The sequence below is a fragment of the Pholcus phalangioides genome, unplaced genomic scaffold (assembly GCF_987345545.1).
Source record: "Pholcus phalangioides strain wild (caught in Gottingen) unplaced genomic scaffold, Ppha-v1.0 ptg000004l_1, whole genome shotgun sequence".
In the NCBI taxonomy this organism is placed as follows: Eukaryota; Metazoa; Arthropoda; class Arachnida; order Araneae; family Pholcidae; genus Pholcus; species Pholcus phalangioides.
Window position 1 is genome coordinate 22,711,113 of NW_028301597.1, and position 121,896 is coordinate 22,833,008.

Consider the following 121,896-nt stretch of genomic DNA (forward strand, 5'->3'; position numbering starts at 1 on the left):
TTCGTTCTCCTTCGAGTATAAAACAGGTAAGCAGAGCTTGCTGGAGTGTATTTAATCGTTTGCAAAGGAAATGCTGAGGTAGATATGCCGTTACGCCGCCGTCGAAGACCATATGAGCAGTTGTCAGAGTTCGATAGGGGAAGAATCATCGGGATGATGGAAGCTGGATGGCCAGCTCGGCGAGTAGCTCGTCAACTAGGCCGTTCTGATTTTACTGTGAGGAGGTGTTGGGACCAGTGGACAGAAGAGACGTCATTTGTATATACATGGCGACCATGTTCAGGACGCCCTCGACAGACCAGTCGTCGAGAAGACCGTCACATCATCCGAAACGCACGCGTAGAGCCAACTGCCTCATTGGCCGCTATCCAGACACAGGCAGCAGCTTCACTACGGGCCCCTGTGTCTTCCCGAACCATCGCAAGGCGCCTGGCTGAAGGACATCTGGTATCGCGGCGCCCATTACGTGTGCTGCCAATGACACCCACCCACCAACGCCTCCGTTTGGAGTGGTGTCGAGCACGGCGGGATTGGACTGCAACGGAATGGAACCAGGTCGTCTTCAGCGACGAATCGAGATTCAACTTGAGCAGTGATGACAATCGTGTTCGTGTGTGGAGGCCCCGTGGTGCACGCTTCAATCCTGCCTTCGCTTTACAGCGACACACCGCTCCAACAGCTGGTGTCATGGTATGGGGTGCCATTGCTTACGATACACGGTCACCCCTAATATTGATCCATGGCACAATGACAACACAGTGGTACGCCCATAACATCCTTCAGCCACATGTGTTGCCACTCATGGCAGGGCTCCCAGGAGCCATTTTTCAACAAGACAATGCTAGGCCACACACAGCAAGGATGTCACAAGACTGCCTCCGCCACATTACCACCCTTCCCTGGCCTGCTCTATCCCCAGATTTGTCACCAATCGAGCATATCTGGAATCATTTGGGACGGCAAGTTAGACACCCTACGAGGTTGGTCGAACTAGAGGCGCAACTGTGGAACGAGATGTCTCAGGACATCATACGGAACTTGTATGCCTCAATGCCCGCTCGTATCGCATCGTGCATTCGCGCTAGAGGGGGATCCAACAGAGTACTAAAACTTCTGTTCATCTGTACTTTTTTCTGCAATAAATGATCCTTTTTTTTGGATTTTCTAATCACTTACTTATATCAACGTAGTACTTACATGTGTAAAATTTCGTTTCATTTTGACGACTTCTACTGGGTGCGCAAATTTTTATGGCAATGAGTGTATAACGATGACCATTCAATTCAATAAAACTCCGGGTTCGGCTCTGTCCTCCTTCTCTCTGTTTTTTTTTTTTTTTTGCTCAGAAGTGTACAACATCAGTGCTTTCCACTTGCCAAAATTGCGTTTGACCCTTGATGTTCGAAATTCGGTACATAGGCGCGTGAATGTAATTATTACAATTTTAACACTACTTTTTTAACATATCATGCATTTTCATTACAACTGCTTGTATTATAACAAGACGATATGATTTCTATAATAATAATGTAATTTCTATTCCAGGACCCTCCCAGTATAACGCCTATTTTTCTTAGGGGGGGGGGTGGAGAGGTCATTATAACGAGCGTCGACTGTATACATTTAAATTATGTGATTATTGCATCGTTCCATACTGCCTGTAAACTTTTTAAGCATCATCTTTAGCTCGAACTCAGCTCATACATTTCTTTTCCAACATAAGGGTGCGAATATAGTGCACACGTGTTTCCGATTTTGGAAACACGCGTACACTATAATCGCACCTTAACACCCAGACCCGAAATTAGATTATAAGAAAATATTAGTATTATATTGACGTTTATGTGTGACGTTAATACTGCAAGCTAGCCAATTTGATAACAGCATATTATCATCTGAAATTGTATTAGGAACGTTTTCATCTATAACTATTTTTTTTCGAGTAATTTTTGAAACATTTTCGTTTTAAATATTCTTCTACAAAACTAACTCTATTGGACGAGCATTGCGCACACCCATCTATTACATACAGTATACACTCAACATGAACATATGCACTCCACCAGTTTCATATATACATTGTATATGCACTCTTAATTTAAATTACCTTATTAGTAACAATAAGAAATTTCAATGAATATTATCTTGTATTTTGATCATAGTGAACATGCCTATGCCCCATGTGTGGGTAATCATATGCATTGCACGCACACACCCACCAATATGACACTATACATATATACATTGTGCACCTCCTGACATATGCACATTACTAATTTTATATACAATGTGTACCTTCAGTCCGAATTGGCTTATTAAACACAAAGAAATTTCAATTATTATATTTACATATTGATTAGGAAGGCATGCTTGTGCCCTATGCATAAGCCTTCGCAAAATGTTGCACACCTCTGCGCCTATGTAATGAAATATATATTAAACACAACATGCAGGTGCAATGCCTATATTTATATATTTGATGGGTTCAACTGCGCACAACAAATTTTGCGATCTCGATTATGTAAAATAAGAAAAATTGTATGGTCGAACTCCGACCAAAAGGAGCATGTGCTTTCAAGCGTGTCTTACGCATCTTCGCATATATAAAATGTATCGAGGCAATGTATACGTCACGAAAATTCGTACATTTCCCATCTTTACTTTACGTGGTAACCAAATTTGATATACCCATGCAAGTAAACGTGGGCATTTGCACGAACATTATATTTAATAACTGTCAATTCGGCAAATTCTTAACAGCACCAATTGAACACATATCGTGCTCACATACAGACGTTAAGCACCGTGTAAAAAAACATTTGGACCCTACTCAAACGATAGCAAATTTCCCATGGTGAGTTGTGCGCGGTTACATTTCCGACGTAATCTTTTGTAAGCTATAAAATGAGCATTTCATTATTTCATTGATGATCAAATGAAACAGTTGTGACAAATACCACAATACGTTAGATATTTCAGACTGCTGATAATAATACCGAAAATAATGGAAAGATTAAAATTTTTGTTTTTCCCACTGGTTTGAATAGAATCTGAACGGGATGGAATCGAATGTACACTTCATAGTAACAAACAGCATATGTTAATTCCGGGAAATGAATTTTTAAAGCTTGCGTGAAGGCTCTTCTGAGTCGTTTAATTACGGTTTAAAAGCGTGAAAGCGTTCGACTGGACACCTTTAACCTCCGCCGAATTAGATGCATATTAATTACCGCTTTGTAAATGATTTTGCTCTCAGTAATGATGAAGTACAGACGAGGAAAACAGTTCCCATGTGGAATCGTGTTGCATTTAATTGACTAGTTCTTCAAACACGCCCTCGCTGTGTATGATGAGCCGACTCCGGACTAAATGCATCCAGAATAGTTGTTTCGGGGAAAGGGCTTTTGTGTTAGGAGTACCTTAAAATTTGCTAACGCTTTTATCTCGTCGTGAAACTACTGTTAATAAATTTTAAAAAAGTCAGGGAACAATGTTGTGTGAACGTATAGTTTTATAATATTACTTTGTGAAAAGGACCCCCAATGTAGTTTCAAGGTTCTTTATTATAGAATATAATGCTCTTTATATATATGTTAAGGCAGCGGTTCTCAACCTTTTCTGGCTCACGGAGCCCTTTTAAGTAAAACAATTCTATGGCAGAGCCCCGTAGGACAATTTTTTAGTTATTCATCAAAGTTACTGATTTATTTTTACTATTTAAAAATGTTTGCAATTATTTTTTTTTAATTTTACTGTTTTTTTTATTAATCTCGAGCGTCTGCGGAGCCCCTGGAAAGTGCACAAGGAGCCCCAAAGGCTCAGCGGAGCACCAGTTGAGAATCGCTGTGTTAAGGGGAAAATGAGATGTATAGGTTATATTATGCATAATCGTCAATTGTCTCTATGTTTGATAGAAATTTATCACTTTTACCGATTATGTGTAATACCCAAGCGTCGTTGCTAAATTTGATGAACACTGAAAATACTATCACTTTTAACGGGTGATTATGCATGGGTACCCAAGGGTTGTTGGTAAATTAGAAAAATGATAGAAAAATTATCACTTTTACAGGTTATTATGCATTATACCCCACATAGCGTCGTTGGTTATAGTTCAGGTTGTTAAATGAGAGCTCATTATATCGGGGCGCAATTGTAAAATTTGTTGAATATGGGTTCGTTATATCGACGTCGGATTGTAGAATTTATCAAACAGGAGTTAATGGTATTGGGATGTGATTGTAAACGCACAAAAACTTTAAAAATTCGTTAAATCGAAAAATTTGTTAAATTAATATTGGTTATCGGTTCATTATAACTGGTTACAATCGTAAAATTTGTTAAATAGGAATTCGTTACATGGATGTCTAATTTCAGAATTTGCGAAATAGGAATTATTTCGGGGTGTTCGGAGAAATTAGTTAAATCAAAGTTCATTCATTATCTCTGGCTCCAGGCTAGAGCTCACAAGTACGGTAATCTGAATAATAAATATCATGGCAATGAGACCAATTCCTCATTTCACCATTTCGTATTTTTACCAAATACGAAATGGTGATTATACGTAATAACCGGTAGATTTATCACCAACAGAGTATTTATACCACCGACGATTGGGTATTAAACATAATCGCCAGTAAATATGATGATTCTTTTTTAGCATTTATCAAATTTACCAACGACGCTTGGGTATTATCACATTTATCGTGATATGTGTATATGCACTTAAAATGGGGGAACGGAGCTACATCTATATTTTATAAACTGCTTATTTAGTTTGTGTTTCATTTTGTCTGATCTGTACTTTTGCTATTTGCGTTTTCCTCTGTATCCCAACCACGGTTGGCACTTATGTAAGCGCATATAAATAAAATTTTGATTCTTATTTCGTTTGTGAATAAATATCGGGACCTTTTTCAAATGGCTGTAGCAGTTACAATATTTTTTTTTATTTGTTTTCAAATTATCTCATTCGCCCTTAAACTTGACAGTTTCTGAAATTTATGCGCAATTTTATTGCTCTATTAAAATTTTTGATATGATAATCCAATGCGTTTCCACTTTGAGTGCAAGGCACGTCGTTCTTGTACATACTCGAAAAACTTCCACTTCTCATATCTATTATTTCTATCGTAATCTGTCGTGTTCAATGTACCCATTAACTCTGGTTCGGTGGCATCCCTTGTAAACTGTTGTCCGATTAACCGTTTTATTTGTATTCGTATCTTTTGCGCTTATGAGTCTCTTTATTTAAAGCTTTCTTTATAGAGTCTCTCTGGTATTTCTAATATTATTCGAACTTTGAACTTCTCTGTCTGGATCGAGAATGCGTAATTGCACTTTCTCAGAAAACTTCAGGAAACACGGGAGTTCTGCCTCTATTTTTAGCCAGAAGCCGTCATCGATGATTACTTATTGTTCACCGCATACACAGAAATCATCTTTGATAATTACAACTTCGGGATAAACTTCTTTGGGTCTTGAGAAAATGCCGAAAAATCTTACATCAAGACACTTTTATTTCTTTTATAATGGCTAACTCTTTCACGTTCTGTCTTCAAAGTATTTTACATTTATGAATCCGCCATGCCCTTTCTAATGTTTCTTGTCTGTAGCAAGAATACTACTCCTCATTCGATTACTCATTGCATTTGGTTTTTAAGGATATATTAGGTATTATTTTGTTTTCTTGACCACACGGGACAAAAGGTGTGGTATGATGTGCAGTATAACGAGTGGGATTATTGGTCCGTAATTTTTCTGAGGATAAATGCCATACGTGCAGTACTGTATTTGCTAATTTGTGTGGTTGGTATACAGTAGTTTTTTTTAACCCACGTGTCGCGACCCAAACTTGGGTTGCAAGGGCACCTGAGATGGAGAGCATAGACCCATTTACTATCCGGTTATAATATATGTATTTGTTGCGCTACTACTTTCAGGATCATCTTACGATTTCGGTGGCCGGGGACCAAGAAAATTTTAGTATCCTCTTGGGCCCTGATTTTATATATAATACTTTCGAGGAGAGGACAAAAAAGAATAACATTAGTACTAAATACGCAGGAATGCTAAAGAATATCTACGCAAAAATCGCAAAAATTCAGAACTGATGATAATTTGAAATCGATGAAAGAAATTTATAACTCCAGAATTATATAATGAAAGTCACTCATATTAAGTGTAAAAATAATATTGCGGAATTAATGTAAAATAATGAGAAGAAATAATTCTAGAATTAAATAAAAAGTAATCAGGGAAATAGTTCTAGAATAAATGAAATTTTGGGAAGAAATTACTTCAGAATTATTGAATTCTTCCAATAATTTGGGGCCTCCTGTTCGATTTGGGGCCATGGGCCCAGGCCCTATCTGCTCAACTGTTAGATGCCATTGATTTGGTTGATTTTTTCGCCAATTTAGACCGATGGGTCACGAAATTTATCGTGATGTAGATTTTTTGGTGAAGGGTGAAAGAGGTTAAGAACATCCGGCATACAGTTACTTGACGTCTAGACATAGTTCTCGAAGAATTCAGGGATAAATAATATGTATTCAAATTCCAATTAATATCTCATTTTGGTTTGTCTGACGTATTTGTCGGGGTATAAGTCGATGATTTTAACAACATTCTGATTTTCACCGACCAAAAATTCTCCCGGTACTAATTACCCAACTACTAGCTCTCAGTGGATGAGCGTATACTGCTCATGCCCAAGTGCTATTTGAAAAGGTTGATAATTTAAATTGCTACATACAATATGTGCCACTTTGCTTATATAAGGATTAAGTAAAGTGGAAGTGCGAAGCCGTTTTTCAGTGTTATAACAAGATATCCGTAATTCCGTCCCAGAGTTTTCCAGTTCTCAAACTATTAATCAAATATATATGTTACGGAAAATGTGATAAATCGGGTATTTTAAATAATAACCGGTTATTATGCATATTTATCAATCATCTAGGTAAGTTTCATAAATTTATAACTTTTACCGGTGAATATGCATTATGCCCAAGCGTCGTTAGTAAGTTTGATAAACACCTGAAATCTATCACCTTTATCTGTGATTCTGCATAATACTCTAGTGTAATTGATGCATTTGATAAATATGAAAAGTTTCAAATGAGTATAGAATGATTGATGAATACAGTCGGACCCAGATGTAATGATAACGGATTTTACGATCGCACTCTGATAGTATATGAATTATCATGTATAGTGTATAATATGATTTATCGGGTATTATGCATAATCACCTAAAAAGGGATAATTTTTTAGTACTTATTAAATTTACCAACGATGCTTGTGGGTATTATGCATGCTCACCGGTAAAATTGATTAGTTTAGTGAAATTGATCAAATTTACCTCCGATGCTTGGGTACTATGCATAATCACTGGTAAAAGTTATAAATTTAGGTTAAATTTATAAAATTTACTAAAATGCTTGGTAAGTATGCATAACAACCACATTTATCCCATTTACCGTAACATATATGTATTTATATATGTACTACACTAAAAGTATTGTAGAGGGCCGCAAAAATATTCAAGTCCCACATTGGTGATATCGATTTCTCGAACTATCTCCTGTTCGACTGTTAAAGCCATTTATCTTAGTTGCATGCCATTTATTTTTTATACGCGAATGCATTGTACTGGTGAATGCAATAGAAATGCTAAATGTGAATCATGTAAATTGAACCAGATAGTCCGCGTCAACCAGTAATGCCTTTCGTCTGGAATTATTCGTCTACCAATTCATGCTCGAAGTATAATGGGATGATTTCACGTGAACGGTACAACCAGTTAATAAACGACATTTTCACGCCACTTTCCGTTTAACCCTATTTATTTCCTGTAAATTGCTGTTGCAGACAGAATTTTACATTCGAAATAATTCCGTATTTCCGTGCTGTTTTTAAAATTTAAAAACTTATCTATATAACTATCTTTTATCTACGGGCTGGTGATATACAACAACGAGGAAAACGACTCATAAATTTCGTATTCAAAACAAAATGGGAAGAAATTAAAGTGGCATTCAAATTTAACAACACCGAAGAAAAATTTCACGTATTATCATACAAACACGGAAATAAATCAAACTTCGAGTCAAGTTATATTTCAGTTTTTAAAAAAAAAAAATTATCAGAATTTGAAATTGTGGATTTTATAAGATTATTTAATAAGATAATTTGTGAAAAGCAATATATATTCAAATTTTAATTTAATATAATCAAAATCCTTCGATTCTTTGAATCTTTTCTTTGGAAGGTTATTGGAAACGCTGACTTGATGTTTAATTTATTTTACTTAATTATTTGAAATATAGAAGAGTAATTTTATAGAAATTTTAATGTCAGGGTTTTCGTGTATGCTATTTCATAAATAAATAAGCGAGGTTGCTTAATATATTCAGAGAAGATTGTAATATTATCAAACCATGGACACGGAAACAAGCTTTAAATGTAAATTATGGAATTATCAATATTAAGAATTTTTAAATTTTCATGAAAAATATTTATTATTCCATTTATATTTTTGTGAAAAATTATTATTTATAAGGTATATATAATATTTGTGATCCCATTACCTGTGATTCCTTAAATATTGGTAATATACTTCTGTGCGTAGTATTTGTTCTCCCGCATTAGTCCATTATGCAGTGTGACCATATTTATCAACAAGGCAAATACAGAAAATTAGGATGATCAGGAAAATAAAGTCCAATTGTCGCCACAATAATTCACAACTATTCCCGTATCTGTCAGAAGTATGATTTCATCAAACATATTGTTAAAGGAAATAAAGGACTAAATAATTTTATTTAAATTCAAATTAGTCAAAAAATCACGATGCTAATCCGAATAAAAAAATTTCATGGAAGAGAGCTCAATCATTAAATTCATAGTTATAATTTTATGCAAATAGTCCATATTCATTCACTATTTCAGGGAGTTTGACAAATTCGGGGAGAAAATAAAACACTGAATTCTTATGTAAAAGTCAGGATATTAAAAAGTGCACAGATTACAGGAAGTCCCGCAAAATGCAGATGATATACTCACATTATTATTATTATTATGACATTTTTGCTAAATTCCATTGTACCATTCTGTCATTTTTTTTAACCATTTCATTATTTCGCTATTCATTTCTGTGTTATATAACTAGTCTTTTTTGTCATTTCAATTTTTCACATTTTCTTTATTTTGATTTTTTTTTCGTTTCCAATATTTTAATTCCTTTCATTTCCACTATGTTATAATTGCTTATTTCCATTGTATTTATTGCACCCGTTTTCAAAAATTCAATTTTACTCATTTCCATTATTTAAATTTCACTCACTCTCTTCCACATTATTTAAATTTTACTTATTTCCATTACTTTGAATTTTCTTTAACTTCCATTATTTTATTTTGTTTGCATTATTTCATTTCATTTCCATTATTTTTTAATTCGTTTTATTTCCAATATTTTAATCTTTTTTATTTTGATTAATTCTTTTCATTTCCATTACTTTAATTCTTTTTGTTTCCATTAGTTTAATGGTTTTCAAAATCTTTTCAGTATTTTTATTCATTATTTCATTTTTAGTACTTATTATTCTTTATGTCATTATCCACTACTTTTACTCTTTTCCATTACTTTAATTTCACTACTTTTACTCTTTTCCATTACTTTAATTTCACTCATTATCTCTTTTCCCATTGTTTCAATTTCACTCATTATCTCTTTTCCCATTGTTTCAATTTCATTCATCATGTCCTTTTCATCATTTGAATTTCACGCATTACTGTTTTTTCCATTATTTTCTACTCGTTATCTCCCATTTCCATTACTTTTACTCTCGTTACTATTTTGATCTTACTCAGCGGTTTTAATCTTAGGCCGGGATTACACTATAAAAGTTTGATGAAAGTTCATTTATAAAAGTTGAAAAATTCAACCAATAAGATCATCGGTTGCATTTGCTCGAATGTAACATATGAGCTTTATTGGTTGGATTTTTTAAGTTTTATAAAAAGGATTTTATCAAACTTTTATAACGTAATCCCGACCTTATTCATTTTTGTTACTTTGACCCAACTCACAAAAGTGATTTTGCGTATAAGTAGACAAATAAATTAAGAATATAAGTCGATGTAATAATATTAAATATTCAAATAAAAAGCCATGAGGTGAAATAATAAAAATCTCACAAACATATTCAAATTCTTCAATATATACAGAAATAGTTATTAGCTATTTCTACTCGTAAAAGTAACTGCATTCGGTTGCGATGTATATCACACAACGCTTTTCCATCGGTCGGTTACAAAACTCTTAGGCGATTGAAGAAGAGGAATGAAAGAAAACTTATCAAATTTTATTATACAGCAGTAGTCTTTATAGACCGACCTAATGCTTTTCCAGGATATTTTTTTTTTTACTCCTTTTTGGGTTTATGGTGTGGTGGGAGCTCCCGAACTTATGGAACGTAACAAATGGCGCAACATCGACCCTGACTGAAGGCAGAGGAAAATGCTGCGGAGGTGAACGCCTAGAGGCGACGGTATAACTGTCACTATAAATTCTCTTTATTTACCCCCTTTTGGGTCCTTAACCACAGCACATTATGGTACGCGAGACGGCGGACGGAGAACTTGAAATCGAAACTGCTCCGAAAAGGAATCGTCATACACCGATTCATCACCACCAAACTCCACGGTGAATGCAAATTTCTTCGAGACTCTGTAAACGCCTACTTAGGGGGGGGGGGGCAAAACTAATCGTATTAGTGCCCGTTTCCGAATGTTTCAAACATCCAAACTCTTGCTGCTAGTAACATTAACGAAACAGGTCAAGAAGTCAGTTAAAGGGACTCAACATAGTTGAACTCTCGCTGTGGTGCAAATCTCTCAGTTTGTTGTATTAAACGTTGAAATATGTAAAAGAATAAAAATGCAACAATATATCAGCCAGGGATGGACAAATATGTAGTCCGACATGCCCTGGGCATGTAAAAATCTCGTTCGGACCTGTATTTTTTCGACCACATGCCCGACGTGAGCATGTAAAAATCCGAAAAATAGGGGGGGGGGAAACTTTTTTTTTAAGGTTTATCGGAAATTCTGAGAGTTCTCATTAAACAAATGAGAAATGCAAATATATATATATATATGCACATATATATATATATGCACATATATATATATATGCACATATATATATATATGCATATGATATATACGATTATTATGGATACTTACCGACCGGCGCTTATGCATAATAACCAAGTGTCACTGGTAAATTTGATGAATACTTTAATTTATCACATTTATCTCTGGTTATGCATAATATCCAAGAGTAATTGGTAGATTTGATAAATATGGAAAAAAAATCAAATGAGTCTAGTATGTGAGATGAATATATAGGCGGACCCCGATATAATAATAACAAATTTTGCGATTGTATCCCGATATAACGATGCAACATGTGTATGAATTATAATGTATAGTATATTATATAGTATAATTTATAATCTTTACCAACGACGTGACGCTTGAGTATTATGCATAATCACCGTTGAAAGTGACGATTTTTTTATTATTTGTTAAATTTACCAACGAAAAGCTTGGGGATTTTATATTACATGATCACCAGTAAAAGTGATGAATTTACGGAACTTTATCAAATTTACCAAAATGCTCGGTGATTATGTATAACCCGATTTAGCACATTTATACTCAACCCACACACATGTATATATATATATATATATATATATATATATATGTATTTCTTCCAAAGATATTCAGTTCTTTTAAATGTCATAAATATCTACTTTGTTTTTTTATGTACTTGGTGTCCCTTTTCCAAGATGGAAGTGTAGTGAGTGTATGAGTCGTTGATTTTCGTAAACAAACCCGAATTTCAAGCTAAAATAAGTTGAAATTCGGATTTTTAAGCGATTGAAGACAACGCGGGTTTCCAGAATCGGAAATACGGGCGCACTATGTTCACACCCTTAGATAAGGCAACCATAATCTTTTTTATGGGCAGTGGATTCTGCATTCCACAGTATTTATTATTTGTGCCGCATTTTACGAGTAAAGTCGAATTTGTTTTGTACTGCAGCGGCATCTGTGCGTGAAATTTTGAACTTTCTTTTATTATTTAAAAAAAAATATTCTCGATGGCCTGATAAGTATTTTGGTGCACAAACTGTGCTTCTTTATGTTAATTGGTTGATCTTTTATTATTATATTTTTTAAACGAGTTCAGGACTTTTTTGCCCACCCCGTATGAAAGTGATTAAATAGCGAACCATAGAATGTTTCTAGAAACGTGGAGATCTCGTATTAATTGCACATAAGAAAATTAATGACAAAACGCCATTATCGTCGTCCTAAAAGAAATCCTGAACTATTTCTGGAACATTTTTTTTTAGTACGTATTCAGAAACCTTTCTATTCTAAGTTTGCCATGGACCGCTGATTATCAACACCAGAAAACAGTAGACAGCTTGAGACAAATAAATAAATAAATAAATAATAATAATAATATAGTCCAGGAAAAATAATTCTTCTTTTTCCAGATCGCAGTTTACGGAGCAGTTAACTTTTATTGTAGAATATTTTTAGATTCGTTACGAGAGAGAGAGAGAGAGGAAAATAATACATTAAAAAAAAAAATAGGGGGCAGGATTTGCAAAGTTTCAGTGGCCCGTGTCTTTAGAAGAAAATGACGACAAAAGAAAACATTATAAAATAAAATAAATCAACGTGGGTTTTGAAAAAATTATAATAATATCAAAGCAAAGCAGAGAACTCTCCGAAGAAAAAAAGATTAAATTTTGCTAGAGAAAATTAAAGGGTTTTAGAAGTGAAAGATTAATTAATGGTCTGGGCGAGAGTGAATGAACCGAAGCAGCTCCATAAAAGCAAACAACAACAACGAAAAAAAGTACAATGTTGTCCATGGAAATGGGAGGAAAAAAAAAATAAAAATTGGCTCCATGGCAATTATGTGTGTGTTTCTACAACGCTCTTAAAAAGACTTCATACAAAGGCATCGCAAGGTAAAACTAGCTGAACTGAACTTGAATCCACGAAGAGACAAGAACTCGGCACCTCCCTTCTTAAAAGACGTGAATTAATGAACGTTACGGGAAGGGTGTTTTTCCTCCGAAAATATTATGCGTGGTAGAAGGTGTTTAGGGAAATTCAGTGTCATCAAATTATGTCCCGACATGTAAGATGCCTTGGATCGATGCTCATAAATATATCGGTTAAGTTTTACGATATTGTAGATGAAAAGGCGACGAACCTTTTGTGTTTATGTTATGAGATATGTTTATATTAAAATTATCGCGGTTTATATATATATATGTTATTAATATTAATTATTATCTGTTAATAAGTTCCTTCGAGAAATTCCAGAAAGGACATAAAATGAATAATAACGGTATCTGTGTGAGCGTGGAGAAACACGTTTTTATAGTCCGTGGTGGTTTTTAACCTTTAAAAACATGTCTACGAAATTTTTTATGATGCCAAATGTTTTTAAGATGTAATCAAACTCGGTTACAACGCGGTATTGATTACTTATCTTATCTTATGGACGATAACGACCTGGGCACATCGCCTTGGGGCATTTTACGGCTGGTACCCCCAAAAGGGGTTTAGTGAAAGGGAGTAATAAAAAGATGCAGTACTTCTTTAAAAAACGAACAGTTTTTCTGACTCGCACCGTATTCAGTGCTCTCACCTCACCGTAGTAGACCCGTGACAGAGAGCATCAGGCCTACAGCGGTACAAATATTCAATCATTACATTTCACTCATACTTTGAAAAATAGATGGCAGCACTATAATTCACATACAACACTCGATACGCACTAGAGACTGTTAGGTGCACATGAACACTCCCACACAACTCACTCGGTAGTAAATTGCCCATGGTGATAGACCGAAGTTGTATTTGGTTTGAAAGAACAAAAAACAAAAACATCCATTATGCACCAGACATCTGCCACTTTCACTTCAAAAACTTAGAGACGGATGGCAGCCACACTAGAACACGAAACACGCATAACACTGAAAACAAAAATAGGCCAGGATCACTCAAGCAGTCAGAACAGCTTCGCAATATTTATGCAGAATTACAATAAGTAATTGCTCAGTGTTCACAGATCTGCCAATTTTCTCAAATTGAATTGAATGCGCATAAACGAAGTTGTTTTATTCGTGGAATAAAATTAATAAGACATTGAGATAGAGTAGCTCATAATAAACGTGTTAATCGTGGTGGTCGGCTGAAGTTGGTTTTCTGTGGTTCCCAACTTCAAGGCGCAAATGCAAGCCGATCTCCCCGTTAAAAAGTCTCGCCGCAGAGAGCAACAGTCCTACAACAGTAAATCATTCAACCATAACACTTCACTCATAGTTAGTAAAACTGGGGGCAGATGGCAGCACTACACATAACAAGCATTACACAGAAACAAACTTTACGTCAGGTTGCACTACACGTACACGCACATTCCCGCATGTACCGATTCGTTGGGGGGTTCCGCGGGGGGGGGGGGGTGCCAGGGCCGTCTTAAGAGTATCATGGGCCCCCGGGCCAAGTGGTTTTTCGGAGGCCCTATCTGGTAAATCCTAGAAAATTTGAACTGGATTTCATTTTTGTGAGGCCCCTCTTCTCTTGAGGCCCCCGGGCCGTGCCCGGGTGGGCCCATGCGTTAAGACGGCACTGGGGGGTGCATGTGTGGTGTAGCAGTAGTGGGTAGGGGCTCGGGGATCCATGATGTTCTTGGGTCAGACACCTCGTTGGGCAATTTGCCTGTTGTGGCGTTGTATTTGTATTTGTATAATTTATGTAATAGTGCTTCTCAGAAAAACTATTCCGACCATTATCCGATATAACACCAAACTCGTCATAGCGCCAAAATTTTTTGGGACAGATGGGGGCGTTAAATCGAGGTTCGACTGTATTTATAAAAAAATATATATACTTTTCTGCAAATATTTTATGAAGGGGGGGGGGAATGATTACCGCATCGTAACTGCGATATTATGGGTTGCCATAGCTAACGTGGACATAATTATCACGACAAAGTACACCAACTTGGCGATGACGGCGAATCATGTCTTTTCTGAAGGGTCTGGGGGTACAAATCATTGCCACCGTGAGTCACGTGCAGTCAAGATGGCAGTGGACCAATAGGCATGGCACTCCCTGAAAAAATGCTGTCCGCTCAGTCAATCAGTCAATGTCTTTCGTTTTCGGATTCTTGCCAGGGATCTCCCGCCACTTCGTGAACCGGCAGACAAAAACCGAAAATTCGGTCAATGGCCTTATCAATTTTCAACGAAATTGGCCAATTCGTGAACTGAAACAGTTATTTCGGGTTTCGTCCGTTACATATATTATTCTTCCTGAATTCTCGAATAATACACAAGAGCGTTTTAGTTTGTTTCTCCGATTGGAAAAGTATTCTTCAGGTTGTAGCTACACAGAACAAAGGATCTTTCTTCGAATAAGTAGAATAAACCAGCGAATACGTAACGTTCCACAACGTATCGACCGACCATCGCTCGACAAAAATGCAAATGCGATTCCCATTCGAATTCCCAAGATAGGGCGGTATCTGGATGTAAGAACGACATTATATATATTTGAGAGCGCAAACTCTCTCTCGGTCGGCTATCGGAGATAACTTCTAAGAATTTTCTCTCGGCCCCGCATATTCGTCTCTGAAATTCCAAGACAACGTAGAGAATAGCTGAGATTCTGCCCCATGGAGAAGAGAGAGAGAGAGAGAAAGAGAAGAAGTGTGTGTGTGTGTGCTGTTATATTCCGGGCATCCGAGGCACCATCTTCCACCACATCGTCGTCTCCTTTTCACATAAGTGCGTGTGTGTGTGCTGCTTCAAACAGATATGATTCCCATGAGCACGTTCTGTTTCAGCTCATCCTTGTTATACACGGAACACCCGCTCGGATGGATGCAGAGGAATAACATTACAACATGAAAAGGAAGGTCCTTCTCTTCGGAGACAACGTATTCATTTTCTTGTAAAAGCCATGCCCCCTTTTCTCCGTATCACCACCTGACAGGAACATCCAGGGGAACTAGAATTCCCTATCAAGGATCGTCGTCCCCGTGTAGGAGAAATAAATCAATGTTATCGGTCAAAATGACCTCGAAGCATGACTAATGAGCATTATTTTATCTCCGTGAGTTATCATTTTCACAATTTTTCTAAACAACCTCGGTGAATTTTGTTTTCGATGCACGTAGAAAAAAAAATTAACATCGAATTGGTAAGATGAGTGGTATTTTGATCTTTTCTTCTCGCAATCGTCCACATACCACGACAGTAGAACCTCCTATAACGGTCGGTCCACGTTAACGGACTCTTTTCTGATCCTTGGTTCCCGTGGAATAGGGCTTTTGTGTATTTCACTCCCCGTAAGCGGACAGTAAAATCAGGCAAACTCTCATTTTTCTCCAAACTGTATTAATTTTTGGTTATTAACTGAGAATTTATCATATTAAAACGGTGATTATATGTCTCAAGTTCATGTAGGTAACATAACTATGGGTCCGGGATGGCGAATTCCAACGGTACAATGTTGATTTTGTTTATTGATACGCGTGAAGAAAGTCAACAATAACAACACTGATAATGTTAGATTTATGAAAATTTATCTTCTTCACACTTATTTTAATTTAAATTTTTATTGCAAAATATGTGTTGTGTACGTGTGACGTCTAACTGATGAAATAGGACTAGGATAGGGAACAGCAATTGGCGACAGCGATAATCCTGACGTCATACTTTTGCTCGAACATTAGTCTCAATCTGGCATTTCAAAAAGCTCTAGTCATAACGTATTTATGCCGTCCGCGTTATACCAACAACACCACCTATAGCAGAAGGCCTCCACGTGAAGTTCGTGACGTCACTGAAGAAGTTCATCTCACCTATAATCATTGGATATACTACAAAAAAAAAGGGTAAAGAAGGCACTTGCGTAGGCCTGCCATATGGGGTCATTCAAGTATTATGTCAGCGTCGAGAGATGGGGGAGAGGGGGTTTTCTGATTTGCTGAGTTTTGATGAATTTGAAGGTTGCTTACGTCATGAACCACCTTTTTTTGAAAATATGAACTATTCTAAGCTGCTGACAAAGGGACGGGGGGGGGGGGTGTCAAAAATGCCTAAAAGTTTGCTGACGTAATACTTGAATGGCCTTTATCCAATGGCTGTAGGTGAGATAACCTTCTTCAGTGACGTCACGAGATTCGCGCGGAGGCTTTCTTCTATATATAGTGTTGGTTATGCGTGCTTCATGTGTTGGTAGTGCCGCCAACTGTTATCCATATTTCGAAGTAGAAATGGCAGATGCTTGGATATTTTTTTGCTTAATGTGAGAGCTGTGTTGCAAGCCATCTTTAGCAAGAAACTTTTCCAATGGGGGACCCAGTTGCATTCGTGGCTGAAGTTGGAAAATTGCAGAAACCAACTTCAATCACTGTGCCACCAACGAAGTCCGAACCTGGGTCATAAAAATAGAGATACATATATACATAGATGAATATATGTAGAGGGAACATCTCCTTTCCACTTGTGAATCAAGATATGCAGACAACTGACTGTTATGTAGAGAGAGAGAGAGAGAGAGATACAGATAGAGAGAGAGAGAAAGAGATACTGATTTTTGAAAAAAAGATTCATCTCAGCCAGAACACGAACGCACCCTCTACCATTCCAGACGAGTGCGCTACCACTACACTTTAGTGGTATAGTGGTATATAGCATTTTTTCTTCGGATATAATATTTACTCCTAGGAGAAGTGGCACCAAGCCACCAGACGGTGACATCAAAGCTTTTTCTACATATCTGTCACCATCTGGTGACCTTGACGTCATTTACGAGTCATTAGCTGATTGTTACCGTCAATTGCACACAGTACCATTCAGAATATGTACACTACAAAGAGGAGATATTGTAATAGTTTCGATGACGTAGTGGTAGCGTGCTCATTCAGAATGTGAGAGATGATGGGTTCGAGTGTCCGTAGAGGCAAATTATTGTTTTTCAAAAGTCAGTGTCTTTACATAACATCCAGTTTGTTGTATATCTTGTACAGATACTATATTTTTTGAACTTTGTTTCTTCTGTAAGTTCAGATATTGTCGAAATATGCTGTCACTTGCATTAACTATATCATGTTTTGTGATGCAATTTTCGAATTTTTCACTCGATTTATTCCAATCTTTCACGTATTATCAAAAAATTTAGAAATTATTGATTCCGAATTTTTGGACCTTTATCTTTAGATTAGAATTTTCTCACCTATTTTCCGAGTTATAAGCCCGTCTATGCCCAGCATCATCATACCTGCATGCGCTCATACTCAAATCAGTACAATGCTTTTCCTTGAATGCAGTTAGAATGAGATGCTTAAATGAAGGTGTCGATCAATATCCCGCTATTGTGAGATCGAGAGCACCGGAATCTACGGTCTAAAGCCGATTCTAAACTGGCGAACAAAGACATATGCCAATATGGATTGAAGTCAGATCCGAAATGGGTGCCTATATGTATACTGCTATGCAGACAAATTTGTTTACGTCTACAGATACAGAAAATAAATAAAACGATAATTAGATTTGTCTGAGCAAACGGAGAGAAACCTCAACTTTAGATAATTTTCTTTTCTGAGATGCATTTCGGAATGGTGGAAGCAATTTTATGGTTTGGAGCACATTTCGTTTCACAGCCCTTTTTATACTTATATAAAGCAGCGTGTTAATGACGATTATTATTTGAATATTTTTGCATAATTATGTTAACCCATTAATGCCGTTTGGTAAGAAAATTTCCCATTCTAAATTTTAAGTTTTTTTCTTTGCCAATTCGTTAATGGGTAGTTTACTCCCATATGCTGATATAGACGTAGAAAAATTCTTAACGTCATTAAGCTCAAATTGTTGTTATATTACAAAAGTTTTTAACAGCTGGTTGATGCGAAGATATATTTTTGAAAGAGAGAAAATTCAACTGCCCCTGCGGGGAATCGAACCCACGTTCTTTCACTTCCCGAGACCATTAGACTACAGAGGCAAAGAGTATCGCAATCTTTCCTTGGAGCTCGTGTGCACTAAACGGGACCGTACATGGACGGTTGGACTTCTCAGGCCAAAGCTCAAAATTGCTGACAATGCCACCAGATGGCGACTTATCCGAGGATGATGTCACTCTCCGTTGGATACCGTATGGATAGCGGAGAGTGACGTCATCCTAGGATAAGTTATATTAGGCGAGGGAAATTGTTAAAAACCACTCATTAAGGTTTTAGCTCTCTTTGTTGGTCACACTAGAACTTGACGTGAGTGATGAAAGTGAAGAGCATGGAGACATTTGACAGAAGAAGTGTGAATCACTAGATCGATTTAAAAAATAAAAACCATTGAATGTGTATTTCCCATTCTTTCTTTCTGCGGTTTCTCTGATCCGTATTATATCTGGCGGAGTGAAAACAACCGAACCCTCTGTGAAACGCCACATCTTTTTTTCGAAAAGACTTTTCAGATTTTGTTCAGGTGATATTGCTTCCACCCAACTCCGAAAACAAAAGCGAGGAAGAGAAGTACTCTAGTTGTTTTTTTTCAGTCCATGGACCAGATATGTAATTTCTACCGCTCGTGGCCAAAAAATTGTATATATATATATATATATATATATATATATAAGGTTACCATACGACTAGTATTTTACGGTGAATTCCCGTAATATTGGTCATCCCAACATTTTACAAAATGTCTTGTACGCGTTTTTTTCCCTTTGGTTCCTAAGAGGATTACTCTAACTTTTTGAAATCAAGAATTAAAATTATTTTTATGACATAAATTATTGCATTTCCCAATTTTTTCCATCAAAAATTGGCAAATTTACTGCCCTCAAAAATTTTTTTGAAAATAACTTTTCTCGAGTTCAAATAATTTTTTCGATGTTCTTGGCATCTTTAATTGCCCTTTTTTGTAGCTTGCTATTGCATCTTCAGTAGTTTTTGACAATTTTTTTGACTAGATTTGACAATTTGTTTACCCATAATTTGCAGATGAACTTGCTGTTGACATTTTTTTTCCTAAAAATTTTTTTTTTTTTGCTTAAAATGACAATAGTTGATAAGGTTTTCGTGGCCATCATTTGATGAAAATTGACTATTCGGGTTCGAAGACCGTAGTTTGTTTTTATCCTCAACGTCTCCTCAACACTAGGGGTTTGCATCTTCAGGAGAAATGATGTCAACCACTAGTGTTGGGAGGAAAACATTGAGAGCAAACTCAAACAGACGACGCTTTTCGAACCCTAATAGTCAATTTCCATTAAAACAGCAACCTCACTTGCGTTTGATAATGTTTTAGGTGTGATTGGCAACTTTTTTTTGGGTTTGGTAATTTTTTTGCGCGATAAGTGGCGGTATCCCGTATGGATCCCGATTCCTCGTATTCTTATGAAGGAAATGTGGTGAGCCTCGGCTTTATTGTGTTTAGTGTATTATACTTTTCTACCCGAGCACCTTTCACGGGCCAGGTGGAACCTCTTGGAGGTTGTGTATCCATGCTATCCATGTACGACTATTCCTGTTCTACCCTAAACGGAAGGAATTTGATTTATTGAAGGAAATAAAGATTTGAACAAAAACTGACTCCACCCACTGGAAGTTGATATAACAGGTTAGGATGAGGAGGGGGGGGGGGGGTGAAAAACATGTTCTTAGGTAAAAAAACTTATAATGTATCTGGGTTCGTCTTTGCCGTAATAAGAAGGTTTTAACGAGTTGAGACATCTCGCAATTATCGAAATACAAAGCATCAAGTTAGGCGAGATATCTCGTCAATGCCGCCATCTACCAGATTCTCACAGTGCGTTCATAAGAAATTAAATTAAGTAGCATCAAAAATATTTTCAAGCGATGAACTCAATAAGAGGTGATGATGATGAATCGGTAAAACCAGAACCAAATTGATGGTACGATAAGTAAAGTTATATCGATATATTAGAAATTAAGGGTTCCTTCATTCTTATTCTTCCATCCTTCTTGTCATTACTATTATCAGGTATTGCAATGAAGTTACGTTATACAAGGTGCATGGGATAGTCTTTTCGACCAGAAATAACTTGCGAATGGAGGGAACTAGACAGTTATTTAAGATAATAATATGCTGAAGTAAAGGGACAGCGGTCGCTGGGTGTGACAAAGAGCAGCAGTGAAATAATACGACGATACCCATTTTTAACGGTCATCCCTCTCATACTGCAAGTAATGGTTATGTTTTATTTGGAAGTTCCAATAGGAATGTCAGTGGTAGAGATTTTCGATTTTCGCTATTTTTTAGAATCATGACCTATTAAATTGCAGTTATTTTATCATTTAAAAGTAGCAGAATAACGGAAATCAAGAATTTCAATCGGCAATGCCTCGGCGAATTTTTATCGAAATACTATGGGAAGTTCCTTGAAGAATCATGAAGGTAGGCACAAATTCTACAAATTTACATTATATTGATTGTGAGTCGTATACAAATTTTGAATCTTAATAATCCTTCAATTACTCGCTGCTGATTGTTGCATCAGATCATGCGTACCATGTCGTCCTCTAAGTTGTGAAACTGTAGCTCTTCCAATTCACAAAATATTTCAACTTTCCTTTGCATCTTGTACAACCAATACCTCTTTACCGCATACATAGTCACTAGGAGGTATATTGGTATAGTCTATGACGGTGTTTTCCCTGAATCAAATTATTATAAAACATTATTTTCGATAACATAACTATCCACAAAATTTAATTTACTTCAAACTTTATTCAAACCCACACGCTAAAACATTTTACGCATCATAGAGAAGATAGTGTAAATTTCGTTGCCTTTGGCAAATCGAAATTAGAAAATCAAAGAGAAATGAAAATTTTCGAAATAATTTATAAAAAAATTTTAAATTGGAAAACAAAAGCAATAATTTTCATAGTCACGGGGGAAAACCCAATTATAATGTTCTTATACATCAGGCTTTAGCAGTGTAAGAGAGAAGAGAGGGAGCGTATATATATTCACTTTCGTAGATATCTCATGTCCTTCTGAAGGTTGTTCTATCTCCGTGAGAGAAAAAAAAAAGATTCAGTTTTTTTTCCGGGAGATTATTTACAAAAAAACATGTGCTGCCATCTTTTGACAGTCAAAGAAACTCAGAAATGGAATAAGAAAAAAATATATAGTACATACAATCTTAACATTTTCATTATTTTTTTTAAAAACAAAGAAGAATCATTACAAAAATTAAAAAAAAAAACAATTAAACAAAAGCGATGAGATATTTACTGTTAAGAATTCAAAAGAGAAATTTACTTAATTTTAACAAATCTATTAATATCTAAATGCATGTCATTATTAATCTGAAAAATTCAAGTTTTTTAACTCATCATCGACGACGTTTTACCTTTACAGCATAAAAGTGCGATCCCTACGTGTATTCGAAATATTTCAGTGTCACATTCCGTCACTTTCTCAATGCTCCAAGATTCGTGAGAAATAAAGATGTAAGAAAAGATGCTCCGCATCGAGAGAAAGATCATACATTATTCCCAAAAACTTACTACAAATTTTTACCGTCATTGGATGAATCAGAGTTTGAACATTCGAGTTTGAACATTCCTAAAAATTTCTGACGGTCATTACACTTAACATAAAAGGATTATAATATTTGAATATAATTCACACACATATATATTATAAATAGATAGATAGCTCATTTTTATATACCGGAGGGCGTGGTCGTGCCGAAGAAAATTTTGAAACACAAGCAGGAAAAACAAAGTGTGGTCCCTATCATGTGATCTAAATAACCCTTAATCATGTATATGCATTCAAATTGACAATATACATTCAAATAAGAGATTCAAATTATATATAACCCAGGTAAGTACACAAATATAATACAAAAACGTAAAATGTGTGCAATGTATATATATATAACGTAATGAATATGTAACTATATGACTTATTCATACACACACACAGGAGAAGAAACTGAACAAAGAAAAAAAAATCTGAGGGTTCTGTTGCGTGGTACCCAAAGGACTCTGAGTATGTTCATTCACATAGAATTTCAAAAAAAGCATGTGCGAAGCTAGACGAATACGAGAAAAGGCCGGCATGCAAGGGAGATTGGGGCCCCCTTTCTTAGGGTACCTAGAGAACCTTGTGGCAATATATTTACATATAGTAGTACCCTGCTAATCCGAACAAATTGGGACCGGGACCTGTTCGGATTAGCAAAAAGTTCAGATTACCGGGATTTGTCTTTTGAACATGGCTTTTTTTAAACTGTAGTGATAGTGATGAGAGATAAGAGTTACAGACCAGATAATTCCGTCTTACAATGACCGAAACAATTGCGAGGAAATTGATGTGTTTTTTTTTTGTTTTCTTTTTTACCTTCTAATGTTACGTCTTTGCTACAACCAGTGGAGCACTACTAAACCACTCATACACCTCGATCACATTCTACTACGGAACTGCTAACGAACTGGTACATGTTGGAATGTGCTTGTACGTGTTGTGAACCTAACGTGAAGGTTGCTTCTGTGTAATGCTTGTTATGTGTAGTGCTGCCATCTGTCATAAATTTTCTAAATATCAGTGAAGTGTAATGAGTGAATAATTTTGTCGTTGTTTACCTGTTGCTCTCTGTGGTGAGACTTTTTCAACGGGGAGATCGGCTCACATTTGCGCCTCGAAAACAGCCAACGGACCAATGTTCATTACAAAACTTTAAACAGGTGTGCGGGAAAAAAAAATGCTTCGATATATCTGACTGAAGATGATAATGAGACATTTTTTACTCTCCAAAAATGAAAAAAAAAATCCGGTGTAAGATGTCATTTATACTGGCCTGCAGAAGAAGCAAATGTGATGGAAAGCTTGCAAAAGAGCAAACCTCAGAAAATTTGGGAGCAAGATTTGCTTTTGACGATAATCAAGAAATAACGAAGGAATCCGACGAATTCCTCCAGCTTTTAAAAGCAATCCCTGGTTGCGAGGTAGCAGGTTGAAAACAAGTGGGTGAAAAATGTCATAATTAGACTCCAACACCCATCAAATTTTTGCTGATGCATAAATCGCCTCTAAAGTTACAACTGACACGATGAGTTAGATCAGTGGTTCACAAAGTGTGTGTCGTTTCTCCTAGAGACGTCGCCAACTTTTCTCAAAGGCGTCACGGTGAGCTGCGAACATTGATAATTGCTTATTCAGTACTTTGGAGTGCTTCCTTGTTTTTAGACTACTCAGAGGCGTCGCGGACAAACGTTGTCATAGAAAGAGAGCCACGGATGGTCAAAGTTTGGGAACCACTGGGTTAGATTATGACGCTCCACCACCGCGAAAGACTCGTTTAGAATCTGTGGTAGCTTTTGAAACTTACGCTTCCATACGCAGAGCAGCATCATAATGCTGCAGACATCATATATCTGAGACGATGACTACGAACTACATTCCGCTAGGTATATGTCGCTTCCTCAAATGAAAACGGAAGACCTTTCCAAGGCAACTATGTAATTCATCATTATGAGGTGTGATCATGTATTCATTATCCATGTGTAAAATGTAACGTGTTATAATGCAGAATTTATGAGTATTTGCTGTTTTCTGTTGATTCTTCAACTTTTTCTCGCGCATATCGATTTTTTTTTGAGTCGTTCGGATTAAGCGGATTTTCAGATTAGTGGGGTTTTGATTAGCGGGGTTCTATTGCACTTAAATACGAAAATGGCAGTACTATATCTCATCGTGTACGCTCCCCATTTATATGAGGGCCCCGGGCCATGCCCACACACACTCCCGTAGGTTAAGATGGCCCTGGTTCTATGAACAACTCTGCTTGATTTGGAAAGTAGTAAAATTTTTTCTTCCACCATATTCCACTAGAAAGCTTTAATTGTTCACAGCTCTCCGTGGCCCCCTTCGCCACCTGTCGTGACTCTTACTTTCATCTGATTTTCACCCGTGGCTCCCTTAACCACAAGGAGGCCATATGTTGAGAACCACTGCTATAGAGGATCGCAAAAAATATTCAAGTTTGACCCTGACTATATTCAAAGAAAAAAGAATAAACACTGATTTGATGCGTATGACCGAGTTTAGAAAGAGATTCGGAAATTTGTCTCGACGTTTTGCCCCCGTTTCGTGCCCAGTACATTGCGCTTCTGACGCTTCACCTGCTTTGACCGCATGAGTGACGGAGTGATTGGGCGAGTGATTCTATGGGTGAGTGAATGAATGCATGAGTGACCGTATCAGTAGCCGAGTGAGTAGTTGATTCGCCGTATGTGACTGCATGAGAAACCAAGTCCCTGAACGTATGAGTGACTATATTAGTGATCAAGTTAGTGAGCGTATGAATGACAAAGTGACTGACCGTATAAGTGACCAAGTGAGTGAGCGTATGAGTGATCAAGGGAGTGACCGTATGAATGATTAAGTTAGTGACCACACACACACTTGGTCACTCATATGGACGGGAAATTCCGTAAACCATTTAGAAATATCCAATGGAAAAAAAATAGGTGATTACGACTGAAATTATTTGCGAGAAACAAAAGACTTCAAATGCTGACATACGTAATTTCAAAACTACATTTATTTTCAGAAATTTACTTGCAGCAAGCAACTAAATGTCATTTCAGTACTGATTCAGTGACGTGATTAGATTGTCCGCAATCAGTTTTATCTCAGTCGGAGAAGACAAAGTAATGCTAGCGTCACACGAATCTTTCGTAAGCGATGAGCATTTCACGTGATTGTGCTTCGAACTGAGGGCAAAACGTCGTTTATTTGTCGGCACGATATCGTTCAGCGCAATCGCGAGATAAATAGAGATCAAGAAACGACGACAGAACGAGATGTGGATGCAATCACACAGACATTTTTTTTTTTATAGTTTCTCTATACAATCTTTTATTATCCTATTCTATCCCCAGCGGGCGATTCTCGATTGCGATTACACGAAAGCGTATTGTTGTCATACTCGTATATAACGCTGACAGACACGTAAACGCATCATTGTAACTTCTAAACGGATTTGATGGTGACGAATGGCGCCGGCTATAACAATAACCCCTGTGATAACACTATTTCATATAATAACTTCGTGTACATACACTTACAGGGAAACTTATTTAATTTGTGTGTTTTGGATGCCATATGACTCTATATATTGAACCTATTGTCTTCAAAGTTTTGAAACATAAGATATACAGGGTGCCCCCATAAATTCGTAGATATTTCATAAAAATTCATTAAAATTGAAGGAATTGGTATTGAATGCAGTTTGCGTAAAAGTAATTCTCACGAAGGGGAATTTTGTTGATACAAAAAAAATAGTGGTTAAAACTTTTGTGGATAGAGGGCGCTGTATGAAAGAGAACAACGAAATTTTGGCCCGAACTTTTCTTCAATCTCTTCTGTGCCAGAAACATTTGTAAAACTTGTGCCAGTGATTCGTGGCTAAGATAAAACAACTTCACAAACAGTGCTTTATCCATCAATAATCAACATCACAATGAAAACCTTATGCAGGCGCCAGTAACAGGGAAATCCAGAAATGATCGTACACCCTGCATTTTATATAGGATTCTGATTTGCATATTTTCACAAATTTGTTTCCATGCAATGACTTCTATCGACATAAATTCAAACTAATTTTTTTTCCTGAACCGAAAAAAAAATCACCATTCAAGAGAATAAATGTTTCACTATATAACTGCATTCAAATATACCGGTTCTTTCAAATTTTTAGGAATTTTTAAACTGTTTACGAAATTATGGGACACCCTGTATATGTATGGTATTCTTCAACTGCTTAAAGTTCCTTGAATTTGGAGCTTAAAACTTCACTCATACATCGGATTGTCATACATTAGACTTTAACAGCTCATACCCCCCCCCCCCTTTCATCATCGTTCTGCCACTTGAATGCAGTAGTGCATTGAAGCCATGGCTGTCGTAAGAGAATATGGATGATGACAATTTAAGAGTCGTCTCGCACCACCTCTAAGATGGAGAAATGTGACTGGAAATACATCTTTACCCCGGGAGTTATCAGCCACCTTCACAGGAATTAATTGATTACACATATTAATGAAAATTGCCGCTAACTAATTAAATGTGATAATATATGATGCAATGTGAATAGATGATAATAACGTAAACATACGATAAGTAAGATGCTGGAGATGCAACATATTAATAGTAATGTAATTAATGCTATATGAATATGATAATGAAGATATGTGAATAATGATGAATAATATTTTACTTGAGGTAAATATAGAATATAATGTGTGCAGCATAAAGTATTTACAATAACATATGGCAGTGCCAGAATGAATATATATATATATATATCTGGTAAAACTATGGAGTTTACGTTCAAGAGAAATAATATTAAGATTTCTAGCATACATCCAGGCAGGAGCTGTATATGTAATGTAGGACGTATGATCAATGTATACAAAATGAGTTTGTTGTTAATAGAAAAAAAGGATCTATAAGTCTGCATTTGCTAAGGACCCCCTCTGGCTTGTTTGGCTTTTTTAATAACTTGATAACACAGTGATGGCAGAACGAAAGACGTTTATCGAAAATTACACCAAGGTATTTATGTGTATTAGATTTATGAATAATGTTTTCTTTCAGGTTCATAAATGCATTTGGGGAAATTTTTCACAATTTTTTCCAGTTGTCCACGTGGCAATAGTTTTTCTAGCAATCGATTGTGTGGGCCTCACTTCGAAGACGCCACTCTCCAACTCTTTGGATCATCTCTAAGATTTGAAGAAAGGCTTTCTTTACGTTTTTATCTGTACAAATTACGGCACTATCATCAGCATTCTTTTCATTTTAATAACTATACACCCCATTTCAACATGAATAGCTTATCTGAGGTCTAAATGTTTTGATATTTTAATTGGCAGCAGTATATCTCTAGTATCCACGGTTCTTCGGACTTGCGGACTTGCATCGCGAAGATCCGGGTTCAAACCCCACCGTCGCCACAGTGGTGGTCGACTGAAGTTGGTTTTCTGCGGTTCCAACTTTGAGGCGTGAATGTGAGCCGTTCTGAACGCTAAAAAGCCTCGCCGAAGAGAGCAGCAGGCCTACAACGTTACAATTATTCATTAATCACACTTCACTCACTATGAGTTGAGAAAAAAATTATTATAGATGGCAGCACTACACATAACAAGCAACTATAGGTACACAGGTACACGCACATTCCAACATGTACCAATGGTGTAGTAGCAAAATGCTGCAAGGGAAATTATGGAATCACCCTTTATAATACGTATTTAGTTTAACAACTGTTTAATGATAGTCACTACAGTATAAATTATAATTTACATTATTACTGGTTCCCGAATAACTATTCAGAAGGTTAATCAATTGGAATTAAGATGTAGCTATTGTAATTAAAATTAGAGGAAATGCAAGAAACGCCGTATGTAGGAAATTTAATGAATACATACTGCATAATTATATATATATATATATATATATATATATATATAATTAATGCTTTTCTCAAAATTATTATTACAGGTTATGTCGGATGCATTTCGTGGTCATTTGACTGGCTATTAACTTATGTCTAGTGTTTGTTCTTTTCCTGATGATGTCGATGTTAATGCGTTGCAGTTGCATAGTGGCATTCATATCCGGTGAGTGGTTTTTTCATTTATTTCCTAAAGCATATTTTTACTGTAATTTTGTCACTTTCAATATTTCTCATGGTACCGTTAAATTTATATTTAAATATTTATGTGCTGATATGCATTTTTTAACTGTATTGTCACAATATCCTCCTTTGTTACAATTCATCGCATAATTATTCTGAAGTATGCCACATACTTCACAGAAAAAAACATATCCATGAATATCCATCAACAGTGAAAATGACCAACAGTAAAATACTTAATAGATTCGATTTTATTGCTTACACTAGTCCGGAACAACAGAAAAAAAAGACCCTGGTAATGACACTTATTCCTATGGCTTGCACTTTTCTTAAACTAACAAGAAAAATAAATACGGCGAGTAAAATGAGCACCTTTTAATGGGTAATACCTGAAGCGTTTCTTCATTTGTAGAAAGAAAAATTCTACGAAATAACATTTTCAGAATATTTATAGTATCAAAAACACAAAAATGAATGCCTCAAAATTTGTTAAAGAAAATTCAGATTTACAAAAATTACAGGCATTTAATAGCAGATAGACTTTTCATTTTTTTCTTAACAATCTCAAATATCTATCCTCCATGGATGTAATTAAATTCTGTAGGGTTATACATCAATTGTGCCATTGCTTCCGCTATAGAGCTCTCCAAGTCATCAACAGTCGAATGCTGTATATCGTTTGCAAATACATTTATCGCAAGTATATCACCATACATTTCTAATAGGATTCAAGTCAGGACTCATCCACGATGGCCAGTATAAAACCAATACATTTCCGCGATTAAAGAGCTTTTTTCGTAGCAGAAGATGTTTGAACAGTCACGTTATGATGTTGAAATCTCAAGTTTGGTCCTCCTAAATATTTTCCAATCAATAGCAAATTTTCTCGGGGATCTATAAGCATCAGAGTTTTGACGACCAATCTCAAAAGTTAAGAAATCCTGACCATTAGAAGCAAATGCTGTCCATACCATTATCCATGCTCCACTTTACTGTCTGCTGAAAACATCCGTCTGGAACATGCGAGTTCCAGTTTTTTTGCGTAACTAAATATGATGACATTTTGTCTCCGTAAAACATATGATTGCGTGCCCACTTTTCTTCGGTGCTTCCTTGTGCCATCCTAGGCGATTTCCTAACCTCTCTTTTATGAATCAAACACAAGCTTCTCTGATCTGTCCGTGATAGATAGATAGAACCGCTCACAACCCCGGACTGATGCAGAGCAACTTACTTCCGTCACCTCCAAAGAGGCAGCGTTGTGTCGGAAAAATTAGCAAAGATTAATAGTAGTGGCCCCCTTGATCGCAAGTATCAAATCACTCGCGTCATTCTCCCTATGAAGACAGCTATCAAGTCGATGTAACTGACGAGCCATTCGAATAAAAATAGATATCTGAACCAAATGACCGGGGAGAAAAATTTCACGTGCGCCCAGTGGCACATAAGGGATGGAGACAGAAACTTAGGATTTCAAAAGAAGTGAGGAGAATGCTTGCGGGGCAAGTAAGAAGATGAAGTTGGCATGTTGAGGTGGAAGATTCGAATGATTTAAATACACAATATATACAACGCCTCCAACGCTTTTGTTTTCGCGTAAACTTGTACTGCTTTGCCTATCACAACCTGGGGTGAACAATCCCGTTGTCCTTTTGTCCGTGAGTTTGGGCACACACGTTGGGTCGATACACATCACACATTTCATTTCGACCTGCTCAAAGCAATACCTTTTACAGCCTTTCTTTTTGCTTTCAAATAAAGTACTCGAAGGATTTCATCGCATAAAATATACGACGACTTCGGCAGTTTCTTTTTTTTCTTAAATGAAAACCAATCCGATAGCTTTCCACTTTTATACTATCGCGTCTCTGATACGCCATATAGGCGCAGTCTTCGAAATTTTCGTATAATCGGAAGCTTTTTCTGAACTTTTGAGTCAGCTATTTTTCAAAATTTTTGGTTTAAAAAAATCAAAACTTATTTTCCTCGACAATGACCGAAGTTTAAAGTAGGCATTTGCATTCTGATCACAACAAAATAAGAAAAAAAAAAAGAAATTCAAAATTTGAAACGGTATCAACGGTGTGGTCAAAAATTTCTGTTGATATGGATTGTATTAGAACAGTTTTACGCCAAAATATTTCCAAAAAAGAAAAGAAATTCACACGTAATTAATGTATGATGGGCTTTCATCGGGTTGGAAAATCGCACTCCTCCCTTTTTTCCAGCTCTCCTTCAACTTCTAGAATTAAATCATTTATTTTATATAGTATCAAATTTAATTTTGTTTAGCACAGCGCCATCTGCTGTCGATTCTTCTCAATTCAATATTACTTCTGATCCCACTCTTGAATTTCGTTTCTTATTCGCACGAGTTTTTTTGCCTACGCTAATTTATGATTAAAAAAAAATTCAATATCATAATTCAAAGAGTCTGCAAACTTTTCTTAGAATATACCCAAGTTAGCAGACATAAAATTATTTGGATTAAATTGATAGTACAATGCTCATTAATAACTTATTAATCGAAATTCAATTACTTGATAATCGAAATTCAATTACTTGATAATCGAAATTCAATTACTTGATAATCTAAATTCAGTTACTTGATAATCGAAATTCAATTACTTGATAATCGAATTTAGTACCTTAATCAAATTTAAGAACTTGATAATCTAAATTAGTACCTTAATCAAATTTAAGAACTTGATAATCATAATTCAATAATATAAATTTTTTTCAAAAATATAATTAAATTAAAAAGACATTCGAATTAATAAAATCATGACAGTAAACGTCGCTTATTAAAATCATTTGTAATGTTATCATTTGGTTATCATTATCACTTTTACTATGTACGGAACAGACCAATATCATAACATGGGAAAATTCATTTAGAGTTATTGGGACTTTTTATGTTATCAATAGCTTTTTTTGCATATTTTGAAGCTATAGTTAAAAAAAGACTAATTTTTTCCCAATAATTTATAATTATTGATCTGCTAGGCTATATAGGAAGTCAGAAGGCTCCTTTGTTGACTAAAATTTCCGTACTCGGTCAACAATATCCGAATCGGGCTGTAATAGCTGCTATGATACATGTACATGTACGGCTTCTTTCGCGATTGCTTTCCTAAAGTAAAGACGTGTAAAGTAAAAGAAAATGCATTTCTTTAGTTCTTGGTCAGTTTCTTTCAACTGACCACATCCACAGTTGCTTTGCCGGAAGACTTTCACAAGAGAATCTATTGAATGTACTATACATTAAAAGTATCACAATTCGTAATACTCATATAGACAGTTGCATTCTAACTACTCACAATGACTGAATTAAGAAAAAGAAAATGGTTTTAGCTCAAAGGGGATAAGAATCCTGATTCAGAATAATTGGGGGGGGGGGAATGCACGATTTAACATTTCGAAATTAATTTTGGAAAATGAACACATATTTCTTAAATCATACCTTTTTTCAGTTACCTCGTTGGAAATTTGTCTCTTGTGGCTTTTGCGTTTGTATTTGTATTTGATTTCTTAAAATATCTCTTTGATTAAAATGGAAATTGACATTAATTGTGGCGCTATTTCTTGCTTTGATTCTTACAAAATGTTTCTTTCATTAAATATGAACGTTATTTCTTCCATTCATTCTGAAAATATTTCTTGCATTTAAATATATACGTTTTCATAATTTCTGATACTGTTTCTTTAATTAAATATTAATATTTATAAATTCGAAAACATTTTTCTGTCATTAAATGCATTTATTCTCAACTATTCTGAAATCATCCCTTTCATTAAATACGAATATTTAACTTTTTTTGAACTTTATTTATTTCATGAATTTTTTATCATCTCTTTCATTAATTCTGAAATTGCGTCTTTCATTAAAATATGTGGTTCCATTAACTCTAGTATTATAACTTTAACTGAAGGCAAAGTTGTTTCTCTCATTAGTTATGAAATTTCATCGATTCTCGAACATTTTTTTTTTCCTGAAATTATTTCCCTCATTAATTCTGAAATTGCGTGAGGTTTTTGTTTAAGCGCGAGAAAATGTGTTTTTCAGTACGCGAAATGTTCTCCAGTGTTTTATCTAATCTATTTTATCTAACCAAACGGGACGCATGGTCATCGCACTTACAATTGTGATTTTTTTCCTTATATAATTATCAATCAGTTATTGTTATCATAAAACCCGACCACGATTAGACCACACTAAGCGGCGTGCAATAAAAAGATTTGTATTACATATGCGGTTCAGTGTTTCCACACAAGTTGAAAAAATCAACATTTTATGCATGATACTTTTCTGTATCCAGACTTTGCGGAACATGAATTTAATTTTTTGTCTTCAGATATAAAAGTAATAACCATTTTGTACCCGCACATTTAATTTCCATGCGCATGGGTGTTTATTCTCACTGCTATTCGGTATCATATGATTAGCTGCAGTCCAAATAAAACAGGAATAGTTTTAGCTCTGTATGGAATTTTGTGGCTGACAAATAACCCTCGCGGAAGAACTGAACTCTTTACGTTGGTGCGTTTGTCAACATAACAAATTTTTTTGGTGCCGTTGCTGTTTATAACAATCAAATCAATCGATTTCGTGTTTACTAATCAATAATCAGGACAAATTTCGATAAATTTAACAAAGGCTAAAGTGTTTTATTTGACAAACGTTGAAAATTTGTTTTTTCGAAAGATCAAGATTCGTAATGTTTACATTGGCTTATGCATTTGGTGTTTTAGTTACAGGTAGTAAATATCACGATAGTATTTTCCATAAGTCACTTGAACAGTTTTTTATTAATTGTCAAATTTTAAATTTGAGATTCCATATCAAAAAATAATCATTATCATCATGCTTTTGATATTGCTATATAAGAGATGATCGTAAAATGCATCAACTCGTTTATGGTATCCGACTACGTTCAAAACGTCATTTTGCAAGCAAATATCGATTTTTGCTTTTATTATTTATTAAATCTTCATATCTTGTGATTCAAAAACAGGCCATGCTTTGTTTATATGACGCTTAGAACCGAAGTTACGTCCACTTTAGTACTGCGTTTTCACATCAAGTAATCTGTGAATAAAAACTTCAAACGCGTTTTACGAGGAATGCTATTTTTGATATTTTACTTGAGTTTGAAACATGATTTCTAAAAATCTATTGATTGTATCATTACAAAATTTTGATGAGATATTTTGTCATATACTGTATTGTCAAGGTCATGTACCAAAATTTAAAGTTTATCACACGTTTTTCTCTGTTTGCCATGTTTTACACACGATATGTAAAATGGAATTTCAAAAACTCCACACGTACATCAACAAATCTGGGTGTAACTTATAAGCATACAGTATAATCCTTTAGATTTTTTGGTTCATATCCTGCATAGTTACTAACTGTATATACTAAAAAATAATGAAACATTTCATTCATCTAATTTTTTGCAATAGTGTTTTGAATATTACACGAAGTTTGCTTATAATTTGACACAAAAATGACTTTCTCATAGAAAATGACATAAGTAGTCAGAAAATTGACTATTGCTTTTCACCATTTTGTGACACTTTATCAAAAAATGTTATTAAAGTTCACTTCAGTACCAATTTAATATAGAAGTGCTAAGAAATGTAGCGGATGCCATAAAAAGTGTCAAAATTATTGAAAATGAAATTTGTATGTGTGCTTCATTTACATTAAAATGCATAATAACTAAAATCGCGCTTCTCCTGAGGGTAACAACAGGCTTAGCAAGCGACGTTCGAGAAATATTGCTGCGTGGGTCATATCGAAATGATCGCCCTCCGAAATTATCGGCTCACGAATGTGATTGGCAAATGGCATAGACTGTTGAATCCACCCTTAATGCGTTTAAGCCTCCGCAACGCAACTGATCTGACAGTTAAACGTCACGTTAACCGCATCGGTATATATCATTTAATGGTGAATATGCCCCCAGCGTTCAATCCTCGTGAAGGTTGACACGATAATGTCATTACGCGCTGTGGGCGTGTTTCCTAATTCGTGATATCTTGCATAATAAATTAATCAAACGAGTTTTGCATTTTTCTAATGCTAATTTTCATATCGATAATGATGAATTGTTTGTTTCCTTATAGCAGTGGTGTCATCTTTGTCCGCCATGGAGAACGAAGGGTCCGGTGATGTCTTGGTTTTTGAATGCCCCGTCGAAAAAGGCAGGTTTCGGAATGACGATGATTGTGGTTCGTTCCATGAATGTCTTAATTGGACGTCGCGACTGAGATCTTGTCCGAGTGGTCTTCATTTCTCTGAGTTGACGAACGAATGCGTTTTGCCAGAACTAGCAAGGTGTTCATGTGGTTGGTAATACTTTCAGTCAATCTTGAATTCTAAATATAGCCGATACATATAACTAAGTCACTTCGTTTCATTGAAAAGTATTATGCCTGGAAATAACTTTGGACGTTTGAATTAATAAAAATTTCTTGTTACAGGTAAATTCACTGCACAGAAGCTCGTATAATATATACAAATGCAGTATTTTCAATCCTTTTGACATCGCGAACTCAGCACCCCAGGTAGCCTCTCACAGTGAATGTTTAACACGTCACTCATACCATGACTCTCACATACAAAGGGACGGCTGCTGACAATGTTCCAGCCCAGGTGCTTGGGATGAATACTATTATGTTACAAAATTAATATGTGGAAGGGGAGAATTCTGTATGAAAAATTCTCTAAATCAAATTTGTAATTTTTAACACGAATAATAATAAGTGAAAATAATAGGACTCATCCCTCATGTGTGGACCATGCCCTAGAAATATCAATTTTTTTTTCATTTATTTATTTTAACGTCTTTCGGCGCTCAAAACAGTCAGCGGGCCACTGCAAAAAGCCCCGAAAGCCACACGTGGATACGGGAAACATGTTGGAAAACCCTGTCTTAAGTCATCGCAATGAGTATGACCTTTTCGTGTCCTTCAACCTAAAAATGGCTCCAACATCACACCATACAAATCTTTTCCTCACCCTGTCGAAAATTCTAATGAAAATTGTTTCAAGAAGTTCATTTTCGCATTTTAATTGTTGACGACAACACCAATTAAAAAAAAGAGGAAAAGAAAAGAAACCCCTCACCGTGTCTCTAATTTCTTCTCACAACAGTTAAATGAAGTAAGCTCAGAGTCACTAAGGAAAGCTGGACATCAATATACATCCTCCCCGCCATCCTCCAATGCTTCTGCAGGAATCATCTGCTGTTCAATGGATTTCCCAATCGATATTGCCTTCTCTTTAGAGCAGAGAGAGAGAGAGAGAGGCATGTGTGTATGTTCCCCAATGACGGTGAAGCATCGGAATTTTCGAAGTCGCTCCGAGAGGACATTTTTCTCAAATAATTTGCGTGAACCGAATAATTTCTAGTTCGAGCGCGATATCGAGTCTAGGTGGGAATGGAACGAGAGAGAGAGGGAGGAAGCTTTCAATATAAAAGACGAAGGAGGAGGGCGAAAAGGAGCAACTCCATTAGCATATACAACAACGGGTAAACGATAGGGTTCGTGAAAAGGGAGGTTACGAGTACGGATTTAAACACAAACTATGATGATCTAAGAGTTGATGTTTTCCGAGATTACCACGTCTTTTCGATCGTCTAACATTCTTCTATCTTATTCGATCTTCGAGATACCGAATGGCCGTTCCACGTAATAATGATGTTTTATTTTGCGTGGAATCAATCTCGTCGTTGAGATAGGAATTTTCGTTCGAGATTATATTTCTACCCGATTTTGGTACATCTAGTTTGATGCAACATCCACTTACGCATGATGTTGATTATCTCTGTCTTGGAGTTTTGAATGAGCTTGTTATATAAGAGAAAACTATTTCGAGTAGAAATATTATTGTATATTTCGAATGGGATAGATAGCTTTTAGAGGATGGTGGGGGGGGGGGGGTCTTCGATGAATAGCTCAAGGAGCCCGAAGGCGATTTTGAGAAAATATCTACAAAATCTTCTACACGATTCGGATTGATTTTCATAATTTTTCCCTTTTATTTCCCCTTCTAATATTTTACTTTAGAGGTAAAATCAAGCGAAATATTCATGTATGTTTTCTGGACTTGTCCATGTCCATAAAGCATTATCAACCCTTTAATTGGCAAGCATTGAAATGTTTAGAAAATAATTTTGAAGAGTTATATTAAGCAAATGAGATACCCTGAATGCTATTACATGATAAAAAAATATTGTCAATGTTTAAAAAAGTATGGGATGGTTGCATTGAATGCAGATGAACGCTCTGTATTTATATGATTTACCTAAACTTGAATAGTTTAAAAATGGCAATTATTGTTTGACAATTTAATTTTCTATCATTGTTGAAGAATGCATAGCAATATATATGACATGAATGTCGCTCTCCACTTGTTAATACAAGATATACGGAAGACTGGATGTTGTGAAGATATTTATTATTTCAGATGTTTATTTTTTAAGGAAGGAAAAAACTCATCTCTGCCTCCACCGGGAGTCGAACCCGGGTCCCTCGATTGCCGGACGAGTGCTCTGGCCACTAAGCTACAGAGGAGATAGAGATTTTCCTTCGCTAGAGCGTATATATGCCGAACGGAACCGTGCAATGGACGGTGAAACCGATCAGCTAATAGCTCATTGACGACGAGCCACCAGAGGGCTATATATATGACATGAATGTCGCTCTCCACTTGTTAATACAAGATATACGGAAGACTGGATGTTGTGAAGATATTTATTATTTCAGATGTTTATTTTTTAAGGAAGGAAAAAATTCATGTCATATATATAGCCCTCTGGTGGCTCGTCGTCAATGAGCTATTAGCTGATCGGTTTCACCGTCCATTGCACGGTTCCGTTCGGCATATATACGCTCTAGCGAAGGAAAATCTCTATCTCCTCTGTAGCTTAGTGGTCAGAGCACTCGTCCGGCAATCGAGGGACCCGGGTTCGACTCCCGGTGGAGGCAGAGATGAGTTTTTTCCTTCCTTAAAAAATTAACATCTAAAATAATAAATATCTTCACAACATCCAGTCTTCCGTATATCTTGTATTAACAAGTGGAGAGCGACATTCATGTCATATATATAGCCCTCTGGTGGCTCGTCGTCAATGAGCTATTAGCTGATCGGTTTCACCGTCCATTGCACGGTTCCGTTCGGCATATATACGCTCTAGCGAAGGAAAATCTCTATCTCCTCTGTAGCTTAGTGGTCAGAGCACTCGTCCTGCAATCGAGGGACCCGGGTTCGACTCCCGGTGGAGGCAGAGATGAGTTTTTTCCTTCCTTAAAAAATAAACATCTGAAATAATAAATATCTTCACAACATCCAGTCTTCCGTATATCTTGCATAGCAATATATCTTTTAAACAAATGACATTTCTCTCCAAAATGAAAGGGCCCAAAAATCGTTCTTGTTTGGCTTGTCGAGAAATAGGAGACGCGCAGTTTTGTACCTTTGAGCCATTCTCCTGGAAATTATGGAAACTTTATCAACAGCTCCCTCGTATAAACTTCTCCTTCTAACCAGGTCATGGCCAGCCGCTCTGTCTTAATTAATGAAGAGATTTTAGCAGGTGGTGGAAGCCCAGTGCCATGCTGGAGAATGTGCGTGTATGTGTTTTGAATCTAACGTGAAGTGGGTTTCTGTGTATTGCTTGTTCTAGTGCTCCCATCTCCTATCAATTTTTTTTCGAATTATGAGTGAAAAGTCATAACGATATATTCTAATATTATAAAAGTCTATAACAATAAATTGAACAATTTTATCGTTATTTGCCTTGTGTGGGGGAATCTTTTTTTGACAGGGGAGATCGGCTCTATGACATGAACTGAAATGAACATAACATGTGTACTGAAATGAAGTGAAAAAATATAAAGTTTGGAATTCCAAACCTTCAAACTTTCACCGTGGGGGGGGGGGAGAAACTAGTGCTTCATGAGCAGAAAAATATTTTTTTTTTCTAAATATTAAAACCGATGTTCTCAATTGGGAATGTTGGCCGTTGAAAGGTTAACGAGTATGGGTGGTGCTTCCGATTTTTTATGTTCTGAGAGAATAAAGTCAGCATCCAAAAAGACACATAATTTACAGAAAAACTTAAAAAAGCACATAAATTGACATTATTTCACAATTACATTTAGAAATTCTTTTACATAATTACTTCTAGAAGTAATTTTAGAATTACCGTATTTTGATGTGTGTAAGGAACCATATTTTTTTCAAAAACTAGGTCCCAAAAATAGAAGGGGTTTCTTATACATATAGTATTAAAAATATATCTTTTTATAATTTTTCCAAATTTTAAGAGCAAAAGATCAGGAGAGTTTCTTTCACGCGAGGGTTCCTTATACATACATACATACACACATATATATACAGGGTGATTATAAAATAACTATCTCCACATACGGACCCCTAACTATCATACCATTCACAGAAACTGAATGAAATTTTGGCATAAGGTATTTTGATGTATGCGCTCAAGAATGATATGGAAAACAACAGTGTCACTCTAACAGCTACGGTTACAGTGAGAAAATTTCGAAAATATCAAATGGCAACATCAAGTTTTTTGTATTGGAATGTGATCTCCATTGTGAAAAACTCTAAATAGCGTTCGAACGGCAACTGTAGCATGAAAATCACCGGCGGTAGATAGGCTAAAAGTGAGGACAACCAATAAGGACAAAGAAGCAGCATAAAATAAAGCATTTTATTGTGTTTCACAAATTTTCCACATGACCTTGTGGAGGACTAATCAGGCTGCTGGGATCTCAGCCGAAGAAACGGTGTGACGAATGAAACGAACATTAATGCTCTGGTGCACGGCAAAGTCCTTTTTACTTTTTCCTTGCCTAGCTCCGGGGATTTTCGTGCTACAGTTGCCATTCCAACGCTATTTAGGGCTTTTCACAATGGAGATCGCATTCCGATACAAAAAACTTGGTGTTGCCATTTGATATTTTCGAAATTTTCTCACTGTAACCGTAACTGTTAGAGTGACACTGTTGTTTTCCATATCATTCTTGAGCGCATACCTCAAAATACCTTATGCCAAAATTTCATTCAGTTTCTGTGAATGGTATGATAGTTAGGGGTCCGTATGTCGGGATAGTTTTTTTATAATCACTCCGTATGTACACACACACACACACACACACACATACACACACACACAGACGCGCGCGCGCGCGCGTACGTACGTTAAAATACGGCATTTAAAAATCAATTTCAGAATCTGTGAAGCAAATAGTTCCAGAATACTTGAAAGAAATAACTAAGTTTAAATTTGAGAAATAATTACAATATAAATAATAGAAATAAATAATTTCAGAATTTGTGAAAGAGATTATTTCAGAATTGGTGGAAAATTTATTTTAGAATTATTTCAGAATTAATTCTGAAAAAAATTGCAGAATAATTTTTTTGAAGTAATTTCGAAATTAATAAAATAATTAATCACAACATTTTCAAATAAGTAAAATAAATAATTTCAAAATCAATGAAAATTCATTTTTAAAGAATTACCTTCAAAAATAATAAATTCATATTTAATGAAGGAAAGAATTTCGAAATTGATGAAAATTCAATGAAAAATTATTTCAAGCAATTTCAAAATTAATGAGAGAAAACTTCAAAAGTTTCAATGAAAATTCAAACCTAATGAAAAAAATTGATTTAGAAAGTTCATAGTTAAGGAAACAAATGATCTCAATAATTGTTAAAAATTCATATTTAGTGAGAGGAATAATTCCAGAATTAATCGAACAAATAATTTTAGATCTAATCAGAGAAATAATTTCAGAGTCATTGAAAGTAATTTCTAAACAAAAGGTAGTTCATATTTTACAAAAGAAATAATAATTCAAAAATAAATGGATAGTCACATTTAAAGAAAAAAATAATTTCTATATTCATGAAATTCCATATTTAATGAAAGAAATAATTTCTCAGAATAAATAAAAATATTCAATATTTTGAGGTCCTAGTCAGCTCAGGGGTTCATTCGCCCATTCGTTAAGACGCCCTGCAAATTACATTTCTTGCCATTCTGCATACCACCTTCCAATTCCAAATACACTGTATTACTTTGTGGCCCATGAGCTTCATGAGAAGTCTAAATTTGGCCTGAAATGTCTAAAACGTTGGAGTGACACGTTTTATCCATGTCCCCATTACTACGAATAGGCGGAGATAGACTTGGAAGTCTGGGGGGGGGGGCACGGTCATTATTGATGGGGGCACGATGATGATGATGTCAATTCATATATACATATGTACATTAGATCTGTCCACTCCACTTTTGACGCTGGATGGCGGGTGGGCGTATCTCCGCCCATGTTACTAGGGCGCGGTAGCCCAGGTCGATAAGATACTCACCTAAAATACCAAAGGATGTTTAATGGTGTCACCGGTTTGATACCCGGTTCGCCCTTGTCAGAAACTTTACTGACACAGGAGCGCAACAGAAACGGTGACATGACCACGGAAAAAGAATTGCTACAGCAGGGAGTCCCACATTCAGGGGTTAGAGCACCAGCCAAAGGAAAAGGCTGCCGTTCGGAATCGGCAATAATTCGTGGGTCCCGGCCTAATTAGCCTTCGTGTACAGAAAATGATCGCGGTGCGACAAAAATGATCAACAAATATATTTATTCACTGATCTTTTTTTTTCTTATTTGTCAATGGTTTCTAATAAACATTTTATGGATTTTTTCGAGAACCCCCCTGTCCACGACTGATACTCTTTATTTTTCAAGTGTTTTTATCGTGATAAAGTTAATAAACATCCAATACAGACCATTGCTTTTATTCAGTAAGGACAGAGAAAATTGATCACTTGTTTCATCAATGTTCAATAATTAAGTAGGAAACCGAAATTATTCGTTCTTGTGTAATGACGTTACAAGGGAGGCTTTCGTACGCATGACCGAGGACGGCAACCCCCCCCCCCCCCCACGGGAGGGAGTCCCCTAACTGGAAAATTAGTTTAGATGGTTTTAAGCCCATCACGAAGCTAATGATATGCCGCTTCATTTACTTTATCGATTATTTTCTGGCGTTAAGTAAAGATGGCATCTGCGCGCCCAACGTATTTCGAACACCTACGGATTCCGCTCTCTCTCTCTCTCTCTCCCTGAATCGGATCAATCATCCCACGAATTTGTTACCACATTAAACTCGGCCTGCCATTTTATCAAACTCTACTTCGACTACTATAACCAGACAAGATTGATATGGAGTGTTTACCCATGGATTTTATTTTTCGTTGTCCCCACTCTTTTTTTCATTTAGACTTTGAGAATGCTGTCAAACTCGGTTATAATGACGTTCAAAGAACCGTTGCAATGTATAGTCATAATCCAGGTGTCTTTGAAAATAATATTGAGATATTTAAGAATTTTTTACTGCCAAATACATGAAGTGACTATTTCACCCTTCTGAGTAAATAATGCAGAAATTCACAAGAGTTCGCTCCAACCACTAGAACCGCCATTATTAGACGCTGGGCCGGGGTGAAAATAATTTCGGGGCTCCTTATATAGCCCCGATTTTATATATATTTTTGGGGGAGGGGGGGAATCGGGGCATCCAGAGATTCGTGTATTATCCCAGAATATGCAGGAACGTTGAAAAACATTTGCTCACCAATGAAAATTCAGAATTAATGAAAGAAGAAAATTCCAGAATTAATGAAAGAAGAAAATCCTAAAATTCATAAAAATTGCAGAATCAAATCAGTTGAAAGTCAGATAACTTGATTACTACAGAAAAAATTTATTTGATTTTTGTGTGTTTTTTTTCACTTCAATTAACGTAAGTGTGGATCGTCAAACCGTGGGGGCCTGGTGTGACCGCACCTGTCGCACACCGCTGAGGGCGCCTCTATTGCTACTACTTTAGCCACCACCACCAAACCAGAACATAGCTCTCACTCTGTCTCATAGAAGAAATTTTACTACTTTAGGCTAACATGCACCTCGTGCGCATTCCTCTACGTAATTTCTAACGAATTGGTACTTGCTGGAATGTCCGTGTAGTGAACCTAACGCAAAGTTTGTTTCAGAGTAATACTTGGTTATGTGTAGTGCTGCCATCTGCCATCCGATTTTTCTAACTATGAGTGAAGTGTAATGATTGCTTAATTGTACCGTTGTAGGCCTGTTGTGCCCTCTGTGGCCAGACTTTTCAACGAGGAGATCGGCTCGCATAAGGCTCATGTCTCTGCCAACCACAGATAACGGTCTTTGTATGTGGTGACGCAGAACAGACTTTTGAATTCTGAAATTGATGGCAGGAACAGTTAGTGTGAGCAGCCCTGAGTTATTCCTCTCAGTAAGCTCTAAAATGAATTCTAGAAATCTCCATAAAGAAAAGAATTGAGGTAAAATTATCACACATTAAAAAGGGAGGAATCTGCCGAGCGGCACTTTCTTTTGTTTGCTATGGAAGCCAAGGAAAATTTATCAATGGGGTCCACGAGTATTTGTTTATTCATTGAACATATCACAATATACATAAATATTCGTGCACATGTACAGTACATACATACGTACACAGTGTCTCACAAACGACTGACGATTTTGAAATGGGATAGCAAGAAAACGGTGACAGATATTAAAGTTGTTCTTGCAGAATATAAATGTGAGATGTGTCAGGAATTTCAGCTACGTCATTCAAGTTGCAAGGGGTTGTGTAATTATTGAAATAAAAAAAATTAACTTTTCAATAGACACCCTGTGCCCCAAAATCCCCATTATAAAGTTGTTGCCCAGTCTCTCCTGATGCGAACAAAAAAAATGTAATATTTCCAAGTGCAATATTCGCAGAGAGATTTTTTAATTCAAATGTCGTAGAAAAGTTGGGGAAGAAGCCGTTGTTCTTTCCCAATTTTCCTGCGATTATTGAATTCGGATATCTCAGTGAATATTACACTTAGGCAGTGCCGTCTTAAGGCATGGGCCCATCCGGGCACGGCCCGGGGACCTCAAGCGAAAAAGGGCCTCACAAAAATTAAACTTGGTTGAAATTTTCAAGAATTTACCAGGTAGGACCTCAGAAATATCACTCTGCCCGGGGGCCCATGATGCACATCCGGGATTCGAACCCAGACCTGCACAGTGAGAAGCTAGTTCCCTAACCACTCGACTGCCAGGCGGCTTTGTTTTTACTTTGCCAAGTAAAAACAGGGCAACTTTTTACTTGGGTTTTTGGATGTCCATTTAAAAAGTTAATTTTTTGTTTTGTTTTGATACATATTCAATCACTTGCAACTTGAATGACGGAGCTGAAATTAACACATGTATATTCTGCAAGAATGACTTCAATATTTGTCACCGTTTTCTTGCTATCCCATTTTCAAAATCGTCAGTCGATTGTGGGACATTGCAAATATTCATATACACATACAACATAGACTATACAAATACAAAACTTATAATAGAAACACGTACACACACACTTTCGGCCTTTAATCCTTCCAGCAGGTCTGGTAAGTCTTCGCGGGTCTACTACTTTGCCGCACACCTACTCCGGTCATATCACCATAAGTAGGACGTTACTAAGGGTGCGTGAGCAGGCATCCTCCTTTTTCAGTTTTCGAATCTGGTAACCCTAGCCGTAAGGTAATTTACCAAACGGAGTTTGGTGGGGAATGAAGGCGCCATCTATAGGTGGTTGGCCCCGGTTTGGTAGGTAAATAACTTGTTTTCAATGTTCTTCCCCGGATCGAACCCGTGGACCCTGATGGTAACCTTCATGTTGGTCTTGAAAGGTCTGGAAACTGCCGTTGTTCTCTATGAGCATAACATAAATACCAGAATTCAGTCACCGGATTTTACCCTATTGCAAAAGATCTCTTCCAGATTAACTTTTTTTTTTAAACTCTTATCCCTTACGCCCTGGGCGTAAGAAAAAATAGCCGCACTAACGCGGGGTTAAATGCGTAGCTTTGCATATGTGCAAAGGGTTCTTTGAAAGTTCATTACTGCAGCTAGTATAATGATAAAAATTCAGAATTGTCTTTGCACATAAGGTGAGATCATATTCTTTCCATTTTATATGTTGAATTTGTTGATAGATGTTCTTTGTTTGTTGTGTGGTGGCTGTGCTTTCGCTAACTTATTAAAACGTTTTGTTTTTGCATTTCTTTCCTTTTTTTACCTTGAAGTTTGCAATTTGAATTTTTTTCTTACCATGATTTTGAATTACAAAGAAGGTAGTTACACACTCACAAACTAATATTACTTCAATGCATTTATTTTATATGCTGTTTTTGAGACTTTGCACGTGTTCACTGAGACCCTGTATAAGCAGTATGATGCGGAATATATTTTTGAAATGATTTTTTCGCCTTTCAATACGTATCATTAACTATGAAAAAAAATTATCAGCTCATCTCGAAAAAAAGAGCATTTGGTTAATGTTGTTTATTTTATTGTTTCCTGTTGGGAGACTTTTTAAATTTGGAGGCCAACTTCAAGGCGCAAATGCGAGCCGATCTCGCATTAAAAAGTTCTCTCCACAGAGAGTAATCAGATCTGCCTACGATTTTTAAAATTTGAGCATAAAATAACGTGTGTCGTTACTTCCGCTTTAGTAGCTGTAGTGGCTTAGCTTTCTCAAACAGCATAGGACATCTCTATGAGTTGTGTGAATATCGCCATTTTTAAATATAACTACGGAAATATTCCTCATATTTTGGTCACTTTCCTCCCTACATCTTTTCCCGCGGCACTTCAGTGCGATCACTTTTCGAAAGAGATCAATAATATTATTTTTCAAAATAAAATTTGAGTAAAAGATTGAGAAAAATATCAAGTTTTTATCAAAGCTCCCAACCGTTTAAATTTGTATTATTAGCAATGGCGGGAGGGTAAAAGTGGAAAATTCCCCCCCCCCCCCCGAATAGCTTTATTTATATAAATATTTGTTGGTTTCATTTTTTTACACAAGAAACGTAACCATTGACACAAAAAATCCAGCTTAAAAACATTCGGTATGGGAAATATTGACGGTACACAGAAAATGAACAAGCAACACAGCAACATGCATGATTTTTAATTCAGATTACTCAAATACATTTTCCCACACACGGTGCATGATGAATTAGCTTAAAACTCAAAATATAAATCATTTTTGAGTTTGGTTAAGCACGTGAGCACGAAAAAAGTTTGACGGGAAATGTATGAGAATTATTCGGTACTTGCTGTTTCCATTTGATCGTCCACACCATTTTGAAGTACGAACATCACTTAACATCAACGATTCTGGTGACATTTTTGACCTTACTACCGCTTTTTTAATAGCGAAAACAAGCCCTTCGACGACATCTTGAAACTACCAGCAAGCGAGCAGAGCCATTGCCACCGTGACTCACGGTGGCAATGGCAGAGCATGGAATACAAAATATCTTGAATGCGCTGCTCTTATCGCTTGTCGCGGAATTCCCGCTCTGCTGTGGTGCGTGACTCACGGCGCATTGCCACCGTGTGTGTTTGATTTCGCTGTTCGGATCTCTTGTCCCCTCGTTGCTTTGCTCTCTGTCTTACTATGTGTTCAGCCAAAGTCAACTGCACTTGTAATTAAATCAAGTACAATCCCAATACCTTTTACTAGGGGAAAACCATGACACTACATATTTCAGTGATACAAAGTCTGTTATAGCGCAGAATACTCACTTGAACAAAACTCATAGCACAAGTAACACAAAAGCGAGTAGTCTGCGTCATAACAGACTTTCTATCATTGAAGAAGGGGCTATAGCTTCGAAACAGCTGTTTGATGATTGAAATCTTTGTTATTTTGAGCTTCAACGTCGGACTGTCAGTTATGTACTGTGAATGTCGGACTGTCATTATTGTACTATGCTCAAAAGATATTTCCTTTACTGCATATTTATTCCTGTCACACAATAAATCCATCAACTACACCGTCATCTACTTACATCAAAAGTTTGATACTCGTAGTACGGAATGGGAAATAAAAACTTATTATCTTATTCTCTGGGGTTGTTTTTGACCTGAAACATGCTCAGAACTTAGTAAACCTAGTAATATAATTTCAAAGTTCTTGGCAAGGATTTAGAAAGATAAAACTGGCTGCGATCATATTTTGAAGAATCAAAAATTATTTTCTCTGTAGCCGTAATTTATTCTAATTACTTCCATTCTCTCTCTACATATTCCATTTTATGAAACTCATTTTTTTAATTTTCATTTCCAGGAAATGAAACCCAGGAGGACTTCATACCAGTAGCCACCAAGAAGCAAAGCGACTCAGTTAAGAAGAGCGCGGATGGTGCTCGCGAACTCACTCTGGAAACTTTCGTTGCGTCAGCGGAGAGCGGACATTTGAAGGAACTTGATGAAAGCAGAGCAGATATGGCCGAGAAGCGGAATGTTTCAATGTTATCTCTTTCAGGAAACTCCAGCGGTAACGGAATTGAAGACGGCTCCGCTGATATGTCACTAGACGGTAATGACACGCTCGGTGATATATTCGCCTTTATCAACTTTGAAAGCTCGGGAGATGAAGGAAGCGCAACAAACGCTTTAGAGACGACTCGACAACATGACAGTAGCGTAACAGGTATCATTTCCACCCCTTCTCCTCTTCACTCTGGAAATTCTCGGTCGGAACAGAATTATTTTTCATCGACCCACATCGATGCAAACTCTATCTCAACCGAGTCTGATTCAATCGCAGTGAGAAATGAAACTTTTACGAAATCGTCCATCGATGAAGTTAATACACCTCATTCTATCGAGGTAGATTCGGAACTTTCATCTGAAGGAAAGGAACTAAAATTAGTCACCGAATTTCCAACTGAATCGAATGATGAAAGTTTAGACACCAATAAAAGGGATAAACTACATTCTACCCCGTTGGACTCCAATGATGAAGCAGAGTATAACGAAACATCTGTAACTGACGTATTCGGTAACCCTCAGGTTGTATTGGTAACAGCGGGAATGGTTAATAACAGAACCGAAACTACATCTACGGTGTCGTTGAACGACGCAGAAAGACCAAATAGCTCAGAGAAGCAGGGTGAAATTGTGACCGAGGTAAGTGATAACTCGATGCACATTCTGCAGCAGACAACATCTGACAATACTTTAGTTGCGTCGAAGAGTGATCAACCCGGTGTTGCACCCGTTAACACTACAGAGCAATCAGAAGAACAGAATTCTGAAATTTATTTGAATGTTGAGTATCGTAGAAAAGGTAATTCTAGCAGCACGACTGAAGATGTGACATTCACTTCAGCATTCGAAACTAATCCGGCAGCCGTTTCAGATCGTCACGATACTGCTACGAGTATAAACAGTATACCTGAGGATGAAGAATCATCTTCAGTAGAAACGGGAAAAACTGAAGCTTCTTACGTGAAAACTGGCTCTATTTCTGTTCACGAAAAAGGAGAAGTTAGAGAGGATAGCTATAGTAAACAAGCTGAGAATACTCCAGATAGAACGGAGTGGAATAGAACTCCAGAATACGACGTGGCATCGTATGTCTTCAACGATAATGTCACGGAAACTCCGTCTGAACGAGTAGAAAAAGTCTCTTCCAGTGAAACAGCCATTATCTCGGAGGAGAATACGTCGGTTTCATCTACATCTTCGAACATGCCTGCTGCTGAACTCGTAGTCGAAACTGATACTACACTCTACCAAGCAACAGGAACATATGAACCCGATGACCCAAACGAGAGCACCGAGGAATCTGACGCTAATTTCCAACGTAGAACTTCTGCAATAACGTCAGTGAAGTCAACGAGTGAAAATGTGTCCGTAGATTTCAAGTCAAACAACAACCATCAATTTACATCTTCTATGGTAATTAGTGACGATGATCTTCCGGTGGAAACTTCTCATTCTAGTACACTTTCATCCACGACTGAACGAATTTCAACAGAACGTGTAGATGTAAATGCATCTCAGCTTCCTGTAACTGGGAATACTGGAATCACAAACAATACTTATGGCATCATCCCTTTCACTCACAGTAACTCGATGAGAGACAATTCTTCATTTGAAGAAGCCGATTATTCATTTAAAAATACTATGAATCCACCAGGAAAGATGCTTTCTGTTGAGATTTCTCATCTCTCACCTAGAAGTGAAAATATGTCAATCACTTCCGGATTAGATAATAACAGAGGAAGAAATTCCTCTATATTGACCAGTGAGAACGATCGTTCAGTGGAACCCATTCATTCGAATTTCCATTCATCTATTAATGACACAAGTATGATAAATGCAAACAAGACATTAGAATCCTTGGTTTCAAGCAACAGAACCAGTGACCATCGCAGTACCATCACGAATAATTTGAACGATATCACTTCGGAAGTTTCCGTGACGGTTTCGGTGGCAGAGGCATCGAAACTCACTGGATCAGATGGTAAGATAATTACAAATACTGACGTCAACTCTAGTGTTACTCTTCAAGCTGAACCAGAGCTGTTTGCTTTTCAGCACGAAACTTCTACTCTGCATCCTGGATACAGGACGGCAGATGACACTAGCGTATCAGCTGAAAATAAACAACCAGAAACTGGACTTGAAAATTCAGAACCAACTTCTTCTACACAAGAAAATACAACGATACTTCAAAAGACTTTGGATAACGTCGAAACAACCATGAGCATCATTACATCCAGTGATTATGATCATGATCTTGTAGCAGCAATGGAACTATCTGAAACTGACTATTCAAACATCTCGGATAATACAACTGATAATGAAGAAGAAAATGTGCGAGTTACTACCGAGAAACTTATTATGACCGTTGGGGATGAACAACAATCGCCACTTCCTGTCGTTGTTATGGCGAAAAGGACGCGTAATGTTACATCTGGTACTTCGACCCAGACTGCATCACATTCATTTGCTGGTGCCGAATTTGTAGAAAACCGTAGTTACGAAATCAATACATTTTCCAGAGCTGATTTTGTTGGTGTCTCCACAGATGAAACATCAGCTCCTAACAGAAAAGTTACAGAAGAAGAAATGTCCGAAGAAACGACAGAAAAACCAATGGTTGTTACTAATGCGAAAATATCAACTGATTCTGCGGAGAAACAATATTTTCGGGCCTTAACTGAGACAACACAGAAAGTAACAGTTACGAATGGGTATATGTCTACAGAGCGTGTTGATCGAAATACATCCTTGTCTTATATAACTAAGAATACTGGTACAGATGGGACTATGCGTTCTAGTTATAGTGACTCGATCACACGTAATACTACAGAGAATGATGATAATAACTCACTCGAAAATACTCAGAGTTCACTAGAACAGAATGTGAAGGATGAAATTTCTCTTCCTTTATCAACGAGTGAAAAAGTGTCAATAACTTCCGGGTTAGACTACGAAGTAGGTAGCACATCTCCTATATTGACTCGGAAGGATAACACTCCATTAGAAACGCTTCATTCAAATGCATTTTCAACCGTAGGTGACATAAACACAAACAAGACGTTGCTAGAACTAACAACAGCTTCGAGCTCAAACAATACTAAAGATTTTGCTTTGACTTCAAGCAACATATCCAATGACCAACAAGGTAACACGAATAGATTTAATAATGGCAGCGGGACAAATTATACAAGAAATTCCGGAGATTTTGTGACAGTTTCAGTGACAATGACATCAGAATTAATTGGATCAAATCACACGAGCTCATCAGAACAAAATGTAGAACTGGAAACTGAACATGTAAATGCAGAACTGGAAACTGAACATGTAAATGCAGAACTGGAAACTGAACATGTAAATGTAGAAACCACTACTCCTGCACAAAAAAATATCTCTACAGCAATGTTTCAAAGAAATTCGGATAATGTCAACGCGACCATCAGTACGATTACACCCACTGAACACGATTATGACGTTCCATCCGTTATTGAAAATAATAAATTATCTCAAAGTGAGAATCCAGACATTTCAGAAAATACAACTGATTCTCAACAAGCAAATACGTACGCTACTAAAGGACCTATGACATCATCAAAGAGTGAAAAGCTGTCTCCACAGCCTGGCGCTGTTATGACAAAAATCACACTTACGTCTGATACTTCTACTCAGTCTGCAACACACACATCTGATGCAGCTAATTTTGAAGATGTAGAAAGCCATGGTTACGAAGCCACTACACTTTCCAGAGGTGACATAACAAACACAAACAAGACGTTGCTAGAATTAACAACGGCTTCGAGCTTAAACAATACTATAGATTTTGCTTTGACTTCAAGCAACATATCCAATGGCCAACAAGGTAACACGAGTAGATTTAATAATAGCAGCGTGACGAATTATACAAGAACCTCCGGAGATTTTGTGACAGTTTCAGTGACAATAACATCAGAATTAATTGGATCAAATCACACGAGCTCACCAGAACAAAATGTAGAACTGGAAACTGAACATGCAAATGCAGAACTGGAAACTGAACATGTAAATGCAGAACTGGAAACTGAACATGTAAATGCAGAACTGGAAACTGAACATGTAAATGCAGAATTGGAAACTGAACATGTAAATGTCGAAACCACTACTCCTGCACAAAAACATATCTCTACAGCAATGTTTCAAAGGAATTCGGATAATGTCAACACGACCATTAGTACGATAACACCCATTGAACACGATTATGATGTTCCATCCGTTATTGAAAATAATGAGTTATCTCAAAGTGAGAATCCAGACATTTCAGAAAATACAACTGATTCTCAACAAGCAAATACGTACGCTACTAAAGGACCTATGGCATCATCAAACCGTGAAAAGCTGTCTCCACAGCCTGGCGCTGTTATGACAAAAATCACACTTACGTCTGATACTTCTACTCAGTCTGCAACACACACATTTGATGCAGCTAATTTTGAACATGTAGAAAGTCATGGTTACGAAGCCACCACACTTTCCAGAGATGATTTTGTTGATATATCTACTAAGAAAACATCTGCTCCCAACAGAAAAGTTACGGAAGAAGAAATGCCTAAAGAAACGAGTAAAGAACCAATAACGTTCATCGTTACACTTTCGAAATCATCAACTGATTCACCGAACTTGCAGGGGTCTACTGAGACAACACTGAAAAAAACAGTAATGAAGGAGCATATGTCGACAAAAATTGTTGATGTAAATGCATATCTGTCTAATGTAACAGAGAATAGTGTAATTACAACTGGTGACACGGATGGCAGTGCCTCTTCTGGTCATGGCGATTCGATGAGACCTGATTCTTCTCCTTCAGAAGCCACTTCCTCACTTGAAAATGTGTCGATTCCATCAGGACAAAATCTTCCGGTTGAAACTTCTCATCCATGGCCTGCAAATGACAATACGCCAATTAATTCCGATTCTGATAATAAGGGTGGGCTCACATATGAAGAAATCCGTGAGAATACCATGAGTGTGGCAACTCTGGCAAATATCAGTAAGACATCACAGTTACGTACGACTCCAATACCGAGCAATACTTTGATTCCAAGTGATCATCGTTTTGCCATTGCGAATAATACGAATAATGATAGTTCGGCGAATGATAAAATAGATTTTGAAGATTTAGTAACAGGGACATCAGAATCCATTGAAGAAGATGATGTGAGAACCGAGAAAGCTCTTGCCAATTATTCTTCCACTGTTCGAACCATACCTACGGTTGTCATTTTTCAACCAACGACATCTACAATACTGTCCAAAAACATATCCTCGACTGAAGAGGGTAACGTGGAAAATGTCACTAACGTTTTAAAAGAAAATGACACTCGAGTTATCGTAAATAACTCTATTAGTGACATCGCGATGAATAGTGGAAGGCCAATTGAAGTTTCTGGAACCGTATCTGAATCGCGTGAAATACCAGAAACAAAAGCGTCTACATCGATTCGAATATCCTCTTTAGATTACAAGACCAATAACGTTTACGAACCCGGTAGTATGAAGACTTCTGCTGGTGTGGAAGAGCTTGAATATACTACTGTGTCAGAAGACGAACAAACCAATCGCAAAACGATAGAAAATTTTACAAATTTAACCAACAAGAGAGTTTCGCTCTCATTAGACACGACAATCAGTCGAATGGTAAAAGAGACAGAAACTATGAGCAGTTCCGATTTTTTGGATGACAATGACCCTCTGGTTGCAGAAAATGAAACTTTTCTGGACGATAACCTAAAAGAATTCAATGGCACAACCGATTCCCCAAACAATGATTATTTTCATGGGAAAACCACCGAATTTACTTCGACATCGAAAACTATGCCAACATCAGAATACGGTGCAATCAAAGATGATAATTCTTCCTTCTCAACACAAAACTTTTCTGACAACAATAGCAATAATGGCATGATATTACGCAATACCTCATTTGACGCGTCATTGTTGAACGTAAAAAAGAGTACAGGATCTCCAAATGCAACTACTTCAAGTACATATTCTTCAGATTCCCTTAACAAAGAGGTAACCACGAACGACCATTCTTCAGGGAAAAACTCACTGGAAACAGAGACGACTACGAATGTATCGTCAATGCATACAGAATATCCACCGAGAAAATCCATCGATGGCCATGCATCTCATTCCCAAATCGTTTCGGAAGGAAATGCAACTCTCAGTTTTGGCATAGATTCTACGACCAGAACCTCTGAAGACAATTCCTCGTCATCGCAATCTGTCACGTCTGATATTACTGTAAGTACAATTTCTTATGATCCAGGGAAAGACCAAGAAGTAAATTCTGGACAAAGTACGGCATCTGAGCGAAAAATAACTTCTATAATATCCAACGTGTCCATCGAGGATGTTAACACGATCGGTCTGGACGGGGAAGGAACCACCCAGCCTTTAGATTTCAATTCACGAACAACTCAAATGTCAAAACCGTCAAATGGATACATTATAGATCCCAGCAGGGAGAAAAGTATTTTCTCTGACGCAGAAATCGATACTTCTACGAAAATAAACTCTCATGAAACAGAAACTTATAGAAAACCATCCACTGTGCATGCTGACCGAATTGATGGAGCTGCTACACCTCATACTCTAATTTCTGATTCAGTGACACCAAAAGAGATGGTCGAAAATGATGATTCAGAGGAAGGAAATGAAAATGTCATTGATGATGCCGAATTTCCGACTGAAAACAAAACAAAAAACACCCATTTGCCATCGAAAACTCTAACGTTTGTCAGTGAGACGCCCAATCTACATTCATCAGGACTCACTGAATCTGCATCCATAGCCTCATCAACTGAACATGACACTTTTGCGAGCAAAGGCGATAGACAAGCAACAACCATAAGCGGAGGTACCGACACCCGACAGAGCACTATTTTTGCATCTAAGATTACCGGAGTAAATACAGTAAATATAAATGGTGTTAAAACAGCTGAAGAAAAAGAAGGTGACTACATTCAGGGGCAGAAAATAAGCACTAATACACTTGAAGATAGGCCTAAAGCCACAATTATTTACGAAATTCCTTCGCTTTCTACGCAGTCTGGACTTTTTGATGATCTTCAACCAGCTAAACTTGATGATGATTCAAATGGTTCCCTAGTTATATCTCAACAAACCACCAATGACACTGAAACGGAAAATATAGTCGATAATGGTAGTGCTTCGTTTTCACAAACAACGATCTCTTTATCAACGGCGGCAGAACAGGTGACTGAAAATGAGGAAATTTCTGAAGACGTCTCTGAAGAGAATAATCTAGGTGCAATAAATGACCTCCACTCGGGTTCTATGGAAGATGTAACCCCTGAGTCAGGATTGTTTGTGACAAACACTATTAAAAGTAACAGTACTGCTGATCTTTTCGTAAAAGATACAAGTGACATCGACGAATCTACGGAAGAAGAAGAATCTGAAGACTCAGAGTCTTCTGAAAACTCTCCAGAACCTACAGATAATGATAGTGTTTCGTCTTCACAAATAACGATCTCTTTATCAACGGTGGCAGAACAGGTGACTGAAAATGAGGAACTTTCTGAAGAAAATAAGCGTGGTGCAATAAATGACCTCCACTCGGGTTCTATGGAAGATGTAACCCCTGAGTCAGGATTATTTGTGACGAACACTATTAAAAGTACCAGTAGTGCTGATCTTTTCGTAAAAGATACAAGTGACATCGACGAATCTACGGAAGAAGAAGAATCTGAAGACTCAGAGTCTTCTGAAACGTCTCCAGAACCAACAGAAGGTATACATTCTTTTGCTTGCAATATTATACAGGGTGTTTATTTAATAATTTTGTCGATATACGAGCCCCCCTCCCTTCCCGAACGGGCGCAAAAATCAACGAATGCGAATGAAATACGACATATAAGTATTTCAAACTATGCTCTTAAGAATGAAAAGAGAAACAAATACCAAACTCTCACGGTTAAAGCAACAAAATTTCGAAAAATTCAAATAGCAACAATCACTTTTACTATTGAAAAGGGGCCATTCAAGTATTACGCAAGCAGATTTTCAGCCATTTTTGCCCCTCCCCCCCCGTCAGCAAAATTTCGTCAGCAGCTTAGAATATTTCATATCTTCTAAAAGGGGTGGTTGATGACGTAAGCAACCTTCAACCCCCTACGGAAACCCTACTTCAAAAGTCAGCAAATCTGAAATCCCCCCCCCCCCCGATGATGACGTAATACTTTAATGACCCCAAAGTAATAGGCGCAGTAGAAAACCATGAGTGGCATTGGAACGGTTCCTGGTGGTGATAAAATTCCGGGGATAAAAAAACGTGGAACCAATCAATGCAGATCATATTGCTTTCGCAGGAAGTCCCCCACCCCCAATCGAGAGTTTAACGCACCAACCGCAATTGGTGCAATCTTTCTTTTCCACGTCTAGCTCTACTTTAGGTACCGTTCCAACGCTATTTATGTCTTTTTACTGTACGAATCACTTTGCAATGCATAAAACTAAGTGTTGCCATTTGTAGTTTTCGAAATTTTGTTGCTGTGACCGTAAGTGCGCGAGCTCGAAATTCGTTTTTCTTTTTTTTCTTGAGCGCATGCTCTGAAACACGTGTATCTCGAATTTCACTTGCATTTGTTGGTTTTTGCGGCCACAAGGGGATCGAGCGTCGATGAAGATATTTTACGACCACCACCCAGTACGTATCTTATAATCGAGTGCCTTGGTGCGCACTTAAAACCTTCATTAAATAGTCACTGAGATTTAAATTTTAGAATAAAAGGTTTTGAATGCTATGGCTAAAATATTAAACAATCATTATTAAATGGTTTAATTATGATTTATTAAATGGCTTAAGTGTGTGTATGATTAATTGAATGGTTTTTAATTAATCAAACGGTTTTTAATGGAATCAATTATTAACTCATCATATCAGTCACCTTTAGCGTGACTAGTAAGACGAGAAATGCCACAGTTTTTGTTTTTTTACTTTGAAACATTTCGTGTCATAATTACAGTCCGTCTCAAAAGTTGACACTGTAGATTTTTAACTGGTCATGGATTCCGTTTCAGATTTTGATTGAATATTTAGCTTGTAATCAGAATGCAAAGGCCTACTTTTAAACGTCGGTCATTGTCAAGGGAAATAAGTTTTAGATTTTTTAAACAAAAAAATTTTGAAAAATAGCTGACTCAAAAGTTTAGGAAAACTTCCGATTATATGAAAATTTCGAAGACTGCGTCTATATGGCGTATCAGAGACGTGATAGTATAAAAGTGGAAACCTATCGGAGTTCTTACAGGATTCATCGAAAGACTGGTTATTCGTTGAAGATGAAGATTACTAGGTAGAAAATTCATCTCTACCCCCTACAGGGACTGGAACCCCGGCCTCTTGCTTGCCGGACGAGTGCTCTGCCATATAAGCCAGTGGTTCTCAACCGGGGCTCCGTGTGTGCATCCTAGGGGCTGCGCAGCAGCTCGAAGGAAAGTGAAATATATCAGTAAAATTTATTAATAAATAAAAAAGAGGCCTGAAGGGTTCGACCATAAAAACTATGTACTAAAAAGGGCTCCTCGAGGCAAACAGGGCTCCGCCATAGAAATTATACGTTGAAAAGGGCTCCGCGAGTCAGAAAAGATTGAGAACCGCTGCCAGATAGAATATTTCAACCTTGGAGCGTATATGTATGTTGAAAGGCTCCGTACATGGACGGCGGCAGCAATCAAGTAATAGCTCGTGGTCAACATATATATACGTTCCAAGGTTGAAATATTCTATGTTTACATAGCTTAGATGGTAGAGCACTCGTCCGGCAAGCGAGAGGCCGGGGTTCGAGTCCCTGTGGGGGGTAGAGATGAATTTTCTTCCTTGTAATCTTCATCTCCACAAATAACCAGTCTTTCGACGAATCTTGTATTAATAAGTGGCGAGAACATTTCTATATGTATATATGTATGGAGTTTTCATTAAAAGAAAAAAAAAGAAATTGCCGAAGTCACGTCGAATGTTTAATACGATGAAAAATGAAACTCACACATGTTCCAGACGGATATTTTCAGCAGACAGTAAGGTAGAGCTTGGATAATGGTATGGACAACATTTGCTTCTAATGGTCCGGATTCCTTAACTTTTGAAATTGGTCATCAAAACTCTGGTGCTTGAAGCAGATCCCCGAGAACAATATCCTACTGATTGGACAAGATTTAGGGGGACCAAACTTGACATTTCAACATCATAACGTGACTATTCAAAGATCTGCCACAAAAAACTCTTTAATTGCGAAAATGTGTCTATTTTAGACTGGCCATCGATGAGTCCTGACTTGAATTCTATTAGGAATGCATGGGGACATACTCGCGATAAATGTGTTTGCGAATGATGTACAGTATTCAACTGCTGATGACTTGAAGAACTCTGTTGTGGAAGAGCGGTGCATTTTTGATGTTGAAACCTTACAGAATTTAATTAGATCCATAGAGATAATTTCTTACACCAGTGTGAGAATACTAAGAGAATTTGCAGACTTGGTCGATTATCTCTAGAACTACTGTACCGATTTTAATGAAATTTGATATGTACATACATTGATACAATACAAAACAAATAACCATTGAATAATTGTAATACACACGCATGATCGGGCGTAACACTCGTTGGAGTCGGAAAGTATGAAACAGCGGTTGCAGAATAAACAAAAAATGGGTTAATAGGGAGTATGGTTCCCCTCTTACAGATATACAGGTCTCGCAGCATGATTTCATACTTGAAATAAGGCAGTTTATCATTTCCTGTGGCAATTGGTCCCACTCGTTCAGCAACGCTGTTTTCATTCCTTGGATGGTTCCCGGAGGGCGGGTTGCAATTGCCCTCCCCAGAGCGTCCCAGACATGCTCTATAGGGTTAAGGTCTTGAGATTTGGCTGGCCAATCCATCCGGCGAATACCCTCACTCTCTAGAAAATCGTCGAGCAGAAGAGCTCTATGTGGCCTCGCGTTATCGTCCATTAAAATGAACTCAGAGCCAACTGCACCCCTGAAATGGCGAACATGGGGTTCCAAGACGTCATCCCTATACCTCACACCAGTCACAGTGCCTCTTTCAAAGACATGGAGAGGTGTGCGGCCATCCAACATGAAACCTCCTCCGCCATAATGGTCGATTTCGCGGACATTGGAGGGTAGGTAGCGGGTCCCTGGTTCTCTCCATATGAACGTACGGCGAGAATCGGTGCTTACGCTGAACCGGGACTCATCAGTGAAGAGAACGGTCGCCCATTGATCCATACTCCAATCTCTATGCTCTCTGCACCATGATAAACGGATTCTCCTGTCCGTAGAAGTGAGCGGGACGCAAACAGCAGGTCTTCTTGCAAACAACCCTCTCTTATGAAGTCTTTTGGAAACAGTCACCCTTGATACACGGGTTCCTGTGGCTGCATACAAGTAACGAGAGAGCTGAAAAGCTGTAGCACTCCTGTTACGCCTCGCTATAATCGACAAATGGCGATCTTCTCTGGCCGTCGTGGCTCTTGGGCGACCTTGCCCAGACTTTCTCTCGATGGATCCGGTATCCTGGAACTGTTTCCATAAGTTACACACGACGCTGGGTGTTAAATTGAACTCTGTACAAATCTGGACTTGAGATTGGCCTGCTTCTAGCCTCCCCACAATTCGCCACCTCATTCCATCATCTAAACGTTGGTGGTTACTCATTTTTACTGTTACAATTTGAAATCAACCGATTGCTGCAAAATAACACCAAGAAATTCGCCGAGATGTGCTAGCGAACGAAATGCGTCTTAACTTACACGCGCTCATAAAGCCTGTTTCTCTACTGGCTCCGCCTACACACACGTGTACGCTTACGTATTTGACGTATAAGATTTGCATTTTTATCTAGAAGCAGTGGTTTTACATTCAGTTCAGTTCTTTTCATGAAATTCGATAAAATATGCAAATTCTCTTAATTTATTTCACCAGTGTATTTGAGATTGTTAGGGAAAAAAATGAAAAGTCTATCAGCTATTAAATGCCTGTAGTTTTTGAAAATCTGAATTCTCTCTAAACTTTAGAGGCATTCATTTTTTGTGTTTTCGATACTATAAATATTCTAAATGTTCTTTCGTAGAATTTTCTTTGTGTAAATGTAGAAATGCTTCATGTATTATGCATTAAAAAGTGCTAATTTTACTCGCCCTATTTTTCTTGTTATTTTAAGAAAAGTTCATTATCTAAACTTTTGAGACGGACTGCATATGTATATTGTGTGTGAATGTGTATCTGCTTAACATTCTGTGACGAATATTCATTTCAGTTACTATTCGCGTGACTCCATCAGGGGAAATCACCTGTTCTTGCAAGAAGTGCTACCTCCCCATGCCGGGTAGCTGCACCAGTTATTACAAGTGCAAGAAAGGTAAGCTGCGGAGAAAGAGGTGCCACCACGGCAAGATCTTCGATCACGGGAGGAGGAAATGCGAAAAGCGAAACAAAGCGACGTGTCCTCACGAAGGGATGGTCAATGGCTGCTCCGGCACGAATGGCATGTTCGCTGACGCGAGTGACAACCGCAAGTACATACGTTGTTCGGACGGTGTCGCAAATGTCGAGAGATGTCCGAGTGGATTCATCTTCGATCCTGATCGGAGAACTTGCAGATGGGCAACACCAGTAACGCAAAGTAAGATATTCAAGTTCAGAATATACATATATATATACACCGAATTTCCGTTTTTTTAGTGATTCCAAACTTCGAGGCACGAATGCCAGCCGATCTCCCCGTTTAAAAGTCTCACCCCAGAGAGCATAAGGCCTACAAACTGCAATAAAAATTCAATCATAACACTTCACTCATAGTTAGAAAACTAAATGGCAGAACTAACAATTCAATAGCAACACTAGATACGCGTTTAAACTGTTAGGTACACGTGCACACTTTCGGCTCAACTCATTCGTTAGCAAATTGCTGATGCGATATGCAGGAGTTGTGATCGGTTTAAAAGAAAGTAGGGGTGAAATTATATATTTGATTTGACAGTCACCTTTCCGACGAAAATCGTTTTTGCTTCCCTAGTCGGATCAATTATTCACATTCAAGCTTTTGAGACACAATGTTGAATTTTCTGGAATAACTTAATGATTGTGCATATTTGCTAACAAAAAAATGACCATAATTGTGCCACCATATCATTAACAATTAGTCATTGGGCTAAATGGAAAGTTCACATTTGTATCTGAATACCTATATTTAGTCTCCTCATTCAAAACTAACATATCCTCAAGGGTAATCGTTTGTATATATTTGATAATCAAATTTATTTAGACTGTGAACAATGAAAGAAAATAATTTCTATTTTTTTGTATACATACAGTATTTTTAAATTTGCATTATATACATTATTTACATTTTCTATACAGGGTGATTCCACGATTCCCCATTTTACTGGGGAACCGTTGATCCTAGAGCAAAGGTTCTCAGTTTTTGGAAAAACGTGGCCCAGTTTATTTATTTTTTGAGAGTAGAAGGCCCGATCATACACACGAGTAATGAACAGCAAATGGATCAAAATAACACAGTGAAGAACTCACATTCTAATTGGGTTTTTGAACCCACGGTGTCCGTATAAAAAAAAAATCAATTTTTTTATTTTAATAACTATATCATCCCTTGCATCATTAACGACATATCTGAGTACTACATGTTACATGGATACTTTTTCTAATCGGAAGTATGTCTCTAGGATCAACGGTTCGCCAGTAAAATGCGGTAAGGGGAATTAAGTAATCACCCTGTATATCTATACATCAATATACTTTTTTTAATGCAGAAATAATTTGAGTTTTATTTAGCAGACGTGGGCTCGAAAACCTCATCAGATATTTCCTATTTTTCCCCTCACCCAGGTACGAGTAGGACGAATATGAATGAAGGGGGATATCCTGGATGTGATGGGACGTACAGATTGGTCGCCGATCCAACTGACGAGAAATGCTTCTATCGCTGTATCCCTCACAAAGTTCTTAGGGGATGTTGCTCTGGAACACACGTTTTTGATAGTCTTCGACATCACTGTATACACACACAAAGCCGAAGTCGATCCCGAAGTAGATCTCGCCACCACCATCACCATAATCATCACCACCATAGAAAAAGTAAGTTTCGATCGATACTGTTTGAATTTTTTTTGCATAACTAATTGGTTCGACAGCTAACGTCGACATCAACTAAATATGAATTTAAAAACGAATCGGATTATAATTGGAATAATATTTTCCATTTTTGTTATTTCCAGGCTGACACCGGGGTGAACTAGGACTGTGATAAAGACGATATAAACAAATTTACACAAAAGCAGGACTTTTTTCTCTCGATATTCACAATTTTTAAGACAATTTATAACAAATTTGATTTTATTACGATTTTTTAACATCTTGTTACTTACTGCGAATAAATTTATGAAGTTCTTTTTGTTGCATTAAGAAAAGTATCATATTATTGTTCTTCCGATAGCAACCACTTCGAAATATTATCGTTTTTTTATCCCCCCCCCCCGACACGGCTCTTACGTTTGTATGGACGTAATTTTGTAGGCTTTTCAATCAATTTCAAGAAACAATGCCCCGAAGACGAACTACTACTAAACCAGACATACACCTCGTTCATATTCCTCTGCGGAATTTCTAACCAATTGGTACATGTCGTTAATGTGTGCGTGTAGTGAACCTTCCGTGGAGCTAGTTTCTGTGTAATGTTCGTTATATGTAGCGCTGCCATCTGCAATCAATTTTTCTAACTATGCATGAAGTGTAATGATTGAATAGTATATCGTTTTAGGCCTGTTGCTCTCTACGGCGAGATTTTTTAACGGGGAGGTTGGCTCTCACATTTGTGCCTCGTTATGAACTTTACCGCTTGACATTCAAATATTACATTATTGTAATAATTAGGTGTCGCGAATTCGATACCCGGTTCGTCCTTATCAAAAACTTTTCTGACACCCCGGGGTACAAAAGAAATGACATGACCACAGAGAAAAACGATTGCTACCATAGGGAGTCCCAAACTGAGGGGTTAGCGCACCAACATTTTTCTGAGTATATAAACAGTTGCCGTTCAGGATAGGCAATAAATTGTAGGTCCTGGTCTAATTAGCCTTCGTGTGCAGAAAATGATCGTGGTGTAAGAAAAATGGTCAGATTGTAAAACCCGGCTAATTTGGCATCAGAGATACAATATCCAAAACAATGGTACAACACACGCGAGTAAAGCAAGTACTCACGTCTGTTCAAAGTTTCAAACATAACAGGGCAGGGTCGTGACTCCAGTGGTGTAGATGGTAGCATGCTTGCCCGGTATGCAAGAGGGCCTGGGTTGGAGTCGCAGCGGAGACAAGATGACTTTTCTTTCCGAGTTTGCCTCAGCATAATATCCAGAAAATAAAATGTTTCCTTAATAACAGTCATCGTTCAAACATTCGTCCTCAATCGTGATTCAGGATAAGGAATAAGCACTTTCATTTCCCTTGGCTCATTTAAAAAATAATAATAGTACAGTGGATATATTATTCGCGAGATGCTGACTAATTTAAATACTGTAGTAATTTACACGCGCGCACCAACATTTCAAGTAAGATAAGTAAATTTCCTTAAGGTGATGAGATCCGGAGCTGTCAGGTGTACCCCTAACAACAACAGTAAGATGAGGCATTGAGTTTTCTAAAAGCAGGTTGATGATTATTACTTCTCCAAAAATGTGTTCACGTTGAAAATAGGATGTAATGTCTATCAAAAGGGAGAAAGAAAAAGAAATTATTTCTGAGAGAAAAGCCGTTTCGGGATATTTGTCTGTTTTTGATTTACCGTCACTGAGGTAATTTCAAGAACTTGAATCTTCCTCGAAATTCTATTAAACTGGAAAATTCTTTTAAAATTTACCTCGTCTCCAGAGACTTGACTTTGATGTCTAACAGTGAGACAATAAGAGATTTTCCCATTCTTCTTCATCAAAAGGGAAACGGTAATGAAATTTCTAAATCTTAATTGAAAAAGAAATAGAAAATATTCTGAGTTGTCAAGCCCCTATGAAGGACGTATTTCAAAAGGTTGGAAAAAGAATCTGACATTCAATTGTTTATAATGATTCCTAGCAACACAATTCAATTTGAATGTACACTGCCCGGCACAAAGAATATGCCGTACAGTGGAATATCTTGATAGATTTTTTTATAGTGAAAATTTTCGAACGCACATTCGTCGTGATATTACTTTTATGAGGTAATGCTATATCTTAACACTTATTTCTAGCCTGATTTTAATCATTGTTTCACCAAAAACTTTTGCAGATAAACGCCGCCTCACACATGACTTTTCTGATAAGAATAGATAGATAGATAGAACTGCTCACAACCCCGGACTGATGCAAAGCAACTTACTTCCGTTACCTCAAAAGAGGCAGGATTGTGTCGGAAAAATTAGCAAAGATTAATAGTAGTGTCTCCCGTGCTCGAAAGTATCAAATCACTCGCGTCGTTGACTAGAAATGGATAGCTGAACCCAATGACCAGGGAGAAAAATTGCAAGTTCGTCCAGTGGCACACAAGGGCTGGAGACCGCAGCTTGCGATTTCAAAAGAAGTAAGACTTGGGCAAGTAAGAAGATCGAATTGGCATATTGAGGTGGACGATTCGAATGATCTAAATACACAATACATACAAAATATATACAACCCCTCCACTGTGACGGGAAACGAGGAAACAAAACCTTCATCCACAGTGCTAAACAGTTTTGCTTCCCTTTCTTTTTACAAAATATGCAACATATACACAAGATGAAAACACACAGAGCCTCCACTGCGACCGGAATAATCAAACATCTGATAAGTACCGTATGTATGTACTTGTGTATACGCCGAGTTTTTTTGTGGAAAAATTCGTTCCTCAAGGGTGGGGGGGGGGTCCAGCTTATACTCGGATAAGTTTTTGATGAAAAAATTTCGACCCCCCCGCAATCAGTACTCATTTTTATAGCAGTGTTCGAGAAACCGGCATTATTGGTATGGGATATGTTCAAAAGCCACAGAACCGATAATGTCAAAGCGGAGGAAAATAAATCGAAAACATCATTGTGGCTTTGTTACCGTGTGGGCTATCGCGTCGATTGTACAGCCTTTAGATGTGAGCATGGACAAGCCTTTCAAAGACTATTTGAGGAATTTGTGGATCGAAAGGATGAGTTCTGATGATAAAGAAACTACAAAAAGTGGTGCCTTGAAGAAACCTGACATTGGATTATCGTGCCAATGGGTACATGATGCGTGGAATCCTGTTTCCGCCGATCCTTCAAAAAGTATTGTATCAACAATGCGATGGACGGAACTGAAGAGGATAAAAACGAAGATGCCGCACCTCCTATGATGATCTCTGATGGATTAGGATGAGCTTGTAGACTCAGAAGAAACGGATTAAACATTTTGAATCATTTTCTATTGTGAATTTCCGCAAGCTATTCATTATGCATGAAAATATAAGCATTTTTTTTCTCTAAAATGCACGGATTTTTTGGGGGCGGCTTATACACGGGTTTTCAATTTATTGCGGTTTTAGTGGACCTGAAGTGAAGGTAGGGGGTCGGCTTATACACGAGTATATACGGTATATATTTTCTTGACTGGACGCAGGTACGCACTAGTTCAGAGAGTTCCATCGGTCAAGTTAACTCAGAACTCGACTATGGAACTGTTCCACGGAACCCAAAACTTCGCCCTATATATTGAAGAATATATGCTCAACCCATATTCCGCAGGTCAAATGTGGCCTTCGGAATCATCTGATGTGGACCACGACGTGAAATATAATTTTGTAAAAATGAGCTAAACGCGACACACATTTACAGATGACTTGTGACACCGTTGTAGCACTTAAGCGGCTCGTGGTGCAATTCTACCAACTTACCCACGGCGCAGTTCCAAATCACTAAAGCAGTTGGTGTCACATTCACAGATTACTTAAGTGACCCTCGGCACATTTACGGATCACGTATGTGACCCGTGATATATTAACAGTTCACTGAAGTTCGCTCGGTGGCACGGTTCCAGAACACTTAAGCAGTTTTCTGAGCAGTTCCATATTACTTAGGTTACCCGCAACACAGTTCCATTTAAGTGATCCGCAGTACATTTTCACGCAAGCAACCTACGGTGCTAAGATATATTAAAGTGGTTGGTCAAATGACCAAACACTAAGTAATAAAAATAAAATTGTGACCACATTTTATCAATATTTTTTCAAAAACCTCTTTATTTACATGAGTACAAGTGATGATAACATGATGATATGATGAAAAAAATATATATTATATCCAGTTATAAAATAGCTTCTCATAGCAATGAACACCGAAAAATTCTCCCCCCCCCCCAAACAAATAACACTGCTCAAAATAACAAGTTGCCAAGGAAGTTTCAATGGTTTTTGGGTATATCGGAGCTGCTGATTTTAAAACTGCTGTTGATTTTGCCAATTGGCTCTGTTTTGAATGTATGTAGTCTATAGCCAATAATTTTTTGCTTCGTATCTATACTTTTAATTTTGTTATTTACAGGGTGTTTTTCAAAACGACTCACCCGATTTGAAATGCTTATATTTCGAAAAATATTGAACATAGACACTTAAGATTAATTTAATATTACATGGCTAATCATGAAGTTTTTTTTGCAAACCAAATTAAACGTGCTCAATATGTCCACCTTGGGATGCACGGCATATGTCTATACTGGTGTTTTCAAAAGTGGGCAATTTCGCCCCAGGTGGGCGATGGAATGGTCCAGGAAGCGGTAGAAGCTACGGACTTAACGCAGGATCCTATGGGTTCAATTGAGTTTGTGGGCGATGAGAGAAAAAATTGCTGATAAAGGGGGCGATGGAATACAGTTTTTGGGAAACTATGGTCTGTACCGTAGTTTCTCAACCATTTTTGTCCCATCGACCCCTTCTTCAGAAATGTTTTCCTACCATCGTCTCCACCAATGCAATCTAACCCATAGGATAATATGTTATACCCTTAGCTTCTACCGCCCCCCGGAACATTCCATCGCCCCCCAGGGGGCATCAACGCCCACGTTGGGAATCACTGGTCTATACGGTAGTCAAATTCGTCCCAAACTTTTGCGAGCATGTTTGTACCCACTGCGAGTGGATTTCTGTGGACTACGTGCGAAACTCTGTCGGATGCGCTCTACATTTTCGTCTGACATGCGGAGACGGCCAGGGGATTTTACCTTTACACAGACAACCCGTGTCTCGGAATTGTTTATACCATCGTCTAATGCTCTGAGCGGTAGGAAGTTCAACACCAAAGTATTGTCGACGAAAAGCATGATGAACAGTTGTTACGGACTCACACTTCGCGAAGCTTACTTAGAACACAAAACGATTTCTGTTGTGCAGTCGCCATCTTGCCAAACACTAAAGTGGCTGCTGAAGGAACAGCGTTAGCGCTACCCGTCGGCAACTGCGAGAAAAACTCGAGATTTCCCTGTTTCTACCTATACATAATTCGATCAAAACGGATTAAAAAGCTGAATAGAGTTATGATTTCTTCAAATCTGATAATACTTTTTGAAACACCCTGTATTTTCCTATTTTATTCACTATACAGGGTACATGGCAAACAGGAGGTGTGACATTTTACTGGCGAGTCGTTGATCTTACAGGTATACTTCTAATTATAATTTTTTTTTAAAACGTATTACTCAGATATGTCATTCATGTTTCAAGGGATCAAAAAAATTGTTATATAGTTATTAAAATAAAAAAAAACTAACTTTTTATAAGGTCCCATGTGTCCCAAAACCCAATTAGAAAGTTGTTGTCATGTCTCTCCTGATGCAAACAAGCAAAATAATAATTCATATTTCGAAGTGTAATATTCATGGAGATATTCTAATTCGATAAACAGGGAAAGTGGGGGGAAAACAGCTCTTGATGTGGAAAAACCGTTTTACCCGCATTTAAGTCTGTTATTCCCAAATTTCCTCCGTTTTTTGAATTCAAAGAATATCTCAATGAATATTGCACCTAGAAACATGGAATTGTTTTATTGGCGTGAAGAAAGACAGGGCAACAACTTTCTAACTGGGTGTTTTGGTCGGGACACTATAAAAAGTTATTTTTTATTTTAATAACTATACAACCCCTTGAAACATGAATGACACATCTGAGTATTACACGTTATTTGGATAATTTTTCTAACTAAGTATCCCTCTTGAAACAATGGCTCACCAGTAAAATTCCATACCCCGTTTGCTAGGCACCCTGTATAACATTTATATCATCATCGGACATCCGTGGTTTATGTGTATCGATCGTAAGTTCATTATTGATTCACATTTCTCGCAGTTCCATTGTGCTTTCTATGATTTAGAAAAATAGAGCCAATCTAACAAAACCAATGCCAGCTTTGGAATCAGTGTCAAAAAGTCACCCTAAAATCAATGAAATATTCTTCGGCAATAAAATGAGTGTTGAGCAGTGTAATCAATACGCATCTTTGGAAAAAAACATTAGCTCATTCTCTTCTCATCGGGCATCAACACTGTTCTAATAGCAAATGTCCGCAATACGCTTGAAAATAATACCATTTTTACACAATAAATTAGTGTCGGAACTAATGCTTCACAATTCAGTACGTGCGTTCCTAACATTCATATCGATGTTCAATGACAGCTCAATTTTTTTCACTTCTTGCTCGTTACACATAACAAGCATTACAGAGGAACAAACTTCATATTAGGTTCATAGGACCCGCACACACATTCCAACATGTATAAATTCGTTAGAAATGCCGCACGGGAACATGGACGAGGTGCATGTTTGGTTTAGTATTAGTTCCTGCTCTCGTGCACGTATACAAGTTTAACATACCGAACCTCAGCTCAATTCAAAGTTGGATGTCAATCTAATTCAAAAGTTCTTAGATTTACGTATAATGTTTCAAACCAGGAGTGCACAACCTCCGGCCTGACGGCCAAATGTGCCCTCCCCCCAATTAGTTCTATCCGTTCCGAAAAAAAGTAACAATATGATCTATACCTAGGGTTGACCATATCGCTCGATAAAAATGCAGGAAATCAGGATCCGGACGAAACATCGCAAATTACCTTTTATCATATTATTTTATTGTCATTAAACAATGACAATATCAAAAACATTGTCAAAGGCAAGTAAAGTTGCTAATTATAGCCAATAAAACTGTCAAAAGTTTGTAAAGTTGCAAGTTATCTAAGTTCTGAAAAATCGCCAACGGGAAATAGATCCCTACTGCAAATCGTAATGTATTAAAATGTATAATAATGTATAATTCGCAAAAAAATTATATATATATATATATATATATATATATATATATATATATATATATAATATTTTCACACGATTTCAGTAAAGAATAAAAATTCAACAAAAAGAAAAAAACGGGACATTTTTTAATACAGCTTTGGACGGGAATATACCGTAAAATGACGGTCTTATGGTGTCACCTTTATCTGTACACGTTTCTGCTTGCAAAAAATACCGCTTATCTGACCCGCGGACTGAAAAGGTTGCGCAACTCCTGTTTCGAATGATATAAGCGATTATATAAATATATACAGTAGTTCTGTAATCAAGAGTGGAATTCTGTTCTCCTAATTTTGATGCCGTATACGCCATTGTCTTCTTTCTTGGCCGAGAAGTTCTCGAAGATCGTCCCGTTTTCTAATTTGCCGTTCGAATCGACTTTCGACTGTTCCTCAAATGGTTTTTCTTCTCGTTTCTTAACCATGCTTCTGAACATGACTTTTTCGAGTTGCATGAAAGGTGACTCGAACAGCTGACTGAAGATGAATGCTCCTATGTATGCAGCGACCACGTGACCCATGAACAGAAAAGTCTTGAAAATAAATAACAAGGAAAAATTAATGTCAGATTGATTTAGAAAACCAATATATATATATATTTATTTATTTTTGTTTTTCTTTTGCTTTCAAGATGAATATTATTGGAGTTGCCAAATTTCCAACTTGGAAAGTACTGATAAATATTCCATATGACGCTATTCCATAAAAAGACGAAAGCAGGACATCTCACTTATCATTGGAAATTGCCACCTGATGATCGCCTTAATCACCGTCATTATTTGCGAAGCTGAATTCCATAATTCAGGGAGAGGGAACGTTTATCCAATAAACGGAGGGTGGAGGGGGGGGGCGGTTCTTACTTTTTGGGTTTTACGAACACTTGTCGAGGCATTTTTATGAAAAAGTCAGGACTGCCAAAAATACATGAAAATAAAGAAGAGATGTCCCGTAAATTTTTATTGAAGACAGAGACAATCGAGTTCCGTTAAATCTCCAGACAAATGCGTATGATCGTACGTGTTAATTGGTGCCGCCATCTGCATTTCAAGCTGACAGCTAATCGAGAAATAAGTGTCCCTTTCTTCAATTTTGTAAATCAGGCAACCCTTATAGAAAGTGTTTTTTCACGTAAAACCACATTTGAGGAGGTTACAACAGCAATATACGAAAATTGAGAATTAGAAAAACCCCTTCTTACATGTGCTTTATGCTCACTGTACATCATGACTCTGGTACTCCCTATATACATATGCTGAGTAATAGGATGGATGAGGTACGCCATAAACGTCAGCCTGCTTAGAGGAACGAACGCTTGCCAGCTCAGAATCGATGTGATAATTCCTAAAACACATTGTGAACAACAATCGTATCAAAAATTATGACAAAAATAGCTAGTAACAGAAAAATATATTAATTTTTCAATTAAATCTGCTGTTAATTTTTAATGCTATCTAGACCTTTAACCCTTAAATGGTAAAACTTTTATTTCATGTTCATTATTCTTTCGATTTGAGAGCTGAAAAGAAACAATTTTTTTTTGTAATACATATTAAAATACAAGAATGTGTAAGTGGTATACCGCAGTGATATTCTTCAACATTTTTACCACTGCCACCCAGTAAAAAGTAGTTCACCAACTTCGTGGACCGGCAAAAAATGAATAAATTTGAGAAATAATTTGTGGATAAGCAAAAAAAAAGGCGAAATAATTTACGAACCGAAAGTAAATAGGAAAAATACCTAATTTGAAGCCAGACAAAACATAAAGAAATGGGAGAAAATGCGGAAAAGCAAAAGAAAAAAAGAGAAAAATAATTTACGGACAGATAAATAATAAATAAGTGAGACAAATATATATATATATATATATATATAACTTGTGATGACAGCAAAAAATGAATAAATGACAGAAATAATTTGAGAAATTATTAATTAAAAAAATAATAAGTAGGAGAAATAATTTGCGGGTGCTGACGGTTGACAGAAGGGAAAATCAATACACATATACGCTATAATATTTAATAAATCTAAAATTATATAGCAACTAATATGAACTGGTTGGAATGTTTAGTAAACGATGTAACATCACACACACAGCAATATGAGCTTGAAAAACGCATTTAAGTTAGCTACTTTATAAATTTTGATCAAATTCTCAATGAAAGAAACTTTCTTAATTCTTCACGGATTCATGAACAAATATAAAAATTCTAAAAAACACCCGAGCTAATTCAATCGAAACTTTAGTTTTAAAAAAAATCCATGCATATTAATAAGCACATGAATGATGGTGGACGTCATAATATCGTTTTCGACCATTAATTGAATATTATAAGTTAAACTGGAGCCATAATAAAGCTTCATTTCTATTAGAGATAAGTTTTTTTTTGATGCTCGAGTCTATTCAAAACTATTTAGTAGAAAAAAAAGAAAAGTAAAGCTTCTATTGACGAAGAATTTTAAAACTGATTTATTAAAAATCCTTTTAAAGAGCTTCTGAGTGTTTAGTTTTAATCCTATTGGGCAGAAACGAACATCGGATCGTGAAACGCAATTACTTTCAAGCTCTCAAGAATATTTTAAAAAGAATTTTCCTATTGCTTTTTTTTTAAAATGTATTTTTTCCCGTCTTGTTTGTTTGGAGATGGTTATTTATTTTGAAGCAATTAGTTTCCACATTAAGTATCTAAATACTTTACTTGAAAGGGTAAATACTTGAGGAAATTAAAAAAAATAAAATTCCCACATCGAAGAAAATCTTCTAGAACTAATTTCATCTTGAGAATAGTGTTTCCGACTTGGCAAGAGTCGTGCCAAAAATTCAAAAAAAAAACAACTTTCTAATTCAAATCCTGTTGGAAAATTCCTTTTTTTTACATGTATGTTCAAAATCTTGTTTCCTTTCGTAAATAAATGCGTCTTTTTTAAAGAGCTGTAATTGATTGTCGCAATTAAGTTCGTAATTAATCGCAAAGTCAAGTTCGTTATCTTCTTTGAATTCTGGGAATTACTAACAAGAGGCTGTATTTGCCGTTGGTATTTACATGAGGAGAATGTTTCTTGTTTAATAAGTGTTTCTCTCTCTCTCTCAAACTTTGTGAAAGTGGAAATATAGCATTCAGCGTGATCCGATGAATTTAGATAGGCAGTGTGGTTTTTATTATATACCGGCTTTCATTCTTATTTTCAAAAACCTCTTTGGAATGATATTGATACTGAAAAAGTTGTGATCACATAAGATTATGAGATAAATGTTCCATGAGAGGACATATACAGGATTGACCAAAAACAACTAGACAATTAATCACGGCACTTTGACAACTTTTCACAAGAGTATGGAGTTTTCACCAAAGTTTGTGTCACCAATTTCATTCACAGCAATTCGGCGAGGAAAATCATCCAAAATTTCGAGATATTTAGCATTTTCCATGAGAAACATAGATATACAAATGAAATTACATATTCTATGTGACAGGGTGAAAAAAAACCCTAGGGTGAAAAAAAAAACCCATCAAAATTTCCCCGGGAAAAATGTAATTTTCACGTACATACATTTTCTTGCATTCTACAAAGAACTATTCTGATTATAATTGTGCATCTATACACATCTGTTGTATCTTTAAATTATGGCATCTTAGAAATTACTTGGTAAATGCTCAGAAACAATTCCAAGGAGTTGAAATACTGTTAATTGATTATAGATGAATTCTTGAAACATTGTAATTTTTGAAATATCATTGCATCACAAGCCTGAAAAATCATGTTAATACATGCATGAGCACCTTGGTGCATGAACTGAAAAGCTATGCATCCACAAAATTTTGGTTTTCTGTTCCAGTTTATGTTAGTGGGTTTACAAGATTTAAACTAGTTCAGAATCCGACTACCTTAAATTACTTTTATTAAAAATTACTTTAATAAACATCTTATTCAATCGCAAATCAAATGAAAAAAAATCGTGTCGATTGGTTAATTTGTTCTTTTGAAATAAAAGAAAGAAATAATGAATTATAAAATAAATGTGTAGAAGAAAAAGCATTTCTAACGCGATTTTCTCAGATTGCAGTTTTTAAGTTCATCTATAAGACTGAAAAAAAAAACAACCACTACTGCCCCAAAAATTCTGAAATTTTGCAAAAATGTTTATTCGACATGTATTAGTAAAATTACACTTCGAGCGACTGATTAAAGGGAAGTATTTTTAAAAAATTTTGAATTCAGATTTTTGAAATTTATATACCTTTTCAAAGTTTAAAAATTTATGAAAATCTAACGATATAGGGTCAGATCTATTAACTATCTGGGTCAGACATTCACGCTTGAGGTTCATTTTATTAATACACATGTCGGATAAACATTTTTGTAAAATTTTATAATCTTTAGTGCAGAAAATTGTTTGGATGAACTCAAAAACTACAATCTGAGTTCATTCATGACACTATCCATCTACAATCGCATTCAAAGTGTTTTTTTTTTATACGTTTAAACTATAATTAATCGCTTCTTTTATTTTAGAAGAACAAATTAACGGATTGACATGACATTTGATTTACAATCGAATGAAATATTTTTGAAGTCGTTTTTGAGAAATCTTCAAGTGTCGTGATACCCTTAAGTACGCTTGAAAACTTGATTTCATTAAACATCATCAGAAGAAAGAATAACAGATCTTATAGACATCTATTATCAAGGAAAATTTTTAAGAAGTTCTCATTTTCAAGGAAACATATTTCCTTTATATTATGCTGAGGTGAACTCGGAAAGAAAAGTCACATATTGTCTCCGAGGGAATCGGACTCAGGCTCTTTTGCATACCAGGCGAGCATGCTACCATCTACACCAGTGATTCCCAACATGGGCGTTAACACCCCCTTGGGGGCGCTGGAAAGTTTCAGGGGGCGGTAGAAGCTACGGGTATAACATAGGATCCTATGGGTGAGATTGCGTTGGGGGGCGATGGGAGAAAAAAATTTCTGAAGAAGGGGGCGCGATGGGACAAAAAAGGTTGGGAAACTATGATCTACACCAGTGGTTCTCAACCTGGGGCTATATGGCCCCCCTTACGGTCCTGAAATATTCTAAGGGGGCCACGAGTGAAAATTCGGTGAAAGGGGAGCCATGACATGTGTGAAGGGGGCCACAGAGAGTTGTGAAGAATTTGAGCTTTCAACTGAAATATGAGGGGAGAAAATGTTACTACTTTCAGAATCCAACAGAACTGTCCATAGAACCAGGGCCATCTTAATCCACGGGCCTATGCGGGGGTATAGCCTAGGGACTATCCTGCTTTGGGAGGCCCTACATGATGAGATTCGGTTTTATAATTTTCGAATATAAGTACGTAATCACTTCCAGCTAAATATGAGGTGCCAGAACATTACTTTGGATGGGGGACCCATGATGTTGAGACAGCAATGCATAAAACCCTTCACAAGAAGGAAGCTCACTGAACACTAGTCCAGGGTAGGCACGGAGCCAGGGTGATGTGTCAGGAGGGTCGATTGTAGGTTCATTATGTGGATCATTCCATATTTTACACATTTCATTTGACTCTTGGAGGGGATGAGCATTTACCTTCTGGATCCATGCTTGGCCCAGGATTCCAGAATTAAATTTTATTCATAAAATATTTGTTCATTATAAATTTAGTTTTGATTAAATTCAATTCAGTAAGTAGAAAGGTTCTTGATCTGGGATGAGCGGGGGGGGGCATGGGAAGGAAATATCGTCCAAAGGGGTGCCATGGACTGAAAAAGGTTGAGAAACACTGATCTACACCAATGGAGACACGACCCTGCGTTCTTTATTCCACGCACTGTGTCGTGACGCGCTGAAGTAGAGGCATTAATAGCACTTCTTAACTTCAGGAAATACTCCCCAGGTGGCACGGTAGATAGAGATAGTCGATTTTTTCCTCAGCCTAAGATATCAAGGAAACAGATATTTTCTGGATATTATACTAAGGTGAACTCAGAAAGAAAAGTTATCCTGTCTCCGCCAGGACTCTCGAACCCTCGAACCCATACCCTCTTGCATACGGGGCAAAAATGATGAGTTTTCATGTTGTTATTAAATTAATTGTTATTAATTAAAATCCGAATCCATTGCATAAACTTTAATGGAAACCAAACAAGCATACTATGATTTTGTTTTCAATATTTGTGAGTTTTTAAAAGGTCGAGTAACTTTTGGTTCACCCTCAAAACTCGATGTCAGAGAAAATTGCTCAACTACGAATATACTTAAAGAGAATATGAGAAATTAAAGATCAACAGAAAATAAGCTACCTCCATTTCCGGTGCAACAGCAGATGGTGACCCATCCCAATGCCAGTGCCCAGACTAGTTTACACGTGCTGGCGTACAAGGTAGACAAGGCTAGAGATGGCACGTTACCCTGGTTCCAATCGTATACCCCGTACAACACAGCCAGGGCCATCACGATCGAGACCAGCCAACCGACAACGTTCGCGACCAAAGGAATTTTTAGTTTTGGTTGAGTGGACAATATGTATCCCACAGCCATTCCTATGCAGTAAGTTCCAACGTGAAGATACGTCCTGAAGTAGCCACGGTCAACGTAATGGTTGATGTCATCTGGATGAGGATATGCGTATATGGCTGTAGGGGTGAGTTCATAATACACGTGGTTGAAAGCGGCCGCGGCGATGCTGAGGCCTAATATGGAGCCAATAATCAGCAAGGCTATACGTGGGTGTCTAGATAGGAGAGAAAATACAGAAGCGTAAATAATGAAATCGTTAATGAAAATTATGATTGGAAACCTCAAAAATATTTTCAATCTTCGAAAATAACGGAAAATATCGTGAATAATAAAAGGTTACACTTACTTTTTAATAGGTATTACAACTAGCAATGCCAAGATGTACAGATGGGTGTCGACCGGCACGTACCAAAGCCACTGAAGACACTGAAAAGATATATCTTTGAAAAACACTTTCAAGCTGCAAATAAACGTTGAAATGAAAAAACGCGTCTGTCTTTTACTCTTAGCGTGCTCCCATCATCCCATAATCTCCAGGGAAGATCTAAATCTTTATTCAAAGAAATTTTTCAACACGTTTTTTCCAAGTTCTTAAAATGATGTACAGATGGGTGTACACACACACATATATATATATATATATATATATGTTAGTTTTCATTTATTTTTTATTATTTCTGTATTCTCTAACGGGTTTATTTGTACTATGTAAGATGATTATACATTGTTGTGTATTGCCAGAGTGTCTGCTTGTCCTCACTCAATATTTTGTTGATGATTGTGGGATCGAACCTGGATTTTATGTTTCTATCACATCTTTTTTGTTTGATTGTATTTTACTATAAAACCTGTACAAAACGGTACGTCAAGAAATAATATTCGATTTCGGCCAGGTTTTCATTTTATAAAGGTGTGTGTACATACACACATAAAAGCGTCAATCAATAAAGGGACTATTTTCTGATTCGTCCGTAAGACAGGTTTCCGTCTCATACAGTGTCCTTCTTAAGTAGGTTTCCGGCCAACAAAACGCCTCGGCTTACGAAGTTTTAGGCTAACGAACGTTATTCCCGAACGAATTATCTTCGTCAGGCAAAGTATCACTGCATTTGCAACAAATGAATACCAGTGCCATCTACCTTTTAATAAAAGAGAACCGAGGGGAAATTTTTTCTATGCCACGCAGCCGTTTTTGACAGCAGTTTTTCTCTGACTATTCAGGCAGCCAGGGATTAAAAGTGATTTTCTTCATAAATCTGACTATTAGTATATTTATACTAGTTATTTCACTTGAACTGCTCTTTGCTTCACTATATTGATTGGCATTGACATTTTATCCTAACACAGGAACACATGTTAAACTTCAGGTTGGTCTTCTTTTCCCTACACTTTTAGCTAGAGCTCCTTTAAATACTAGGCTTACTCACCAACCAGCTTGAAGTGGAATAATTATCATTTCGGACAATTTAGGTGCCTAGAAAGGAGAGTGGACTCATTATCCTCCATTTTTGAACGCAAAACTGGTTTTGGCGCTCAAAGTGATGTCTAATCGTTAAAAAAGCAGGATAGTCTCTGACGATAATACTGATGTCACACTTCACTCAAAGATGGCGGATGAGTCAGCCTAGGGGTTGAAGGAGCTCTATAGCAATCGCAGATCCCTGTCCTGTTCTTTTTCTGTTCCAAACCAGTTTTTTGTTCCAAGATGGAGGTCGATGTGTCCACTGCCCTTTATCGACGCTTTACCTTCAGTGAATGTCTTAAATTAAGCTGTGGATATGAGTATATAGGTACCATTTACTCACCATTTCCTCAGAAGGAACAAAGTTATTGAAGTACAATAAGTTCGTCCACCAGTTCTTTCTGCATTTATCCACGAGTTTCCCGACTGTTTCTTTCCATATCGGACCATTTCCCATGAGAGGAGTGAGGAAAGCAAAAGCGATGACGGACATGAATGGCGGTGTCAACCTGAAATATTACCAACGGCACCATTTTTCATGAAATTCATATGAGGTGAAATACGAAAATAGTAAAGCCTTCTCCGATAACCGAAATCAACGTTACCGAAGTTTTTGTTTGCTAACGGGTAGTGTTAGCCTCCCCGTTAGGGTCCCGAATAAAAATAAGTACGCTTTCTTGTTTTCTAGTTCTCAAGCTTGCGATACAGTTGACAAATTTTTTACCTCTACAGGCAACTGATGAAGCATATCAGGCTTTTTCCGCGCCGATGATACTTACTATGATCGACTTGAGACTTTATATTGATATTTTTCGTCAATTGGCTTGTCATTTTTCACCTATCGCAAGCTTAAAAAACCATGGAAGAAAAAGGTTGACTTATACACCGATCTCTGGCCTGGCTGGTGAAGTGTCGAATAAGCTTGCCAAACTGCTCGAAAATCTTCCAGAATAATACAACTAACGATGGCCACAAAAGCCTGATACGCACAAAGAAAATGAATAACCAACATGAATGATAATTTTTAAGAATATACAGATTTATTCTAAATTCATGGGACAAACTTTAAAATGTGATCAAACTTGTTTAAGACTCGCATCTTAAACAAGCATTTTTGATCATAGAATGTGTGGACAAATCTCAATGACAAAGGCTGTGAGGGTGTTTTTAGAGATCGTGCAAGAGCACTTTACCGAAAGCAAATATCATATTTTTCTGACGGATAAGCTGCGATATGTGCTATCAAACACGATCGAATGGTCACGGTTATAATTGGATTCTACGGGCTTATTTAGGGGGTGAAAAAAAAATTTCTGAAGAAGGAGGCGATGGAACAAAAAAATTTGTAAAACTATGGTGCAGAGCATTTCAAATGTAGTAGGCTTTCTCATGTTGTAATTTGGGTAACGTAAATTCTGCCGCAAGCCACCACTTGATCACTTGTACCACTTGATAATTTTTTTAAGCAGCATAACCCTTATGGTCATTGCACCAAATAAAAAACAAACTCCGATCCGATCCGAGGGTACACATGCACCCTGGAATGATTGATAGCACATATCACACCAAATCCTTCGGAAAAATATGTTTGTTTTTAGTGAAGTTCTGTTGCGCACTCTCTAAAAACACCCTCTACCATCTTTGCAATTGCGGTTCGACCACACATTTTATGACCAAAACTGTATGTTTATGTGTCTTACATCACCGCTTAAAGTTTGTCTCATAAATTTAGAATCACCCTGAAGATTTGGATTTAATTGCTCAATGATGAGTTTTTGACACTAACAACAGCTCAGATTTTTGCCCAATAATTGGTGAAAAACACGCATGCACGCACGCACACAAATTGGATTGGTAGTGGTATTTTGCAATTCTTACATATTTGGTTTCAACTAGTTTGATCAAACCGATTTTCTACCGGAAATAAACCATCAATAACGGTCACACATTCCGAGGCGTATAAGTAAAAGCTTCAAGGTCTGTCCATATCAAGAAATTTGATGCCGCAGGACAAAAGACATTTGACCTGACGTGGACCCGATAAAGGCGTGTATTTTCACACATTGCGTGTAGGACTTCACTCATCTCAAGAGGGTAAGCTCATTAAAATCCAAGCACTGCTGCCCCGTGCAATCTAATGATTTCGGTGAACCTTACTAGATTCATTTAATTTTACGTTCCCGTAATCATAGTTCATGTGTTGAAACCATGATCAGGAAATAGTGTTGAAACATGGGTATTACCAGCAATGTTTCAAACAACGAATCCGTGCGAGATAATCAATCGTTAATGGTTTGGTGGCTATAAATGATTCTGATACTCTGAGGTCTTTCCAAGTTCAAGAACTCTTGATCGTTTATAATCATATCAACGCATTCAGTTCATTTGTTCGATGTCATTAAATTGAGCATGTCTTATAGACTCTTACATGTTAGCTATGGCGTTACGATTAAAGTAAATGCTTGTCCAAGACGGTGCTTTGAATTGCGCATGGGGCATTGATGTTTGAAGCCGTTGTGGATATGTATTGAGATGTTTAGCTCTCTAGACTTGAGCTGGTCAGTAAGCCGATTCGCAATTGCGCCAAAATTATGCTACTCATGAATGAGAGTGGATGCAGGGTCCGACTCTGACTTTATGCTGCCCCGGCCCTGCACAAAAGCAGTATTAGGGACTTCCCCTCGACTGCGGTTGAAGAGGTTTGATACGTCAGCAAATATGTTGTTTGTAAGCACATCCCAAAAAGAATATCCACTATTTCAAAAATGAGAAATAAAATGTAAAGTTCTCCATGAAATATATATCTTACGATAAATACTTTTTCCCTGTTGTCCCTCTTGTTAAGACACCCTACATTAATTTCACTAATTCCGAAAACTAAACATTTTGCTGATCAAAAATATTTTTAATAAAAACTTTTACATTAAAAATATACCGATGGGTCGAAAAATTTATTGTATTTAAATTTTATCGTATTGTTGATTTCGGATCGTGGCTGAAAAAGTTAGGAACAACTGAATTAAGGGGAAAAAACTTCCTTTCTCTCTTCCTTTATACAATTTATGGAAATGAATTAAAAAAGCAAAAATTTTTGTTATGTGAGACTTTCAATGTTACCTCCATAATCTTCTAAAAATATAGAGCCCGACATTGAAATCCCTGTCTCTGATTTTCATTCGTACATAAATCACCAGCACAGCACTGGAATGGGATGAGAAAGAGAAAAAAATTACATTATCTCTAACACATTAGATAACAGAGAAACGCTTTGAGAAAAGATGAATGAAATACTCGATAACTGTACTTACCTTATAAAGAAGAATGTTTCAACATTGAGGAAACCATTCAATATGAATTGGAAAGCAATATCTTTCCCCATGTCTCTCACCAGCAAGAGAGAATCTGGAACATGAATCAATTATATGAAACTTTAGTCGCAGATATGAATTTGAAAAGTTATCGTTACAATATTCATTACCGACATCGATATCGATAAATTTTTACTAAAGACCCTCAATCAAACGGTATGAGACGCGTGAGCGTAATATGGTCATGCTAAGTTTCAGTGATATTAAGTGAAGCCTAATTGGGAAAAATTAGTATGATGATAGAAAACAACTTGGATGTTGCAAAGAGGAAATAAAGGTAATTTAAAAAGTCTGTCTCAACGAAAAATATGAAAAAGTTAGTTTCTCAAAAATTATTCGAAAGAGTAGGCCAGTTTGTGTTTTCTCTTTAACTTACTTAATTTAAACAAATTAAATAATTTTTTTAGCAAAACATTTTTAAAAAAATAGTAAATTACGAAAAAGAATATATACCGGAAAAATATAATACATAATAATACAAAACTTTCAAACCAAAAACCGAAATAAATATTGAAAAAAAAAATACCAAAGATAAAACGAATCGTTTAAGAAGCAAAAGCACTATAAAAAATGTTATGACCTGATAAAAGAAAAGAAGGAAAAATTAGAACTTTTTACACGAACTTTCTGCTCAAGAAAACCGTCCATATAGTCGTGAATATGCAGTTCAACACATAGTCTTAAAATTAATCAATGACAAATGATAATCATCAACATATTCCCACAATACCTATATCATAAAACGTGTATTACATGAAGTTAAATTATGATGTTTGCAGTCGAAAAAGTACAATAACCTGCACATGCAGCAATTTAGGAATCGAAAATATACTGAACAATACAATTTGAAATGAAATAGAAACAAAGCTTTAAAAAAAGAACAACGTGTATTTTTTTTACATTTTGGAACAACACTGAACTTACACCAAACTACGCATCGCCTAACCAATAAATAAATAAAATAAGTTTGATAAAATAAGTGCCTCATTTCAAAGCACACAATAGTAAAAAACCTCTTCATCGGATTCCGCTGAAAATAAGAAAGTATAAAAAATTGCCCATTTCATGCGTATGTCTATTATTATGTGTTGAAATTTACCGAGATGTCTACAGCCTTTACTTCTCATCAATATTGTAATACTTTGGGAACGATTCAATGAAATGATAGAAAGAATTTTCAAAGACCCTTCACAAGAACCGAAAATCTCCAAGAGTTTTTCCAGCATTGCAAGTACTAGTTTGCTCAATGCCGTACTTTAGTGAGGGAATTAGAATGGTAATGGTTCTCTTTTGGGAATATTTAGATACTTTGCCATGAAGCTTAAGCAGTTATAAGTATAAATATTAGTAATAGACTGTTTAAATAACTCATTCATACTGAAATCGTGCATATTTCATGAATAAATGTAAATCAAATACATTTCTAAATTTACTTTCAGAGCACTTTCGGAAAGTTATTTATCCAATCTTACTTCAAAAAAAAAAAAAAAAATGGAACGTAAAATACAAAATGCATTTTACATGCAAATTATATTGAAAAAAAAGAAGAAAGTTGCATTTTTTTTTATGCATAAGAGAAAAATATTTAGAAAAAACTTAAATGCAACGTTGTATGCATTCTATTTACTGAGTTGCAAAAGCCTACTTCGACAAACAAAGTTAATGATTTTTGAAACGTTTTCCGATAATCGATCCCAATTATTTACAACATGTATAAAATATTAACCGTGCAGGAAACGATCGAATTCTTTCTCACTTGAGAAAAGTTTGAATTTCTCACGTTTGTACAATACGTACAATATTTTACAAATGGGAATCGATATATTTCTCTACTACCCCTAACGAGCTACGTATTTTGCTGCTATAAATTTATATCTATTATCCCCATATATTTAAACATTAACAAAAGAAGTTATGAGTTCGGATGCATATATGTCTGGAAAAAAAAAATGGACGGGGGGTATTTTTTGTATATCTGTACTTTCCTTTGGCAGTCGAAGTATTCGATTATTCCTACTTCCTTTACCAAGACACGAAAATCCGAACCAAATATTTCTTTTATGGAAAGCGTTTTCCCAAGTTCTTCCTGAACCATAAATTTTTTACAATCTCTATCGCTATCGAAAGGCCAAAAACCCAGGCTATGTAAGGAAAGGCCCCCACAGTCAGAATCGAAGTGTTATTTTTTATGACTCCTGACAAGGTTACTGTTGCGGTATATACGAGCATATATTCTTACGGTCCCTGGTATAGTTAAAGAGATATCCTTGCCATCTTCATTTCGTCACGTAGAAAATATAAATAGGCAAAAATAAAAATAAAAAAATAAAGAAATCGTCCAGCTTATTTTATGTTGCTCAGAGTGATGATGCTAGTAAAAATAGCGGACGGTTTTCATTGCGATTTGATTTTTTGCTTCTGCTAGATGCGTAGAGTTTTATCGGTGTGAGACTGAATAAAGGAAAATTGGCTCAGAGTTTGCGTTGTATTATATGGTTATAGTGTGACTGACTTTCTGGGTTTTGTTTTCAAGTGTTATTGGGAGGTAAATAAAATGATATGAATTTTATAATAAAGGAGATTCGTCTGCTATGAAGAGTGCGGAAACGGGAAAAAGATAAATAATAACAAAAACTGTGTATTAAAAATTCACTTGTCCGGATTTCAACAAACCTGACTGGTATTGTGTTTGAATTGTGCGATAATGGCGTATCCCCGCGAAATCTTACAGAATACATTTAGTGCGATATTCGCGTTGCCCGCGGCTAGAGGTTCAAATTGAAGTAGGGCGAGTTGCAGTGATTTAACCGAGTGATTTTACTGAAGAAATGTCATACGTATTTTTTTTCCCACGTTTATAGTGGTTAGCTGTTTGTTTCTCTGTTTCTCCTGTGAAATATCATTTCTCGACAAATGGTAGGCACGAAAATATTGTATTTCACACCCACGGTCATTTCGAATTCGGACATATATCATAAAGAGCAGTACGTATGCGCTATAGGACTAGACGTACTCCTATATCTTCTAGTACTTCTATTACAGTATGGTAAAGTATGACATCCACGTCTGACATCTGAGTAATTTTCGGAGACATAATATTCCAGCTTACAGACTTTCCAGCTAGGAAACTTCGGTGATCCCGGCTTTCAAACTTTTCATCTAGAAAAATTCAGTGACGTAATATTCCGACTTCGAGATTCTTCATTTAATTAATTTAGAGACATAATATTCCAGTTTATAGGATTTCCATATAAGAAATTTCAGAGCATAAGAAATGAGAGGATATTCCGGTTTACATAATCTTTATTGGAGAAATTTCAAACGCGTAATATTCCAGCTCAAAGAATTTTCATCTCAAATTTAGTAACATAAAATTCCAGCTTACAGAACTTTCATCTAAGAACTCTAGCTTACAAAATGTTAAGCAAAATAAGAAAGTCAGAAATTTCAGCAATGCGATATTCTGGCTTACAGAATTTTCTGGCAATATTTCACGTATCTCATTTATACACTGTGACATTTTCAATTTTACTACAAACAGTTAACATTAACGTTAAAAGAACTCACATCACATGTTTATGATGCTTGGCTCAGATAGGAGAATCTGGGGGATAGCATTGTTTGCAGAACTTTGTTAAACTATAAAAATTAATTTATTAATAAAAAATACCGCTTTTCTTAAATAAAAAAAAGTAACGCATTTTTTACGTATATGTTTTAACTCAGTTATAACGGCGATAGATACTTCGGCTATAAGCTCAATAACTGGTGGTCCCGACTGATTTCCTTATAGACTAATGTTGGAGCCCTGCTTATAACATCGATTTCCCGGTCATTTTTAAAGCTTTTTCCCCATTGCATCATACAGGATGTCCTGTAAGTCTCAATCCGGCTATTTTCCTATCAACTGTTTGTCGTTGAGGTATGGCTCTAATTGAATTGCTGAGGGACCATTCAAGTATTACGTAAGCAGATTTTCAGCCATTTTTGACCCCCCGCCCCTGTCAGCAAAACACTGCCCCCCCCCCCGTTCGCAAAATTTCGTCAGCAGCTTAGAATATTTCATATCTTCAAAAAGGGGTGGTTGATGACGTAAGCAACCTTCAAACCCCCCTCTCCCCCTTGCGATCAAAAGTCAGCAAATCTGAAACCCCCCCCCCCGATGCTGACGTAATAATTTAAGGAACCCTAAATGTAAAAAAGGGTCATATCAAATTTTTTTTCAATTTCTATCTTTTTGATGGAATCATGCAATAGAGATGCCAACGCATCGTTTTCATGGTAAAAAGGGTGAAGTCTCGCCTCTAGATGCTGAGAAAAACGAACGTTAAAAGTTAAATGGTGTCTAGCCCAGGACATGACCCCTTTTCACATTTAGTTCTCGAGAACGCTAACAGGTGGCAGCAAATTCCCTTGTTGAGTTACCTTCACCCAGACATTTTCCTTCAATTCCTAGACGTTTTCCTAAGGTCAAATCGAGACGTTTTCTCCTTTACCTTCAAAGAAATTCACCCTGATGAGAAGATTTCTTACCAGTTTTAATGGAAGAACTTTAAGGAAAACTTTTCTCTGAGATTGGAAAGGCTGGCAAAGGATACATGCTGTACATGCGGAGAGTTGAATATTAAGATAAAAAGTCCCGTCTTTTGTGAATCAGCTAAGGCATAGGTTCCCAAACACTTCGTTCCATCACCCCATTCTTCAGAATTTTTTTCTCCCTCATCATCGCCCCCCTCCCTACTCAAGCGAACCCATAGGATCCTGTTATAAGCCAGTAGCTTTTATCTCCCACTGGACCATTCCATCGCCCGCCAGGGGGCGATATTACCCACTTTGGGAAACACTGAGCTAAGCGAACTTCCGTGGCAGAATTATTAGCACATAAAAGTAGGAGTAAAAAATTTTATGATGCAATCAAAAAAGCTAAAAATATTTTTCAAGAAAACAGTGATATTATCCGTCTGTGTATTGACTATATGGCTACTGTATCCTTACTTCGGATTCCAGTGCAAGATATCTACTACACTGATGTCCATAAATTAAGGATAATGCCAGCTCCGGCAAATAAAGGTTCAGAAACAAAACAAACGTTTCTTATTCATAAAGCCCATTTATTAAACAAAAGATAAAGAACAAAAACGATGGTGTATGTATGATACCATTCGTAAAAACTACGATTTTTGCTCCCTGGAGCAATTGTAAAAAATATCTCCTCTACAAAAACTTACTATTACATGGTTGGTATGATGGTAAATACATTGTATGTCTCCCATGCGATGAAATACAGTCCATCTGAGTACGCCCACATTCCAGGCGGCCGACAATTCTACCACGTAAAAAATCATCCACATGCGTCCTCTGTGTCATAACTATTCGCTTATGGCACTGAGCGCCTTACAGAACTCTTGTGAATAATTTCACTTCTTTGCCACCATTCCTTATATACCCCCTCTTACACTCTCGTCATTGTGACGTACTATCGGCATCATCTGGTGGCTTCCTGAAATTTGCATATCATTCTTGCAGATGTGTGTGATAATTCTACAGGTGAAATTTTAACTTTAATTCTGATTGTGATTCTGAATTATCCTTATTTTGTGGACATGAGTGTATTTTAGGCAGCTGAGTTGTTAATACCTTTGGTGTTCATAACCTAAGAAATGGTAAAATTAAAAGTTTCGTTTATGGCAAAAACAAATTGAGGCAAAGAACCGAATGTAGTTACGTTCCTTTCGAAAAAATATATCGATGCAGCAGCTCAAGCTGTGGAAGATATTGTACTTTTTTAATAGACAACTATCGAGGGCAAAATAAAAATCACACATTGAAGATGTTTTTGATGTTCTTAGTGGACGTTTTGGGAAATTAAATTATATTTCCCCATCAGAGGACAATATTTTTTACCTCGTGATCGGGGTTTCGTACTGATAAAAAGAGTTATCAAAAGGAGTGAGAGATTGCACACAGTGGACCAATTTGTGGATTTGATCAACTAGAATGCATCAAAGTTTATTGTAGTAAAACTTGAAAGGTGGCCCAATCTGTGCAAGAAGAAAATCTTAAGTTTGGAAAGCAATGAACAAAAGGTTTCTTTCTCTATTGCCAAATACCATCAATTTTCTCTTCACAAAGATTCATTCCATACAGTGAAATGTACACAACACATCAATGGCATTAGCTCACGAATCTTCCCACTAAGGAAACCTGGTGTATCACTGATAATACCTCAAAGCAAGGCTTATTTATCGACAAAAATTCCAATAACCAAAGAAAAAATGGACGACTTGAATAAAAAAAAAACATCCCAATAGAGTATAATGATTTTTAGGACCAGATTTTTAGTGCACCAACCATTAATTCATTAGAAAGCACCAGAAGAGGAGTGCTTTTGTTCCCTGTCTAATAAACAGTTTGTATAGTATAAGAAGCTAAATGAAGTTTTTTTCATTGCGTACATCAGTTTATTTATGTGTTTTCCTGAGATTTTTCATTGGGGAATCGGTGCTCTAAGATGTTTAATTCTAAAAAGGGGGTTATGTCCGTATGAGACTTTACTCTCTCGCGGCTGTTCTTAAGCAAGTAAAATTTAATATCCTGTCTCAGGGCTTCATTAAATGTATTCCACAGACACTACAATTAATTTTTTTTAATAAAAACAAATTATTGGAGAAGATATACATATTTTTTCCCCTCTCCTGAAAACTTGAAAAAAAAGAGACATGACTCCTTTTAACATGTAGCGATCCAATTTAAAAAATGATCAAAATGTATTCAAGAATCACTACCAGTTTCGAGAGTGAAAATACAATATGGCATAAAATAAAAATATCTATACTTTCATACGGTCCCCTTGTCCTCTAATTTTCAATTAGAAAGTTGGTGCCCTGTCTCTCTTGAGGTAAAAAAAAAAGGGTTCACGTTTCTAAATGCAATATTCGCTGAGATATTTGCATTCAAAAAATCGGAGAAAATTAGAAACAAAGCATAAACTATCGGACAAATCTCATTTCCCTCATTTATGCTGTTATTTGTCGATGTTTCTCAGATTTTTGAAGTCTAATATCTCAGCGATAATGTTTCACTTAGAAGGAACTTCTTTTTTCACTTAGGAACCTCGATTTTTTTTGTTGCCCTTCGAAGGAACAGGACAACAACTTCATAATTTGATTTTAGAGGACAGGGGAACCGTATCAAAATTTAGATTTTTCTTTTCATTACACACTGTATTTTCGCTGTTGAAACTGGCAACATAACCATACCTCTACGTTGAACGGTTGATTAGATAGAGGCTGAATTAGGACTTACAGGACACCCTATACACTGTACTTACACTTTGTGTACACTGACTTTTTTTTATTTCCCTTTTGTACAATATGATTTAAATGTTTTATGCTCTTTTTTATACACATACGGATATACATGCTCCTTTTTGCATAGATGAATAAATTTGAATTCGATGAAAGTGCAACGACCTCGGCTGTAACAACACTTTTTCGTCGCTTTTGCTTTCATCTTTATGGAGATACCTAATTCTAGGATCCCAAGAGATTCCTAGAATTAGAGCTCATCATGTTAAGGGAATGTCTGATGTTCTATTGATAGTTAACGATGGAAAAGAAGTGCATATTTTTTACTCTTTGAATTGCTTATTGAAATGACCCGTTTACGGGACATTCCCTTAATTTTGCTCGACTTTTTTTTTGTTTTGTAAAAATGTCTTGTTTTTCCTATGAAGCTTACTTTTACACACAGATTTTACTAAAACCAGAGAAGGAAATATTTGCATGATTTATATTATGTATGAAAAATGTATAATCACATAAATTTACTATTTCTTTTTTATATTAGCCATGGTTTTTCAATATTTATATTTTTCGTTTTATATATTTCGTAAATAGCATTTAAATTCCCTCCATATGTTATAGCACTGTAGCATTATTTCTCATCAAAGATTACTTATCCGCAATAATTGGCAATTTCGCCAACAACTACAAACATTTTAGCAGGAATTGCTGGTACCCAGTAATTATGATCCCAATTTCTTGCTAAAATATCGTCATACTCATTAATAACGGGGGGGGGGGGGAAATATCAGTGCATAGCATTTGACTAATCTGATTATAATTTCCGTACTTAAAACTCTTGGAAACATCAACCTCAGTTGTAACGAAACTTCGTTATGATGACAAAGTTCATTTTTGTAATTTTCGTTATAACAGGATTTGACTGCATTTGTTGACCAACATTTTTTTAAATGAGTCATGATGGCCCCGCGATGTATGCTATACCCAGGGTAGACTCAAATCAAAGTCAGGGTCACAGTCATCTCCTGGCATACTAAACAATCTAATTAAATATGCATTTTCAAGCAATCAGCATCACAAGTTTTAATTCCCGATCAATAATGACGAAATACAAAACTCCAGATTTCCTGATCGATTAAAATCTTTCGGGAACAACTAATCGGGAAATCAATCGGCATTCAGATGAAATTTCAATTTACACCTACGCAACAAAAATAAAAAATCAATATAGATTGTGAGAATTTCATTTCAAATAAAGTGAACAGGGGGAAAAACACACGAAAAAATTTGAAAACAATCAAAACTATGGTTATAGCGTATGGATATATCTTTATTGCTGTTCTTCCGAACAAAAGAATTCCCAAGATAGGGAAAAAAAGTCATGGATTCCATGAAAAGTCATAAATTCTTAAAGACAAGAAGAAAAAAAAAATGGAGATAGAAATGATAATGAAAGCTCTAAAAGATTTCTCACAATACTTTCCGAACAAGAAAAAAAAAATGTATAGGAATCGTTGTTATGAAATAAAATATTTCGAGATACAAAGAATGAGATTCTTTCAAGGCATCATCATCATCATCATCCTTAACACATAAAAAGAACTCGAACCAAAATGATGAGCGTGAATGAATTCAATCTTTGCTGCTATTTCCACGCCATTTTTATTGTCCAGAGTCATTCATCAAAGAAATCAATTACCGCTATCGTTGAAAGTGCAAGACTAGATATGCGTATAATGCAAGTTGAAACATGTTATCTTATCGTTATACCCCCCAACAATACAATGATGATATACTTGGTGTCAATACTCATCGTTCTCCAATAGCTATCTCCTAAACCATTAGTCTTGGAGAGAATTCCAATCACACACACACAAGTTTTAAATATTGCCTATCGCACATCATCTTAGAAGCTTCTATTTTTGATTTTTTTCCAAGCCCAATGTATGAAGGAAAGACATTTTTTTTTAATAATATGTGAAGGTGAGCCTACCGGTCTCCGCAGGAAGTCGAACCCAGTTCTCTTGCAACCCGGGCAATCACGCTATCCATATACACCACGTGAGACATGACTATTTCTTTCTTATTTACGCTCCGTAACTTGATAGCGTGCTAGTTCGCATTGCAAGAGGACCGGGTCCGATTCCCGATGAAGACTGGTAGTCTTCTCTTCCCGGGTTCTCATCTCAGCATAATAATATTCAGCAAAAAAGTATTTCCTTAGAAAAAAATTATGTGGGAAGGAAGAAGTCCTATCGCTTTTGGTTGGATAAGAGCGCCCTCTGGTAATATGTGCGGGGCTGCGAGTTCCTGGAGGGATAGCGAACGCTCTAGAGAGGTAGTAGACGTTGGCGTAGATCATCAGGCATCTTCAACCTGTTGCTCGCGAGCACCACGATGCTCTCTGAAGCACCCATAGTGCTCTATGTGCGCGTTCGATTTCTCGAGCCCTTAATCAAGGTTCTGATTAAACACCTTGTACAAATTACTTTCAAGGATTAAAATCATTCTGATTTTTCATGTCACACTTGCAGTAAGGGTGCTCTTCTTTTGATGATGGGTACAGGCAGTGCTCGCGACTGGAAAAATGTTGAAGACCTCTGACGTAGATGAAGGAGGGACCAGACGCGGTTTCCGTTTCATATCGTTTTACTTCGTGTGAAATGAATCTTATATTGTGTGTATCTCAGCTGTATTATATATTTATCGCAGAGTGTCCAATTAAATGTGTATATATCATAGATGAGTCATCCTGCCCCACAATTGCTTCTCTCAAAAACTTGCGAAATTTAATACTGCTCCTGGATCCGTTCTCCTGGATCCGGGGAGTGAAGTCCTATTCTGCGGTACCGGGGATAAAGAAACGTGTCCGTTAACGGAAGGTGCCCGCTAACAGGGAGTGTCCGTTAGCGTATGTTCCACTGTATACCAATTTCTCTTCTCAAATTTTTTTGTATTTCAGAAAGTGCATCTTTGAGTACACGTACATAACTTAGTACTTTAAAAGTGCAGTACTTTTTTCCCCTCAGAAAGAATTGATTCCTTGTTGGTGTCATTTTTTAGAGCTGCTGAAATTTTGTGTTCACAGATTTAAAAAAATCACCACAAATTGAGGCAATTGGGAATAAAGATCAAGGAAAAAACAATTCAACTTTGCTAAGCATGGTTTTATCTGTTTATAGATAACATTGAAATAAGACGAACTGCATATTTCACCCTTTATTAACCATTCTAGCTAATTAAGAAATACACTCTAATTAATTAAATTGTTGTGTTGATGTATTTTTTCAATTAAAAATATGCTAAAAACACCAATTTATATTCATGTTTGCAAAAAAAAAAATGTTTTCAATATGTTTTAATGGGGGGTGAACAATAGATGGTAAAAATCAAGTTTCTTTAAGACTCTATAAATTTCAGATTCTAGAACATAAAATATGCCTAAAATTTGAAAAAAAATTGAATTCTCATAAATAAGTTGATTCCGTCGTTATAAGAATAGATTTTTTATTTGTTTCTTACGTCAATGCATGAAAATATTTTTATCAGATACAGGGTGATCAGCGAATAAGCCCTTATTTCAAAATTAAATATCTGTACAACAAAGATCAATAGAATTATGCGGTAAACGGCACGTTTATTAACAAAACTGTAAGAATGTTGTACGGAAATTTCGGAAATTTAGTTTTTTTTTAATTTTTTAAAATTTAAAAAAAACAAAAAAACTGGAGATTTTGGGGTTCCAAAAATCCTCATTTGTGTGAAGAGAAACCACTGCATTCGCCTTAAGTTACTGCATGGGCTGCGGTATGCGCCATGTGTGCTGACAAATTGTTCCAAAATTGTAACGTAACGTTCAATAGTAATCGTTTCTCGCACGAAGAAGGGGCCGATAATGCCTCTGGCGCATACCGCAGCCCATGCAGTAATTTTAGACAAATGCAGTGGTTTCTCTTCACACAAATGAGGATTTTCGGAACCCCAAAATCTCCAGTTTTTTTTTTTTTAAATTTTAAGAAATTTAAAAAAAAACTAAATTTTCGAAATTTCTGTACAACATTCTTACAGTTTTGCTATTAAACGTACCGTTTACCGCATAATTCTATTGATCTTTGTTGTAGAGATATTTAATTTTGAAATAAGGGCTTATTCGCTGATCACCCTGTATGTATAGGATATACGACATATACACGGCGCATACCAAACTGGGTATGGCATTTTACTGGCGAACCGTTGATCCTAGATGTATACTTCCAGTTAGAAAAGGTTTCGAAATAGCGTTTAGTACTCAGATAAGTCCTTAATGTTTCAAGGGGGTTGTATAGTTATTAAAATAAATAAAATAAATCTTTCGATACAGTCCGAAGTTGTCCTGTCACAAAAAAATCCATAATACTAAGTGCAGTATTCACTAAGATATTCGAAATTGAAAAACGGAGGAAAGTTGGGAAAAAACAGCTCTAAATACGGAAAAACCGTTTCACCCGCATTTAACACGCTGTCCCCTTTCAAAATTTCTCCCGTTTTTCGAATATTTCAATAAATATTGCACTTGGAAACATGGATTTTTTTGTTGGCATCAGGAAACAACTATGTAATTGGCCATTTTTGTCGCACCACGGTCATTTTCTGCACACGAGAGCCAATTAGACCGGGACCTACAATTTATTGCCGATTCCGAACAGGCTCGTTTTTTATACTCATCGAGAGGTTGGTGCGCTAACCCTTCGATGAGGGACTCCCCTACGCAATTTTTTACTGCGACCAAGTCGCCTTTTTTTGTTGTACCCCGGTGTCATGAAAGTTTTCTGACAAGGACGAACCGGGTATCAACTCGCGATACCTCTAAACATCCTTTGGTACTTTAGGCGAGTGTCTTATCGACCTGGGCTACCGCGCCCAACTTTGTATTTAGGTTTGGGCACACGAGCACTGTACAAAAAAGTTAGCATTTTTATTTTAATAACTATACAACCCCTTGAAACATGAATATCTAAGTATTACACGTTACTTGAAATTTTTTTTATAATTGGAAGTGTATACCTCTATCATCAATTGTTCGCCAGTAAAATGAAATTCCCCCCTCCCCCTCCTCCTGTTTGCTATGCACATGCATAATCCAAAACCATATCATAATTTAAATTTTGCATTTTTTTCTCCAATTAAATGACTATTAGAATAATTCACAGCAAAGTTTGAAACATTTTCTGACAATAGGACTCGAGTTATTCGATAATATTATTAGACACACCCCGTAATGATTGACTATGATAAATTGCATTATGATACGAAATGTGTGATTCTAAGAGAAAACAAAACTTACTGAATACTTGTAGGTTCGTATAGTAGTAATTATGGTTTAGAATGACCCACATGACGGTAACCACTTTCATGCCGTGGAAAATCTTTATGGTGTCAGGATTGTCGTCTCTTTTCAGTAAACGTACTGTATTCGAATACACCGAGAAGCACAAAGCGATCTGAACAAGTAGACCTTGAAAAATAAAGAGTATGAAATTATTAGAAATGCAATGAAGCTAAAAAGTCGTACTTACAAGTATAATACCTGAAAAAAAATACTATGCAGCCAGTATCTCATGATTTCACTACTTTACTTACCTCTCAGTACCCTGTTCTATCTCCGTAGATGCAATTAACTAACAATTTAACTCGAGAAAAGAGGTAAAATGTGTTGAGATTGTGCTTTGTAAAACCTACAAATTTCCACGTATGAGCATGTGCCGTTTATTATAGATGAGAAGCTGCTCTGCTACAATATTACTATTACTTAATCTAAGAGTGGGAAATCGATGACTTCATTGGTTTTGGAAATATATCGCGGGCCACTTGAGTTACCTGGAAATGCTCTGTGAGTCACTCAGGTGATTTGAAAGTAAGTGTGTTTCTGGACACTTGAGGTGATCTGGACATGTGCCGTTGGTAGATTGAGTCATCCGGAAATACATAATCCGGACTTAAATAATCTGGAAATGCGCCAAGAGCCACTAAAGTGATCTATAAAAATGCCGCGGGCCGCTTAAGTGAACTCTTAATGTGCCGCGAGTCACTTAGCGATCTGTAAGAGTGCTATGAGCCACTCAAATGATCTGAAAGTGTGGTGCGGTCCACGGATGTATGGTTACATATATGGGTTGAGCAAGCTCATATATGCTCAACCCATGGTCCGCAGGCCAACTGCCCTCGGAGTCATCTGATGCGGACCGTGACCTCAAAACTGATTTTGTAAAAATTTACTAGGCGGCACATTTATAGGCCACTTAAGTTGCCCATGGCGCGTTTTCAGATAAATCAAACGATCTCTAGCATATTTATAGATGATTTAAGTGACCTGCGGCACAGTACTATACCGATGAAGCGGACCACGCCGCATTTCATATGACTTTAGTGATCCCCGGGACGTTTTACAGATGACTCGAGTGACAGATGACTTGAGAGACTCGCGAAATATTCATAGATCACTGGAGTGGGCCACAGTACAAAAGTGTCGAGCGATAAACCACTTCACAGTGTGGTTTTATTAATCAACTGACTTCTATTAATCAATCACAAATTTTTGTTGCGATTAAATATCTGCAAATACATTTTATGGTAGTACCAACAATACCAATTCAGAAGACTTACCAACAACAGCATAAATTTGGTGGCGATCGCCGATAGTGCAACCTCTCGATATAACGATAACCTCTCTCTACAACGGTATTTTTAGTGGTCCACAGATTATCGCTATATCGAGGTTTCATTGCAATTGAATGGGTATTTTTCATTTTTATTATAAGCATAAAGCGCTGACGAAATTTGAAGTACCGAGTTAACTAACTCGTTTTATTTACCAAATAATTAAATGATATAATATTTATATTACTATATATTATTATTTTTGTTTTTAGGATTTTATTAGAACTAAAGTGATACCAAAAAACTACGTGGTAATTATTTTAACTATTTCATTTTTTCATAACGTGGTAATACAGGGTTAAAGTAATTCACATGAAAAAAACATATTAATATGATAAATCGACGGAAAATAAATATTAAATTGAAATTAAAACATGTTTAGGGAATTACGCATCGGAATTGGTTAGAATAATAAAAATGGCGACTAGAAATATTTCCAACACATCATGAATATTTATTAAATTTTTTTTTATGTATTTATTTTTATTTTGTAATAATGTTTCTATTTCGAAACAAGCAAAAAAGAGGGGCAAAACACGATCATTTCTCGTAATGCCGTTGTGTAATTGATGTACTTAGAAAATGGGAAAGAAAAGAAATTCCGGAAATAAAGAACGAAAGTTGTTTCCCATCCTCCGATTGAAATTCCCATCGAAATTTATAAGCCAAAAAAAAAGTCTAAAATAAAAATAAGATGGAAAATTTATATACAAAATCTTATCTTTGGCGAAATTCCAAGAGAGCATCAAGATGAATTTTTTTTTCAGTTACTTGACGTTTGGCTTTCGCACATCTGACATTCACTGGTTGTTAAATCACCAGAAGTTGCAAACATGTTTACTTTGAGAAAAGGGGGAAAAAAATGAGAAAATTTTATATTTTTAAATTTTTTTTCCTCTCCCGGAATTTGATGTAAGTTATCCTAGAAAATTCACGTCATGAGTGAATTTTCTTTTCCAGTTTTATTTCAATTTTTTTTTTCTCCCCATAGATTTAACGACTGAATTCCTGTTACGTTGAATAAAGAAGAAAAATGGAAATAATAGATGAAAGAATTTTTTTTTTCTTCTCATATCAATCTTGATTTTCGTTATCTTATTTTCTTGGTTTCATTTTATGTATATGTTTTTCTTTTTGTTTCTTTTTCATCGTCGCTTACGTATCCTTCCTTGTATATCAGATAATGTATATGGATTTCGATTGAAATAATCAGGTCAGTGGAAGATTCCCGTTTAAAGTTCGTAAATGAACCATAAATATTTACTTAATGCTGGGAAAAAAATTAGTATTTTGAACGCATTATTTGATTGATATTCTTCGATTATATATTTCATAAATGTTACACAGAATGTGTGAATTTTAATTTTTTATTTTTAATGAAAATGAATATCTTTCATGGATCGTTGTCCTGCTGTAATACATAAGTTTAAGATGTATACAAATTACGGTAAATGTGACAAATATATATGATTAATTTAAATGTGATAAAACATGTATTATTATTATGCATATTTAATAATCGTCTTGATAAATTCGTCGCTTTTACCGGCGAATATGCTTAATACCCAAGCGTCGTTGGTAAATTTGATTAATAATTTGAATTTATCGCGTGATTATGATTTAAATTTATGTACGTGATTAGGCATAATACCCAAGTGTAGTTGGAGAATTTGATAAGTGCGAAACAAAATTCCAAATGATTCTAATATGCGTGATGAATATAGTCGGACCCCGATATAATGATTACAAATTTTACTATCGAACCGCGCTATAATGATAATACCTATTGATTTATTATATAGTACGATTTATCACGTTTAATAACGACGCGATGCTTGAGTATTATGCATGATAAATTTAGAGCAATTCATCAAATTTACCAATGACGCTTGGGTACTCTGCTTAATCACAGGTAAAAGTACTAAATTTATCAAACTTACCAAAATGCGCTCGGCGATTGTGCATAATAGTAGTAGTGCAATGTGCGTTTCTGGGCCGTATATAGTAACCGGATTACTAACATTTCTCGTAACATGAATTTAATTTTTTTTTGGCTGAAAATTGTTTCTCCAATTCGCTTACTTTTTGCCCACCTGCAAATTATCTGTCTTATTTATTTATTTTTCTGCGGTCTTCTAGTTATTTCCCACACTTCCACCGGCCGCAAAATTGTTTAAAAAATTTACTGGCTCGTAGATGCAAAAGGTTGAGGAACACTGCTCTAAAGTCATTTCCGTGCATCAATAGAAGAATATCGTATAAGTGATAAGCGAATATTTTTCCAGTAGATAAGACCAAAGTAATGGTGATTTTCTGTTTGAAATTTCGAACAGAATATAAATAATTCTTTCCTAAAAGATACTAATCTTCTCTATTTTTTTTTGGTCATTTGTTTGCATGAAATGCAATAATTAAATAAATAAATATCAATATATATAAAATTGATTTTTTATCTGTGTGTCTCTGTGTGAGTATGTTCTCTATACAAATTTACAATTTTAGATCGATCGTCGCCAAATTTTGCATATATACGAAACGGGGTCCCGCTTGAACGACAGGCTACTTTAAAAGTTTGTTCGATGTAGGCAAATGCCAGAAATGGGCGAAAAACTGTCGGGCAATAATGGTTTTCGGGCCTCAACAATCACTGTCGGAATGTTTACTTTGGTTGCCGTGGTTACCTAGCAATGCTTTTCCGACGTGCATATGCATTTACAATGTCACTTCTCTAATCCTTTTAGTATATGTATGTTATGCCGTTATAATGGTTTGTCACTTTTGCAATTCTCCCAGTAATGAGGCTTTTTGAATAGATGCCATAATCATCATCAGCATCACTTTGAGTATCAGGCAAAGGATGATCCTATAGAAATCAGTGTTAAAATTTCCGATTTTACTGTAGAAATGCGGAAATTTAGTAGGATTTTCCGCCACATCAATAATTTTAAAAATTGAATTGAATGCTCGATTTTTGAAATATTGAGTCTTTAGTGATACGAAGCCCAGGAAATTAAATATGAAGTAATTAGCCGGACTCACTTTTGAGTTGGATATTCATGCAATAACGTTGATTTCAACCGTTTATTTATATCTTCTCAAGCGTGAACATTAATGTCTCCATATTGTCTTTTAATATTCAACTGAATAAATTCACACATATAGTTTAGGATGTTTTAAAATAAATTATGGGCCCGTACAGTACATCGAAGAAATTTCACAGCTTTAATTCATTTTCATTTTTGAAGCAGAAACAGGCAGATTTATAACAAGTTCAAGAACACAAAAATGTAATTCCTAGTGCCCATCAAAAAGAAAAAAAACTATTAACTTTTATGTTTCTTTAATCTAGATTTGTTTCTTTCATGAGTGGCGCAGGAAGTCTACATATTAGTTAACTTAGACACGGTTTGTATGTCCCTCAAAGAAAGAGATATCACGTGATTCAAAAAAAGCTCTGAATAAAACCCGGGCGGCGCCGGGTATTATAGCTAGTATGTGTATAAAATCGATTTTCTGTTTCTGTATATAGAAATCTACAATTTTAGATCGATCGTCACCAAATTTTGCATGTATAACAAATGGGACCCAACTTGAACGATAGGCTACATTAAAAGTTCGTCAGAGCAGGGTAAATGTCCGAAATGAGTGAGAAACTGTCGGGCAACCATGGTTTTTGGGCCTCAACAATCACTTTCGGAACGTTTACTTTGGTTACTGTGGTTCCCTAGCAATGCGTTCCTGATATGCATGTCTTTATAATGGCTTGCCATTTCTTTAATGCTGCTAGTATTACGCATGATAGTTCATGCCTGTCATGGCTTGTCACTTTTTCAATCCTCTCAGTAATTGAAGAAAACCCCGGCAGCGCCGAGTATTATAGCTAGTAGTAAAATAATGTTTGAAATCGAAATTTCCAGTAAATAGAGCTGTATTTGCATAATTTTGTAATTGATTACTCAGTGAACTAACTTAATGGAGCAGTTTCAGTGTATTTTTCATGAATGGTTGAGTAGGCAGACCTCTTAAGTAGATATTTGGCTTTTAGTCTGGACGGTATATATTTAAGGAGGTTCAACTGCGTCTCTGTAATATACTATAATGGATGCGTTTATGTTGTATAATTTACTATATTTACCAGTTTCCCATTCTATTAGCGAAAACTTGCGAATATGTTATTAAAATAATGAGTTTGAAAGCATTCTGAAGTAAGTTTTTCTGCGTATTGCTACAAATACGACTTTTGGCCTAGAATGGTGGTAAGATGTGTTTTTAATTTTATTGCTTTTATTTGTATGTAAATTTGTGTTCTTTATTTATGCGAAAGAACTTTAATATTATGTGATTAAAAATACAAAATTTTTGAATTATTTACGCTCGTTCTCTTTGTATAATAGTTACAATTTCTTTTTTCAATACTGACCTGCATTTTGTGCATATTCTTCCCTTTTGTCCATAATGTTCCATGTGACATCTATTACTGTGCCCAGTGCCGCGATGAGCAGAACAATACCAAAAACACATCTAAAAGAAATCAAATATGTTTTGTAAATAATTTCAAGGAAAATATAAATTTCTAATATTTTTTTATGATTTTTTTGTGTAGATTTTAAAATTTTCTGCTCTTTTCTAACACAATACAATAAAATTGATGCTAGGAAAATACTTACAAGATTGCTATCTGCACGGAATCAAATCTAACTGGCTCTTTCACTTCACAGTTAGAAATGCTTACATTCCAAGGAACACCAGTGGATTCAATCACTATATTAAAGAAAAGCGTTTCTAACATCAATGAAATTTAATAAATCTAAAAGTGTCAGCACCTTTTATAAATTTCGAAATGCAGTGCACCACACCGGGATTTGGGGGTTTTCGGTAACATTAACCAATTGATAACTATATCCGGAAATACCGGTTTTAAATACGATGACCATATGTACTGTTTGGTCGAAAGAGACGGAAAGAAACTAGACAACTCCGTTTTTCTTTCTAGCTTAACAGGTTTCAAAAAATTTGAAATCGTGAATTTTTTTCCTAATTGATCTGAAACAGCGTTCCGTCAGCCTCCCTTTAAGCAAGATTTTTTTTTAAAGTTAGAATGGAACTTTCAAATGTGTATTATGACTTACGGTATATTTTATAATGTACGGGGTACAGTGCGTTCCATAGATACCTTTGTGAAAATCTTCCGGCCGGGTAACTGTGAATGCAGTCAGTTGAAAAACTTGACCATGGACTGTATAGAAAGGGTTTTTTTAAATCCTACACTTGCCTTCACTATAGAAAAGCCATTATAAAAGAAGCACTACACGCACATGAATCATAGCAGATATTACGACCCGATTTGGATATTGTGAACCTAGGTACGGAAATTTTTGTCAATAAGGGAACATTTTCCGACCTCCTACTTGGGCTTGAAGATTATAACGATAACTAATTATGAAAAATGAGTCTGGTTTAGGTTTAAACTCTTCTGACGAAAAAAAGTTGATAACATAAATCGAAGTCTTGATTTTGAAAGAACGAATGTTTTCCTTGTTGTCAAAAATTGGTAAGTACCGTACTTGACGAAAGTGATAATAATACCCAAATGATAACATTACCAGTGATTCTAATAAGCGGTGCCAGTTTTAAATAATTTAGAATGGTCATAAATGAAATAATTATTAAACAATGTCAGAAACGCAAGAAATATTTTTAATTTGAAGATAAATAACGTCATGGTGTCTGTTCTGGAAGAAAAGATTCGATTATAATATTACAAATGGAAAAAAGGGGAATATTTTTAACCATCTTAAAGGGAAATAGAATAATAATTTTTTTTAATTATGGTGAAAAAAGAACTGGAACCACATTATATACAAGGAAATATTTTCAAATTAATGAAAAAAGAAGTAGTTACTGACCTTTGTTAGCGACGATTTGGACGTCTTTCTTTGAGCAAGACGATGGCAAACAAACGGATGTGCGGAAGTTCAAGTAGTAGTAATGGTTGGCGTTGCGGATGAATTCACTGACAAGCTGCGGACACAAATTAACGATCATTAAATTCGTGTAATTAAAATGTCGACGATGTCACATTCGTTCATTCAATTCGAAGTTGGAATTATTAAGTTGCTAAGATGGAGAAGTTATGTAATTGTATAAGTATTGGAGAAGTATGTATTATTACCGAGACGAACGTTATGTAATGAATGGATATTAAGGAACTTGTTCTCGGATTCATTATTAAAACGGATTTTCGAAGTGCTAACAAAGGACACTTCCTGCTCGGTTTTCTGGGGGGGGGGGGGGGGAATGGTTTTCTTATTATTATTTTGTTTAGAGTTGGAGTAAAAATTATTTTTGGAAAGAAAGTTTTTAACTTATTTTCTTTATGTTTGGTACGCTTGTGTCTATCAAAAATATTTTCTGTGTTATCATAATCTTATTATTATTTCCATCATTATTTTATCAGTTACCATCTTTCATCTTTGTAGACTCTGAGATTGATGGTAATGTGTTATGCTGAGCTGTATTTGAGAATTTTATTGAAATAGCAAGTACTGGTTGTACAGAGTGATTATAATTGAATTTCCCATACTGTGAGTAGTTTTTCTAAAACTCTGCTTATCCGAATACAGCCAAATTTTTAGGATATCTTAATGAGATCACGGGAAAGAGATTTCTGAAATTTAAAAAAAAATTCACTTTCCGAAAACCAGGAGAAAAAGTGCCGCTCTTTCATTGAATTTTCCTTTTTCCTATGGACCATGTAGTGTATATATACCAAGTTTCAATGAAATACCTCTTCCAAAACGGGCGCTACATAAGTCGAAGTAGTGTCAGTATACTGAAGGGTGTTATATTGATCTCTGAGCAGTGTCAGCATACTAAAACTACTCAGACCTATGTAGCGCCCGTTCTGGTAAACGTTTTCCATTGAAACTTGATATATACGCTATATGGATAGTGGGAAAATGTGAAATGCAATAAAAAAGCATCACTTGTGATCCAAAAATTGAACTTTTTTTTAATTTCATAAATCTCTCTCCCATGGTCTCATTGAGACGTCAATGAGCTTAAAATATTAGCTGTATTCATATAAGGTGTTTTTTAGAAAAACTACTCGGAACTGTATTTACTATCGCCTTGTATATTTGGAACTGTGTTGTACAGCTTGTATAATAGCATTATTACACTTCCATAAAAACAAACTTCAGACATCTGTCAGTTTCACTTCCAATTAGGAAGACGTATGGTAACACTCCTTGAACACGAAACGCATAATTTTTAAAAACATAACTAAATACGTTAAGGCTATGTGCATACACACTCCCAACACATTCCGGCATGCCCTAATTTATTACAAATTCCTTAGAGGAATGTATTTACGAAACGTATGTATATATAGTTTGGTAGTAGTACAAGAACCAAATTAATTACGTAATTGGCAGCAAAATATGAAAAGCTCTGTCACAACATGCAAGACTTTGCGAATGTAGGTTTGATCACTAGTTACTGATTTCAGAAATGAGAATTAAAATAAAGAAAATCAATAAAGGAAAAGCGCCAGCTAGGTACAGGCTAGATAATGTACCAGAGGAATATAGAATTTCAACAAGAAACCGTTTTATAGCTTATCTAGTAGATAGAGAAGCAGAATAACTCTGGTCTGATATTAAAAATATAGTAATGGAAGACGCAAAGAGAAATATTCCATTTACTAAAAAGAAAAGAACACCCTGGCTGTCAGAAGAAGTTCTTGAAATTGCCGAAAAAATGAATAACTAAGGCTGCTGGAAAAGTGAATGAAACCAAGGAGTTTAATGCATAATTTCAAAGACAGGCAAGGACAGATATAGAGACTTTTCTTAATTTAAAATGCAGACGAATTCGAATTGAAGAATAGACTAGGGAGAACAAGAGACCTCTACAGGAGAATTAATGAAATCACGGGCAATTTCAATCTCCGGTTCGGTAACATAAAAGAGAAGAATGGAAACGTCTTGAACTCTGAAAAAGACATTGCAAACAGATGGAAAGAATATACAGAAAATCTTTATAAGAAATCAGATGGAAAGGTAATAAATAGCAATATAGAAATAAATTATGAACCACCAGTTATACAAAGGACGAAGTCAGATGGGCAACAAATCAACTAAAAGATTGCAAAGCTCCAGGTAATGACAATATTCCAGCAGAGCATCTGAAAAAGGCAGATGAAAATATTATCGGTGCACAAACATCACTCTGTAAACAAATCTGGGAGAAAAGAGCGGCCCAAAGACCGGAAAATATCTATATTCACACCCATTCACAAAAAAAAATATCTTACAGAATGATCCAATTACAGAACAATCTCCCTAATACCACATGCCAGCAAGGTTCTACTAAAAATTGTTCAGAAAAAGGCTCGAAACAATTATAGAAAGATAATTAGTAGTAGAGCAACAGGTTTCAGAAAAAATAGGAGAACTAGAGACCAAATATTCAATATAAGATGGATAATGAAGGCAGCAAAAGTACATCAAAAGTAGTTATGTTTTTGTTTCATTGACTCTACAAAGGCCTTTGACTGTGTTGATCATGATAAGCTTTGGGATATTCTTGGAACAATGGGAATGCCTAATCACCTCGTCTGCTTGATCATAAATCTATATATTAACCAAGAGGCAAGTGTAAGAACAAACTATGGCTTAACTGAATAATTTGGAATTGAAAAAGGAGTTCGGCGAGGATGAATTCTTTCTCCAAACTTATTTACTCTCTATGGAGAATATATAATGAGAGCATCAGATTTAGAGAAATTGGAAGCAGGTGCTAAAATTGGAGATGGAATGATCAATAACCTTAGATGCTGATGACGCAACTCTGATGTCAGAATCTGAATAGGACCTGAAGTGAAAACGGAAAGTGAGAGCTTGGACTCTATTTAAATACAAAAAAACAAAGATCATGACTACAGCAGATATTCATAGTTTTCAACTAGGTGGCGAAAGTTTTGAGATTGTGGACAGATTTGATTTCCTAGGATCAAGAATTGTAAAAGAGGGAACAGGTACAGATAAAATAAAAAGACGAGTAGTTCTGGTAAAACAGCCAACATCTCCAGCATCTTGATACTTCTACCCGTTTTAACGAATATCGTTATAGCGAAAATCTCGTTTTAACGAACACTTTTCTAATCCCCCAAATAAGTTTACATAGGAACAATGCTAGGTAACCTGGAATTCCTGTATAACGAAATTTCGTTTTAACGAAGTGATTCCTCCGGTCTCTTGGCGTTCGTTATAACGGGATTCGAGTGTACTAAACATACATACACTTCGTTTGCTTTATGCACTAAGATTGCGTTGGGAAATTCCTATCAAAGTGGCCCATGCGAATGTGTTGTATGAAAAATTTCTGTCCTCCTACATATTTATGATGTGAGAGCAATGCCTTGCATGATACAAAAATATGTTTTTACTGCTTGATCGTGAACGCACAAATTGTGTGAACACTTTCTTTAGAGGTGAATAAACCAAAATTATCGCTATCATAAAATTACAAATCGCACCATAGGTGTGTAAAACACGCGTGGCATGTTCCACTTTAATATTTTCCTGGAAAATATCTCCCTTATTCCGGGAAATCAAAAGCTGGAACTTACAGCACGGAAGAGGTAACGGGAATATCCGCTTCACTCAACAGCTCCGACCTACAGACTCTTCGTAATAATGATAATCACAGGCTTTTCTAACCTCCCCGCACGCTATCCAAGATGAAATTCGTGTCATAAATGGGATTTTAATAGGCTACTTGTTCGAGGATCATCACGTTAGCCCAGAGTTACAAATACGAGTTACATTCCAAGATATTTTGTTATCTCTTTTCAGGTGAACTGCTGATGATGGATTGGAAAGTAGCGATCTCCTGACAGCATACACTCTATCAACTGCTCACGGCTTGGGAATATTCACCGTCGTTTCAATGAATATTACACGAGACGTTCAACTGAAGCAATGTTACACTTCTCAGCTCATAGACAGCCAAACCATTTGTTATACGTATTGAAGTAAGATATTTTTCCGTGTGATGACCCTTGAGGACACAATGATTGTTCCCTGATCTGCATTGATACCAATCCCAATTCTTAAAATGTTAATCTGCGGGATAATTTCCTTTTTCCGAAATTATATTTAGACTAGGAAATTTCTAAATCTGATTGGAAAGTTCAAGAACAAAACAAGAAAAATATTAACTTGTGATTGAATTGTTAGAGTTACAGATTACATTAACCCTCTATATGGTTCACCCCATATAAAAACGGATTGATATTTTGTTTTTATAAAAACGGATGCAAATTAAAGTCGTCAACATATATTTAATTGTTCCAATTTAATACATGCTAACAACACAGCAATTAAATTAACCAGAGTGGAATTTTTTAATTAACTAAAATGATTAAATACGGGTAAAATATATCGTTTTCCGGTGTTTATACTGTTGCCAATAAATAGAAGATTCTATCTTAGCAAGTTTTAATAGCCTTTTTCTTGAATTTTATTTCCAATTCCCAGAATTTTGTACGATTTTATAAATCTCTGAACACATAGGATTTCAGCAGTTCTCAGAAAATGACACCAACAACGAATCACCTCTTTCTAGATAAAAAAAAAAGTATTGTTTTCACGTAGCCGTATTTTGCACTGAAATCACATTAAAAGACGTACTTTCAGAAATACCAAAAAAAATTGAGAAAAGAAATATGTGTAATAGGCTATATTCGACCATGGTTGTGCCATGTATATTCAAATATATATCGGGCCGTAGAGGCTATACTGTGATCACTATGCAGGGTGTAAACTGAAGTTCTTACGCACCCTTTAAACCATAGTTTCCCAACCTTTTTTGTCCCATCGCCTTCTTTTTCAGAATTTTTTTTTCTCAGCTCCCCCCAACGCAATCTATCCCATAGGATCCTATGTTATACACGTAGCTTCTTCTTCCAAGCGATATGCTATATGGTAAAGAAAATTAATTAAATGTTAAACAAATATTCCCATTGATTTTTTTTATCTTTTATATTTCATTTTCAGTATTAATGTGCCACAATAGAAATTTTCCCGATTTGCCGTGAATATTTCTCGGGATTTCGGGAACGGGAAATCGCAAAACATTCCCGAGAACGAGCAGGCGGGAATTCTCGTACTCAAACCCTACATGCATTTACTATACTTACACACTTCTTTCATAATTGTGGCTACAATGAAATAACGATACTTCGCGGACCAAGAAAAAAAATATTGTTACAGTAGGATTATCCTACAGGCAGCGATACCAACAACTTCCTTAAACATTTTTGTTGGTGACCAAATGATGAAAAATATCGAAAGTATTAAGTATTAGATGACCTGGGAAGTACAGAACACACGCACGCACACACACATACATATTTATTGGTAGTAAAGGGCGTCGTTGTATCAAGAGGATTTTAAGATTAGATATATAGACAATATTCTAAACAAGATCTGCAAAAATATCGTTGTAGAGATATTTATCGTCATATCGAGTAATGTTGTAGCGAAGTTTTACTGCACACCATTTAATGTGATCGCATTAGGACTGAGGTTTCTGATAATAATAACGGATTGATAACTGTAACCCAAAATATCCTGGTTGTAAGTACGATGACCATACATGCTGTTTGGTCGAGAGAGGACGGACAACTCCCATATAACGTGTTTCAAGATGTTATATATACATATATATATATACAGTCAAACCTCGTTAGTGCGCCACCCGGTTAACACGTCACTCCGCTTACCGGGTCACTTTTTGTAAGTCCCAATTGACCTCAGGCAGGAATTAGCACAACTATGGCTTACTCCGCTTAACGAGTCGCTTCGTTTACTAAGTCATATTTTTGCTCTCCCAAGAGTGACTCATTAACGAGGTTTGACTGTATATATATATATAAATCATGCATTTGTTTTTACTTTTCCCCCGCTAGGTTTGAACCATTTGTGGAGAAATGAGACTGGTTTAACATTAGCTTCAAAATATGCAAAAAGGAAGAACGTACGAAGAAAAAAAAATTGATAACATCAACCGAAGTTCTGATGACTATAAACGAATTTTCCAAATGGTATGATATTGTTCCGTTCTTGATGAAAATACTCGAATTGGTGATAGCAATACACGAATGACAATATTATCAGTGATTCTAATAAGTGGTACTACTGTATTAGCATTTCATTCTAACGCGATTGGATGAAGACATTAGTTTATCGACTAAAATCCGGAAAATTTTTTGCTTGGCTCATTGAATGAAAGACCAAGCAGCAGTTTCGAAAAAGATGTTCCAGGTGAGGGGAGAGCGTATGAAAAACAAAAATTTTTTTTCTTTAATTTTGATACATATGCTAACCCTTGAAAAATAAATGAAATAACTGAGATCAGAGGGTGTATAAAAGGGCATTATTTTATATCCTGTTATAATAATAATACTTACAGATTCCTCGTCACGTGTGAAGTTTTCAAATTCAGGAATCACCGAATCAACGTTAAAGAACGGTCTTCTCTTTGGCAGCGGAGGAAGTAATTCAACGGTGCAGTATTTGCCCTGGAATTCGTCGACTTCGACGTTGAGACATTCATCGAAATCACCCATTGAATTGAGAGTACCTGTGAGGACGCCGTTGGGTAATTTTCCCGAAGCATCCAGCACTGTGATAAAAGACAAAAACAGTTTGAAAAAGGGAGCCGGGTGAAGATACAGTTCAATATGAATAGGTCGAAATTGCGGTATTACATTCTACGTATAGTCAAAAGCCGTCTGCCGAAAACTTTCGGAAGACGGCTGAAATGGGAGAAGCCCTCAGCCATTAACATCGAGGACTTTTAAAAAACTAAAAACCATCAGTTTCGACTCTTTCATCTCAGGCCTACCTGTTGACGGTCGTGTTACAATTGGTAAAGAAATAGGGAAGTATACATATATATATACATTCAAATAATTTTTGTAAGAATTAAACACTTACGTTTCACATTAATGATAAGGGTGTGCGGTGTCACCGTTTATATTAATTTGTGATAAAATTTTAAAATGTGCAATGAGTTTAGTACACAGCAAACATATACAGAGTCGACAAAAAGTCCTTAAAACTTTAAAAATTTATAAAAACCTGAAAAATAGCCGAAATAGAAAAGGTTCGCAGGGTTAGCATTGCTAGGTCACGGGAATTTTTTTAGATAGGGGAAAAATAACTAAAAAACAGCCGATAGATGACGCTAACGTAAGTAAAAGAAAAGTGTATCGATCCGGTCAATCGAGAGATGTCATGTATGCATCCGGTACTGCTACACTCTGCCGTTGCTGGATTTGTGACTCGCCTGCAATGTGTTATCCTCTGTGGTGGTGGTCATGTGGAACATATACTGCTGTAATAAACGATTTGGAGGCATTCCGTTTGTTCGTTATTTGTGTATCTTTTCTTTTTGCACGTCAGCGTGACCTATCGGCTGTTTTTTAGTTAGTTTTTTTTCTCCCATCTTAAAAAGTTCCCGTGACCTATATGCTAATAATGATGCTAACCCTGCAAACCATTTTTTTTAATTTCGGTTATTTTTCCGGTTTTTATTCATTTTTGAAGTTTCCACAGACTTTTTCCCCCACCCTGTATTAAGTACTCACCTGTACTTAGATTTCAGAAAATATGGATAGGAGTGGGTATTGGTATAAAAAGGGTTGTTTTTTTATGGTTGTTGATGGATGTAGGAAGTGGGTATTTAAAGAACTTCGGCCCATCCGGCTTTTCTGTTATACGGCCAGCTCTTCCGCCACATTAGGCCGGATAGCCCAGAGTCTATATTGATTAGGAAAACTACTTTTGTTGCACAAAAAATACATCGTAGTATGGAATTAGTTTTTGTTGATTTTTCTATTTTGCACAGAAAATTTCTAGCTAGTGACAAGACAAAAAGATTTTGGACTTTTAAGCCTTACTCGTAAAAGTCTGTACGGTAGTCGCTGCGTCGGTGAAATTCCTCGAAATCTCAGCTTGGAGATTCGATATTTCTACATTGATTACTCACAATTTCTAGCTGACATCCCGTTGACCAGACCAGACCAGAATTGAACGTTTCCGTCGCTGCCCAGCCTTTGCAGGCTGTCTGGCGACTTACAGATCACCAGGGGTGGTATGAGAAGGAAAAAGACAAGTTTGTGCATGTGTGTAAGGTATGTAGTGTATGTGTGTGTGTAGAGAATGAATGAGCCAGGAGAGTATTGTTTACAAATCTTCGCGAAATGAATGCTCATCGAGATAAAACACAACACAATCGAAGAACAAGGGGGAAATGTCTTAAGGGAAGTAGCTGATGATATGCTACCCAAAAACCCCAACATTATAAATATTTACATAATCGAGAGACACTGACCAGAGATGTTTGAGGTACTGTTGAACCGTCATCAGTCATATAACCATAATCAAGAACGTCAAAGAAAAAGTTATAATGAAGACATGACACATACCATCTCTGTATTGTAATAACATCAGTTTCAACACGACACGAACCCAATGCACCATTTTATGCAAGCTCAATTTATGAATAAATGAGAAAAATTATTAATTGCGAAAAAAAAAAACAAAAAAAACCACACATATAAATGCCTCTGAATTGCAATCACAGCATCCGCAATATCAAACAAAACTGATATTAGATTGATAAATTGTTTTGAAAAAAAAAAAAAAAAAAAAAATCAAAATCATGAAAATGTTCTGCAAATTACATCAATTCGTCACCCAATCCACGCTCAGCAAGTCCATTGGCCTAGAGTGTACTGTGGGTATTCTAGGGTCATAATAGACAATTTCTCTAAGATGCGGGTGTTCAGAAGATCGTAGCCTGTCAAAATGAGCATTGGCAAGCTCCTTGATATAGTCCAAGATTAGTGGTAAGTCAAGATCTTTACGGATGTTTTTTCCTCTCACATACCAGGGGGCTCTGGTAAACTGACGAAGAATGATGTTCTGCTGTGTCTGTAAACGTTTCATATTTGCAAGACTGGCATGAGCCCACACTGGGGCAGCATATGTCAGAATAGGACGAATAATAGTTTTAAAAAGAATTACTTTATTCCTCAACGTTAGCCTGGCCTGTGGGAATGTGATTCTGGATAGCATCCCAACTGCTTGTGAGGCCTTATTTCTTACGTACATCACCTGAGGAGAAAATGAGAGCGACTTATCTAGTATACAACCTAGATACTTGACTTGGAGTTTTCTTGTCAACACCGTGTTGCCGATGTATATGGGAGTTCTTGGAAACTTGTACCGTCTTGTGAAGAGAATATATTGACATTTTTGATGATTCAACTTTATATCGTTGTCTTGGCACCAGTCCTCAACGTCTTCAGTTGATTCTTGTAAATTTTCAATACATTTTTTCCCTTTTTTGTGATTGGTCAACAGGATGGCATCGTCAGCAAATAGACCAAGCATTCCGCGCTGAGGAGCTGGGAAGTCATTGATGTATAGCGCAAAGAGCAGTGGTCCCAAACAAGAACCCTGCGGGACAGACGCTCTTATTGGTCTAACAGTTGAGAGACAGTTGCCATTTTTGACTTGGAATCTTCGATTGGAAAGGTAACTGTTTAAAAAGATGATGAAATAGTCAGGCAAACCCAGGTCAATTAGTTTGGATAATAAGGTCGTGTGATTCGTTTTGTCGAAGGCCTTACATATATCCAGACAGAGAGCACAGACATGTTCCTTGTAGTTGAACGCAGTCATCACGAACTCGGTAACTCTGTGCAGCTGAGTAACGCAAGAATGCCACCGCCTGAATCCGTGCTGCTCACTTCGAAGAATGCTGTTGAAGGACAGGAAAGCGTCAAGACGTGAAATATAGATACGTTCAAAGACTTTAGAAATGTTACTGAGTAAGCTGATAGGTCTGAAGTTTTGAGAGAAAAGTGGGTCAGTTCCAGATTTATGAAGAGGTTTGACAATAGAAAGTTTCCAGACATTAGGAAAATAGCTTGTCTGAAGCATGCTATTAAATATATTAGTGAATGATTTGAGGATAGAAAGAGGAAGATTTTTAAGAGCGAGATTTGAAATTTCATCATGACCAGAAGCTTTTTTAGTTTTGAGTTTGTTAATCATGCCCCTGATTTCGTCAACATTGGTCAAACCGGCAGCACCCATTCCGCGCAAGGCATCCGAGCGAACTCTATCCAGGAATTCTTGAACTTTTCCATGATGAGCTGAAGCAATACTTCGAGATTGCAGACTGTTTGGCATGAATTGCTTTTCATAGTTATCAGCAAACGTTTCAACAATCTCTTCATTTGTATACAACAGTTGACCTTGTTCGTTTGTAATTTTGTCCACCGCTGGAGATTTTCGTTTACAGATTTTCCACGCCTTCCAAAGTGAGCCATCGGATGCTGTGGCCTCCTCAATGAAGTGGGTGAATCTCTCATTGACATATTCAGTTGTTTCTTGTCTTATTTCCTTTTCTAGTCTGTTTAGACTGGTTTTGTCAGACCGTCTTCTAAATCTTTGCCAGAGTTTTCGGACCCGGTTTTTTAGTCTGATTTTGTCCCGTAATTCTTCCGAAATGCCAAATCTGTTTTCTTTTGCCTTAATCTTCCTGGTAGAGGCTTGAATAGCTGTTTTAATTTGTTCAGTCACATCAACTACTGAATTTTCAATACAGTTTGTCGTCAATTCCGCTGAGTTCCACACTGGTAATGTTTCCAGCGTAGAGCGGAAGATTTCCCAGTTGGTAACCAGTTGATATGGAATATCCTTTGGTCTAGTTATATCGATGGTGAAAATAATAGGGTTGTGAGTTGAATTAAGTTTGGCAGTTGTTTCGAAAAAGATGTTGTGCCTAAAGTTTTTGGAGATTCCATAGTCCAGAACATCGGGTCGATAAAATCGACTAGTAGGATAATTGGTTGGAATGTTCGATGAATGAATGCACAAGCAATTATTCCTACAAAATCTTTCTAGAACTCTACCTTGTCTATTTGTGGAATGGCTGAAGAATGTAGGGCTTTTACAGTTCCAGTCGCCAGCAATTAGTACCGGATTGTTGATATTAACGAGATAGTTTAGGAGATTGATATCAACATGGTTATTAGGTGGTTTGTAAATTGCACAAATGGTTATTGGTGATCTGTTGAGGAAGATGTTTACTGCCAAAGCTTCCATTTCAGTTGAAGAAGGAATCGAAAGTTTTTGGTGAGGAATGTCCTTTTTAACGAACACCGCAATTCCACCACCCCTTCCATGTAGACGGTCTTCACGTAAACAGATAAAATTAGAGATATTGGAAGTATGAGAAGGTTTTAAAAAACTTTCACAAACCAGTGCTACATCAATTTGTAGGTCATAGAGTAATTGTTTGAATTCTTGTAGTTCCTGTTTAAGCCCAGTGGCATTCCATGCCAGAATTTTCAGCGGTTTGCTGATAGTTGACACTGGTGTATTAATTTTTGAGCGCTGAAATAAAACCAATCAGAATTTGAATAAGGTTATGAGCCTTATCTTCAGAAATGCCCATATTGACCAAAAGTTCTCGCACAACATTGGAAAAGTTCTCGATGTTGTTCTTCTGTGAATTCTCCACTGTTTCATTAGTAGTTGAAGACATACAAACTGAATGTACAGACGCATCAGTGACATCAGTTTCATCAATGACAAGGTAAGGTACTGGCATTTGCCTATTTACAGAATTATTATAAGATTTGGAAAGTTCAGACGGCTTAACTATGTGATCGCCGAAAGAATCATCACGATTATTAAGATGTTTGTTGAATTCATGAATTACATCTGTGAAATTAATTCCAAATTGATTATTTTTGTAATCTAATATTTTCACTTGCTCGGCTTCGTTATACTTTCTGTTCAGCTCCTCGACCAGTTCGGCTTCCGTGAGATGCACTTTGCCTATTCCAAGAATATGTGGTCCCTTTAAGACTTCGTCTACAGAACGTTGTAATACCAACGGGATTGTACTAGCCTTGACCCAAGGATTTGACTCCGTTTTAGTAGACAACTTATTTTCAGAAAAGTTGTTTTCCCCATTTCTGTCTCTTCCTCGTTCTAAAACTACGTTATTTCCTACGCTGCCTAGAAGGGGGAAATCTCGAAGCGAAGGTGGAAGCTTGGAGATGAAGGTTCTTCCAGATTCACCTGTGGAAGCAGGTCTGGCAGGGCACTTAGAATACGTTCCTGTATGAGGGCCTCCACAGAAGTAACACTTTATCTTGTTCAGATCTCCCTTAACCAAGCAGCTTCTAGTACTGTGTCCTTCTGAACAAAATGCGCATATGGCTTGATTATGGCAAAAATAACTTGTATGTCCGAATTTCATGCAGTTCCTGCATTGCAAGGGAAAACGATTTCCTCTGTATCTTTCAATCTCTATTGGAACCCCGTCGATGTCGACCAAGTTGGCAATTTCTTTAGAGTTGATCGGAACTTCCACCAAGAAGAGCGGGAGTACTCTTCCTGAAGTATAGTTTTTGAGATTGCATACTTTTATCACATCGAATCCTTGTTTTGATAAGTCATTAGTGATGTCAGAGTGGTTAACATTTGCTGGTAGACCACGTATTACAAATTTTAAGGACCTTTCACTATTCATTTGGTACGTATGATACTCGAACCTGTTATCGTCCAAGAACCTTGTGACGTTCCTGTGATCATTTTCACTAAATAAATTTAACAGAATGTTCTTCTCTGTCGTTTTAGACACTGGAGCAAATTCACAATTGTTTTTTATATCTCGAAAGGTTGCAAGCCAGTTGGATCCCCAAGAGGATAAGACAATTTGGGGTACATTAACTTTTTTTCGTCTTCTGTTGACTTGAGTGAATTCATCGTTGTCACCATTAGGATAATCATTGTCAATTCTAGATTCTACCCTACTCGGTTCCACTGAATCCGACTCTGCATTGCACTCTCCAACCCCACCTGAGTCTCTCACTGGACTTCGATGACTTGTTGAAGCGATTGCAAACTCATTTGTTGATTTATCTTCAAATATGGGGGTAGCAGTAGCTCCAGTGGAGTTGTTATTTCCCGTGGAGAGCATCACCTCATTTGCTCTTGTAGACATCTTTTTTGCCTTTTTTCTAGCTTTTGATCTCTGTGACTTCGTCAATTTTGGGTGATTATCTGGCTCGTCAGTTGTGACCATGGAACCAAGTGCTGGATCCGGTTTCTCTTTCGAGATCCTGGATTGAAGAGACGGCAGATAACGATCTGAAGTTTTTGCCATACATGCATTAGATGGAGGGGCCTTGGCAACAGTGATATTTTTGTTAGCATGCTTGTCACTTTTAGAGTTCTTGGTTTTCAATTTTCCCACGTTGAATCTGCTTTTTTCGTTGCCATTGCCTTCGTCAGGGATCACTGAATTTCCAGTTACAGATGGCAAAACTGGATTAGCCGTTGAATTAGATAACTTAACACAGTCGGAAAGTTCCTTGGTGATCCTATTGACTAGCGCCGGATCATCATGATCAGTATCAGTGTCAGAGTCCGATCGTTTTTGCTGATGCTTATCACACTCATTCGGCACTGGGCATTGAGATGACACAAGTTTGGATAACACACATCTTTTCAACTTCTTTTTAAGGGCTTCATTATGCTTACGTGATTTACATTTACTTGAAATATGACGCTTTTTACTGAAACCATTGATTGAGGCCTTCACCAAATTATCAGTTATGTTGGCATCATCATACATCCCGTTGTAATAAAAGTATCATGATTTCAGGTATATTACCTTGTTTCAATATTGAGATGTATAGATTGTCCCAGAATATTTAAATTTTTGGAGAAACAGTTATTTCCACGAACGTGGTTTTTATTTTATTTCAAGGGAGAAAATTTAGTTGAAATTTTTATCGATAGATGACGTTACATGCCAGCCTGACACGAATGATTAGAATAAAAACCTTTCTTTAATATCTTCTGTGTCCGAAACGCTCGTAAAACTTTATCTAGCGATTCATCCAGACCAGAATCAAATCTTAGCCCCTACATCTAGCTGAGATTTGGTTCGTGGCTGAGGTAAAACAACTTCAATAATAGTGTTTTATCCACAAATATCACCATCACAATGAAAACCTTATGTAAGCGCGAATAACAGGGAGATTCAGAAATAAGCTATTGATTGTTCACCTTTATAAGATTCTGATTCGCATTTACCATGCCCACAATCGACTAAAATTCGAAAAAAAATTTTCCCGAACCAAAACATCCCTGTTTTTGTGAGAATAATTTTTTCGCAAACGCGTTCAAAATATCCAATTTCTTTATTTTTCATGAATGTTAAATTTTTTAACTATTTACGAATTTATGGGACACCCCGTACAGTACAATTATTTAATAATTTAAATTTTTGCTTTTAGGAATTTTCAAATAATACTGCTAAACTCGAAAACATTTGCCACTAATTTCGACCAGAATCATGGTAATCAAATCCAAATGATTCCCCTTGTTCGAACTTCTGAAATATGAGTTAATCAATCCGACAATAGTTGACGAACCAATCAATTTCTTTAATAAAGCAAAACGGCAGATATTAACTACGATGCTCAAAGAGTTCACAATCGAATGCACACAATCAAAACGCATTACAAGCTGATTCTCATGAATTATGCAAACATTTTAAGCCGTGGCAATTAGTAACACGTTGTGTAACAGATATAATTTTATGACGTCATGGGAAAACACCCATCTAGTTACACGCGTACTTTGACCGTCGATGGATGGACGAAATGATACCGTAGTTCATTAGCGAGGTCATTTATCCACCATCCTATAGCGCGAGTGGATCATTAACCGAGGTCGGACCCATCAAGGTTGGTCATTGCTTTTACATTTCGATCCCGTCCTAATATATATATAAAACACGATAAATTACGAGAGCTAAAAATTACGCTGAGAAAGAAAAAGGGTCATGAAAAAATAATTATAACCTTGCATCGGAAGTTGATTATACGTTGATATTCTAGTTACGTAACTATGTATGTGTGTGTTACATTGCAAATCCTTCGATTCTTGTGTCTTCAAACTTGATCACTGATAACTATTTTTAACCGTGAAAACCCTTGGCATCGACGATGACCTTGTGTGGATTGTGAATAGAGTGTTTTGGATGCTAATTGGATTTATCTGAATCCACGATCTTTTGTTTTACGAGTATGTGTTGAGAAAGCTTAACAATTCATCTTATACCGAAACCTGTGGGTAAGGGTGCGAACATAGTCAACACCTTCTATAACAGAAAGACTCCGTGCCAAGCTTGTGACGTCACTGAAGTCGTCAATTTCACCTATAGTCATAGTGAATATACTGCGGAAAAAGGTAAAGATTTCTCATACGTCCGACTGCTATAGGTCCAATACCTATAGGTGAAATGGACTTCAGTGATGTTAAAGCTTTGCGCGGAGGCTTTCTGCTGCAGGAGATGTTGACAAAGTGCACGCTTGGTTTCGGATTCTGCAAATCCGTAACGGTGCAGACCTACAGAGTTAGAAACGAGAGTGCACTACGTTCGTACCTTTAACCACACGTTTCGGTATAAGATAAGAATAGATTTCCCTCAATTAGAATTGAAGAGCACGAAGGTCACACAAACTTTAAGCTGGAACTATTTTCATTTTCATATTATGCATAACCACCAATCATCTCGGCAGTTTGATAAATTGCATTATGTTTATTACTTTTACCGGTGATTGTGCATAATTCTCAAATGCAATTGGTAATTTTTATAAATATGGGAAAAAGTATCACATTATCTCTTCTTTACTTTAATCAGTTTATTTGTTTTGCTCGTAAGGTATATGCGCATTACAAGTATTTGGCTGTAATAATTAAATTCGATAAAATAGTCCTTGAAAGATGAAAACATGAAGCTTATCACTATAGTTATTGTGGGAACAAAATGAACATTACCGATCGAATTCATTATACTAGACCGATATTCACGCTCATTTTCGGTATATTTCAGTAATTTCATCGACGATTTATTTTTTTCACTAATATGACCTAGGGATTTACATGATCATCGATAAATATGATAAATTATAGGAACAAAATTCACCGTACAAAAACCGTACATGCACCTCATAAACATCTCTCTGAGAAATTCTTACGATTCGGTGAATTCCGGATCGTATTGCGTGCGTGTGGGTGTGCGTGTGTGTGTGTGGCCCCAACATATTTATTTTGGATGAATTACACGTTTTTCATGTTCTACTGATGCTGCCATCTCTCTACAATTATCGAAGTGAAAGTGGTAAATGCCTGGATATGTGTGTGTGTGTAAATATCGTGATGAAGATGTGTCTGGCTGTTGTACTGCAATAGCTTACCGCTTCGGTTTGATAATCAAACCTTAATTCTCCGGGGGAATACCATGAGCGTCTAACAGCACAATGGAACGGAGTGAATGATACCGGCGATAGAGCCTGGTATCAGAGTTCAGTTTAAAAAGTGAAAGGTACAGTGCAACTGCTCTGGTGCACAAACCTGAAAACGTATTCATATTTATAGAGTATCGTTGCAATTAAATTTGAACAAGATTCTACTCGTACATACCGTTGACTTTAATTTGTGAAGTATACTTTCTGATGACCATCGCGTGATTTTGCGTGAAATTATTTCGTTACGATAATGCGCCACAGGTTTTGGTGCTAAAATCTTAAGACATATTCACATTAGAGACGGGTGTTATTGAATTTGCCTAAATGAAATCTATTCTTACTGTAAATACTATTGAGACCTATATCTATATACCTGGTGTTTCCTGAGATACTGCGTTAATTACAAATTCGCATGTTCGTGTCCACATGAATAATTTTTACGTTCCTCAGGGGTGTGGTGTTATCACTGGATTTCTCTGAAAGTAGTCGTCCCGCTTAATCGTATAACGGATAAACGGACAACCCACTTAAACGGATAAAGTCCTCCGGCACAAAATTTTCTACCATATAGAAAATGCTAAACTTCCCCGCTTTATATGATCATTTCAACGGCTTTACCCAGCCCATCTGCTTTACTCCGCTTAATCGAATATTACGCGTCACACGTCAACTAATAATACATACCAACCACTATACACATAATGTTTTTATTTAATGAAATATTTAAAATTAATGGAAAATAAGTTACGAGGTTAAGATAAATACATTTGAGGTAGGTGCTAGCCTCCAAGTATTCGAGTTGTCTTTAATATACGTACATTTAATTACTTTATTTTTGCTCTCTGTTGAGTAAATAGAGGGCGCTACCATAAAAGTATTGTGATCATTGTAATTAAACATAATTTTCGTTTCATTGTTTTAGACGTTTCATTCCTTCGAGAAGCTTTATTAATATTGATTTGTTTCATCAGTTTTCAATATAAACTATACTTAGCTATACTATACTATGCTAACGTTGTAAAATGGCAATTGAATTGTTCCCCGCATAATCGGATAGCTCGCGTAATCGGATATTATGTGCTACTTCACCGCTCTAGCCATATCGCTATATTGCAATTTACTGCCATTAATGAGATAGGTTGGAAATGAAGGCGCTGTCTGTCTATCGGTGGTCACCTCAAGCTCGTTAGGGAAAATATCTTAACTACATCCTTCTTCGGATTCGAACCCGGGACCGTGACAGCAGCCTTTACAGTGGTAGAGGAGCATATTATGTGCTGGAATTGTTGGCACCAGATTAAGCGCGGCCGACTGCATCTGCGTTTATCTATGGTGTAGCAGTTATCGAAAATGTAGGTCAGGTATCTCTAAAGCATCGTCATGTTACATCAGTGTTCAGTTTTGAGTCTAACTATTTCGGAATTTTGCCGTTCATCCTCGTTCATAATGAGAGAGAAGAACCAGAACCAATCGCAATTATTCAATATCTTTGATGTAAAGAGATGAATGACCAATTGGCAGTTTTCAGTTTTACGTTGATCGTGTATTAAAACGCAAGTATTCCGCCCCGTGTCTCCAGGCAGAGTTTCTCAATTCCTCTTCGAGTTCCCGAAAATACACTCTCACTGGAAATTTCCCCTATTAGAAATCGTGGAATTCCCGATCAATCGCAGTGGGAGGAGGGGAAATGCCTTGGAAATCGACTGAAAATTCCCCATAAATTCGAGCGATATCTGACAAGAGGAACCCCGCCTTTATTAATGCACGAAGGAAGGGAAAAGGGCTATGATCCGTTCGAGGATATCGGCCAGGAATACCAAGGCTTAAAGAGGCTTACTATACATATCCATTTATATTGAGCTTCCAACTTGTTCGCAGCATGAGCTTGGCAAATAACGCTGACTGCGGAAGAACTGAATAAATTACGCGAAGAATGATGAATGTCAGCCAATTGGCCTGTGCGACTCCTTTATTTTTATTTATTTTTTCCTACCAACTATTCTCCACTTTAATTGCTGTTTCTGGGTCATTTGCCTCGTTTCACTTCTTCTGCTCGTTTTATATATTTTTCCTCTTACCCTTGCTCTTTGAACTTCATTTGCGGAAAAAAGTAATTGAAAGCACATTTAGAAAAAAAAGCAATTCACTTTCATTCTTGTGGTGATTGTAACGCGAACAGGTGACGCGTGAAAATGCCACGAGCGATACGAGAGAGAGAGATTGCTTCTATTGCTGCCAATGGATATATTTCTAGAATGCTCGTTTATTCCCTTTCGGTTTTGAACTTTGGATGGTTTTTTTTAACTAGGATATGCCATACGTTAATGAAATTTTGACAAATAGTTCTAATGTATAAGCCGCTATAACTGCCATCTTTCAAACATTACTTACAAATTACTAATTCATCAGTCCATATGCTATTTAATAATTCGACCCATTTTAAATTCAAAACTGATTCATGTAGCATTGAAGTGAATTTGAATTTATTCAAATTATGTCAGAAATTCATTTTATTTTTTTAAAATTTATATAGATCAGTGGTTGTTAACCAGGGGTCCCTAGAGATATTCTAGGAGGGCCGTGAGCTTGGATAAGAAGAAACAATCAATTTATTATTTTTACATTATTACGTGCTGACTATTATTTTGTAATCTGTAGAGGAGGGTCTGTGACGACTTACACCTTATTGACAGAAGGGGAAGTTCCTGGTTATCGTCTTATTGGCACAAAAGAATGTATCATGCTGATTATATGGGAATACGTGAGGATCACATTATTTTATAAATACATAAATAAACTGATTTTGAAACACAGAAAGTTACGGGCCCTGATACAGATGATGCTAATTGTGTTGTTGAGTAAATGCGAAAGTTTGAGTTTTTCTATGTATTTTCATTTAGAAAATACTGATTGGTCTATAGGAAGAGAATGCAGACATTCCTATTTATGCAAATGTTCTGTTCTTTCTTGAATTATTAAAAACGCAACAGAAAAAGCGGTGAAGATTCGATAACTGAACTAAAAGTTTACTACAAGATTCATCGAAAGACTGGTTATTTTTGGAGATGAAGATTACAAGGAAGAAAATTCATCATTTCAGCAAGCGAGAGACCGGGGTTCGAGTCCCCGTGGGAGGCAGTGATGAATCTTGTATTGACAAGTGGAGAGGACGTTTCTATATGCATAAAAGTTTACTTTCATTGAATGAGGTAAAAAACGGAATCCTAAACAGTCTGTGCATGTCAAAATAGGGTTTAATTTTATGGTCTTAGTTAGGAAAATAAGAATGTTTGAATAAAATACCAGAAGCATTAGGTTGGCTATTAAGAATTTTCTAAAGTAAAAGTAAGTAGAGAAATGAGTCTTTGATCCTGGAGCATGGGTGCACAAACGTTTCAACCTTTTTTACTCAGAAACACTTTAGGGGGGGGGGGATAAAAGGTGAATTCCATTTTTTTGTGTGGCCCAAATATGATTGGGGATAACAATAAAAAATCACTTAATTCACAAAAATAGTCTAGCTAGTGCATGTATGAGTATTAACTAGTGCTCTTATCATTTACTTATCCGATATAACTTCTCTATGGTTGGTCCACCATAGAGCTCTAAGGATCTTTTCACTTTCGAGAAACTAACTATCACTAACTCACTTTCGAGAGGGAATCATAGATTTTATATAGCTTTCTTTTAGTTCCTACATCTTTCTGATCAACATCCCACGAATGCTTTAGCAACGTCATGTGTACCCTCGGAGATTGGAGGATCACTTTTTGAGATCCATTGAACTGGTGGATGGATACTTAGTTGAGATTTAATTTCTGTTGGTAACAGAAAAAGTGCATTAGCATGAACATTACTTTTACCAGGACCGCAGCGTCGGCAGCAGAGTTGCCTAGGCCGTTAACCTGTATTTCTGTGCGACCTGATCCCCTCACACTTCCTCCGTCAAACACGGATCCCTAGGACATCGTTTCGGTTGCTCCAGTATACTTGCGGATTTCTTTAGACCAGCTTTGAAAATCTTAGATCAGTAGTTACACCAGCAGTCCACCAGGCGTGTACGCAGAGTTGTGCTCAGGGGACCCGTTCCCTTCCAAGACGACCGAAAGTTGAAAAAATAATATTTCGGTAAAAAAACACTGAAAGAAAATACCCTTTATATGTTATATTATAGAAAATTTATATCAATGCAAATACTTTTTGAAGGGTGGTAAATCAAAATTTCTCGGGAAGAAAATTTTTATGCTCCCTCCAAAAGTCGATCCTGCGTACGCCACTGAGTCTCAGAAAGGAGTTTTGGAATAAGCGTGATTGAAGTACAGTGAGTATAAACGTGATAAACGTGATTGAATTTGCCTATCATGATTTTTTTAGTTATACACCATAATCATTTACTTCAGTAATCTTCAATTTTCGTGAAAAAATGAATTCGTTTGAATTTGGGTTTTTCATGCACTTACTTTTAAAAGCCCACAGCTTCATCTGTTTGAGCCCGACGAGCATCTTCATCATATGTTTCTGACACAGAGGAGTTAGATTCAAATCTTGAGCCTCTTGTACGAAGAAGCGCAGGATCTGCTTCACAACTTGGGCTGTCAACGTCTTTGTGATCGATTCAGTTTGCTTCCATTTAGCCCTGGCAGGATGCATCGTCGTCGTCGTCGATTCCGTGATACTCGCATCATTTATCGCCTCTGTCACATTACCGTCGAATAATTCTGTCGTTTCCGTGGAGGTAGACACATTAGATGCGGATACCACAACGATCGAAGACACCAGCCAAAGTAATAGATGCATTATCGATACGTTTCAGAATTTTTTTTTTCCCGAATATTACGAGATTTTAGTGAGATACAAATTTTTATGAAACGTCGTTAATTTTAGTCCTTGTAGCTCCGGTGAACGGGAAGTGTCTGAAGTCATACACTTGAATAAAATTATGAAATTTCGGTTTCACTGTCAATCGAAGAGAAAGTTCAAATCAGTACCAACCGCTACCAACACCGTACATAAAATACCGCCATCCGGTGAACTTAGTCCAAATTATTATTTTTTTTTTGTTCCATGGGGATGACCTTAGCGATTCGAAGCAAGCTGTGGTTTGTCCATCATTTGACGTCATCGGTGGGCGGTCTCTCAAGATATACTCCTTTCTTCTATTTTTTTTTTTTTTTTCGTTCGTAAGCTTGTTTCCCCCTTGTTCTTAAAAACATACACGTGACCAAAGTATAAAAATTCACGGGACATTTATTTCCTGAGTTTATTAAGAAAAATGACAAAAAACTTCTTTCCCATGAAGCTAAGATACAATATGTTTTTAGGAGGGAAAAAACAAGTTTTTTTTTTCGTCCACGATATCATTGGATTTGTTCGAGATCTGACCCGAGAACAACGACAGAGACGTGCAAAATTGAGGTAAAGGGCAAAAAAAAAGGCATCATAGATACTTTAGATTTTTCTCGACTCTCCTTGAGTTGAAG

The 121,896-nt window shown here is 36.5% G+C and overlaps 2 protein-coding genes and 1 non-coding gene across 3 annotated transcripts; 2 read left to right on the forward strand and 1 right to left on the reverse strand.

The window, feature by feature from the left end:
• Positions 1 to 28,656: 28,656 nt before the first annotated feature.
• LOC149086770 (uncharacterized) lies at positions 28,657 to 61,749 on the forward strand. The gene is made up of 6 exons (XM_089231142.1): positions 28,657 to 28,777; positions 34,927 to 35,148; positions 47,054 to 55,051; positions 59,585 to 59,950; positions 61,174 to 61,422; positions 61,563 to 61,749. Exons 1-6 carry the CDS (start codon positions 28,729 to 28,731, stop codon positions 61,565 to 61,567), a joined length of 8,889 nt encoding a protein of 2,962 aa, XP_089087268.1. The 5' UTR covers positions 28,657 to 28,728; the 3' UTR covers positions 61,568 to 61,749.
• On the forward strand, positions 38,022 to 38,093 carry TRNAA-UGC (transfer RNA alanine (anticodon UGC)). Its single transcript has one exon. It is a non-coding gene; the product is annotated as a tRNA-Ala (tRNA).
• Positions 61,750 to 68,673: 6,924 nt separating the features above from the next.
• On the reverse strand, positions 68,674 to 121,550 carry LOC149086772 (nose resistant to fluoxetine protein 6-like). Its single transcript, XM_089231821.1, has 13 exons — positions 120,877 to 121,550; positions 106,472 to 106,686; positions 99,900 to 100,014; positions 98,661 to 98,754; positions 98,414 to 98,514; positions 92,621 to 92,791; positions 79,934 to 80,027; positions 79,743 to 79,826; positions 76,969 to 77,134; positions 75,510 to 75,589; positions 74,947 to 75,377; positions 69,858 to 70,000; positions 68,674 to 69,192 (listed from the first exon to the last, which is right to left on the reverse strand). The coding sequence occupies exons 1-13, from the start codon at positions 121,211 to 121,213 to the stop codon at positions 68,926 to 68,928; spliced, it is 2,298 nt and encodes a 765-aa protein (XP_089087947.1). The 5' UTR covers positions 121,214 to 121,550; the 3' UTR covers positions 68,674 to 68,925.
• Positions 121,551 to 121,896: the final 346 nt, after the last annotated feature.

Coding starts and splice junctions, on each gene's coding strand:
- LOC149086770 (XM_089231142.1), top strand. CDS start 28,729: ATGATGTCGATGTTAATGCGTTGCAGTTGCATAGTGGCATTCATATCC. Junction 55,052..59,584: donor GTCTCCAGAACCAACAGAAG/GTATACATTCTT, acceptor TATTCATTTCAG/TTACTATTCGCGTGACTCCA. Junction 59,951..61,173: donor GGCAACACCAGTAACGCAAA/GTAAGATATTCA, acceptor CCCCTCACCCAG/GTACGAGTAGGACGAATATG.
- LOC149086772 (XM_089231821.1), bottom strand. CDS start 121,213: ATGCATCTATTACTTTGGCTGGTGTCTTCGATCGTTGTGGTATCCGCA. Junction 98,755..99,899: donor CCAAATCGTCGCTAACAAAG/GTCAGTAACTAC, acceptor TCTTTAATATAG/TGATTGAATCCACTGGTGTT. Junction 75,378..75,509: donor GTTGTAATACCTATTAAAAA/GTAAGTGTAACC, acceptor TCTCCTATCTAG/ACACCCACGTATAGCCTTGC.